Source organism: Brachionichthys hirsutus, unplaced genomic scaffold (assembly GCF_040956055.1).
Source record: "Brachionichthys hirsutus isolate HB-005 unplaced genomic scaffold, CSIRO-AGI_Bhir_v1 contig_225, whole genome shotgun sequence".
NCBI classification, from domain to species: Eukaryota; Metazoa; Chordata; class Actinopteri; order Lophiiformes; family Brachionichthyidae; genus Brachionichthys; species Brachionichthys hirsutus.
In genome coordinates this window covers 1-103,493 of record NW_027180519.1, presented here as the reverse complement: position 1 = coordinate 103,493, position 103,493 = coordinate 1, and the positions used below count along the sequence as shown (strand labels likewise).

The 103,493-nt window shown below is 41.1% G+C and overlaps 5 protein-coding genes across 5 annotated transcripts; 3 read left to right on the top strand and 2 right to left on the bottom strand.

Moving 5' to 3' along the window:
• The first annotated feature begins 8,175 nt into the window (after positions 1 to 8,175).
• On the top strand, positions 8,176 to 12,604 carry LOC137915807 (dual specificity protein phosphatase 5-like). Its single transcript, XM_068758926.1, has 4 exons — positions 8,176 to 8,604; positions 9,408 to 9,547; positions 10,058 to 10,277; positions 11,851 to 12,604. Exons 1-4 carry the CDS (start codon positions 8,241 to 8,243, stop codon positions 12,255 to 12,257), a joined length of 1,131 nt encoding a protein of 376 aa, XP_068615027.1. The 5' UTR covers positions 8,176 to 8,240; the 3' UTR covers positions 12,258 to 12,604.
• A 934-nt stretch (positions 12,605 to 13,538) lies between these two features.
• LOC137915806 (structural maintenance of chromosomes protein 3) lies at positions 13,539 to 30,672 on the top strand. Its single transcript, XM_068758925.1, has 29 exons — positions 13,539 to 13,553; positions 14,116 to 14,191; positions 14,367 to 14,405; positions 14,508 to 14,575; positions 14,892 to 14,963; positions 15,601 to 15,680; positions 15,773 to 15,851; positions 16,030 to 16,147; positions 17,231 to 17,406; positions 17,621 to 17,701; positions 18,177 to 18,341; positions 18,750 to 18,871; positions 19,110 to 19,323; positions 19,928 to 20,031; positions 20,553 to 20,652; positions 22,025 to 22,185; positions 22,559 to 22,700; positions 23,236 to 23,386; positions 23,817 to 23,969; positions 24,151 to 24,302; positions 24,408 to 24,566; positions 26,171 to 26,278; positions 26,598 to 26,706; positions 26,962 to 27,209; positions 27,444 to 27,656; positions 28,115 to 28,306; positions 28,394 to 28,571; positions 28,883 to 28,989; positions 29,787 to 30,672. The coding sequence occupies exons 1-29, from the start codon at positions 13,539 to 13,541 to the stop codon at positions 29,856 to 29,858; spliced, it is 3,654 nt and encodes a 1,217-aa protein (XP_068615026.1). The 3' UTR covers positions 29,859 to 30,672.
• A 6,311-nt stretch (positions 30,673 to 36,983) lies between these two features.
• On the top strand, positions 36,984 to 65,213 carry LOC137915805 (RNA-binding protein 20-like). The gene is made up of 14 exons (XM_068758924.1): positions 36,984 to 37,105; positions 50,885 to 51,905; positions 52,148 to 52,212; positions 52,350 to 52,459; positions 53,418 to 53,518; positions 58,545 to 58,691; positions 59,340 to 59,471; positions 59,559 to 59,638; positions 59,748 to 60,435; positions 60,530 to 60,616; positions 60,694 to 61,261; positions 62,044 to 62,109; positions 63,211 to 63,332; positions 64,548 to 65,213. Exons 1-14 carry the CDS (start codon positions 36,984 to 36,986, stop codon positions 64,614 to 64,616), a joined length of 3,378 nt encoding a protein of 1,125 aa, XP_068615025.1. The 3' UTR covers positions 64,617 to 65,213.
• Positions 65,214 to 68,857: 3,644 nt separating this feature from the next.
• Positions 68,858 to 77,922, bottom strand: LOC137915803 (beta-1,3-N-acetylglucosaminyltransferase manic fringe-like). Its single transcript, XM_068758923.1, has 8 exons — positions 77,599 to 77,922; positions 73,232 to 73,277; positions 72,928 to 73,030; positions 71,979 to 72,132; positions 71,491 to 71,576; positions 70,040 to 70,205; positions 69,865 to 69,950; positions 68,858 to 69,141 (listed from the first exon to the last, which is right to left on the bottom strand). Exons 1-8 carry the CDS (start codon positions 77,920 to 77,922, stop codon positions 69,090 to 69,092), a joined length of 1,017 nt encoding a protein of 338 aa, XP_068615024.1. The 3' UTR covers positions 68,858 to 69,089.
• Positions 77,923 to 80,110: 2,188 nt separating this feature from the next.
• Positions 80,111 to 103,274, bottom strand: LOC137915802 (complement C3-like). Its single transcript, XM_068758922.1, has 41 exons — positions 103,165 to 103,274; positions 102,635 to 102,824; positions 102,079 to 102,244; positions 101,804 to 101,874; positions 101,199 to 101,290; positions 100,957 to 101,039; positions 100,738 to 100,825; positions 99,882 to 99,984; positions 99,024 to 99,138; positions 98,346 to 98,461; positions 98,107 to 98,250; positions 97,556 to 97,771; positions 97,240 to 97,440; positions 96,603 to 96,758; positions 95,887 to 96,016; positions 94,729 to 94,797; positions 93,759 to 94,043; positions 92,901 to 93,144; positions 90,988 to 91,076; positions 90,242 to 90,381; positions 89,160 to 89,369; positions 88,189 to 88,249; positions 87,533 to 87,616; positions 87,246 to 87,449; positions 87,081 to 87,156; positions 86,798 to 86,960; positions 86,582 to 86,689; positions 86,294 to 86,447; positions 85,788 to 85,951; positions 85,225 to 85,380; positions 84,717 to 84,776; positions 84,421 to 84,511; positions 84,208 to 84,259; positions 83,521 to 83,608; positions 82,439 to 82,528; positions 82,026 to 82,131; positions 81,586 to 81,675; positions 81,415 to 81,498; positions 81,138 to 81,218; positions 80,460 to 80,595; positions 80,111 to 80,255 (listed from the first exon to the last, which is right to left on the bottom strand). Exons 1-41 carry the CDS (start codon positions 103,245 to 103,247, stop codon positions 80,111 to 80,113), a joined length of 5,184 nt encoding a protein of 1,727 aa, XP_068615023.1. The 5' UTR covers positions 103,248 to 103,274.
• Positions 103,275 to 103,493: the final 219 nt, after the last annotated feature.

Below are 103,493 nucleotides of genomic sequence, written 5' to 3'. Positions count from 1 at the left end.
AAGGATACCAATATTTCGCTAAGGAGCAAACAAGGGATTCAAATATTTCAATGAAGGCTTTTTCCCACTTAGTTTTTTTTTTAAATCATTTTTCTTCAAGAAACTCTCACCACTTAATTGTTGCCATGGAATTAAATGCCCACACGCATTAAATGACAGATAAACGACATCTCTGCTCACTTCATTATTGAACTGCTACCCAGAATGCACAGTACACACACAAGAGAGAGCGCTGCTGAAGTGGTCGCAACAAGTGGATATTGTTGCTTATAGTATGTACCGGTTTATGTAATATATATATAATTATTATTATTATTAATATTGTCATATCATCATACTGGCGTGAGAGGTTTTGTGTTTTTGTTGACCTTATAAACAAGTCCCCATCTTCTCCGTACTGTTTTGTGGGCTGCGCCTACTCTACAGACAGTCTGTGGTTCGAGCAAACGCAATAAGCAAACCCAGGAGTTTTGTTTTCAATTTATAGAATCACTATATTATTAATTGCACTCGTGTTTTTACTCAAATCATACAATTGCAACACAGCTCAGTATCATCCACTAGGAGGCACAACAGGCCAAGAAAAGAGCCACAGTTCTGTTGACCCGGTTGTTTAGGGATCACTAAGTAATGACTCTCATTTGTGTGCAAACAGCCGTGTTTCTGCCATGTTTTTGTTGTCTTGGATTGAAGTCATTTTCATATCCTTATTGTTTTTCTTTTAGAGAAATGAACCCATGAAACCAATTACTACCAAGATAGTGCAATAGTAGGGTTCCTCAGGGGAATATGAGGAGTTAAAGCAGCTGAGTGTATTGGGAATGGGGGGGTATGCATGAGTCATCCCATCAGAGGGTAGCTGACATCTCAGTGGCCTTATAAGTCGAGAAAGCAATTTCCCACAATTGTCCTTCCCTGCTGATGCATGAGGGAACAGGGGATGAGAATCTCTGAAGTGAGACCAAGCGTGTTGTAAGCGTCGATCGATGCGAGGGACAGGAGTACGTGTAGTTGCAGGGAGGAGAACTGGTTTAAATTCTGGTGAACGTCACTCCCAGACCAGGTTCGAGAGGGCTCAATCACCACTCCCCCCCCCCTCCCCCCCCCTCTTTCCCTCCCTTTTTCTCTGCTGTGCAGTTAGTCACATCGCCCACGTAAGACCCTCCCTGGCCTAATGCAGACGAATCAGTTCTAGTAGGGTGAGAAGGAGGATTGGCGCATGGAGCAAGTCGATGCCACCGCTGTGCTGCATCACTCTTGCTGCCTGTTCTTTCCCTCCTACCGCCACCCCATCATCTACATCAGTGGTCCCCAAACTACGGCCCGCCTCCACGTTTGGCCCGCCCCCCTGAACAATACCAGAGACCCCAAAAAATTAAAATAACACGAGTAGCCGGTGGGGGATCAATAATGGTATGGGGTGCATTTAAGAGGGGTCATTAATTCGATCTTTTGTTTCCTAAACATAATATTGATAGTGAAGAATATATTAATATTCTGAAGAAAAGCATTCTTCCTTTCGTTTGGGACCATTTTAATGATCACATACGACCAGAAAGTTAATGTTCCATGGACCTTTTTTCTGTGATGAACTCGGAAAGGGTTATTTGGTTTTTATTTATTTTATTTATAGTGTTATTATTTATTTCCTGTTTTTTTTTTGTCTGAAGAAAGGGTTAATTGGTTATGTGTGGCTCTCTGGAAAGCAATAAATGTTTCGGCACCCATTTGATCGTCACACTTTTCCTGTACAAACTGACCATCAGAGAAGGGAAAATCTATGTGACCCTCACAGAAAAAATGTTTCGAGACCCCTGATCTACATGGCGGGTAAGAACAGGAAGTCCATGGGAGGGAAGATATTAGAGGTCACACTCCGAGCTCAAACTGTATGCATATATACTGCAGCAGAAAGAAACTTTTTAAAATGCGAGATATCTGACTGGCACGTTATTCCTGTATATCATGGGGATTTGCACTTAATTTCATTTCCAGTTTTGTGGATGCCTGATGAGACGGTTATATCAGTTAGCCTCAGCTTTGACCATTCGGCGGCGGGACCAATGAATGTGTTCATATGTGACCTGTTTCCCTGTCACCGTGAGCTTTACTGTGATTTGTCTTTATAAATATGATTGTTACAAAAAAACGGGAAGTAGCACTTTGCTGATGGAGAGGCAAGTCATTTCCACTTTCATGATAATACACGCACTTCCTCTACATAGATATCAACTGCACACACACACACACAGTCCCATTGCACTGACTTATGAACACTCGGGCTTCCAGTCTGAGTAGTTTTGTGAAGCTGACATTACAAAGATGCAACGTTTGTTGATATATTAGCTCTCCTATTTTCTGTCTGACAGCCACACAGCTCTGATATGAGCGCCCATCGCCCATCTCTCACTCATCCTTTAAGTCTACCTAAAGTGGCCAAAACAAAACAATAACCGAAAGATCGGTGATCGCATGGATTTCATCATATTTTTGATAAACCTGAAGAGTTTTTGTTTTATATATATATCGATTGATTTTGCTTAGTTAATTTGAAATTGAGGGGAGGATTTTTATATAAGCCCTTTCGGCTTCTTTTCCTCTCCTGCACTATTATTTGCCTTTGTAATGTTTTGTTTATGTTTATTGTTGTGCATAGGAATAAAATGAAAATGAAATGAAATGAGTCTCGTGACACAGATAAAACACAGAAAAATCTATTAAAAAAAGGTATGCTGTTGAGTATGTGTGATCTTTTCTTTTAAAAGAAGGGGCATTCGTTTTTCCACTGACAGTCTTTCAAAATGTCATTCATATGACAACAGACAAATAGCATATTAGATGTATTCGTGTGAAATCCCCATCGAGGTTGTTCCCCGTAGGTTGTTGCTGCTCAGCGGAGTTGCACGTCTTATTCTGGATCTATAGTCTTTTTTATTTTTATCAGATATATTTTCATTTGCATATAGAGGACGTGGAGAGCACCTGCTATGGAGCTAAGGTTTCCATTGCCGCTGCCTCCCACAGAGCCTCTCGTGAGGGTGTCTCAGCTCCAACCCTCTCATTAACAGAATATGACGAGTATGATGATGCAAATAATGACTAACGCGCTCTTCTCTTGCACTCTCAAGCCTCTATTATTGGATTGGACATAATACTGGTGTACGAGAATGATGATTGGTACACCAACACCTTTTTTCTTTTTACAGGCAGGGAATAAAACTGTGAATATATTTGTAATGTCATCCCAGAGCTCACAGTATAAAATACACTGTGTTGCAGTATATTTGCACGTGAGTAAGTTCAGTTTGTGTTGAGCTAGATTAGATAGTTATTCACCTTTTAGTTTTTAGTAAACCGCAGAGGACGACTTGTGAGAAAAGCAGCAATCTACAGGGGACAAAAGCAACCTCGAAATGATATCTGTATGTACTTTAGAGCAAATCCAATCCAGAAGCATAATTAAAATGTGAATGTAGCTCATCTAGCTGGACTCGGTCAACAGTTTTGCAGCATCTTTCTGGACCATTTCCACAGATGTAAAAATGCAACATTAGTAAAGCTGCCAGCAGTCCAATTAGACACAAGACTCTAACAGTGTAAGATCTGCTATGCCTCACAGTCAGTGCCATTCACACCTTTCCATTTCACACATAGCCTCCAGCGAGAATCCTGACTCAGTCATGAAGTCACGTTTTCACCCCCACTATCTGCATCTCACCTGCAGCGGTCTGCTCTCTTTCTGATTTGATCCATTGAGGGTGGGCAACAGGAAATGAGAAAGAATGACTCACACTGGGAACACTGCAGTGTCTGGCAGAAACCAGATGAGTTCAGGAACAGATTGGCCAAGAGTACGCACTCTGAGTCTGTTTGTGCAGAATATTCATGCTAAAACAAGGAGGATAAGAGTCAATGGTTTTAGGCCTCAAAGCAGGCCTAGATACTTTGATGGGTTCAATTCGTTTTTAATTATATTGCACCAGATCATAACAGAAAGTTATTTAAAGGCACTTTACAGGTGGAGCAGGGAAAGACAGAACCCAACTTGTCCCACAAGAGCAAGCACTTGACAGAGGCAATGAACAACTTCCCTTCCCAGGCAGAAACCTTGAACAGAACCTAAGACTCATAGTGGACGGCCATTTGTCTTGACCAGTTGGGGGGGGAAAGAGAGAGAGAGAACAGGAGCATCCCTACTATGACACTACTATGAGCCTTAGGTTCTGTCCAAGGTTTCTGCCTGATAAAAGTAAGTTTTTCCTTGCCTCCATCGCCAAAGTGCTTGCGCAGAATTGTGTGCGGAACAATTTTGGGAATTGGTGTCTTCATTGTGGAACATGTTGACACGAAATGATGGCATGGGTTTTAAAAACCGGTAATCAGACATGCTTTTTTTAAGTGTACACATCACAGAACAACAACAAGAGCTATGCAGCATAACTCCCACAGCACTCTTACCTTCGTAGCATAATAGTATATACTACATGTATTAACACTTGAGGCATCAGTTATTTTTACACAAATGAAATTTCACTTAGAAACTGACCTGAAATGTCTTTGGGAAAATATATTTTATTATATATATATCAAATTCACATAAACATATTCTCTCTCTCTTACACACACACACACACACACACACATTATTTGCTCTCTCTCTCTCTCCCTCCCTCCTTGACTATCTTGCATAAGAGGTTGTCTTTCTTGGAAGAGTCGTGACATTGCATTGATCAGTGGGTGGATATGGGGAATATGAGTCAAGCCATGAAGTGTCAGCCTGTGTTTGTGTCGAAGTGTTTGTGTCATGTGTCATCGTGGCCATCACATCATGACTTCAATTCAGGAAAAGCAAACATTCCTGTTTCAGTATGCACCAGTCACCACTTGTTTACTGGCGCATAGGACGGAAAATGATCAGAGTGTTTGAGCGATCATGCACGGCATTGACAGGGACTGACTTGTGGCTCCATGTTATCTGGAATCTCTGAGCAAAGCGTCGTGTTTATTGGCTACATTATTGGTCAACGTGCCATCCTGTTTTAGGGAAATCAAATTTGCATACAGTATTACTAAAAAGTCTCCTAAATATATTTTCGTGACGATGTTTCATTAAGTGACTGAAATATTGACTTTCACTTTCACGAGCATGGTCCAATCTTCTGTCAGAGGTCAGGTTTAGGCCATAAAAGCGCTCAAATGTTATACATCGCTCATTTTATTCCATTTATCATATTGATCTACGCAAAATATCACAATTAATTATGCAGAAAACTACACCTTTAAGTTTCAATGGTTTACCATTCAAGCCAGAAAGTCAATCATTTTTAAGACAGTGATTTATAGCACAGTAAATCTCATCTATAATGGGAGATGCTGGATAACTATTATCTCAAAAGATGACTATTGTAAAATTATGGTTTACTTTTTCATTACCCATACTTGGTTTGGTGTCATGAGGTAGAACTTTGGTTCTGTAAAGCTCTTCCCAGAAATGATGTCTGCTATAAACACCACTCTGGAACTCTGCCTTTAGTCACAATTGGTAGAGAAATTCCAACTTACTGTACTCAGTGTTTAGCTGAGGTAAGATAAATAACGTGGGACCTTATTTGGAAATGACATTATCATCATCATCATCATCATCATCATCTTTGTCCTCTGTCAGCAAACCAGGAAGCACCTGTGCAGCTGAGAGGGGAGTGAGGGTGAACGGGTGCACAGCCCAGCGAAAGCCACGCATTGTGTTTTGGTCCCATGGAAAAAGGGACATTCCGGACAGGAAGTGGTTTGTCTCATTCTCGTGCTATACTAACAGATTCTGACCAGCAGCTATTGTCTGCTGTGTTTATGACAGAGCTCCGACAGTCATCATTGCGTGATGAAGAGCGGCAAGGTCCGAATCTTCCAATCTTTTATCTTTCTTGGCATTTAATATGCTTCATTCAGCACTGGTGGAATTCAAACTGACCTTCTACTTGAGAGTCGGTGACATCACCGCACATGAAACTGTTTGTGAACTATGGCGTTGGAAATAGTCTTTAATTTTTGGCTGGTGCAGCAGATTCCTCTTCGCAGCTAACGGCAGAACTCTGTGCAGCAGGTTGTCGCAGTCTTAAGTCCTGGCTGCCTGCTTCTTTAACATGGCCGCCGTAGAACAGAGCCACTGACATACTGAAGCGATCCTGTTGTGAAAGGAGTTTCTGGGCTGTGTGTGTGCGAGGGAGGGAGGAAGTGGAGGAGAGAGAGAAAGAGACAAAGACAAGCCCACACATGTGTCCATGTGGCCCGTCTGGGTCCTCTGTTGTTATTTACAGCTGACATTAATGAACCCCGTAATGAAATGAAAACTCAGAAATGCACGGTGGGCCTCCTCACTCAGCGATGATGTCACAAACCCATGCAGATTAGATTGGACCATATGGCACAAGGCCTGCTGTTCCTCTAATCCTCAGATGCATTCATCCATCCATCCATCCCACTCCATTTGTAAGACAGTGGCAAACAGGCTCGCCATGTTCTGTCTCGCTGTCTGTCACATTTCTCTTTCTCGCCGAGGAGGTTATGTTTTTTTTGCCAGCGTTAGTCCGTCCGCCTGTTAGCAAGATAACTCAAAACTGTTCTGGACGGATCTTGTTGACATTTTCAGGAAATGTTGGGAATCTTACCAGGAACAGATGATTTCATTTTGGTGATGATCCACAAGAGATCGTAGATTCTGGATCGCTTGGAAATATTCAGTAACATTGCAGTCAATGGAGCTTCACAATGTGTTCCTCAATATCTCAGTTGATTATTGACCAATCTTTATGGAATTTGGCAGTCATGTAGGATGATTTAGTAATTAGAGTAATTAATTTGAGTAATTAGAGTAATTTATTTTTATTTTATTGGTATTGTTAAATGTCGATGATTTATGTACTATTTTATTTTAACATTTAAAACCCCATTTACGGATTCAAAAATGCACTTTTACTTTTCATGGTTGGTGCATAAAGATACCAAGAACCATGTTATAAATGGTTCTTGGTATCTTTACCAAGAACCTTTTGGTGATGATCCAGATCCCCATGTGGGAGGTTTAACAGTATGAGTAAACACAGTGCTCAGCACCGTGCCAGGGCACATCATGTGACTGCAGGCACTGTGACGTTTAAACCTGTTAATTCGTTTGCAGGATTAGGCTTGCACGTTGCAGGTTCAACGGGCTATATATGGGACTAACTGGAAGTCATGCTTTGAAAATAAAGGTGTGCATTTACCTTCTTCATTCATCATGAATATCTTAGGCATTTAAAATTATGCCTATGACGCTTGACAGCAGAACGCACGTCAGGACAGTGGCTATTAATGGTTATTTATAGCTAGAAGCTCTGGGTTTAAATCCACCTCGGCCTTTCTGTATGGAGTTTTGCCTCCTCATGTGTTGACCCTGTGACACCCTATCCAGGATGGGCACCACCTCTTCACCGACATCAGTTGAAACGACCTCCGGTTCCCCAGAACTTTTTAATGGATGGATGTATGCTTCAAAAAAAACTTCGGCATCAGCTGTGGGGCAATGGGCTTTTTTCCCCTGATGAAATCCATTAATCCGGACAGGTCGCTTAAGATTTTATCCTCTTACAAAATGTTTTGGTCTTGTTTGGTGAGGTAACTTCTGTCCAGGCAAAATTGTAGTCATGTCTAGTATTTGAAATGAATTTGTAATTTTATGATCTTCTTTGTTCTTGTTGTTGTCTTGTTTTTTTTCCTTTCTTCCTTTTTTCTCTCTCAGTTTGTTTGTTGTGGGTTTTTTTTATTATTTTTTTTATTCTATTTAGTGAGTTTGTAATAGAGGGAAGGATTTTATAGAAGCCGTTTCGGCTCCTGCACAATTATTTGCCTTTGTATCATGAATATAATTTTTGTTTTAGGTTTATTATCATGCATATGAATAAATAAATAATATATTTTTTTCCTCTTTAAAAAAACAAAAACACGCGCAAGTCACCAAACGAAGAATGGAGAACAGTGAGTAATGAAGGAGTTTGTAACGTAGCAGTCCCGGGGGTGGGGGGCGGAGTCACTGTTCAGTCGTAGACGGGCGGGAGTCCATATATGGTTTGTGACGTAATGCGCCGGACGTGTCATTCACATAAAACTGATTCAGCCGGAATCCCCGAAGAGGAACCAGAAGGCGCGGACGCACGCGCCCGTGTTGTGCTGTTCTTCCGGAAGTAGGAGCAGCGTGTAGGTTCAGGATGAAGGTCTCCAGCATCGACTGCCGCCGCCTGAGGAGAATCATCCGGAAGCAGCGCGGAAGCTGCCTGATTGTGGATTGCCGACCTTTTTTCTCATTCACGAACTCCAACATAAAAGGCTCCGTCAATGTCAACCTGAACTCCGTGGTGGTCCGCCGGTCCCGGGGAGGCCCGGTGCCGCTGCAGTTCGTCATACCGGACGAGAGAGCCCTTCTCCGGCTTCGGGAGGGACGCATCTCCGCTATCGTGGCGCTGGATGAGCGGACGTCCCGCTGGCAAAAGCTGAAAAGCAACAGCGCAGCGCAAATAGTCATCAACAGCCTCTCACATCTGGCGAACGGGGCGAACATCTGTTTCCTGAAAGGTAAGAGGGGGCTGGAAAACAATGCAGATGTTGTCTGAAGTTGTTTTTAAGTTTTTTTTATTTATTTGTATTGTCGGCTAAACTCAAGAACGGCAACAATAGGGGAAAGCGTTAATAGGGTTTTTTTTTTAAAAAAAACAGAAAACAAACAGATGTTTTTGGTATTAAACTTGGTACTTAATCATATCCCACAAACTTCAAAACAAAACTCACGCGTGTATCCTAGTGATACTTGTACTCCTTTTATAAACTGAAGTAAATTAACCCATAAATAATTGTCTCGCTTTGTCGGTAGGTGTAAACTAACACAGATAATACACAGTAGCCTATGAATGCGTCATTATTATTTCACTTGCCCGTATACTCCTATGTAGTTTCGGCCCATTTGCTCTCACTATGATAAATATCCTGCCTGCGTCAGCGGAGGGAGGGAATGAGTCAGTGCGGGAAACGGAGAAACAGAGAAGCTGCGCTGCGATGATCAAAAATAAAAACAAGAAGACATGTTGTTCGAGCCGCGTCTTTCAGCGACGTGAATCTCGTTTGATCGTGGATGTGAAGCGCGCATCCATTTCCGTCTGTCACCTCTGCGTGCTTAGGATGTCGCCCAGAAAGGATTAGCGCGCCTTCAAGTGATTATAATAAGGTTATAACACTGTTAAGACAGTTCAGAAATGCTGCCACTTCTGAAGATGTGTCTAGTGTGTGTGTATAGATAGATGATGGATGATAGATGATAGATAGATATAGATAATTTAATTTGTCAACCCAACTCACAGTGTCTCCCGTCCCTCTTCTCTCAGGAGGATACGAAAACTTCCGCTCTCAATACCCTGAACTTTGCACTGAGGTGAAAACCCTCGACCAAAGTGGAAGTGAAACGGAGAAAAGAGTCCACGGCCACAGCGAGAAGCCGTCTCACCACAAGCCAGATTACGATCAGGTATGGAAAGCACCTTTTGCCACTCCACTTCCCACTTTGCCGCACATTCGTCACATTATTCCTATAAAAACCAATTCTGCTGCTACCAGAGACTTTGTAATCCTAATCGACCAGCTTTTTCAAATGTGCGTGTTGACCTCTGACCTGCGCCACCTTGCATTCTATTTGTGGATGTTCTGCTCCACAGCTTTTTGGGGCTAACAGGTGTGTGGGTGTTTTTCTCATGAGTGGGTTCCAGGTGTTTTAAAGCCAGATTCATCAACATCTGGGTTAAAGTGTTTCGTCTCGTCAGTGGGTCGTGAAATCACATTGTTTTAAAACGATATGACAAGAAAGATTGTTTCTTTGCATTAAGAAAACGCATTGGAAACCCGCATCATGACCGTAACAGTGGAGATCCATAGAAACAGGCATGATAATATGAATGACAATAAGATCGAATGAGAACAAACTGAATATTCATCACAATAAAGATGAATTTAATTTCTCCATCTCTCTCTCTCCATTCAGGGTCAACCTGTAGAGATCCTCCCGTTTCTCTTCCTTGGTAGTGCCTATCATGCCTCCAGAGAGGACTATCTCAGCGGTCTTCACATCACAGCCTTGCTCAACGTATCCCGCAGGGACCTTCGGCCGGCCGACGGCCAGTACGACTACAAATGGATCCCAGTGGAGGACAGCCACATGGCCGACATCAGCTCCCATTTTCAAGAGGCGATCGAGTTCATCGGTGAGTTGGAGTGAATATTTATACGCGCCACGCCTCGGTTCGCTGGTCTCTTATTGACGGCAGGCTTGACTCAAAAGTTCACGTCTATAGAATTGACGAGCAGGCTTTCCAAACGGGTTGTTGGTGCGCGTAAGAGCTTGGGAAGGAAATGGACGTGGATTTCCTTGTTTCCTTGGAAACCTCAGGGTGCAAGATTATCCTAAGGAGTCTTAAAAACAGCCCCAACTGAGTTCAAGCCGCCTCAACGCAGGCGTGTTTATTTTTTGTCTCGACCTCTTTGTCATCACAGAAAGAGGGCTAGAGGAAAACCTGCTGCAACCAAGTTAACATGATCATCATCATCATCATCATCTCCAGCTAGTCATCCTTCATTCAGGATTTACTCACTTATTCCGCCCCCCACCCCTCCTCTGACTTCCCTTTTACTCCTCCCCTCTATGCTGTCATCACCTCCTTGGCTTAATCTACCGGGTGTGGACAGTCAGTGTGACAACCGGATGAGCTGTTTTTCTTTAGTAATGGCGGGTTGGAGGAGGCTTGTGGGCTGGCGGACACACACACACACACACACACACACACTCACACACACACACACACACACACACACACACTCACTCACACACACACACTGAGAAAGCAGCTATTGGTTGATTACAGGTGGGAATTGATGATGGGCCTGAATGCACTGGGTTGGATAATGTGTTGCAGAGGGAGAGAGGATGTGTCTGTGTGGGAGAGTACAGAGGTGCTGGGACACAATGTGCTAGCGGCTATTTATAGCCTGGCATGACCCGAGGACAAAGCTCAGGCGCACACACGAAAACACTTGGCTGACCGGCCGGTATCGGATGGGTCCCGTTATTGATTTTGTCCATTGCTTTGGAATCAGAATCAGAATACTTTAATAATCCCATAGGGAAATTATATCAGCTCCACTCAACAAAGAAACAGAATATAACAGAAAAGTGGTGCGTGCAAGTCTTCAAAGATCTGCTACAGGTCCTCATATAAAATGTGAATCCCGATGGCTTCATTATCAATCATTGTTATTTATCATTATTTATTTTATTTTATTTTCATTTGCTTGAAACAAACAATAAACTAACTAACTAACTCAATTGTCTTTTTTTTTTACATTTCTTTTTGCCTGCAGTGGCTGTTCATATATATATATTTTTAGGATTAGAGAGGTGCATCTGTAGGTGGGATGGGTGTTTTTCAGATAGATCGAGCTTTAAAATATAGTGAAATTAAGTCATGTTAATTGTGGGACTAGTATAAGACGTGTGTACGTTTCTGTCTCGGCGTTTAAGGTGCAACATTGAGGTTGATCGTTTGCCCTGTTTGCCTGATGCTGCTGCGTTTGTGTGAGAACAAGTGTGTTTGGAAGCGTGAATGCTAGCATGGAATGTGCAATGACAAAAAAAAATATATATAATGTTTCACTGTTAAACTCCCTGCCGATTCAAACACTTTAAAGCATAAAAAAAGAACGCTTGACGTTTAAATGCCAGTTTTACCGATAATCATAGAAAGTCAAATAAAAAATCTCCCGCTCTTCATCTCCTTTCAGATGGCGTGAAGCAATCGGGGGGGAAGGTCCTAGTCCACTGCGAGGCAGGGATATCGCGCTCGCCCACCATCTGCATGGCTTACATCATGAGGACGCAGCAGCTGCGGCTGGATGCGGCCTTCGACGTCGTCAAGCGGCGCCGGGAGGTCATCTCGCCCAACTTCAGTTTCATGGGTCAGCTGCTGCAGTTTGAGTCAGAGGTCCTCTCCACGGCCCCAGCTCATGCCGCCACACCCGAACCGACCGCAACCTGCGCCCCAGAGTCGGCCTTCTTTTTTACCAATGACTTCACCTCCGCTTTCGACGCCGAAAACTTCGAGCCGTCTGCGTTCACCCTCCCTGCCTCCTGCCTGCCGTCGCCGACCCACCGCCAGTTCGAATTGAGTCCAATAACTGCGCTGCCTTAAAATGGACTGTGACTGCTCGTAGTCTTACTTGAAAGAAAAGAGGGAAGAAGCTGCCCGTGTGCCTGGTATTGAAACCATAGAGCAGATAAACTTAGCATAAGAAGATTGTTCAGTTCGTGGCCTATAAAATCCTACGCCACTGCTGTTTTCTTGATTTCTGTTGTTAGGAATGAAACAACACAGACCACTATAAACCTGCAATATACATGTCTTAGGCTGATGTTATGATTTGCCTGCTCACAAATACACTCAGGCATTTAAACCTAATTTATTTGAAAATTACAGTCTGTCTTATTTTTGGATGGCTGTTGGATGTTTGTGTTTAATAAATTATTTCTCCACGTGAAGGAAGTTGTTGTCATGGATTCAAAGCATTTGGTGCCAAGTAAAGAAGCAGGTTAAAGTAGTGTTTTTAGTGACGTTTGAAGCGTCTACATCTGAGAGGTTAGTTGGAATTGCAAGTGGAAAAAATGACAATAGACAGGGTCCAGCAACAAAGGACGCCAGTAGATACTGTCTACATGACTGGCTTATTACAAATGGAGAGTCAACAGTGACACCTGACTGACTTATTTTGCCATCGTGCACAGTTGTATTTAATAATATGAGGATTCTTGTTTCAGAATTAGGTGTGAACTCAATTATAACAAATCATTCACGACAGAGATCTGTTGCATTGGGATATTTTGTGAATTTTGGTAAAAAATGTCTTCCAAAATTCCTATTCGAAGCAGAGCAATATTGTGTGTAAGAATATTTAAATAATGGTTATTGATAATAATAGCAGCACACCTCGTCTATTGACAAGGTTGCTGTTTATTTTATCCTGCAAGTTCATTGAACTCGTCCAACTCGGGTCTCTCTGGTCTTTGGCGGTCTTTGGAAGCCAAACCACACCAACTATACTCATAGGAGGATAACTTATTAGCAAACGTATACAACTTCTTACTTATGTAGAAATATACTCTGAATAAATATTAATTCGTTTAGTTATTTTGTAATCTTTGGCTCTGTAATTTTCTACCCCATTTAGTTTATTACTGTACATTATTTATTTTACGTTTATTTTTTTAAACCCTATTTTTAGGTAATGGTTTGGTCCATTCCGGCCGCCCCCGCCGCCATTTTCTATGTTATTCTCCTTTGCCACAATGTTTCACAGATTTTGAATACACATATATTTTAAGTTTTAGGCTATTAGCTTCTCGGCTTCTCTTTTTAGTGGAGGTGGGGACTTTTTCCCTCCAAATTCAGCTAAGGAGACGCCCTACTTAGACAACCATGTACATCAAACAGGTAAGCGAGCCAGCGATGCAGGGTTTGTGTATGTTGCAGACCGTCACTGGCCTAACTTCAAAGAGGGTCCTTAAGCACTATTCGAATGAATGATGGTCAAAAGAGGGCTTTGCGCATAGCCTTCGGTTAATCCTGAACGCAGAACTCCGTGAATTCACTCAAAACAACGACACGTGAAATAGCTAGCTTGTCAATGCTAGCGTGGGCTACCTGTGTTTATCTTGGATTGCCTACTAAGCTAACGCTAGGCGGCTAGCCGCGAGGTAGCGGATGTACAGTATCTGCTTTTGATAACATTACACCGTTAACACGTCGCGTTCGATTTCTTTAAAAGGCATTTGATAGTAGTTTTTAAAATTGTTTTAATTTACGAACAGTTTTGGAAACCTGTTAGCATTCCGAATGAAAGATTTATCCAGAAATCCAAGGCCCCGTGGGAAAATCTTCCATACTATTGATGATGTTATTTATCATATCTCGTCGTGGTATGCTGTTAGTGTCAGAACTGAATTGGCAGGGTGGCCAGTGGCTTGAACACGGTGGCGTCTGGCTTCTTGTGCAGGTCATCATCCAGGGGTTCCGAAGTTACAGGGATCAAACGGTGGTAGACCCGTTTAGTCCGAAACACAATGTCATCGGTGAGTAGCTTCTATTAGTAGTATTGTAGTACATAAATGTAAATGCATGGATTTTGAAAGATTGTACTTATTTCAGCACATAAGTTGCCTGATCAATATTAGTGCGCCAAAGGCTCATTTATGGCTTAGTGTGCGTTCCAGATTGTTCTTTTTATGTGCAATTCTTCTGTTACAGTCGGAAGAAATGGGTCAGGAAAAAGCAACTTTTTCTATGGTACGCGTGCTTTTTATTCACCATATACCTGTAAAACCATTTCTCTTGATTCGAGTTACTATTTATTATGTTTTGCTTTTTTTCTTCAATCTATTTTATTAGCCATCCAGTTCGTGCTCAGTGATGAGTTCAGTCACCTGCGACCCGAACAGCGCCTGGCCCTGCTCCACGTAAATACAGATGAATGTCTTATCCACTAAAGATCCCTGCTGCTCTTTCCAAAGTTAAATTAATATTTGACATAGTTGTGTAGACCTTTTATCGTAGTCCTACTCGTAATGCTAAAACCTGATGTTACTTCCAAATAATTGCTCTATCAGTTTTCTTCTTCCTCTTTCAGCTTGTCCCATCAGGGGGTCGCCACAGCAAAGTTATATATCTGTTAAAACACAATTCTTTTGGGCTATTTAGGAATTCAAAATGCGATGCGAAACATTTAGTGATCATAAACATTGAATTAATACATTTCCTTCTGTTTCCATGTAGGAGGGAACTGGTCCTCGTGTCATTTCAGCTTTTGTGGAGATTATATTTGACAACTCTGACAACAGGCTACCGGTATGTATGGAAAACTCTGCACGTTATTCCTATAGCTGTAATTGTAGACTCACTAACTAATGAATTGTAGAAGTATTAACCATCAGTATAAACCATCAGGTCAGCTGGTATAATGGCTGCTGTTTGTCTATTGTCTGTTTGTGCCTATTGTTGCATGCCAATTGTGTTTCTTTAAAGCTCACCCGATTGCCCTACAACCACGTTAGCTCCACGTTAGCTCCACGTTAGCTTTATGAAACGAGGCCTGCTGTTCCTCTAGTCGTCATGCGTCTTTGAGTGTCCAGAAAAGCCAATGCATTATTATCCATCCATTTTACATCTTTTCTGACAAGGTGAAATGGCATAGGTCAACATTATGGGTGTCATTATAATTTGTCCAGGCGAGTAGTTTGTCTCGTAGCAAACGACATTATTATCAGAATGTAATTTTAAATGACTATATTACCTTTGATTGTAGTCCCACTCCCTCCACTACTCTCATTATACCTATGATTATTTATAAGTGCCATTTTCAGCACCATAAAAATGCAAACGTTGTTTTCTACTAGTGTGAAACTGATCTTGCAGGCGTAACGTGAGGCATAACCAGAAATTCCGATCGATCACTGGCTTCTTCCTGACATTTCTCTCCATCCAGATTGACAAAGAAGAGGTCTCCCTGCGTCGTGTCATTGGTGCGAAGAAGGACCAGTACTTTCTAGACAAGAAGATGGTGACGTAAGTATTGCCTTTGATTGTCTGTCCATAAGATCACAGAAAATAATAACCCTGCAAATCCACGCAGTTACTTCATGGTGTGATTGTTGCAGCAAAAATGATGTCATGAACCTCCTGGAAAGTGCTGGATTCTCACGCAGTAACCCTTACTACATCGTCAAACAGGGGAAGGTAAGGAAAGAGTGGCTTTTAATCTTACACTTCTTTAACACACGGTGCTTATTGTTTTAGTATTGTGTAATACAATACAGTATTTATTTATCTCTGGTCTGAGGGCATGCCAGGCTGAGCTTCTGCCTGTATGAAATGCACTATATAAATAAAATGCCTTGCCTTGCCTTTTGTGCAGATCAACCAAATGGCAACTGCACCCGACTCCCAGCGTCTGAAGCTGCTGAGAGAAGTTGCAGGCACCCGGGTCTACGATGAGCGCAAGGAGGAGAGTATTTCTCTCATGAAGGAGACAGGTAGAATTTTTCTGCATCATAATTTTGCTCTCTTTTATGTTCTAGATGTGCTAGATGTTAACGCCAACACAGTTTTGAAGGTATCCATGCTGTTTCTGAATGTAAATGCAGGTCGCACATGTCATTTCAGAGCAATTTTTCTCGCAGGCAGTGACGTTTCGAAGCCTTAAACTCCGGTTACAGGCGTCCGCACGCAGACGCGTAAACAGTTTTCAAAAATTGTCACTTTGGCTGGAGTTTTAAAAAAAACCCCAAGTAACTGCTTCTGTCCTTCATGTTCATGTTTTTTTTTTCTCCATAAATTCCAAGTTCTTGTCTTTTAATCCAGGGGTCGTGTTCTCTATGTGCCGAAGCAGCTTTGCTAGCATGTCGCCACATATTGTGCAGCGTGCACTTTGTGCAAGAGTCAGCTGTTGATACATCCGTGATTTAAGTCTGACTCCTGGTCTGTCTGTTAGAAGAAGAAGAAGCTTTCTTTTCTTGGATGTCGTCAGCTTCTCTTCTTTCTCTTCAGTTGGCCTTTTCCCCCTTTGCAAAGAAGCTCTCCAAAGACGTTTGCTTTTTGAAACATTTATTTTCGGTGACAATGAAGCATCGCAGGCGATTGCTACATTGGAGAAAATCCGGTCGTTTTTCAGAATAAAACACCTGTCAGACTCGAATAATCAATACAACGGAAATGATATAAATGTATTCTTTCTGTGCGGCCCGGTAAGAAATGTCTCACGCACCGGTACCTGTCGTAAATACGGGCGGTTTTAAGTCACGCAGATCGTAACTCGGGTAGTACCTGTTTGTATGTATATGTGTATATATATATATTATTAGATACAGATGGTTCTCACTTACTGACATACTCATTTAACAAGAAATCGATGTTACGACATGCGGAATGCACTGGCAGCGGAGTTATGAGTTGACGTCTTTATATATATATATATATAGATTTAGATTGTCAGTGTCATTAAATGAGTTAATCTATCATATGTGTTAAAGAATGACTGTCCCTGAAAGTTATGTGTGCTGTTAATTGTGGTTCACATTTAAAAAAAAAAAACCAACAAATTGACATGTCCTTCTCAGAGGGGAAGCGAGAAAAGATCAATGAGCTGTTGAAGTACATTGAAGAGCGTCTGCACACACTCGAGGATGAAAAGGAGGAGCTGGCTCAGTACCAAAAGTGGGACAAGATGAGAAGGGCCCTGGAGTACACCATCTATAACCAGGAGCTGAACGAAACCCGAGCCAAACTGGATGAGGTGAGAAAAACATTCAGGATGCATTCTGTAAATGCAAGCGTGTTGGCCGTTTCATTCTGCATGCGAGGCTAAATATTCAAATACATGTAGTTATAGACCATTTGTTGTGTCATGGACGCCAAGAATTGTATTTTTTTTTTTTTCCTCTGTTGTGTTTATAATATATTTAAATTAAAAACAACGAATAATGTAATTTTCTATTGCTTTTTCGCAGCTGTCCTCAAAGAGAGAGACCTGCGGAGACAAATCAAGACAACTTCGCGATGCGCAGCAAGATGCCCGTGACAAAGTTGAGGTAAACCGTTCAACCTTCAAGAAGCATTAAATGGAATTAAATTAAAGTCAAAATAATTACGACATAATTTCTTCAGACGTATTACAGTATTTAGCAAATTATCTGATATCACATAACAACGTTTCGGCTGGTCACCAAGTCAAATACTAGATATTATATAACTCCACAATTGACAAATGTTTTAAACAAGGTTCTTCTCAATATATTAATAGCTCTTCTCGCAAAATGTGACATTGGTAACAGAGACGGGGATATGAAATGCTCACCATGCCATCACTTAGTTTTTGTCACCAATTACTGTAAGCAAAACTATGTTCTATCTGTTCACATTTAATAAGACATCAAAATATGTTACATTTAAAATGTACATATTTACATCTTGTGACGATTTGTGGCCTTGGTAAATAAGTACAGTGTCCACTCCTTTGAATTGAATCTCACAGCCTGTTCCTTTATTTCGGCTCCCTTTCTCCAGGAGACTGAACGTGTTGTGCGAGAGCAGAAATCAAAGATCTCTGCTATGAGGGAGGAGAAGGAGCAGCTCTCGTCCGAGCGCCAGGAGCAGATTAAGCAGAGGACCAAGCTGGAGTTGAAGGCCAAGGACCTGCAGGACGAGCTGGCAGGCAATAGCGAACAGAGGGTACGGAAGCCTGCAACGTTGCCCTTCTTCCCTTCTGAACCATCAATTTATGTAGAAAACTAGAAAAGCGCTCAGAGACATCCGCCTCCTAATTGTATTTAGACCATGTATAATAAATGTAGCGAGCATTTATTACTGTCGTTACGGTTACATGTTGCACGACTTCACCGAGGAAGACTCCTAGTGTGTGAACCCTCATCGACAACGGCAATAAACGGATTCTGTACACACTACACACGACAGAAGTCATCTGTACACCATCTTCCTCTTACAACAGTTCGGTTTGCCACATTCAACTTTTACTTTCTTCCGCTCCACTCACTCACAAATGATTGTTTTCAGATTTTACTGTCATTTTATAGATTATTTAAAAGAAATATGTATAAATAGCTTTTCTTGCTCTTTCAGAAACGCCTGTTGAAGGAGCGTCAGAAACTGCTGGAGAAAATTGAGGAGAAACAAAAAGAGCTACAGGAGACTGAACCTAAATTCAACATGGTGAAAGAGAAAGAGGAGCGCGGCATATCCAGGTAGAGATGACACTTTCCAGTTATTGTCCCGAAAATTTGTTCGCCTTTCGAGGCAATTTAAATGCAATTTCTTTTGTTCGAATACCGAGTTGTTTGACTTCTGAGCCGTTCGAGAACCCGAGGTTCCGCTGTACATTGATTTGTTGAGGAATACATATGAGCAAGTTGAGTCCCTGATGTTGATTTCTGCGTGAACGTAAACATCTTTGGAGCTCATAATGCTTTCATCTCCTCCCAGACTTGCCCAAGCCACGCAGGAGAGGACGGACCTGTATGCCAAGCAGGGCCGTGGCAGCCAGTTCACCTCCAAGGAGGAGAGGGACAAATGGATTAAGAAGGAGCTGAAGTCTCTGGACCAAGCCATCAATGATAAGAAGAGGCAGATTGCAGCCATCAATAAAGACCTGGAGGACACAGAAACCAACAAGGAGAAGAACTTGGAGCAGTACAGTGTAAGACGACAGAAACATGTAACACTGCTGCTCCATCTCCTCAATTCAGCTTTTCAGTCCCATTTTCAGAATCAGTTAGAGAGTAATAATTTAAGAATTGGAATCTCCACATCTGCCTAGGAGGTTAGGTTTTAACTCTTGTCTATGGGGGGCTGGTTATTCTTTTCATGGGACTGTTAGCCTGTGTCTTCAAAGAATCTGTTATATTTCCAGGTGGATCTGGATGAAGGGGTGAATCAAATAATTCTGCGACTTCAGATTAGCATATAATTGAATCAGTAACACCGTTGGGCTGAGGTTTGTGCTCTGCAGAGTGCTCCTCTAATTTTTCAGGAGTGGAAGAAAGTCACCAACAGCATACTATTATTACTACTGTATTCTAGAAATAGTACTTTTTTGTGTGGTTATCTTCCTTTTGTTTGAAGGTGATTAGAAGATGCTAAAATATTCATGTCTATTTCCATATTACATCAGGTTGCTGTTTTTAACGATACACACATAATGATATGTATGTATCGAGTGTGTTTTCCTGAGAAACATTACTGCATTTTGATTCTAATTTACAGATTAGTGCATCTGACTCGCTGTCATCTTGTCTCTTTAGAAACTCGATCAAGACCTGAACGAGGTCAAGACCCGCGTTGAAGAATTAGACAAGAAGTACTACGAAGTGAAAAACCGGAAAGATGAGCTCCAGAGTGAACGGAAGTAAGAATTATTTGATCTGACGAATGTGTTTATCTTGGATTGAAGCTTTAGACTTGGCGTTTTGTTTGGTTTGGTTTGGTTCATATAGCATTGCTTGATTCTTAAGTGGATCCTGAGACAAGTCGTTTCTGTTTCATGTTTTGAATTGAAAGATCCGTCTTCTCTCGCTGCTGATGCTCCTGTTTTCCGCCCCTTCTTTGTCTTTTTCTCTTCTTCATACTGCGACTCATACTCCAGTGTAAGCGGCTTGTTTTCCTCCGATCGCACCTGCTCCACCATTTCCCAACCTCCTCTCTGCTTCTTCTTCCCTTTACTTTGTAATACATGGCGATCGCCCACCCAAAAACGGCAACGCTACATACAATACAGGATAGGTCTCATTTTCAATGAGGACATGGACAAGACTGTCCCCATGACCCACTTGTTCTCACTTGTTCTCACTTGTTCAGTGAGTTTTATGGCAGCAGCTTGGTTCTCTTCTTCCGTGTGACACACGAGTGACCGTGTGGGTTTGTCTCCAGCTACCTGTGGCGTGAGGAGAACGCAGAGCAACAAGCCCTGGCAGCCAAACGAGAGGACCTGGAGAAGAAACAGCAGCTCCTCAGAGCAGCCACCGGCAAGGTCAGTGTTAGCCACAAGAGACCTGGACAAGGTGTGTGTGTGTGTGTGTGTGAGAGATACACACTGAAATAAAACAAATTATGGCTCAGATAAATGTTAAGTTTGCAGGTCCGCATGCAGGAATTAACCTGGTACAATAAATAAATAAATAAAGTGTTCTTCTGCTCCAAAAGGCAGACCACACTTCTACTAATGCTCTTAATTTCTGAAAGGGAAATTGAAGACAAACCTTAACTTCAAAAGTTCCCCGTCTCTCATGAACCCAACTGAATACCTTGAAGGACTCATCGTTTGATGCAGCCGGTTGTCGGGATGCATCTGTCAAATGGAATCATTCATCTGCCTTTCTTCTGGCACCTTTTCATACATAACTGCATTTATATGACGAGCGGGGCTCTGCAGAAGAACTTGCAAGTGTCCCGTGTCAAATGTCTCTTTTAGGCAAAGACATCTGGACATTCTCATTGTTCTCGTTCTTGTTCTTCTTGCTGCTTGTTCTTGTTCTTGTTCTTGCTGCTTGTCCCATCAGGGGTCACCACAGCAAGTCAACGTTCTCCACTTATTTGGGTCAGATTCTTGAAAAGTGCAGAATACTACTGTACATACACATACTACTACTCCTACTACTACTACTACTGTACTTTCGGCTTGTCCTGTGAGGGATCTATACAGCAAATCAACCTTCTCCACTTCACCCCGTCCTTTGCATCGTCCTCCCCAACACCAGCCACTCTCATGTCCTCCCTCACTACGTCCATGTATCTTCTCCTGGGTCGACCTCTAGCCCTGTTCCCTGGCAGCTCCATCCTCAGCATCCTTCTACCGATATAGTCCCCGTCTCTCCTCTGGACATGTCCAAACCATCAAAGTCATCAAACGCCTAACCTTCACTGCCCCTCTTATTGCCTCTTTTCATTCCCAAGGAGAACCTCAGCATCTTCATCTTCTCCACTTCTAGCTCCGCCTCCTGTCTTTTTCCTCAGAGCCACTGTCTCTAAGCCGTCCATCATGGCTGTCCTCACCACTGTCTTGTAAACCTTCCCCTTCATCCTCGCTGACACTCTCCTATCACAGAGCGCACCTGATACTTTCCTCCACCCGTTCCAGCCGGCCTGCACACGATTCTTCACTTCCTTTCCACATTCTCTCCATCACTCTGCACTGTTGACCCGAGGTACCTCACCTTCTTCACGTCTATTCCTTGTAACCTCGCTGTGGTTACAAGGAACTATGTGTAGCACATAGTATAAGAGTGTTAAGAAATCCTTATGCAGCAATGAGGTACTCTCAAAGAGAAAAACCTTCGTGGTCAGACGCATCACAATAGAGATTCGTTATGCCTCCTACTCATTCTTCTGTTGTGACCCTCCAGGCTATTCTGAATGGAATTGACAGCATCAACAAAGTCCTTGAGCATTTCCGTCGGAAGGGTATCAACCAGCATGTCATCAATGGTTACCATGGCATCGTCATGAATAACTTTGAGTGTGAACCTGCCTTCTACACTTGTGTGGAGGTGACTGCTGGTACTAGGTGAGGGCTACCTTTTTACATTTGAACTGCTTATTATTTTATTTTCAATCAAAATGTCACTAAACTTTTGTGACAATTAATGAAGTTTGCAGCAAAATACAAGAGAGAAAATTTGCTGCAGTTTTGCTAAATTTCTTGGTCCTATTTGTAACTGTGTAACTGATTTAAATTCTAATACCTGGAGATTGTTTGGTATTTATTATGACTGAGGTCACATAATGTTGGTATATTGGATGGTTTTGCAAATTCACAGATTTTTCTTTTTTGTATATAAAAACAAAATTGACAATGTTGCAAACCCACCCACTCGTGCTTTTACATTCATGTCATTCCTAACCGTTACTCTGTATCGACCTGCTCTTATGTATCCCAGACTGTTCTACCACATTGTGGAGACGGACGAAGTCAGCACCAAAATATTGATGGAGTTCAACAAAATGAATCTACCCGGAGAAGTCACATTCCTGCCCTTGACCAAGCTCGACGTCCGGGACACTGCATACCCAGAAACCAACGTAATTAACCACATGCATTCATTAATTCATCCTCCTCACTTATTTGTCTGTTACCGGGTCACGGGTCATGCTGGAGCCGATCCCAGCAGTCACCGGGCGAGATGCGGGGTACACCCTGGACAAAAGAAATCAACGAAATGAAATAAACTTAAACAAACTGCATCTGGTTTATAAGTAGTAAATTTAGACCCCAACAACAAATGAGTCCAAGTCTAGGAACAGAACGTCTGATGTTTCTTGTATCTTAAAGTACTTGATTACTTTCACTGGAAGAAGTGTACTGTAAATATGTTTTAATCATACTTTAGTTGTTTGTTTTGAAGAAGGAAGCACACTCCCTGCAGGTAAGATCTGTATTCTGAACGGCAAGCAGAAATTGAGCCAAAGGATGATTTATGCATAAACATTTACATTTGCATATACAACATCGTTTTTTTTTCCACTCTCATGCATGCAATAGTAAAATATTTTTACTTTATTGTTGATGAGGTATGCAGTGCTGTGTGTTCATACCAATGTGTTCTTGTTCCACCAGGATGCAATCCCTATGATCAGCAAGCTGCGCTACAGCACCACTTTTGACAAGGCCTTCAAGCACGTTTTTGGAAAGACACTCATTTGTCGCAGCATGGAAGTTTCCACCCAGCTGGCCAGAGCTTTCACCATGGACTGCATTACTCTGGAGGGTGAGCTGCCCTGTGATATACAGCACAGTATACTATACAATGTGGGCCTGCAAAAAAAGGAAGTGTAAAGTTAAAACTGGGTCAGGAATCATCTATTAAAATAAGAATATACTGTATCTGAAAATATATCTCTGCCTGGTCAACTTGGCATTTTAACTCGAGGCCCATTTTATATCGACATCAACAACAATATTTTATTCTTAATGAACATTTCCTTGCCAGAAAAGTCCTTAGTAATTATTTTTGCAGTGTTGGATGGACAATTCCATACAGGGCCAAAGTACACATACAGGCTCAGTAACAAGTGGGAGATATATCCACTCTGTTGGAATCTTACTACCAGTTAAACACTGTCCTGTAGTTTAGAAGCCCTTTATCTTTCATATGCAGGACATTTTACTAACCATGTGAATAATGCATTGCCTCTTAGGTGACCAGGTGAGCCACCGAGGGGCTCTGACGGGAGGCTACTACGATACCAGAAAATCCCGTCTGGAGCTGCAGAAAGACATGAGGAAGGCTGAGGAGGAGCTCGGTGAGCTGGAAGCGAAGCTCAATGAGAATTTGCGCAGGAACATTGAACATATCCTTTCTATTTAAACATAAGGTGTTTGTCTGTACGAGATAGTGACGCATCGTTGCTCCCTTTGCTTGTATGGCTAGCTGTGCTGCAGATGCCACTGTGCGAGTCTACATTGTAGATTAGAAATGTCCCTTTAATATTGACACCATATGCAGTGTACTTCCTTAATCCCTGCTCCCACGCATTAACAATGAGATTGACCAACTGATGAACCAGATGCAGCAGATTGAAACACAACAGAGGAAGTTCAAGGCCTCCAGGGACAGCATCCTGTCGGAGATGAAAATGCTGAAAGAGAAGAGGCAGCAGTCGGAGAAGACGTTCATGCCCAAGGTGATGATGCATGCTGGGTCTGAGACTGGACTTCAGGCCGTTATCATCTGCCGGCGCATTCGTGGTGTTCATGGCACACTTTTCTTTTGTTGTCTTTCTTTTCAGCAACGCAGTCTCCAAAGTCTGGAGGCCAGCCTCCACGCCATGGAGTCAACGAGGGAGTCGCTAAAGGCGGAGCTCGGTACGGATCTGCTCTCCCAGCTCAGCCTCGAGGACCAGAGGCGCGTCGATGACCTCAATGATGAGATCCGCCAACTCCAGCAGGTCAGAAGGAAGACTGATAAGAGTTCTATCCATTGTCGATTTTCATTCAAGGGATCTCTGGGACAGTTGAACTTATTTTAAAGTAACTGGAAGGTGTGAGGAATTTCTCAAGTTATATTTAGATGAAGAAGTGATTGGCGAGTTTTGGTATTCAGGACAGGAACGTAGAAGGACAGATGTGGTGGACTTTGTCAGAAGGATGGAAATGGCATTAATGAATGCTTATTTTCATAGGGCTTAGAACATAGGGTGACCTACGAGAGTGGAGGGAGGAGCACACAGGTGGACGACATCTTGTGTAGATGGAGGAGTTTAAAGAAGGTTGGTGACTGTGAGGTCGTGGTGAGAGAGGGCGTAGCCAGCCAACAGGCTGGTGGTGAAGACGAGGAAGAAGGCAACGCAGCCTGATTGGGTATCCACAGTTGAGTCTCTGTATAACAGACGGCTGCTGCGGATTTCTCAGAACATTTTAAAAGGAGAATCTCATCCTCTTCCGGATGAGTTCCCCCTCTTCCTTCAAGTGCAGAGCTGTAGGACAAATCGTTTCAGGAATATCTTTGTCCCCCCCTTCCATCGTGGCTCTAAAATAAACTGCAGCTTTGGGGTTTGTTGTTATTTTAAAGTCTGTGATTCCTGTATTTTTGTTGCAGACTATGGACTGACTATTGTTCTCTGTTTGTTGTTGTATGTGAACGCCAACCTCTGTCTAATGCCGCAAGCCAAATCTAGTCAGAGCCAGACGGAGATGGGAAGGTGTTGACAGAGACCAGTAGGGAGATGGAAGAATCATTTTGAGGAATTCATGAATGAGGATAATGAGAGGGAACTATGGATAGTAGAGGTGCCTGTTGTTCACCAGGAAGTGACACAGATTAGTGAGGGTGAAGTAGAAAGGCAATGAAGAGGATGAAGAATGGGAAGGCAGTTGGACCCGACATCATACCTGTGGAGGTGTGGAAGTGTCTAGGAGAGGTAGCTGTAGAGTTTAATACAATCCTAGAGGGGAAGATGAAAGTGTGCTGGTGCGCATTTTTGAAGACTAGGAGATAAGGTCAGAGAGAGCAGACTTTGGTGGTTTGGACATGTCCAGAGGAGAGACAGGGACGATATCGGTAGAAGGATGCTGAGGATGGAGCTGCCAGGGAACAGGGCTAGAGGTCGACCCGGGAGAAGATACATGGACGTAGTGAGGGAGGACATGAGAGCGGCTGATGTTGGGGAGGACGATGCAAAGGACAGGGTGAAGTGGAGAACGCTGATTTGCTGTATCGACCCCTCACGGGACAAGCAGAAAGTACAGTAGTATGTGTATGTACAGTAGTAGTTGTAGTATGTGTATGTACAGTAGTAGTAGTAGTATGTGTATGTACAGTAGTAGTAGTAGTATGTGTATGTACAGTAGTAGTAGTAGTATGTGTATGTACAGTAGTAGTAGTAGTAGTAGTAGTATGTGTATGTACAGTAGTAGTAGTAGTAGTATGTGTATGTACAGTAGTAGTAGTAGTAGTATGTGTATGTACAGTAGTAGTATTAGTAGTCTGCACTTTTCAAGCATCTGACCCAAATAACTTTCTCCTTCGTGCTGGTCCGTCTCTTCACCACAGGACAACAGACAGTTGCTGAATGAGAGGATCAAGCTGGAAGGCATCATGACTCGAGTGGAAACGTATCTCAATGAGAACTTGCGGAAGCGTCTTGACCAGGTGGAACAGGTACGCTGTCATTTTATGTATCTTAAAAACAATGTCATTATAGAGCAATTTATACTTTTTTTTTTATTTTATTTACGTCTCCCGGCCGTAAAAGTTAACTGTAGTCTGCTTGATTCATTATGTGCGTTTGATTATTTTTTTACAGGGTGTCTTGAGAGCTAAACTCTGATAGTACTATATTTATATTGTTGTTTTATTACTCTTCATGAACTTTACATAATTATTAGAATAATAATTCACTAATGTTTTAATTCCAAGATGTTGTATTCCTCCTCTTTTTTTTAAATTTAATTATGTGGCCTGATTCTCACTGACGCAGGAGCTAAACGAACTTCGAGAGACTGAGGGAGGCACGGTGCTCACTGCCACGACGTCTGAGCTGGACGGAATCAACAAACGAGTGAAAGAAACGTTGTCTCGATCAGAAGGTGTGCCTCCTCAAGACGCTCTAGACCCTTATCGCCAAGGGCAACAGCGTTTACGCTGCTCAAAAGCAACAGAAGAAGAGTCTGACCAACTTGACATGTCAAATGTGTAATATCATTTCAATAGATTGTAAATCAGTAGAAACACGAACTCACTTTTCTTTGGAGAATCCAGCAGGCGACTGTTTTTCAAGGTTTCTACGTGCTCGCATTCATTGTTTCATCCGTTAGTCAAGCGCCTCGTAATGCCTTTCCCAGATCTGGATTTGCTGATTGACAAGACGGAGGGTGAGATCAAAGACTACATAAGGAGCATGGAGCGCTGGAAGAACATTGAGAAGGAACAGAACGACGCCATCAACCATGACACCAAGGAGCTGGAGAAGATGACAAACAGGCAGGGGATGCTGCTCAAGAAGAAAGAGGAATGCATGAAGAAGATCAGAGAGCTGGGCTCACTGCCTCAGGAGGCCTTTGAGAAGTACCAGACCCTCACACTCAAGCAGGTACACATTCTTAGACTACACAATTCTCACAAACCATCATTCCAAACTCAACAAGATACAGATGGCTCTCTATCGAGAGTAAATATTAAAGGGAATAAATTGTGTGCAATTTTAAAGTGCAAACAGTCGAACATAAATGTTCAGTTATCAAGGAAACACTTGATTTAACATTTCAGGCTATTCAAGCTTAGCATACCTAGCGCTCCTGTTTTTACAATCTCTTATTTCTAACAGTTGTTCCGTAAACTGGAGCAGTGCAACACAGAGCTGAAGAAGTACAGTCACGTCAACAAGAAGGCCCTGGACCAGTTCGTCAACTTCTCAGAGCAGAAGGAAAAGCTGATCAAGCGCCAGGATGAGCTGGACCGCGGCCACAAATCCATCATGGAGCTCATGAATGTCCTGGAGCTGCGCAAGTATGAGGCAATCCAGCTGACTTTCAAACAGGTACGGGACAACGCGTCACTTCCTGTTCAACCGAGGATGCGTTCACCTCATTGCCCTGACATGGCAACGTGTTATTTAATGGGTGTGTGATACACAGAGTTAAAGAGACAAAGCAAGCCTGGCTTCGAAGGACCACTAATGTGACTGAGATGGTTGATAACAGTCTGTATTCTGAACATATCCTTGGTTGTAGAGTTAAAATGGTGAGGAATGGAGTATCAAAGAGACTTTTGATGATTCAGTTGTTGCGCACACACAAAGAAATGTCTCTCCAATCTGATTGATAGCAGACATTTTGGAAACATTGAAATGTACACGTTTACTGTCACATTAAAAAAAAAAAGTAGGAAGTTTTTCTCCATGCATCATCAACTTTGCTGAAAGTAAGGAAATCAGCATATTTTCTTATCTGATATATAATATATTGCGTCTGCCTTCTTTATTCCCTGGCCCATCAGGTGTCGAAGAACTTCAGTGAGGTTTTCCAGAAGCTGGTTCCTGGTGGTAAAGCTACATTAGTGATGAAGAAGGGCGATGCCGAAGGCAGCCAATCCCAGGATGAGGGTGAGAGCGGTGCAGACAGCGAGAGAGGTTCTGGTTCGCAGAGCAGCGTTCCTTCAGTGGACCAGTTCACCGGAGTCGGCATCAGGGTGAGCGTCTTTTTCCACGTATTCATTTGACTCCTGCCAAACGCTCCCTCGTGGATCTTAAGATTGGACCTCTCCTGTCCTGCGAAGGTGTCGTTCACAGGAAAGCAAGGGGAGATGAGAGAGATGCAGCAGCTGTCCGGGGGTCAGAAGTCTCTGGTGGCGCTGGCACTGATATTTGCCATCCAAAAGTGCGACCCTGCTCCTTTCTACCTGTTTGATGAGATTGACCAGGCCCTCGATGCCCAGCACAGGAAAGCCGTTTCAGGTAAAGTGTTGATTGTAAATGCAATGTGTGTTGAGAAGCGAATAGGTTTGTCTCGTGTATAAATTATCCATGGATAACAGGAAGCAAAGCAGTTGAATTTATGCCATTTATGTTTTTGATTGTTGTTTCCTGATCAGAGCATGTCAAATCAACGGTGTTTCTATCTTTCTGTTTTATTTGCTTCAGTCCTCCAACGCTTTAATTGTGGTTCTGTAATCTTTTCTTTTACACCCCTTCCAGTCAGCTTTAAAAAATGTAAGAAAGTCCTCATTACCCTTTTTTTTTTTTTTTTTTAAATGTGCCAATTCCAGACATGATTGTGGAGCTGGCAGGCCACGCCCAGTTCATCACCACCACCTTCAGGCCGGAGCTGCTCGAGTCTGCTGACAAGTTCTATGGGGTCAAATTCAGAAACAAGGTGAGAAGCAACTAAATGCTTTAGTTTGACTTCATCTCCCAGCGCATCGTCGTCCCCCCCCCCCCCCCCCCCTGTCTGTGTTGGTTGAAGTCTTGAGAAAAATGTGAAATTTCAATCGCACCAAAGATTTCAGAGTTCTTCAGTCATTAATTTGCCATCGTAGATTAGACGAGCATAATTACAGCGATGTTACTGTTGAAAGTAAATTAACAGCATATTGACAGCCGCAATGTTCCAGGCAGCATTTACATTTTAATGTCTTTGCCAAAGCAGGGGGCCACGACCTTTTTCCTCCCATGGGGCGGCGGTTCAATTAGAAAAAGGCTAATGTAATATAACCACTAAACCTTATATATTATGCACTTGTAATAACTATTAACCGGTTATTACACCAATATCTACTCACCATAACAGGCACATTTGTTGAAGTTGTGTCTTCTGTTCTTCATGTTGGTGCTTTTTCTTTAAATAATTTCCAGGGTTCTTGGTCTCGATGTGCCGAAGCAGGTTTGAGTCTCCACATATTACTCAGAGCGAACCTTTGAAATCTACCCAATTTCAAAAACGCGACTTCTTCGTCTCTATCCCGTTCAAATTGTAACGGCTCCCTGCCACAACCCGCCTCAAACAACGGCCGGTTTCATGTATTGTGTCGCGTACCGGTAGTTTTGTGCGATCGTGCACATTGACAACCTAATTAATGCTGCCGTTTTTGATGGATGAAACGATTACATTCTAGTCAGAGTGACTGAACTAGCGTAGCATGGGTCAGACATTAACCATGTGATTGTGTTCAGGTAAGTCACATCGATGTCATCACAGCGGAGCAGGCCAAAGACTTCGTGGAGGACGATACAACCCACGGATAACAGTCCTCAGCACTTCATCACCTTCGTCGTTGCATCATCAGAGGCTGTTAGCGCGTGTTAAAGATTTTCTGTGTAGAGCACAAATGTTCATGGTTTTCTTTTTACAGAAGTGTAGTTCTATACTGAAATTTAAGATCTCCTTTTTTTTTTCTGAAGAGGTCCTTGAGGGATTTACCCGTGTGTGTATTTTCTGAACGCGCAGTAGTTTTGGTCCGAGCTTTGGTGCCAGAGTTCACAAAGATTCAGGAGCTTTTCAGAAAGCAGTTCATGCTGTGCACTGGGGAGACGGTTTAAAAGATTTAGCTGAAAAATATTTAGCTGAAACTTTAAAGGCCACGAGATGAGCGACTCTTTTCTGATGGATGTTTGGTTTTTAGTGCTGTCTTTGTTCACTGTCCTTTGATGTATCAGGTTTGTACTCATGGAATAATGTTTCCCATAATAAGCTTCATGTTTTTAAATGTTAAGATGTTGTGACTCAATTTAATGGTTTTTACCGTGTTTCACAAGTTCCTGTTTTATAGATTAGTTAAATCCATGACATGCTTAGTTCCAAACAGCACATATTCATTCTGGAGAAAGACATCGTTCTATGAGTTGGATCAGTTTGTATTTCAAAAACAAAACCGACTAGATTCGTGGACAAAGCTCTTATTAAAGACACACAACGTGAGTTGTAAATCAAAAATCGAATTTGTTTTCAACTGGATTTATTGTTTGGAATTACACTCCTCGTATTTTGCTCAGTTGCATTTTTGCTTTTTCAATGTTTTATTTTCTTTTTATGTTATTTGAAACCTCAAAGAATTTGTGATTGGAAAATAAACTTTGACCTTATCCGTGTTTTTTCTTAAAAGGACCACTACGTGGCGCTGTTTCACAGCTCTAAGGACAGCTATGCTCTTAGTTCTACAGACAAGGTATCTGAAATTAGAAATACACCATACAATAAGTTTCTCAGCCTTCAAGCAAAATGACAGTAGTTAAAAAAAAACATAATTCTTATTCTACAAAAATAAATAAATTTTTGTAGAGTAAGGATTATGTTTTTTTTTACTATGTCCATAAATGCCATAGTACAAAAATATATTTATTTCTGCGACATTTATGGACATAGTTCTTGTTATCTTAATTGCTTTAACTTGACTATAAAAACCAAAATGCCCAACATTAAGGATCAACGGCTCTAATTGGGGATATAATCTTGAATCTTGAATAATGTTCAGTTTATGTGGCTGGGGGAGGAAACCACTTTCTAGCTAGTCTCAGGTTCAACACAAGGTCACAGTCTGGTACTTGCTGCACAGCCTTTTTGCTGTTTATCATGTCAATGATCCTTTTTAATTGCAGTGTGTCAGAGGAGATCTCATGTCATGAGCACACATAGCTGTCGTGCCGATGTGACATCACTGTGCTCTGTCTGAAAGGTCGTGTGACCTGCGGTGGATCAGCAGGGCCTTGTAATCATGCAGACCTTCCCAGCATCTGGGTTGATGGATCAACTCGCATTACATCAGGTGTTTGTTTTAAAATGAGAGCCCTAACCTGGATTTTAACTGTATTGTTATTGCCTTGGTGTTCTCCAAAGAGGAAATACATTTTAGAATCGATCTTGGAGGGCGATACTGGCAGTTATCGGCAAGCTATAGCAGAGAAATCAAAGTATTATCTTTATTATTCAGAATCTATTTCTCACAACTATTCTGGCATATGAAGAATCACAACTTTGGCATTTAAAGTTGAATCTGTAGGAGCAAACGTTTCACATTTTATTTCATGGCTATACCCACAGTCGTTCACAGCATTTTTAGTTCACATATAATTCTGAATTCTTTGCTGCGTTCAAGTGTCCCAGTAAACCAACGGCTGGCAACCTTTAGCTTTAGCAGAGGAAGCAAAAGAGTCTCCACCCAAATAGAAGTACAGTTACTATAATAAAACAAATAAAATCACATTTGTTAAGTTAAGGTGTGAAAGTGCTGGCTTTGAAATGTACATAAAGTATAGATAGATAAACTTTAATTGAGCAGCTTAAAAATAGAGACACCATACTATACTATACAGACACTTTCTGCTCAAAGGGGTAGGCAGAAGTTCAAAGAACTTATTTAAATACCCCTCCTTCAAACTGTAGTTTACAAAAGAAAAAATAACTGTTTACATCATTCAAATTCATTTTGCATCTTGACCATACATTTCCCGAATGCATACCGGTATAAAATAAAATAATATATGCATGCATGCATGTATGTATGTGTGTGTGTGTGTGTGTGTGTGTGTGTGTGTGTGTGTATATATATATATATAGTAATACCTGGACATACGAGTTTTCTGAGACGGGAGCAAACCTGGGAGCAAACCTTTGCTTTGAGACACGAGCAACTTCCAGATGTTGCCACTAAATGGCCGAACGCTCCGAGCGCGCTGAACTCGTCCGTACTCGTCTCCTGCACCGCTCCTGTGTTGTGCTTGGATTGGAGTTAACGCTTCACTACTCAGTGTGCTCTGACATATACTGTTTTATTTCTGATTGAATACAAATAAGGGTCATTTAAATTGCTTGTTTTCATAATAGTTAAGTAATCAGAATGATAATGCTTTGCAGCTGTAACCTCGTGTAAAATGTGACGTAAACTACCAATTCAGTTTCAATGATCCGTAATTTCTCTCAAAGACTTGCCAATTAGGTATTGGCTGATTTGTGTTGGGGGGGCTGTTGTTCAAGTCTATAAAATGTGAACGTGTCAACAAAGTCGACCTTGATCTGACCCTGTCAGGTCATGATGCTGCGTCCAATTTGGACCGGATCGGATGCAGATCAGTGCCGTTCAGGTCAATAAAACTTCAACCGCTTGCAAACCGTGTTTAAAATGGACTGTTTTCTGCTCGTCTCCCATAAAGTCAGAGACACGATTGAACAACAGTGAGATGCTCGATGTGGCAGAGTCGTGTCACTGTGTAATTTTAGTTCAGCAATAAAACACATGCAACTGCTGTCATGAACAATGGAATTTACAAACCGTTGTTGTCGGTGATTGCCGGCGCCTCAATCCTTTCTAAGCTTGTTTTATGAGATCATGTGTTCTTTGGATCGTTGGCCAAATGCTGATAGCCGGTCATAACTTCTCTGAAGTCTGGATTGGCCCCAGGAGAACAAATGTCTGCGCATCAAGCAACATTTGGCAACGTATTTTTGACATAAATTAGATTTTAATTTTGAATGCAGGCTTGTGTTTGTATCCTTCCCTATGTGGGTGAATTTGCTTGGGTGGCACAGAATTATAGCTTAATGAGTTGCCTGACTCAGAGAATTGAAGCTGGCGCAGTGGATAGCACCTAACAGCAAAAAGGTCACAGGTACAAATCCGATTTGGGGTGTTTCTGCGAGGAGTTTCTTCCCGTGTCTGCGTGGGTTCTCTCCGGGTTCCTCCCACCATCAAAAACATGCAACTAGAATTGCAACTAGTAGATCCGGCAGATCCTCAAACCCAGATTCCGGATTAAGAGGTTAAAAAAATGAATGAATGAAAGATCCTGGACGTGCGGTGAAAACTGGAAAACCTTTAATGATTCTCTGACACAACAAGTTTTAGTTTTAAATAAGTACATGTTGTACCAAAGGCTTTGCCATCCTGCAAAATATAACATTTTTGGACAAAATTTAAATAAAGAAAATGTTCCTTTCTGTTTAATGTGTGTATATAACCTGTCAATGAATGTTCATGTCTTCATGTCAATAACAGACACACACCCTCAATAAAGAGGCCAGCTGAAATGGATAGCTTTCTTTATGCCACTGCCTTTACCACATTGGACCTTCGATGACTGCGTGTATTTATGCATGTCACATATGTTCATGCATTCATTTTATCGCATACTAGCCTGCTCACTTCCCCACAGAGGTCTCACTCTGAGGCTAAAGGTAAAATATTGTAATAGTCTATTTATCAAACTAAGCTTGTTTAATGGCTTCACACATACCAGCTTAAACTCTCAGCAAAAATAAACACTCAGAAGTGCTGGAAAGTGAGTTACTTCTTGCCTTCACTTTCTAATAACGGATGCATGCATGGCAAAATATCCAGCACTACTCTGAAATTTGAACATACAAATTTGGAGACATAAGCCTAAAAACAGAACGCACACCCACAAAAATATGGCCTCCTGTTGTTTAATTTTGTTTAACTGTAATTTCTTTTTATATTTGTTAAAGATTATAATCTTGAAGATGGTTGCAAGTTGATTGTCCAACATTAGACCAGTGGTGTGGGATTGTATGGAGAGACTCACTTTCGTTTTAAGACTGGAACTGGAGAAATGTTTAATATACATGTATACATATATATATATTATGCATTGCATCCCATTTAGAATTGACTAGATAATGATTTATGCAGAAAAATGTCCTTGTTGTTTTAGATGGACGGACTGTATTTTAACTCTTAGTTGTTGTAGCAAGTATAAATATGCCATAGATTTTAAACAATGAAATAAAATCAATAAATGAATAAAAAGAGAAAATTAGATTGTAATTTTTATAGTAGTTCAGATCAGAATTTAAGCTGATAATACTTTATGCAACAAAAGTAATGCCCTTCATAATAAAAATATTATTGAGTAATTAATATATCCCGCAACCTAGATTTCGGACAAATGAATGAATAATCAATATTGTCCGGTGGTGAATAAAGAGTTAGTAAAGCGGATTATTTTTATTTTTTACTTCAGGTAAATTCCTTTGCTTGCTTGGATGGCAAAACTTGGACTTTTGTCACCAATTCTTTACAAGGATTCCTGCTGAAGAAGGAATGTTCACTTAGGAACTGTTTGTAGAGATAACTATTGAATTGCGTATGAAGAGCACGATGGTTTTCCAAGGTTGCATGAGATTCTCTGGACAAACAGTTTATCTGCAAAACACTTCTGTTCCTGCTCAGCTTCAACCGAGTCATCCAGACACGCACCATTATAGAAAGCACTTCGTGCCACAGGGATATCTGCTGTCCCAGAAATCAGCGGGGGTGTGGTCACCTCTGCCAACAAGAGTTGGAGGAGGTCATGTGATAAAACATTTTATTTGTTTTTCAAATTGAAGAAGCCTTTTTGGATGAGATGTGAAACGTCTTCAACCAAACTTAAACAAGTCCAGTTGATTCTTACTTTTTTGATCTTCTTGATTTGGGGTTGATGTCATTCAATTAATTAAAACTAAAGCTAATGAATACCCATAAGTATTGCCAAGCCATTTGACCCAGGAATAAATGTTTAGTACTATCTCTGACTGAATACAAACCCAGATGTGCACTGATGTTTTCTATCTTTATTTAAACAAGAATCATTGCACACAGGGCTTGGACACAGTCAGTCAGGCGGGTTACAAGTTTCATTAGAGAACGGTTTACTGGAGAACAGCTTCTTCCCCTCTGCTGTGAACATGTGAACACTTAATGATTCTCAATCGGATCAATCTTGGTGCTGCTGTTTTTGTATTCATCAGCTTTTTTTGTTTTTAACGGCGTAACCCTCCAGCATAGCACCGTGGTTTTGCATTTTATTATTTGTCACTATTTTATGTTTCATGTTTGCACGATTGCTCGGAGAAAAATTCCCAGTTTGTGAATCCCTTCAGTGACGATGGCAAATAAATCGATTCTGGTTCTGATTCTGATTCTGGCTCCAGCTGCTTTGCAAGATAAGGACAGTTAGGCAGTTGGATTAATCCTATTACCGGTACCTCTCTACATTAAAGGATAAGAGGAAGTAGCACCTTGAAACCAACAGAACTTCAAGTAATGGTCTTTATATGTTAGACCTGATCACCTGAACATTTTCCATGACATGGGGTTTTTGGACAATTGTGAAAATGATGTAAGTTTCCCTCGACCTACTCTTTAGTAATCCTCCATGATATGTCAAACAGACCAGTGTTCTCCTTCAGTAACTAGATCATTACACTCGGAATAAATCTACACTTTAATATTTCATGCACTTGTCAAGTTGGAGAACTTAGGTCTCTGTGATTTCTCCTTTTTCAGAGCTGAGAAAAGGAAATTTACATATTTATGCACTAAACTGTTCCGTACAAGTAGTGGATGAATTTATCCTCACCCACTAATGTTATACAACTATGATATACTTGAATGCTATTGCGTTGCCCCAAAGCCCTCCAATGAGAATATCCTGTCCAGAAGAATACAAAACGTGACGAAATCGATTAAAAATAAAGCATTTATCCAGACAACAATTAAAGGATTGAGCTGTGGTTTTCAACAATCGCCGATGTGGCCCCTCACTCAGCGTAAGTCATGATTCATTACCAAATGTCCCACCTTTTGGCTGACAGATGTGAAACCTCAGACTGCCAGACCATTGCACAATGTGAACAATCTGGCACTGGCTTGGCCCCCTCCAATGACTCAGCATCTAAATTGGACCCGACACCTACTGACTGACCGATGGCATTCCCAGGGCCTCGCTGCGTTCCTTCACTGGCCGGACCGTGTGAGTGTTTGTGAGCGACTGTAGAGGTGATAATCAGCGGTGGCAGGAGGATTTGCTCGTCCCTGTTGTTGTGCCGTGCGGTGCTGCCCCTTGCTGCCCCAGGCGGGGACACCCAGTTGGTCCCTTTCAACTCCCCCCACCACCCACCACCCACCAATCCCACCCTTCTGCTGTCCCCTGAGCCCACCTCGTCTGTTATTCCCTCTTAAACTTTACTCCGGCAAAGTCCTTTTTCCCTTTGGAGAGGTGCTGCTCTGATGTTGTTGTTTTTTGGACACTGACACAAGCGAGGAAGTGAAGGAATGTCTTGTGAGGGCGTCTGGTGCAGTTTATAGGGACAGAGCACTGGTGAGAAGTGACTTCTTTTATTTCCTTTGTTGCTGTCGGTCAGGAGAATCTGGGTGGAAGAGCCGCTGCTGAAATACTGGACTGCCAGTCTTTCCACACCTGCTGTCTCTCTCGGCGTCTCTCTCATCTGCCCATTCTGTTGGGGAACAGAACAGGCTAGAGAAAGTTGACTCATCTGAATTTGCTGTCTTTTGACTGTGAAAGCTATTTTTGTGGGCGGTGTTTGGGGGTCAGGGGTGTTAAGTCTGCAGGTGGTGCTGGGGAGTTTGTTTCGCCATGCAGCAAGCTTGGGATCGGACAAACTGCACTGGCAGCGACAATAGAGGGCTTGCAAAAATGCCAGGAAAAGGACAAATTGGCCGATACGTCTCTGATACGTCGGGAGAACTCTTACAAAGGTAAGAAAACAAATCTGCTCGCCACTTAATCAGAAGGTAAAGAAATGTTTCTAATGCTCACATTGCTAAAAACAAAAAACCCAATGGTTGCTTCCAAGTTGCAAGTATTCATGATTACAGCAGGATCTCCAAAAGACGTTTATGGGAAGTATTAATGAAAAATGAATTGAGTCTCTACTCTTCCAGGCTGTGCAGTAAAATCTCATTGTGTTTCTCCAAACCATCATATTTAATATTTCATTCTTTAGTGTATAAACACTAAACGACATTCCAAAAGTAAAAATATAGATTTAAATAAGAGTATGAAATGTAAAAAAAATTATATATATAGTAAGAATAATTCACATACTGTATGTATGGTGTTATATTCAGTGGTCTCATCTTTTTGAAGTAATGTTTTATTAAAGAGAAGAACAAAATTACCTCTTCTTTACGGTTGAGACTAAATCAAGGCCGCTCGATTTTATTTTTTGTGTTTTGTGCAAGTAAATATTTAGTTTGCTGTTTTTTTGTGTCTAAAAATGCAACTATCTTGTTGAAATGTTGAAAAGAATTATTTTGTTGACAATTTCTTATTTTAGGACAATTTTAATTTTATTTTAATCTGCCACATGATCTAATCAGCTGTTTATGAAGGCGAAGGTGAAATAAAGTTGAATCTTATGTTACAATTTTAGGAAAAGCTAAATAAAATTTAAAAGTGGTTATTAAAAGCTATAAAAATTAAATGGCTCTATATGGATGGATAAATGTGCATCACTGAATTATTTAGAACAACTTATAAGAGCCTAAACAAGGATTTTTAGTCTGCATCTTATGATAGATGGTCATTGAATATAGGATTTCCTGCTATCCTGCATTCATTCTGAGATTTTGTGTCAGCTGTTAAGAAACGTCTGAGAATATCCCAAACAAGGAAGTGCTTTGCAATAAAGTCAAACACATGGTGCAAAGCAGAAAATGAGATCTATAAATCAGACGTGTTGCATCCTGTTTCATAGAAAGTTGTTTCTACATTCAGTTAAACAACAGATTCTTTAAGTTCATACTTTTTCCCCCTTTTAGTAAAATTTAATACACGTGTTGCAGGTGTAAAAACAAAATCAGTCAAGCAGCGACTGACTAAAAAGGTACGACCTATTTATTGTTATTTCCAATAGAGGGCTGATCTTTGGGCATTGCTTTCACTTTGTCAGTTTATGAACTTGCTAACCCCGTGACTGTTAAGAATATAAACCATTTGAAAGTGAAAGTCAAAAAACAAAACAAACACGTATTTCATCGTAATTCTTATGATACAGCTTCTCACTGTGGCCAAAGACATTAGTTATACGTGCTTCACAGTTTTCACAGTTCATTTTCACACTGCCATTCATCCCCACGTTGATTTATCAATTTCACTTTCCCCGCGTCACCCCTCTTTCACACCTGCTTCCTCTATGTCTCTCTGTCAGCATCTCACAGCAGGACAAATTCTCAAGGCAACATTGTCCTGCCCTTCATTGGTGCACTGGTGCATGACCAAGCCTCAAGTAAAGGAACGTCTCTGAGTTGAGCTAGAGTCAGTTGTTGTCCTTTGTTGTGGGTCAGGTATTGTACAGGCATCACATGTCTGTCTGTCTGTCTGCTCTTTCTCACTCCTCATGTGTCTCATCCCAAATGTTTGTCTGGATGTTCGACGGCTCTGTGACGTCTTCTTGTTGTTGCTTTTGTACTCGTGCTGGACAAAGTCTGTTTCATTTTGGATTTTTGCTTTTTTTACCCCGTGAGTAGACAACATTGTCTGAAAAATTACCAACACAGGTTTGGTTATCATAGCATCCTGAGAAATGTATTTTGAAATGAATTTGCATGAAGTTTGCTGTTGTTTTAACGTCAAATCGTCACCGCCACACAACATGAAACATATATAAAGTACAACACGAGATTTCAGTAGTAATTTTCAAACACAATCTACAACAATCGAAAATAATAAAACATTCATTTTTTCCCCATCTCCAACAGTTTTTGGAGAAAACTTTACATCATCCACACTACACTACAAGAGAATAGATGAATCATCGCTTCAGTAGAAATACTTTTAAGCAGTAATGCATGAAATCATTCTAGTACAGAACTTATTACAAATGTCCACAAAATGTATATCAAATATTTTTTCTTTGCCTTTGCCCACAGTTGTACATTAATTGTATATTTTTTGCCGCCTGACTGATACTCCCCATCAGCTCCTTAACCATGTGTCCTATCGACACGTAGCAGCGACTGCGGCTAATCTTCACAATAACTGGCTGACAGTTGCATGGCGCCAGGCAGAAGCCTCAGAGACCTAAACGTTACTGTTTTCATGATGACAGAATATTACAGAATTTGGCTATACAGTATAACACATTGACTGGAAAATGGTGGAATACGCAACCCATGCTCCTCAAAACTGCACGGATGTTGTAAATGTACAGAAGTGTGTAAAACACTTTGTATTTGGCATCTGGGTTTCATTTTACTTGACACTGTGGTAGTGGAGGGTCATTCACATTCTCATAATTAGATTAGTCAGACATTTTGATGAAGTGCGTTGTCGTGGAAACAGGTTTACATTTTTTGAGTTGGAAGGCATTGTGTGTGTGTGTGTGTAGAAACACTCTCCCCTTGATTGCACCGCACATCCTGCTCTTCCTCTCTCCTGCAGGAGTCGAAGAAGTAGATAAAGTTTATCTTTTGTGGTAATGTTCCGGTGAAAATTGCCAACAACGTTTTTTGTGTGAGTTAACATGGTAGCGTGCTCGCTATGAACGTACTCTTGCTTCCTGGTTTAGAGCGTTTCTGGCAGAGCGGTTTGATACAGAAATGACGGACGCTGTCCTGCAGCATCTGTTTGCTATTTTGACCAAAGACTGTCACAGATATTTCATAGAAGTGTTTGGGAACTGCGTTAACTTGTGGAAAAAAAGGGTATAATATGTCTCCTTTAAAGGAAGCTTCATACAAACCTAACAAAGTGCATGCTCAAAGGCTTGTATTGAAATAATACAAATATTGAAGTGCTGTTTTAATTATTTTATATATTGCCTCCTAATATAAAATAAAGAAAATAGTGTGGGAAGAAGGAGCATGATCTACTGAGGTTTGTGTTCTCTGAGTGCATAGTGTGTGTGTGTGTGGAGTTAAACTGTATGTGTGCATTTTGTGCATATAAGGGACAATTCAATGCATTTCAGACTCACATTTTATTTCATTTGAGTCTGCATAGCATTGACATTGATACTAATAATTTCAATATACATTACAGAAAGTACAACACTGAAATTGTTGAGTGGTAGATTTTTTGGGGGACGAGCAGGGGAGACAACCTCACTACAATCCACCACTTCTAAATTCTCACACACGTTGCTTCGCTGTTATTTGACATCTGTTATTGTTGTAATTTTGTCGGTTTTGGTGGAGAAGTTTAAAAACCGCTGTATTAGATGATCTCTTAATTTATTTCGAGCTTTTGAAGAAATTGTAAAAATGCATTTGTTGGTTTGCTCTGTTCCTTTGGAGTAGTACCATTGCCAGACAGACAGGCACAGAGAGACAGACAGACAGACACAATCCCGTAAATCGCACACTGAAATCCAAACGTTTTGCATGCAGACAATATTGGACTTCAGAAATACTTTATTCCCATATACTGTGAATAGCAGTCAGTATATTTGTAAATGGTCGCCTTCTGTTTTCATTGATGTTTTACTCAGCATCCCACCTTTTTTTGGAATCGGGGGTTCTGCATGAAATCACCTCCTGGTTTAAGTTTGCCGAAGCGACTCAGCTCTGCTCTGTCACGCCGGCACCGACAGCTGAGGCCCGGGGAGATTGCAGCATGTGTTCTCACTCCAAAGGCATTTTGCTTTCATCGCCATGGTGACAGGGCCGCAGTACAGGAAATGCAATTCACTGTACCTCTGCCTCATAGATACACAGCATGGTCACAGAAGGATATAAAAAATAAACAATTGTCCTGCATATGGACAAATTAAAGAAACATGCCTCTGGATTAAGGATTGAAATATTAAAGAATTGTCCACCAAGGAGAAATTTGTTGTCATGCAGTCTGTGTATGAAATTATTTATGGCTTTACAGCTTTGCTCGAGGACAGACCCCCCCCCCACCAATTGTGGCTGTTCTCAAACCCTTTCACACAGGACCAAATTATTTAATTGCGTTTTAGACAAGAGCACTATAATAATATTCTCCTCTTTTTAATGTCGTGTGAATTTCATTGACATTTTTATTTGGGCCGACCCCCCCCATCCTCGGTTGAGCGCCATGTCGCCAGTCGGCTCGTTGCCCTCTTTGGCATCGTAGCGGTGACACCCTGACAGCATCGTAAACTTCACATGAGTCTCGTATCATATTCAGACTTTGAAACCCCTGATTTGAAAACAGCACAGATTTTCAGGGCTTTCGTGTTTAAACAAATATACGACTTATAGCGACTGTTGTTACTGAGCGGCGGTGATCTCTGTTAATACAATCCCTCCTTATCTTTAAAATAGCAGGGCTGACTCAAGAATTTACGACAGATATGGAAGCAGGCTGGCCTAAAAACAGACACAGGCACATGACAGTAGGGCACTGTGGGTTGTAAATTCAGGATGTGCTCTGAGTTTGAGTGCAGAAGTTATATATATATAATATATATATAAGCCTTAAGACAGCTAGTGAGTACATCAAATTACATTTTAAATACACTACTCAAAACAAGTTAGGGATATTCAGGTTTTGGTTGGAATTCCAGGATGAACATAAAATGCATTATAACCAGTGCGGCGTACTGTGGAAATTAATACGGTGAAATATGTAAATACGGGAAAGTTAAAATAAAGCAGGGATTCTGAATATACCGGGGCAAAATGGAATACTATATTGCTCTAACGATTCTAGTTTTTATCAGGGATTCAATAGGTCTCTTGATTTCTTTTACGATTATACAGTTGAATGATTTTCTGTCATTTCAGCATCACCCAACTGACTTGACTGGGTGGGAACGCAGCGTGTTCGGACTTCCAGGTTTCACGTACACGTAGAGCAGCTACATCAGCACTGCACACCCAGTTTTGATCACACGTGGTTTAGGGATGTGTGTTGGTATTAAGATACTGCTGGACATTTAATACAGACTCCAGTCATACCTCCGTTTCACTCGGAGGCGTATTTACCGGGAATACTGAGGTCAGAGTTCAAGTTTAATAGAGGAGTATTCAGCATAGACATTTTAATTGGTCATTTTCACCTAATCTTTTGTATTGTTAATGAATGGACGAGGTAGCTATTGATTGTATGACCGTTTTCTGCCAGAGGAGGACAGAGGTGAAGCGAGGAGTCTCTCAGAGATCATATAGAGTCGCTGACAGGCGAGACAGCCTCGCTGCCTTGTGAAGGCTGCTGATACCGTGTGACATGGTAGATAACTACAAGACGTCCAAAATATCCTTTATGTGAAGTCCAATTAGACATTATCTGAATAGTAGAACGTTTTTTTAATGTCATATAACAGGGAAACTTGGAATTAGAAAGATCGCCGTCTTTCTACAATTTAAACTTGGACGTAAATGAGAATTGATCATTCTGATGTGACACGAACACGGTAGAGGTGAAGCCAGTCAATTTTAATTCCCTTTATAGGCATTAAAAAAGTTCATCTCATCTCATCTCTGAAACAAATCTGTAGCATGACACCGTAGCTGCATGAAGTTGTGCAAAAGCACGGGGTGGTTCCATTCCCCACAGGAGCTTCATGGTGAGTTACGCCCCCCCCACATCAGTTTGTGTGGGGGGGCAATTACTTGCTGCCGTCACTTGACTCAGGTCGATTTCCACAGATGGTTAACTGCTTTAGCTCATGGCTAATGCTTCAGTTTGCTACTGTTATACTCTCGCTCATATCTGAAAGACAGACTCTCCGCATTTGTCAAATAATGTGTCAGTCACACTAAAATGCTAAGTAAATTAAATGAAGGCGCGGAAACGTATGATGGAAGTGATTTGTGGAATGAATTTAGCATGCCATTGAGGATACTTCAAGAAAAAAAAAATGCTGCCATTAAACCCACAATTCTGAGGTGAAATAATTACAAAAACATATTTTAGACTTCTAACTCTGCTAAGATATATAAAAAAGATATACAGTAGTCTGTTTTCAATCAACAAAAGGCTTTTATGTATTATGTTCTTTCATTAGGAAAGTTATGCATTTTTATTTTATTTAGCTTTTTTAACACACAAAATGTGCTTTAACCAAGTAACAAAGAATGTATGTGTGTCCTTTCCAAAAGCTATATAACAAATGGCAAACAAGAAATGAAATGTGTGTGTGAGTGTGTATGATTTTGCAGTATACTTGGATATTCCTCCTTCTTAATTCTGTATTCCCGCATAATTTATCCTCCCTGGATATCTGCTGCTAGCATGTGGAACCATGAGTTTAGTAGTTTATCCAAAATAAAATAAATGTATTTTAGTCTCTCTATAAGTGCTTACCTTAGAGTCTTAGACAAATACATAAAATATATTTAAATGTGTCTGAATCTGCGTTATATCTGTATGTTGGTGACGGTGCCATGCCTTTTCCTTCTCTGTTACCGTACTGTGACCTGATACAGATCGCCCCCTCGTCAAATATATTTTAATCTCTCACATCCAGATCATGATCTGGTTCCAATTACACATAGTGGAGAAATGTCAGGAGTTCTGCAAGACTTTATAATGAAATAATAATATTTTGCCTGAATTATCATTAGCATAATATTTGAAAAGAAAGGTCCCCTTGCATACAAATCAATGGGGAAGGATCCACAATCAAACCCGACTCCATCTCAAAATGGAACAACACAGTTGTTGTTTTTTTTTATCTATGAAAAACTGTTCAAAGCATGTTTCAAACAGAGAAATGTTTGACAAGCAAACAAACATGAGACAAATATGAGTCACATATTTATATTTTATTAATACTCATACATTATTTCAGTTCCTCTTAACTTTGTAAGTGGCTTGAAATGAAATGAATGAAATGAAGAACATTTATTTGGCTGTATTGCTACCTCAGTTGAGGAAATTTTCACCGGTGAATGTTACCAGGAACAGATTATTACATTTTGGTGACAATCCAGAAGAGATCCTGGATTCTGGATCAGTTTGAAATTTTTGTTAACAATGCAGTCAATGGAGCTTCAAAATGTGCTTGCTTGTCAGAGGTCTGCGCTCTCTGAGTGCTTTTCTAGTTGCTATTTTGATTACATTGATTACAGAGTCCGGAGAGACATTCTGGCCAAAACTCTTTGATTTACTTGCTTCTTTTCCTTGTGTGATTGTTCCCATACCATCACTCTCTGCTGCTTTAGCTCTTCCATCCTCCCCGTCAGGTTTCCCTTCTGCACTCCTGGAAATGCCGGTTTTGAGATGCATGTTAGCGGCAGCGAGTGAGTGGACATGAAATAAATGACATTGCATTTGTGTTTTTGTGTTGGTCTACATGCACGAGCTCAGAAGCCGCTGAGATCCTCATTGTGAAATTAGTCAAGCTGTCAAACCGTTCTTCCTTTGCACTGTTCATTTGCCAGTTCTGATTGCAGACATTAAACTGACAATGAAACTTCTCCATTTCAGATGGTCTTATTGAAATAAGTTATATATAATGCCCCCAGAAAACGTTATGGGCGCATAAGTGAGATCCTACCATGTAATTTTTTTTTACCTTTCCCCTGGGATGCTATGTTGAAACATTCTTTCTTTTAGAATGATATTAATAATGAAAGCTGATTGTTGCTGCTGTGCACTTGTATCCATACGAAGGTTAAAGACAAAAGGACGAGCTTCATTTCATTGTGTCTGTTTTACAAGCTCGTACTCGCTTCAGTGACCGGACTCCAAGACGAACCCCTAGATGGTCATTACTCCAGAGCGCAGCCAACCCATTCTGTCCACGGGATTTAGGAGGATTTTTCACTTGCCCTGGGGTTTCTTGTTGCAACGTTTTTTCTTTTTCCACTTGCCCTTTTTGTTTATTTGTAATTTCGAGCAGCTTTTGGAAAACGTTGCCGAGTTCACCCACTTTCAGTGTTTGTGTAACTTGTTCTAATGGCTATTTGAGCAGCGTGTGAGGCCGGCGGCTTCTTTGAACGACGCTTATTGAGCCCTCCCTGCTACTGCCAGACATGCCAGCATGTGCTCCTGCTTGTGTGAATCATCACAATGTACACCAGTATAGCTGGTTTTCCTTACTATATTCCATAGTTATTCCTTAAAAGAACAAATCGATAGCTGTGTGAAAAATGTAATCCTCTGTTTATATTTCTATTTGGAACTACAGTTTTGTATTTAACTAATTAGTTTGGACGTTGACGTGTCATTGGACGGTACAGCAGCTGCTAGTGAGAAATAAATTTACTGCCTACCCTTGAGCAACAACTATAAATAACTATTTTGGAGCCACAATATAAAAAAAAAAAGGCTGGTCAGGCTCAGTTGTCAAAGCCGACATAATCTTGTCCCTCACTTCATATTACTTCACGTCTTGTAACACTTCCTGTATTCTGGCAAATATTTCTATAATCAAACTATATTGACTTTTACACAATATTAAGGATTTATAAAAAATAAAAAGAAGGTTTTTCTGTTGAACACTTGGCTACTTTGGCAAAAGCCATTTTCTGCTGCACGTTCAGATTCATAATATTCACCGGGTGGTCCCCGTCTTTCTTTTTCAATCTTGATGGAATTCTGACGTCGATCTGTCCAAAGTCCAAGGTAGCTGCTTGTAGACTCTCTCTTGGGCTCAATTCTCAGCATCCAGCTGCACACGATGTCAGCAGGTCTCAGGAAGCTGGGGGCGGGGTTTTATTTGTCTTTGATTTATTTAGACTAAAGAATTTTGACAGAAATAATGGGTGAGGGTTGATAGTTTACTTTTGAAAGCTTTACTGCTTTAGAAAGGGTGGCACATCTTTAGTCATGCAAAAAAAACATGCACAATGTGCTTTTTCCTTTCCTTTCCTTTCATTGTTTGATTGATTCTTTTTACTCATTTATTTATTATTATGAAGGTTTCAGAGCTATTTTATTTCCGGCCTGGAGCCCCCAAACGGATCACCCCCTGAAGTCCTCATTTGGGAATAATGTCAGCAGAACTCTAACGACTAATTGCAGTTTTCCTGCTCGGAGAAGGATTTGCTGGAACAGTTGGGAGACAGCTGTCGTGTCCAGAGTTTTCTCTTTGTCCTGAGTCAGTCTGCACTAATGGTTGAAACGTGATCACCTGCAGCTACTATGAGAGAAGTAGAGAAAAATGTTTCTCCAGGCTAAGCCTCTCCAGGTTTGAGTTGCATGTCACTCGGTTAGTGACCTCATGTCAGGCATGTGATCAAATGGGCTTATAGGCCGAGGCCGGGTTGCGATGTCGTTCCAGTTGCCTCACAATTGTTCTAATATCAAGTCATAAAACAAAAGGACTGATCGCTTGCATCAATCGGCCCATTTTTATCCATTTTATTGCATCATCAGAGAAACACGGTATAACTCAAAGCCCCTCTTCACTGTCCTTAATGTGGCGGTGAGAGGGCAGACCTTGCTGCTCCATTGCTGCGATGCCATAAATCATGGAAACACCCCTGTTTGTAACTTTGCCAAATGTGAGACATGCTTCGTCGAACCATGTCTCACGGCATGATGAGACATGGTTTGACAAAGCATGCAACCCACAGACACGTGTCTGATTTGTTGAAAAGTTAAATTAAGGCCCTGGAATGTTAGTAACTGCTTATCCCATATTGGGACGTGTAAAGGTTACCGGGTGTCCTCTTGAATCATGTGTCAGAAGTTGATGGGCCTCGCATGGACACGTTGAAAATAACGGGTGTCTGAGGCGCTCCAGCCGAGGATATTAACAGAGATGTCATTTCATCTGTTCTGAAAGCATTTTTCAAGTGTTCGTGTTCATGATAATCTAATTATACCAACACGAGAACAATTATGGGCCCAAGTTGGAGTTTCATCCGGACATTGTTTCTTGCCCTGGATGGCGTAATAGACAATGCAGGTCAGGCACGGGAGGCAATAGCAATAATCCAGTGACTAGTAATCAGGTGAGCCAAAATTTGAAGCAGTCTGGTGATGGTACATTGGGTCACGGGTGTGTCTGCTCCGTTCAGCCGACCCGCCCTCCGCCGAGAGAGAGAGAGAGAGAGAGAGAGAAAACGAATGCAAGGAAATACCAGGAGCACAACCGATAAAATAATGATCAAAAACCAAACCCTAAAATAATGATCAAAAAGCAAACCCTGACTCTTTGCTTGCTATGTGAGAATCTGCCTGAGAAAAAGCAGTGAAAACACGATTTTGAACATCAACATTTGGACTTCCTCTTTTACGGCTCGTCCCGTGAGGGGTCGCCACAGCAAATCAACCTTCTCCACTTCACCCTGTCCTTTGCATCGTCCTCCCCAACACCAGCCCCTCTCATGTCCTCCCTCATTACGTCCCCCATCCCCCATGTATCGTCTCCTGGGTCGACCTCGAGCCCTGTTCCCTGGCAGTTCCATCCTCAGCATCCTTCTAGAGATGTAGTCACATCAACATTTGGACATTCTCACAATAAACATGATTAATGAATTCTTCAGTATCCTTAACACAATGATCTCACATAGTTGTTGTTAAATGATATAATTAATTGTTATTAACAGCCTGTGGAACTTGTTCTTCCCTAATATATACCTAAGACGCCGTGCGTAGATCATGTGGGAATACGTGACTTTGCTGCCCACGATGACGATGGCTCTATATGGCTCTAATGTTGTTCTTTAGCCGTCTGTGTGCAGAGATTGGTCACGTTATGTTATAAGTCACAGTATATAAATTGCTGGTGTCAAAGGGAAGGCTTATCCTTTTCAAACCCCCTGGGGCCATTATGGAAATATATGGCGCCACCTAGTGGCTTGAGTAAAAGTGCTTTGTAAATTAAAAGGAATATGAGCCTTTTCCGAGTTGCTGCATATTCTGTAGAATTTGAACAAATAATGCAAATAAACACAAAATCAAAACTTTTTTCAATGTAAATATGTTTATTTTAATAGATTAAAATGGGCAAAAAGTTATTTTTTTATTATAGTTTTTATCCAGGGGACCTCTCAGTATGTTAGGTTTCTGGCTGTCTGTTTCCAGCCACTTTGGATCAAAAGATTTTCCCCACATCTATGTGTGATCAGTGCTCCTGTGTTTGGGTAAAGTACTCAATTGAGATGCTGAAATCTGATAATAGAACTATAAAAGATGAATGGTTACAGAAAATGAACAAATGGTCTGATTTATATTTTCAACTTTAATCAAGATTCAAGTGGTGCATAAAATCAGTCATGCAGAAGAGTCATTTGGCTCATTGATTAACCTCACTGTATTATTATATACCTGAGACTAGTGCTTGAAATATCTCTTACTTTTCGGGTCAGCAATCTTTGGGATGGCAGATATTACTCCAAGCCTTCTTCTGTAAATATATCCCTCCTGTTTTGGTCTACTGACACACACACACACACACACACACACACACACACACACACACACACACACAGCTTTCATCAGCGTCCCCTCTGTCTGTCATTAACAGAGGAAAGCGTCCTCTCTCACATACGTTGAAGTTCACTGGCACTATTTTTATGCTCATGCACATGTATGTACTAACATTAGTCATCATGTTGGAGGGCAGAGAGATACATTGGTCTCTGTTTCTGGGTACAAGTCAGCTCAGTGTTGGGGTTTAGAGTCTGATCTGCAACGTGGACCTCAGACTCCATGTCTCGTCAAGGTCGGTGTGTTCCTTGTTACATCCTGTAATAGCGTAATATAGTATAGTATGCATGTAGTAGTGCGTAGGCGTAAGTCATGTCAGCTGTGTTGCTGATTGGATCCACACAGAGGCAGAACTGATGGCCACCTTTGTTGCAGCTGCAGAGTGCTGGTGTCAGTGGAGGGTTATTCTGGAGCTGGACTAGATTTGAATCCTTCCTATAATTTGTTTCTTCCTGTTGATCAGCCTTTGTGGGCTGACCCAGAACATGATGCTTATGACCACAGACCTGTGAGCTTTTGAGTTTTGTATTTTTGTTGTTGTTGTTGTTGTTTACAAGCAATATGACTTACAGTTACACTTACACTTTCCAAATTAATTTGTCTTCCAGATCAGATACAGTTTGCTGGACCTACCATCATATTTTATTGTGTCACTTCATCATGGAAAAACCACGATTAGCCAGAATTAGCTTAGCAAAAGAGGCACATATCTTACGATATGTCATATATCTTAACATAGATTTTGATATTGTACCTTTATTGTACCGACCAGGTGACGTCGTACTGGAGTCATTAAAAAAACAAAACATTTAACGTTTTCCTTATTTGTTTCCTTGCTTTATATTTTCATTAATTGTGAAACATTGGAACAGAAATACAAATAGATATTTACTTGTACAAATTTGATATTTGATGACAACAAAATTGCTATTATAACGCTGCGCTAGTGGCGTCCGCTTTTCCATGCACTGAAAGACTTGTGTTTGTGCTCTATTGTTGTTTGTGGTAAACACAAACACAAGAAAGGATTCATTAATTTATGTATTTTGTAAAAGTGCTGAAATGTAAATATGCAAAGGCTAACCTGTTTCTACCCCGTGGCAGTAGGCTGTGTCCTGTGGGTGTGGCTATGTGGGCTAAACCCACAGTGTTTACGACTTCTTCACAATATCAGTCTCATCCTCATTAATTCCATGCTATGTGTGCTACTTCGCTTCTGCACCTGGTTACAATTAACAGGACGCCTCCCCCCCCCCCCCCCCTCTTCGTCTGGAGTGTCCAGCACACTGTGCTTGTTACCCAGGAGTCCATATTAGTCAAAGGCTGCGTGTGTGATGGCAGAGGGCAACGCTAGTATTTATAGCTTTGAGTCATAAGCTGGAATGATGTAAGTGTATCTCTCCACCAGCATGCTGCTCAATAAAGAGTGAGGCCAATCAGCAGATAAACTGTGCCCAACTGTCAAATTTCAAATTATTATAGCGAGAGATTTAATATTGACAGTTGCACTATAAACTAAATGTTTTGGTCAGTAAAATTTGAAGCAATCAAGTTGAAGGCTTGTGCTGAGTAAAACCTGCAATGATGTTGAACTGAAATATTCTGAAATTCTATAATCCAAACCATTACTTCATGAATGCAATATCTAAACATTTAGAATTTCGTCAGCCATATGCTTTTTCAGTTATCTCGAAAGTGTCATTACTGCCTTGAGGCGTGATTTCAGAGGTGTGATTTCAGGACCACGTGTCTATAGCATGATAATTTATAACTCTCTCAAAGTGTGAGTGATGATTGTGATATGATATGAGTTTACGATGTGGCAATGTAGTTAAAAAAACATTTTACAGCTACTCAGAAAAGGAACCTTAAGGTGATAATCCTCAGCAAGATTCAGTTGCATTCATTTTTATTATGTCTCTTCAAGCCCTTCAGGCGGCTACAGCCCTTTTCTACAGTCTGTCTCTGTATGTGCAATCTAACTTTTTAAAAGGTACCAGCACAGCAATAACATAACGTAAAATATAGGATGCTGAACAAGATACTGAACTATATGCTATACAAAACTATAACTGCTAATTCTACCGATAAGGACATGATGGTCAGAAAAATGCAAATGCACTTCTCCTTTGAGATTTCTGATTGAGTGTGACGTGTGATCTTTTGTTTATCCACAATAGCATCAGTGCAGTTCCTGTGGACAACAATAATAAGGCTGGAATCCAGTTGGGGGCCCCGTTGGCGGGCAGTGTGCAGGCGGGGCTTCAGCAGAACCAGCAGCTCCTCCTGACCCCGGCCAGTTTTCAACTTGCACAGCTCCAGGCTCAGCTTACTCTCCATCGCCTAAAGCTGGCTCAGGGAGGCAATACAGCCACTGCCGCCAATGTTCTCAATCAGGTTCTTTCCAATGTTGCCATGTCCCAGTCATTGTTCAATCAGCCTCGGACTTCCACCATGAATCCTCAGAGCGCCTTCCCCACGGGAGTGCTTGGTTTCCCACCTTCAAATTCAACCTTGGGGCCCTTGGTGGGTGGGGGATTCAACCAAAACCCAGGGAATGTGAGACTGAACCACCCGGGTGGAGAAGGTATACTGGGCCAGCACTCGACAGATTATGGTAAAAGGTCAGGGTCCATTTACGCATCTGACACCGAGAGACATCTTCAGAGCAACTTAGGCGGGGCATCTTCTGGACCGTCAGTCACGACTGCTGATGGTCAATATTCAGTGATGAACTCTCAGGCACAAAACCCAAACAACGTTGGCTTTCAGAGGGACTTCAATGGGCATGATGTGCTGGGGCAACAAACACGGTTCAGTGTCAATGAGAAGAACGTGAATGTTTATAACTCCACAGAGAAAGGCCGCTCTCATTTAAATCATGCCGGAAAGGTGGACATGGCATCTAACACTGCCACTGGGTGGGCAGCAGCTGGGCAGTCAATTCGGACCCAGATGGAACTGTATAATCCTGAGGAACCTACCCCTGATCCCAAATTCAATCCAAGCACTGGGGTTTCCTCTTTTGTTCCAAGTGGCACGCAGGGATTTGGACTCTACCCAACACAGCATGGAAGTGAGGAAACCTCGTCAGGCACCAAGATACTCCAGCCTTACCAAGCCAATGATTACCATGCAGTCACGCCCACTCAACTGCCACACCAATGTAGCATCTGTGACAAGAAGGTCTATAACCTCAAGGTGAAATACAGTGCACGGCAATATTAATGCATGCGTGAAAATAAGCAGAAGGAAGAGCTGCTAGTTTTGTTGCGTACACATAACTAGCTATTGAAACTCTGGAACTAAATAACATGATCTAAATGTCGCAAAGTGGGACTTGAGCTGGATGCAATTCAATCTTGTAATATATATATATACAATGTTTTGTCTATCCAAGTCGTTTGAGTCACTGTTTGGATGGCGTGCGTGTGTGTTTATAGGACTGGGACCAGCATGTGAAGGGAAAACTACACTTGCAGAACCGAATGTTCTACACACAGGAAAGGTGAGTTATCTCTATTTCTAAAAAGAACTGGTAACACAGTTCAGTCTTAGCTTTGTCGATTTTATCCAAGTGTCCCTTTAGCGTTGGGATAATTAGAATTTTATTGTCCTAAAATCAGCGATCTGTGATTGTTGCAGCGCTGCAGCAGTATCAGGCGGAGCTGTTCACTTCACTGTCAGCGGGCCTTCTGATGGAGGTTTAACCACTGCAGGAACCACCTCGATGGTATACTCTGCTGCAAGTCAAGGTACGATAACACACCGGCTGCCTCAAGTTGTTATGAGTGGTGCATTTCTGAAAATTGGAATATATATCATGGAATGATAGTCGAAGGTGAGGGATTATCTATGCCGTTATGGGAGGGTATGAGGGAGTGTGTTTTTAGAGCTTGACAGTTCAATGCATTTATATGTGCTGTTAAAATAAGCGTTTTGAATTCCAAATACAGGAGACAATAGGACGAACACAAATCTTGCTTTGGTGACTACTGCCAGTTAAAAATGTTCAACATGCCTCATTCAATGGCTTTTCTTGATTATTACTTTCCACATTATAGTTACAAAATGAATATATCCGAATTATGAAGCAAGATATATCGATTTTATTAAACACAACATTGTGAAAGAACTCTTAAATGTACATCCTCATTCATGGAGACTAGACGACCTCAATCGTCTTGCCCGCAGCTGCGTTATCCGCCCCGTGGGCCACGGGCTTTGATGACAGCTTTGCAAACCCTTGGCCTCCTCTCAATGAGCTCCATGATGTACTCACTTGAAATGGTTTTCAGGTGTGCCTTGTCAAGGTTCATTTGTGGATTTTCTTTGTGTTGGGACCATCAGTTGTGTTGTGCAGTAGTCAGTCAATATTTATCTACACAAAAAGACAACTGTATTTCTATATCCTTCCCAAGTTTGTAGTTTAAAGTCTTCATCTTGCAAATGTCAACACATTGCTGGAATAAACTCCTGGTTAAAGATTAGAACCTGCGAGAAATTGGATGGATCACAGAATCACCAGAATGAACCGATATCAGGGGCAACACTGAGGCTCGTTTTGTACTGTATTTTTACATTATAGTGCTTTTTTTCAAATGCTTATAATTAATTAATAATTTATCATATATATTTATAAAATTGAGCCATGAAAGTCAGCGAATTTGTCTTTTTCTTATTTCAAATCCAAGTTTCAAACTATTTCCACAGATGTATCCACTGGAGTCAATACCGCCTACTTACCAGCTGCAGCCATGAAGACTTATTCTATGTCAGACACTGGATTTCCCTCAAGCCAGCCAGACCTAAAGGTCAGAATAATGTATGGATTTTATTTTTTATTTTTGCAAGATTAGAATGACTTGCCTTCAGACTGTAAAAATATATATTATGACAGAAAGAATGGTCAAATAACCATTAATGATTTTATCTTTACCACTAAGTTGATATGTCTTTGACACTTAGTAATATTTCCAGACTGATAATTATATTTTATAACATTTTATCAGCTGCAAAACATTAAATTGCATTATTTTGTATACAGTATTTCTGAAACTTAGTGGAGGAAGAAGTGCATAAAAGGCATATTGAAAGGGCCCTGATGCTGTATTGTGTCAGGAATGGACTCGAATCCCCTTGTTGACAGCTGCGAGGGATCAACAGCTTTGTCTGGGCTTGATAAGTCATTTCGACTCAGCTGGATAGCCAGGCAATTACATCACTGGCTCGAAACTTTGTTTTGACAGTTTATATATCCTGCTTGTACAACTTAATGATTGTCAAGCCCCTGGGTACAACAAAACAGATTCTATATTGAAGATGATGTTGGATAGAATGTTTGCAATTATTTATACTTTATGATTATAGTCTGCACCCGTGATAAGCAGAGTGGATAAGTGACTGAAGACGAGTGCGATTGCTTCATCTACAAGTAGATGGATGGATGGATGGCTGGATGGATGTATTGTCGGATCTGTCCATATCTTTCCATGTCTCTCCTCCATATCTAAAGCAGCTATCTACACAAGGCCAAGGTTTACAATACACTGCATGCTCATATTATATTTACACTCAAAGAAATACTTTGTACTTGACTTTCAAATGTAACAAAGACGCGGCGTGGTGGGGCAGTTGGTGTCCGGGTGTTACCTCACAGCAAGAAGGTTCTGGGTTTGATTCCTTTCTGTGTGGGCGTTTGCATGTTCTCTCTCCGGGTTGTCCGGGCATCCTCCCACTTCCAGTTTGTGGACTGAATTCTGGATTATTTTTTTTTGCTTTGCGTCTTAGGTGAATTGGTCACACCAAATTTTCTGTGAGTGTGAGCCTGTCTGTATGACTTCCATAGGCTGGGGTCTTGGCCGGGGTGTATCCCGCCTTTTGTCCCTCCGGAAAGCGGACCCTGCTCCAGCAGACCCTTGACCCTTGACCCTGCTGTCGACAGGACAATCGAGGTTGTCTCTTCTACAAGAAAATGGATGGATTGCTAATATAATCTAATTTTTCAATGTCATATTTGTTTTATTTGTTTGTTTTGTTTTCAGCTCCAATTTGTGAAGACTTGCAGAGCTCATTTCTCTTTTCTTGCTGCCATTTAGTCAGCGTGCCGGCTCAAAAATCATTTGCTATTGCGCAGGGCTGCAAAACTGCAGCTGCTGACAGGCTTCAGTTGTAAAATTAGGTATCTTGAATGGCACGGTGCAGATGGTAGGGGAGGTGAAAACTACCCCCCCCCCCCCCCCCCCCACAAACCCGAAGAAAACTTTAATCTGAGACGACGTGCACAGCTTTCAACAGTCAGTGGGCAAGAACACGTGTGCAGTGCAGAAGCACCTGTCTGTAAACAGATATGCAGCATAATCCTGCAGATTTGTGCACTGTATACATGCGTTTGTGCTGCAGTTCTGATCTCTTGGGGATATATCTTGGCAGCTCTTATCATTTCATTGTGAAATGCATACCCTTAGGATGGCACGGTGGCATAGCGGGTGGCGCAGTCAAGTCACAGCAAGACGGCACCGGGTTTGAGTCCTGTCTGTGCGTATTTGTCTGTCCTGCATGTGGGTTTTTCTGTCTCTGTGGCCCCGGCAATGTGCTGGCGACGTGTCTGAGGTGTTTAGGATCTAAGAATAAAGATTCACATGATTAATTAAGAGCTGTTCCAATCCAACAAATGTCCACAACTCTGTTAGGCGTTTGTTGTTGTTCTTATTGCCAGAGCAACCTTTTAAAGCATTAGTTCCTATAAACAAACGCCTGCATAAGCAGAACAGATTTTATTGGTTCTGAACCCTCGGTTAATAGAGAGCACACACAAACAAACACACAGAGACCGAGACCAATGCTAAATTGTAAGCATGTAATAAGAATCTTACAGATATACAGTAGTTTGTAGGAATCGATTTTTTGAAATCAACCGAAATTAAAAGCGAAAGAGACAAATCCATTGACTTCGTGATCACAATGAAGAAAAAATAATTGTTCACTTCTTTGTTGCATATGTAAAAAATATGCACATAGTTGCTTGCACATACGCATTAGTCCTATTGTTCAGCAGCCCAGCTTGCAGTAACACAGTGGCTTCATGTGATAGCCCAGCTCATATGGAGATAAACACAGGATTACTGCTAACTGCTTTTAGGAGCACGGACCATAAAGGCTTCCAGGTCACACCCCTGGGCACCAAGTGTAAAGTTTCAGATTGGCAAGACACTGGTAACGCTATCTGTGGGATCAACGTGTGAGAGCTCTGCAGTGGAACGTGGGGGAGAAACTGTGAAACCAGACTGATCATCTCCTTGGATCCCCCAACATGGATCCTACTTTGCACAAATAAACAGACAAGTCCTTAGGGGTGATTCCAGCTAATGACGGTCAGCATGCTGTCAGTGAGATATAAAAAAAGCACTGGGTGAAATGGATGTTTATCCTTTACGCTTAGTTCAGTAGGTCATAGTGACGATGAGACTGGGATGTATTTAACAACAGAGGACAACAGAACACATTATGGTAGGTAAATCCCTAACCTCAGGTGACTGCAATCTGGAGTGAAAGGTGCATATTTTCTAAGTAGGCGCTTAGGAAACATAAAGGGAAACATTGCTGAATTTAAGCTTAAATTAGAACTATAAATTATACTATATTCACAAGACTTTTACTCCTTGGTCTGTTTAGAGTACAATATGATTTACATTTTGTTGATACTTAGAGATGATAACAAACATATCATCCTTAAATTTAAAATTATGCTTGCTTACAGTTCAGAAAATATAATTTTTTCTTTGTCACCCTTAATTTATTATATGAACAGAAATGTGGCACTACAGAGTAACAGTAGTATTTCACCCCCTTGCCTGAAGGAGCTGCAATGAACCAAATGTTCCCCAGGAATCAGTAAAGAATTTAAAGTATTTTAATTCTTATTCATCTTCCAAAAGACATTTTAAAGGAAAGTATGAATTCTCCATTTTCACTTCATTTACAATAAAAACAATCAAGGGGTTTTCCTGAACATAGTCCCGGTAAAAACCTGGCTGTTAGTCCGAAGTGGAATTAGGACACCAGACTGTCCCACACATGGAACTGTCTGTCAGGTCTATGAGCCAGAGAAGCAGGAGGAGGAGGGTGGGCACTGGAAAACTGCAGTTGCAGCATAATGGTTGCAGAAATAAGACTCCAGAATACGACAAGCTAAGTTTGATACTACTCTTTATTTTGTGGAACATGAGGTGTCAAATGGTACGTATGCCCATTGGATGGTTTTGATTTTACATTTGAGAATGCAATATGCTTAAATAAGTTGTTTGGGGAGACATTAAGATTTTTTTTTTACTTTACACCTGGTGCACAATTTGCCAAAAATAGAACACATTTGTTTCACTTGTTTTTTCTTAAGAACATACATAGTTGTTTGGAAATGGAACTCATACACACATTCACCATATGTGTGATGTCCTAGCCAGGTCTCGCGTATCAGTTGTACCACAGCGACGGTTGTTTTATATGGTGGAAATGAAAGTTACCTCCTCTGCTGTAGGTGTGGTGGACGTTTTCTTGTAACGGTTGGTTGCTGTTTCTGGCTGGACAAACGCAATATCGTCCTTGTTGGTGTGGATTTTGCGCATCCACAAGCTATTTGTCAGACACTCCGAAGTGTGTTTAAGTCCATTTAAAGTCTCATTAATGAAACTTGATTTTAATTACATTTACTTTTGAGAAAATGTGCTCACATGAGACTTTTGAATGTGGGAAAGCGAACACATCAAGCACAAATGGTGCCAAGTTTTTGCTTCCACAATCACTTGGGCATCGGTGCACTTGGCCTGCTGATACCTGTCAGCTGCCTCAGGAGTCCAATGAGTAAAGACTCGATAAGACTCCTTCTTCAGCACGAAGTTCTCCCGGATGGGAGTTGAAGACCGCACTGACAGATGGCTCTGCTAAATGTTCCCAACAGGCCCTCAAAACACGTTTCGGTCTGCCGAGTCTGTCTGGACGCCAACCCTGCCAGTGGATCCGACTCACCACCAGGCAGTGATCAGTTGACAGTTCTGCCCCTCTCTTCACCCGAGCATCCAAGACACGCAACCAAAGGCCCAATGACAAGACAATAAAGTCGATCCCTTGCGTTTCCTGGTACCATGTGCACTTGTGGACATCCCTGTGCTTGAACAAGGTGTTTGTTGTGGACAAACTGTGATGAGCGCAAGCGCAGAAGTCCAATAAAAGTACACCACTTGTGTTCAAATCGGGGAGGCCGCTCATCCCAATCACCCCCGTCCAGGTCTCACTGTCACTGCCCATGTGAGTGTTGAAATCCCCCCAGAAGAACAATGGATTTCCTAGACGGAATACAATCCGGTTAGGGTTTGTGTCAAATGTGCATCAACTGTGGGGACAATCAGCTAACAAGTCTCTATAGTCAAATGTAAAAATGCTCCTTTCCATTGATGCACTATTGCCAAAAATCTATTAAAATATGCAATGAAATGTGCTCTTTGGCTTTATCAAGGAGGAGACATGACACAATGTCCTGTGTAATATTACATAAATGTTGAAGAAATCGCTTCAGAGCTGATCAAGATCACATGAATGCGTTATGTTGTATGTTTACCTATGTGATTCCTTACCCAAAACAACAGCTGGGTTCAGAAGTCCTGTCAACCCATTACAGAATACATGAATGAATAGAATGAAGTCTGAATGGTTTGGTATTGACTCAAATTTTTATTTGCTGTTTTTAGTTGTTTAAAAGACTTACACCACAGCTATGTACAATATTTAAAACAATAGTCCTGATGGCATACCGATCGTTTTATTTATTATTATTATTATTTGCAGTCATTTCCACCCAGAAAGGCCACAGTAGGCCGCGTCATTCACATCTGCAACCTCCCTGAAGGCAGCTGCACAGAGAATGATGTCATCAACCTGGGACTACCATTTGGCAAGGTCACAAACTACATCCTCATGCGCTCTACCCATCAGGTACAATGAAATCAATGCTCATTATTTGTGACAACATATTATTTTTCTCTGTGATATTTATGGCAAAGTGGTTGAAGAGTGGGGCTATTATGTCAAACCCTTCTATCATTTCATCAGCTATCAAAAGTCAAAATCACTGGAGTGATGAGTCGTGTGTTGACCTGTGTACCAACGCTCCAGAATGCTGTCTTTACATGTCAGTAAAAAAAAAAGAAATCCCAGAATGCCTTTCCTCTGCTGAGAAATGCACAGCAGGAGGAAGTGTGGTATCTTTTTCAGTATCTGGTGGTGGCGAGGTGAAGTCCATAATAAGAAATGAAACTATGGAAAGGCTATCCTGTGCATTTTTACGACGACCAACAGCACAACAATCTTTTTCTTTCATCCATGTTTTTAATTTATTCAATATAATTTATTGAATAAAACCCTAGATGACCATTTAGAATCAACTTAAGTACATTATAGAACCGAAATGCGTGTGAAAAATAAAAAATAATTATTTAGCTTCCAGCTAAATAATTTCTTCCAAGTGGCTTTGCATTATGGTCTGACTAGCTCGTGTATGAATTAATCCTACTCATTGAGTAATAAAAGCAATATAATTATCAAGACAACATTTTTGTAATTGATTTTCTTCCCCCCCATTAGGCCTTTTTGGAGATGGCTTATAATGAAGCAGCTCAGGCCATGGTTCAATATTACCAACTTACTCCTGCTGTTATTAACAATCAAAAACTTCTTATACGGATGTCCAAGAGGTACAAGGAGTTGCAACTTAAGGTAAGAATGGAGAACAAATATTAAAAAAAAGCAAGATGAAAATTGTGCTACGCAATTATGAATCTTCAGATTCCTTTTTGTGTGTAGAAACCAGGTAAAGATGTTCAGTCGATCATCCAGGATATCAGCTCACATCGAGGAAGGGATGACATGCAAGACCTTGAACAGTAAGAGAACTTGTATTTCAATTAAATATAGACTTCACCTGAATGACTGATTAAAAAACACAAAGTAAAGGCTTAGAATCACAGTATGTTACCTCTCATCTGCTTCCAGCTACATCCCAGAGAGACCCCGCTCCCGCAGCCCCATCACTCACGCTCTGAGCTCTCAATCCCACAGCCCCAGCTTTACGTCATGTAGCTCAGCCCCCAGCCCCCAGGGTGCAGCTTGTAGGGGCCCAGAGAGAGGTAGTAACGGCACAGGGCCTCGCCCGGGCCCTTGGGATTGGTCATCAAGAAGAGGCAACGATGAACGGGAAAGAGATGACCGATGGAGGAAAGGGATGGATGACGACTGGCCGAATGGAAGGTCAGCTGAGCGTCAGAAGACTTACCAGAAACCTTTAAATCATGTCAACTCAAGATCTACAGATGAGCGAGGGGGCGGGGGAGGAAGTGATGTGATAAGAGGCAACAGAGACCGGCACCCACAGGGAAGCCCTAAAGGCTTTCTCTCTTACAGAAACACGGAGGAAGACTTCTACATGAAGGAACAGACATTCAAGTCAGAGAAGCTACCCAGACCTCCATACCAAAGGCACGATCCGAAGATCAAGAGGAGGGATAGCAGCGATTACCACAGTAGGCCGAGGCATCCGGAGTTCGGCAGGACGGCGGAGGCACTTCACAGAAGACCAGAGAACAAGAGAACGAGTTCACCAAGCCGGGGCAAGAGCAGGAAGACAAGCAAGAGTCTCACCACAGCAGAAAGACACGAGAAGCAAGATGCTACTGGAAACACCGCAAGTCATTTCCATAAATAGACGCCATCGTTGCATTCCTGCTTTACGGAATTCATCATTTTAAATGCCAAGTCTTTTTTCTTTCTTTCCCCAGGATCACCAGTCAAAAGAAAAGTCTACATCACCCCAATCAAGCCACAAACTAAAAGCGGCAGTAGACTCTAGTAAAGATAGAAACGCCGTAAGCATTCTAGTCTGCATTGCACATTCACACCCTTAGTCAATCCCACTGATCTATTCACTGATCTGTTTTCACAGGTGATCGAATGGGAAAGTGGAGATGACACTGAAGAAGAGTGCTGGTATCCCCAGAACATGGAAGAACTCGTCACCGTTGATGAAGTGGGAGGAGACGACGATTCCATTATCGAGCCTGACCTTCCTGAGCTGGAAAAGTGTGCGCCCTGCCCAGAAGAGTCTGCAGAGGCCAAAGGAACGGAGGAGCATTGTTCACCACCAACGTCGTCCACGGAGATGCAGACACTAAACGAGAAGTCTGACCAGGAAATGTTCCGTGAGGAAGTTAGAGGCCAGACTGTAACCGAGGAGCCAGACAACGTTTCAACCAGCTGTGAAGACTTGAAACTTCAGTGTCAAGCTGCTCCTGAATTACCAGTCGATGCACTTGGTGACTTCCCCAGTGAAGAGTTCAAGGCCAAACTGGAGGAGACATGTTTAGAGAATAAAACCACCAAGAGTGAGCCACCTGGAGAGTTGAATGACAATCACACCTCTGCAGCGGAGGACAGCGAGTCCCCGGAAGCAGGACTGATCACGGAAACAATCAAGACCGGGGCTCCACACAAAAATCACAGTCTTATAAAAGGTGCTTCTCAACAAAGGTGTCTGCAGCATCTCACAGCTATAATAACGTTACGATCCGCAGAGTTTCCCTCTGACTGTTTGCTCAGATAATAGTTATTTCAGCTCACATTAATATTTATAAGTATCCTGCATTTAGCGCTAATATGTGAAGGCATCAGTCCTGCAAAATATGTGCAGACATGCACGTGTTGATTTGTTTCAGTCTTCTGCACCACCAACAGCACAAAAAAACACATATTTGCAAGATAATTTGATCTCATCACAAGCAGATTGTGAACAACTGAAGATCTGCATCGCTGACGTCAGCTCTCCTCTGTGTTTGTGACATTTCCCACACTGTCTGTGCTGCCTGCACCTTTTCAAAAGGGAAAACATTCCCATTCATGTTGCACAACCACAATCAGATATATGACCCGGCTTCAGTACTAAAGTGAGGACACAAATGTAGATACAGGAGAAAAGACACTTGCTTGCAGCTCAGAGATTTAATATTCAAAGTCAGGCTCGGGTCAAATAGAGAAAAGGCAGTTCAAAACAAGCAACAGCTTTCAAAATTTTTATTACAAATTTACCATAGAAATGTTCCAGGAAACCGGGTGAAAAAAACAAAAACAAATGGTAGACAGAGGCGATATCCTGAAACGTTTGTTCTTGATTAATAGGCAGTCGTTTCTACTCTGATATCAAAAGCAAATCAGATCATACATGAATGCATACAGGATGACAGTCATCCTGTATGCATTCATGTATGATCTGTCTAATCGTTGTTTTTGCCTTTTGCAGAACTTGAGACCCCTTTGCCATCTCGTGAGCCAGACAGAGCTGTCAGTGAACACATTATCCCTTTGGGTAAGAATAACGCGCCCATAACTTTATTTAAAAGGCTTTTTGCTTTAGATAAAGCAAGACGGACCTCGTTGAGTTCCTATAAATGTAATCGTGCAACGTAAACGGCTGGATGAATCCGTCTGTGCACGATTGCTGTCGTGGATACAAGTTCGTGGAGTCTTGTGCACGTGATCTAGTCCTAGTTAAAGCTAAGTGCTCTCATTGGGCATCTTAAATGAACGCACTGACAACCCACAGCATTAGCACCCTAATTGAGTGGAATTGCTTGCTGTGAGCTGCTTCTGTGAGCAGATTGTGAAATGCACCCGAGAGGGATGAGTATTTATATTATCATTAGGGCTAGAATGACACGGCGAAGCACATGGCCAGCTGTACGGAGACTCACATAAGCTGAGGGGCAACGTAAAAATGGACCACAATATAGACACTAAACACAAGTGTGTCTGAGACAGTGTGTCCATTCATTGAGTATTATGTTTTAACTGTTCCAATTATCGAGAACAAGAATGCCAGCATCCATTTCGGCACTGTCGGAATGCAACTGCACTAAAATCAAACACATCAGTCAATTCTTGCTGTTAAAGTTAATGTAGTCCAGGATTATTGTCCTAGAATATACTAAACACACATTACTCAGCACAGTAATTATGAAATGGTATTCATCTTTACACCAGACACCATTAAATAATTATAATTAATTCAACATAGTGAAAAGTAACATTCATGCATTTGGGATATTTTTGAAATGCACATTTTCCTTCCAGAAGTTCTTAATTTAATCGTTTTCACCTCTAAAAAAACATGCAGTTTAGGTGAATTCATCGCTCCAAACTGTCCGTAGGTGTGAGTCTGTGTGTGAGTGGTTGTGTGTCTATGTGTGGCCCTGCAATCCGGGGTGCACCCGCCTCTCGCCCGTAGTCAGTTGGGATAGGCTCCAGCAACACCTGTGACCCGCAGGGTGGATTAAGCAGCTGTAGAGGACTGAGACCGTCCTGGATGGACGTTTCATTTCACACAGTGTGAAATCAAAAGTATTGCAGCATTGTCTCAAGTCAAGTGATGATTTCTGTATTTCTAATTGCTGGGATCCCTGTCGAACAGGAGTGGAGTTCGTTGTGCCCCAGACCGGTTTTTACTGTAAACTCTGTGGGCTGTTCTACACCAGTGAGGACGCTGCAAAGACCGCTCATTGCCGCAGCACCGTTCACTACAGGAACCTACAGGTACACACGGCATGGCTACACACCAATATTCAGGTGATGAGAAGGGTTAGAATTTATGCATTTTACCTTTTTCCTCGACTTCTATGAAAATTATATGTGCATAATAATAAAAGATTTTTTTTTACCAGAGAATGTAAGATGATTTTTGTTTTATTATAGCCACGCATGGAACACTGCAGGTGTGGTCTGTTGCTGGATTGATAAATAACCTCTTTATGCCTAAACATTCGGTGCATGCACATAACTTTTTCAAGTTCCTCTAATATTTGTCTTTTTTGGAGATCAATTTGACATCCTTTAAAGAAATTTATGATCATTAGTTATCATGAGGTCATGAATTACTTTATATTTTACTTAGATTTCATGTCTAAACCCTTAATGCAAGATTGCAATTTGACACACACACACACACACCTACACACACACACATACACCCCTCCACACATACGCACACGCTGATCTTTGACTGACAGCACAACTGTTTAAAACAGGTTTTCCCACTTGGAATGTAATCCATCGCTGCTCCTCTGCCTCAGCTGTGCTGCCGGAGACGAAAGTAATGCAAGATGTCTCGGCACCGAATAGCTGATAATTGGAAATGTAATACATTTAGGGTTTCATGCAATCGGTGTGATCGTGCGTGTTTGGTGTGTGTGTGCTGGTGTTTAGCGTTTGCAGATTAGTGTGAATTTCTTTTTTTTTTATTAACGAGAGATTTCATTTTTTTCCCCTCTGGTTCATTTCAGCTTGTTACAGTATGAAATATTTGGACTATGCTTTACTTTACTTTAACTTACTCATCATACTTTAAAATTCAACACTCTACTTTGTAAATAACTGCAAGACACTCTCATTTGAAAAAAATAATCAAATGCCTTTATTTGTTCGTATTAGAATTCAGGATCGTTGACACCTTTCACTTGTGTTTGACTGAAATATGGTCATTTAACATTATGCTGGTTTCTTGTCCTTTTCCCCCCCCCCAAAATAGTCACAATAATCGTTATGGTAAAGGTCTTAATCTTTATATGTCAGAGAAAATGCATGCTGTGTTAGTAGAAAAAAACTGCGAAGTAAAATAATATTTATGACACATTATATTATTATACATAACATCCTCTTACAGCAAGTAAGTTACTTATTGTGATGTCTTGTCCTATTTACTAATATTAGTGATTCATTTTTTCAATTTGCTATTCTTCCTCTCATCCACAGAAATACTTGTCCCAACTGGAAGAGGAGAGTCTGTCAGACACACTTGCTGAACCCTTAGTCTTACAGTGACATCTGATGAGTATGTGGACTGAAATGGCTTTGATATTAGATGTGGTTTATGCAACGGAATCTGAATTTGGATAGTAATTGAACAGTCAGGGCTTCTGCTAGTCTCTATTTGATGAGTATATACTTGTCCAAACAACAAAAATACATAAATAGGTGTAAAATGACTTGAAGTATGTAACAGAATTTTTTTTTTTTACTCAGTTCAATAACTGAGGCAGATTCTCAGGTTTATTGTATTTGTTGAAGAGATTTCAGTGTATATCTCAGTACACAATACTTACATTTTTATTTATATTTGGGGTTTTTATTTGTGCACAGTACATGTCTGCCAGGTAAAATGTACATAATTTTTACTGATAATGTTGCTACATAAAAACAAAACAGATTTTCTTGGAGTTTAATGTTCATATAATTCACAAGAAAATTTCTGCCATCAAAATCCTATTTAATATACATTAATAATTAACAATTTTAAACTGGACCATGTGCTTAATGCATTGGAGTAACATCCAATATTAAATGTTACAGTTTTTTGAGAAGGATTATCATAATGTGTGATAATATGGTAATATCCACTGTGAATAATTATCCTGAGACATCAGCATTTTCTTTCATGAATGTTTGATATGAATTTTGATGGAAAAACTTGAATAAACATTTTAAAGTGGTTTCAACAATTATATTTTGTTTTTAAATGTGTGTCGAGTGTCTTTAATTTTTCTGTATATGCTGTGTGGAATATCGGTAACACAGGCATCAGGACTATCTGAAGACCGTGTCGATTTATATTTCATTTGTTATTTTAATTTTAGAAAATGATATAAAAACAACAACCAAAAGTAAAAAATAGGGCATTTTCATTTTCATAGACAAAAAGTGATCTTGAAAATCAATTTTATTTTATTTTATTAGATAAAATCACTTGAAAAGCGTAAAATGAAAAGCAACTGGGTTTCTTTATCGTTCTCTGAGACCGGATGTGGTCTTCTAGCTACAAAACACGAGTGTCCAATGTGACGTTAAGGTCCCCTGCATGACCTACACCGAGGACACTCATTGTTTTAATTGAATATAAATGTATAATATAATTGATAATGAATACTGAACACTGTATTATATAAATATTGAACATTCTTGTATGTTAATACTGATACATTTAGCATTCTTTGATTTGATTTACTCATTGTTCAGTAAATCACTAACTCACAACAATAACATTTAATACTGAAGACTTCACACAGTATAACATTTATTTCCGTCTTGCAACTGTGCTACATCAAAGCATTTAACTGTCATTTTGTTGTTTGCCTTAATTCCAAATAATAGATCTTATTAGTTAGGAAGAACTTCGTCAGTACATGCAATTCATACTAAAGTTCTGCAATACATTTAGGAATGGAAAGCTTTATTGTCATTGTCAACACAGTACAAGTACAGTGCAACACTGAAACAAGATTCGATGAGTGAGCTTCGGCTGCAGCAAATAAATAAACTCTCCTTCGAGAAGGTGCAGAAAGCATCAGGTACACAGGACAACACACGCAGGAGAAAGGAAGGACACAATGCACTGGTAATGCACAGGAATGCTTTCAATGAAAAGTCGGAACCAGGCAAGTCCGGAGAATTGTCCTTCGGGGAGGAGGGGGGGGGGGTGGAGACATAATAGATCCAATATTCAGCGGAAATGAAAATTTAGCTATTCCTCATTTCGTGTGCCAAGGTGAGACTTCAGTCCCTAAAGTTCTGCAATACATTTTCCCGTAAGCCAGCAGCTATTTCTCCTGCAAATCCGTTAGCAATCTACTGGAGCTGCTGTTTTACTGCCAACTCCTGCTGCTTGACAGCCTTCTGAGCATCCGTCTGCATCTTCTCCAACTTCTCCAGCGTGACGGATTTGAGCGGGAGCAGCTTCGGCTTACACAGAATCATGGTAGGGACATCTTCCATAGCAAGTTGCCCTGTGGAGGAGGACAAAATAAACAATCACTCAACCCGTACGATTGGCAGCATGCGTTGTCCAACCCTTTATGCAGCTATTTCTTCAGCAACAAATGTCGTGTCAAGTTGTGAAAAAGACTGAACGAGGGTGAACGACCACTGACTGGACCATGCAAGCTGCTTGAAAATGACATAACTAATGTGGTACAAACCTTGTTTGGGAAGTACTTCTCTGAATATTGGCTTGACCTCTGGCATGGTGACTTCTGGATGTTTGCTGAAAGGTGAATTAATTAGTTTTAGGTTATTATGGTTAAAGACAAAGATATGGCATGCGAGTAATAGGAATAACAAGTTAGCTGCCGGTGCTATTTCTCTATTGCTGATGAATTCTGGTCTATATTCCGAGACTGAAAGCATCCATTGGTTGGGCTACTGGCTAGGTCTGAATGTCAGCATTCACGTTGTTGGTGTAGATTCAGCAGCACACATAAATATGTCAGAAACTCTAGCATCGGTAATAACAGTAGTTAAACTGATAACACTGAATCACCCGAAAGGAAAATATATATATATTTTTATCAGTACTGTCTCGTCCTGTATCCTTAATTTAAAAATTCGGACTAAATCTTGAACCCTGTATAGTTAATAACTATGCTAAATGTTAAGGCTAACTGTGTTTAGATTCAGCTAACTTGCATGCCTTGCTACAGTAACAAAACTATTTTTATTGGCCAGGTAACTTTACCTGTCAAATAAGTAATTATTGTCGGTGACAAACAAATTCAAAAACATTTCCGTTTCGTGTGGGAATATTAAAAATATCGTGGATAAGCCTACCTTGAACACCAGAAAGAGATTACAGCAGTTGTCAAGACAGCATTTCCGTATTGATCACGTGATCCTCTTCTTCGCTTTACCCCTCAGGCACAGCGCTCTACTGACATCTACAGGCGGTTTTCTGAACTGATGTTTATGGAATTTGACATTTCATAAAATGACTGGGTGACTGTCCTTCTGGGGTGTCTTCTGCTCTTTCTCTTTTGCTCATCTTCATGTTGGATAGGATTAGAGATGAGGCAATAAGAGGGACAATGAAGGTAAGGTCAGAGAGGACAGACTTCAATGGTTTGGACATGTCCAGAGGAGAGACAGGGACTATATCGGTAGAAGGATGCTGAGGATGGAACTGCCAGGAGATGGATACATGGACGTAGTGAGGGAGGACATGAGAGTGGCTGGTGTTGGGAAGGACGATGCAAAGGACAGGGTGAAGTGGAGAACATTGATTTGCTGTGGCAACCCCTCAGGGGACAAGCCCAAAGTACAGTACTGCACAGAAAGATCTGAGACACGAATGTCATTTTCATATTTGGCGACTATTTCTTTCTACAATTCAACAGTGGTTCTCACTACTTTTCATCTTTTCCTTTCCACTATGACTAAGGGCTATCTGTGGGCGGCACAGCTAAAGAGAACAAAGCTCACGGTGCCTATCCCAATTACTCATTTTAAAGAAAACATCTACCGGAAGTCAGTCAGCTGTAGTCACGGTGTCACACTCGCTCACAGTCCCTGCACTGCCTGACAAAGACAACCGATAGACAACAGCAGCTGAGCTCACAGACTTTTAACAGTGTTTTCATACTTCATTCAGTATATTCTGTGAAGACCAGTCTATGAAAATATTCATTTTGCAGTCAAGTTATTTTTTTTGTTACAAAATTAACCTCAATAGAGATGCCAAATTTTCTGCCAAAATTATCAGCACAGTCACGGTCAACAGAACTGATCAAACACAGAGACAGATGGAGGGAAAACAAGGGGAACTAGAAAAGCACTCGGCGAGTCAGACCTTCGCCAAGCAGCTCATTCCCCTCCTAATTGGACTTACACCGTCCACATGGCGATCTGGGTCATCACCAAAAGGTTCTAAATTGTTCTTGGTGTCTTTATACACCAACCATGACAAGTAAAAGTGAATTAAAATTGATCTGTATTGAAATATTATTTACTGATTCCATTCCAGATCAGATCCAGATAAAAGTTGGTGGTAGGATAGAGCCCCCCCCCCCTTACATGACTGTGCCAACACCTTGTAAACAGACAAAATAAAACACAGTGCGGTCGTGAAGTCGAATAGTCGCATAGGTCAACGACTGTCTTACGTTATCGTCAGCATTAAAATGTTACAATACAACATGTAGAATTTCATATTCATTTACAGCAAATGTGACCAGCTGCAGTCCCACAGATAAAATCCTCCAAACAAGCCTTTTTTTAACGATGCATAAAGTCCTCATGTCATCCATGCAGCAGGAATGAACCTTTCACCGTTCAAAGTCAGGACATTAAAGACGTCCAATCTGATCCGTTGTAGCAACGGAGTTCCATTCTGACCTAGGCTTCATTCCTTCTTTCGGATTCGCCACTTCAAAGGGAAACACAAGTTTCCTCTGCACTCAGATATTCCGGGGAACAGCATCTAGTGGGAATACAGTGTCTCTCCCACTAGTGTGCTTTTTAATGAGGAGCTCAAGGACACCAGCTGGTGAGCGGATACAGGATGCAGTGAACAGTCCTAAACCTGCAGAAAACAGACACGATGAATACGGACTCTGAGACGTTTTTAATACAGTAAAGCCTTGTCTGGTCGTGATGTGTAGCATATTGTATTCTTCACACTTCATTCACCATATAAAACAAAGGTATTCGCTTATACCTTCGGACGAAACCTTTCCAGTTTGTAGAGCAGACAATGATGGCGAACTTTACCGGCACGTTTTTTTTTTAACTACAGCAGCAGTGAAAAAAATTAATGGTGATGAACAAACGTTTAGAAAATTGATATTAGGATTGCCTCGATGAAATGCACGAGTGATTTTGCCTCAAGTATTAAAAGATCCTTCGGACTGCGTACGACACAATGAGGCAAAATCAGCAAATCAACCTTCTTAATTTAAGGTAACAACCTTAAATGCGTGTTCAATTTTAGAACCTTATTGTTTTTCAGTTCAGTTAATTTTCATGAGGCATTTTTTGACCAAATAATTATTGGGACTCACTGAAAGAAATTGCCCATTGTGGCGCTTCCATTAGAAATCAATAAAGTACTTTGTCTATTGATTATTGGACCCACAGACTTACAGCATCCAAGACCAAGAGAATAATAAAAATGTTTCTTACAAGTAATTTATCGATGGGTTTTCATTTCCTAAGGTTCCTTTGTGCATTGATTTTTTTTATGGGCTGACAAAAAGATTCATTTCCTAACAGAATAAAAACGTGAGTGGTGATAAAAAGTTCGAACCTAGACGGATCTTCCTCCTGAGAGAAGCTCCCTTTCACCTCTATGCTGTTCATCTTGTTCTCAAACATCCCATAGCTGAGAGTCACCTGCAGAGAGAAAACACACACACACTGCAAGATACAATGCCATACATTTCAGTGTGTGTGTGTGTGTTTGTTCGTGTGTTGGCCGCTACTTGGTGTGGCATGCTTCTCTGGCTGATGAGCAGCAGGTTTTCCAGGTGGGAGTGGAATAAAGGACAGTGGACCATGGAGAGGCCAAGCTTCCTCTCCACAATGAAGCCCACTGTGCAGTCATCGGGGAGGCGGATCCTTGCAGACGTCTGCTCGAACCGAGAGCCACTGAGATTCATACAGGAACCCACGCACATGTTAATGAGATGCAGATTTACTTGCATAAATTACAGGTAACTGAAGACACACTTTATTCTATATTTTGACAGATGGAGTTAAGTTAGCGAACTAAATCGAAAGGCAGACACTTCACCAGTGAGACGTCTATCTACTGACTCCTAACAAAATATGTCCGCACTTGTTTTTGCTATTTTGCTTGTTTATTTTGTCTTCAGAATTCTCATTCTCGTCTCACGCAGTTTAAGTACATATTATATATAACAATGAGGACTTGCTACAAGCTGAACAAAAAAAGTAAAAATCAATAAATCAATAAACTGCACCACCACCCAGTGCTCTTATTGTGATGATTTGAGCCTTTTTAGAATTAATTTGAATTTGAACCAACTTTTATGGAACTGTTTTAGTTCTTGCTGGTTTGTTATGTTCATTCAAAAGAAGTTTCAGAGAGAGAAAGAACCTAGTCCAAAGTGAAAAAAGTATTTTATTTATTGAATGTTCAAGCAACGCCACAGAAGTGCTCTGTCTAAGAGTTAAATGTTGAAATATGATGATAAAATACAAAATAAGGGACATCCTGGATTAGTTTCTTCACTCTTCTTTATTTTTTTAAAAATGTATTATAGAAGTATCAGATCGGGACTCGGTATCGGTTCAAAATCAAATGACTCGGACTCGGGGGGCACAAAAACCTGACGGGAACATCCCTAGTTGAAACAGAGCATATAGGTGGCATAGCGGATAATTCTGTTGCCTCGCAGCAAGAATGTTCCAGGATTGATATCTTTCTGTGTTGAGTTTGCATGTAAAACAGGAAGTGAGTCATCATTTTTTCATCTTATGCTTTGGTTGAAGTTTTGCTGCTGGTTAAGTCAGAAAGAAAAACGACTGCCTTAAGAAATGTTTCAGAAAACTATCATCAGAGTTTTATACAAAGCATCAAACTTGCAAGAGGCGATCAAAATCACAAAATGCATTATGTGACATTTCGGCACACTTAAGTTATTGACAATTTGTTTTGCATTTTGCACTTCAGGATTGATGTTTAATGTCAGAAAGTGATAGTAAATTTGCAGGGACAGCAAGCAAAAATATTCTGCATTTAAAGGTCTAATAGGACAGAATCATGAAAACACTAAATCCTAATTTGAGTGAACATGCGTCTGCAAAAAGATGAAAGCAAAATAAGTCTCTTACTTAGACTGGATCTGAACATTTGGACTCTATAGAGATAAAGTAGTGACGCATCACACGTGCAGCAGTTCATAAATACCTTGCCCAGGGAGCCATCTTTTCTGCCAGCTGTCGACTCAGACAGAATCCTGCTCCTCCTGTAGCAAACCAGAACTGGACTTCCCTCTAAGGCCAAACACAAACACAAGGGAGAGGTCACACATATAATTCATCCAATCAGCATACCTGTCTAGTTGGCTGCATCGCTCTATTGGTATGCTAATGGAGTGCATATCTGCTAGTCCGTGCAGTTATGTGAAGTTTGCAGGCAAAATTAAATAATGTTTAATATTGAATCATATCGCTCTGCTGGATCTTTATTTATTTTTTCCAAAGGAGTGGCTTTGCATGTTGCCGCAGAGAAGGCGGGGCAGTAGTTCACATTTTTCAATGTTTTAAAACCCACATTTCTCTTTCTGCATATTCCAGTGTTGCCGAGCTCATCATTTTTCTGAACTCAGTACTTAGACCCAACCATAAATCTGAGAAGAGAAAGCATGGCATATGAAAAAGAATGTGGCATGATACCGTTGCGTTGCCGTCCAGCAGTTCGTGAGCAGTGATTGGCTTGTCCAGACTCGCTTTGCCCACATAGATGTCACTGGCTTCGGAGAAGGCAGCGAGCAAGAGGAGGAGAGCATCCGGGTTCAAGTAGTTGTCATCGTCCACATGACAAAACCACCTGAGGGCCCGCAGAGAGAAGAACGGAGCACAGATGAAGGCAGATTTGAACACTTCATTCCTTCTTGGCGTCTTTCATGTGCAGAATTACTAATTTGCTCTCAAAGACTAAAAGATTGCCTGGATACCAAGAGCATCAGCATTGACATTTTGTGTTACTAATGTACAAACAGTCTTTGTTGTTGGTGTGTATGAATGTGGTGGGTTTATGCAAGTCTCACAACATCTTATTCACATCCACACTTGCGCTGTCATTTCTCAAAAACGACTGCATTTATGTGGCACCTCTTGTAAATTTTAAACACACTCTAAGGGTCACACTCTTGACCATATTTTGTGGTCACAAAAAAAGACCGTATTCAGACTAAGGATATCTGTGTGTGTAACAAAAAAGGCATTTTAATTTAACTTTATATAAAAAAAAAAAAAAGTATCCACCACTGTGTTTTTAGCTCTTTACATGCTTCCTCTCAGCCAAATCAAATAGCATGATGTTTCATTTTGTTGCTGCTTCGTTGCAGATTTCCCCAGAGGCCATGTGACCAGAGAAGCCTCGATACTGCGATGGATACTTACAGAAAATGAATGAATTGTTATTCATCACAAAAGCTAGTGACGACAATAATCAATGCCGTTCAGGCGGTATTCCTAATCTGAAACTGTGTTTATTTGATGTAATCCTAGAAGATTATTTGCTTTTATTTCGCACCTCATTACCTCCTGCGGTACCCGTCCATCATGCCAGTGGTGATCATTAGAGTTTAAAGTGCGGCGTCGGCACCTTAATCTGTCTTACCTCTTTTCTGAGGCCATGAAGCCGTCGTACTCGGCAGACATCTTGCACGACAACGCCTGCTGGCTGTGATCTGACTGGCAGCTTGTTACCACCACGTTATGGCCTGGGCAGAGCGAGAGGGTATGTTTGAGTCATACAGCTGCATTTCCCCGTTTTTCAGTATCCATGTTTTTATAAGTATTCATTATTATGTGGCTGATTTTGTTCATCAATTTTCCGGCTAAATAACCAAAAACATGTTATGATTAGATTGTGTGTGTTTTACAATGACTGTACTTCAAAGTTACTCACGGTTGCTGCTTACCTTCTGAACGTAACTCCACATCCTCCACATCCGTGAAAATGAATGTCTGTAAAATAAAATAATAGACAATTAAAGGGATTAAACAAATGATCTTAAACACTGCAAGACAAACACACAGGATCAGTTTTGTTGAAATGAAATTGTTTGATTAGAATTTTGAATGAGAAAAAAAAAAGATTCTCATTAATTTTCTGTATTTAAATACAAAATTACTGTATATACAAAACATTTTTTTTTTATCATTGCACACAGATGAAGGGGAGAGCATGTGTGTGTGTGTGTGTTTGTGCATGATCAATCCCTTAGCTATAGGGTGATTTTACGGGAGCGAGCTTGACAAAGTGTGATTTCATATGCTGCTTTAAAGTAAAATGAATGCAATGATTGAGCTTAAGTCCATCCTTTTCCAGTAAACTCATAATGGCTCTTGCTCGTTTGTTGAAATGTCCATTTCCATCTCGTCTGTCACATTCCATATTCTGATTACACCCACTTACACTTACACTAAAGCATCAAAAGCACCACTACTGTTGGTGCTTTTGATGGCTTTTGATCAGCTTCATACCACACTGCCTGCCTGTGTCATTTATTTGCCCCTTGTCTGCAACAATCAGCCTGCCTGCTTGTTGTTGACCCCTCCCAGAAGAAGAGACCTTCAACTGCACACTATTTCACCTTATTCTATAAAATCCTGTTGAGCCCCCTTCCTTTGGTTCTGTCTTTTATTTCTGTAATTTGGGTCCAGACATTGATAAATTTAACAAAGGGAATGACTTTACAGTCAAACACAAAAGATGGAATTAAAAGCTGAAGGAAATAAAATATTTCAGTCTGGAGAAATAGGAAGAAAAGAAAATTCAATATAATAGTCATCAAGATATGCACAGGAATTAAGGTAATGATGGTCAAGACAAAACACATTTTAGCTAGGTGGAACAAGACTGGCCTCTGGCGGTGAACAGTGGTAAAGCAGTTTATATGCATTAAATGTATTTGTTTCAAATGATTTAATTTCAGATATATATGCTACAAATCAATTCGGAAAATATTATGAAAATGTAGCCTTTTCCTTTATTCGTCCTTTTTTCACTTGATATGCATACACACACACAAAGGGCCTGTAAACATGCAATCAGGGCAGAGAAAGGGCAAGACATACAGCAGCACCCAGGAAGCAACTTATCGGGTTTGATTCCTTGCTTAAGGGCACCTCGGCAGTGCTCAGTAAGTGAACTGTCACCTCAATTTCAAACAAACAATTTCACGCCACAAAAGACATACAAACATACATTTTTACGTCTATTCCTTGTAACCTCACTGTTCCCCCTGGGATCTTCTCATTTTCACACATAAACTCTGTTTTACTCCTGCTTACCTTCATTCCTCTGTTTTCTAGAGCAGACCTCCACTTCTCTAGATTCTCCTCTACCTGCTCCCTGCTCTCACTGCAGATCACAATGTCATCTGCAACCATCACATTCCAAGGAGCTTCCTGTCTCACCTCATCTGTTAGTCTATCCATCACCATGGCAAACAAAAAGGGGCTCAGAGCTGATCCTTGGTGTGCACCTCTGTTACTCCTACTGCATACTTCACTGCTGTCGTACAAATGTCATACATCGCCTGCACTGCCACCCATTTTTCTCCTGTTCTTCAACCAGCAGCATCACCTACGTTGCACGTATTAATTGCTTTAGTAATTTATTGTAATTTATGTAAGTTATTTATTGTCATTTTGCATCAGTGGTGTAATTTATTTTAGATTAATTGTTAGTTTGCACTGGCGGTGTAAAATCATTTTATTTTTGTTTTTCTAATGTTACGTTGCATCAATTGTGTAATTTAATATTGGTTTTATTTTTATTTGTATTGTTAATTGTGGATGATTTATGTACGAAGGACTTTCAACGGAAACAAGCCCGCAAGGGCTTTTTTGAAATGCTCCTCTTAGACAGGATGTTTGACGTTATTTGTACTGTAATACATGCTACTGTGTGACTGTACTTGTACTCTAACATTCTATCTAATAAATATATTCATCATCATCATCATCCTCTGGGTTATCAGCGCTGCTGGCGGTCGTTGTTAACCCGGCCCTCGACTGGTTCGGTATGACTTTCTCATTTACATTGATTTGCATGTGTAATTTGGGAGCGGCTGTGGCTCAGTTGACAGAGTGGGTCAAATCCCAGCTCCGACTGTCCGCATGTTGAAGTGTCCTTGGGCAAGACACTGAACCCCAAATTGCACCCACTGGAGTGTGAATGTGTGTGTGAATGGGTGAATTCACCCATTCGCACCGCAAGGATGGAAAAAGCACTATATAAGTGCAGTCCATTCATTTGGCAAATATTTACACCAGATACCATTCCCATGGTATGATGCATTATTGGGCTTGTGACCGGTACAAGGTAGAAACTGACAATGCTACGTTAGCTCCTCCTTACCACACTACCCGTGCTACCCATAAGGCTGCATTTCATGTGTAAAACAAGGCATACGGCATTCCCTGATATGCTGGGGACGTCCCTGCTACGGGGCTGAGCCTACGACCAGGGGAATAGTGGCGCCCCTCTTTGTCATAGCCCAACGAAAATACAATTAAATGTCCCATGCTCAATCAACTTCAAACTTCAGACAAGTTGCTGTTGGCGGTGATCCTGCTTGAAATGAATTCTCAAGCTCAAAATAAATACAGTTCTGTGATGTGTGTGAGTGTTTTAGGGTGTATGTGTGTGTGTGTGCATGTATAGGCGGAAGTAACATGACGTTCATTCTGTTCTGCAGGCCGCCTTTCTGCTTCCTGTTTTAGAACCAGCTTCTTTTTTTAGTATTGTTAACAGAGTCATTTCACAGTGGCTGCTTCCCCTCAACCTAGACAACCTGCCTACACAGCTTCCTGTGTGTGTGTGTGTGTGTGTGTGTGTGTCCCTAAGTCTGAGTCTTTCTCAACTGTGAGACTGAAAATGAGAAACTCCTCAACATCATTGCTCGTCTGTTTCACTTCTTTAAAAGAGAAGTTACATCTGCATAATCCACAAGAGTCCTTAGAAAAAAGGCTTACCAAATAGAAAAAGTCATCATTCAGATAATTGTGAACGTTTCCACTGATCCTCGCTGAATGAGCTGCCAAATCTCTACATGTAGTCTGCTTCTGAAGATCAACTTTGCCATCCCAGTTGAGCAAACCAAGCCTGCACACATTTGAGAAGTGAAACGCAAAGAGGGTTGTGTGTTTCGACAAATGACTTTAATCTGGAGCCGCCAAATCCTCACGGAGACGACAAAAAGAAATGGTAGCTGGTCGTGTGTGTGTTTGTCTTCGCATGGGAGAGAGAGAAAGAGAGAGACAGAGACAGAGAGAGCACCTGTCAGACAGCAAAATGTTACTTAAACCAGATACCCAAATGGCCGGAAGTGACTGGTACCGCCTCATATCAGCGGTCCAAACACGAAACCTTTTTACACGGGAATCTGGAATCAGCAGATCAAATGCCTTAAGCCATTACTTGTTATTAATTATTTAACTAAACTAATCAACAAGAAAACCATTGTCACAAAAACGTGTGTGTGTGTGTGTGTGTGTGTGTGTTCGGGGTTGCCATAGCAGAGCTCCAGCCTCCTCATCACCTGCATGCCCTCCCTCTGCATCCATAAACCTCCCCACCGGTCTTTCCTTTTCTCCTCTTGACAGGCAGATCCCTTCTCAGCATCCTTTCCCATTCGTGGCTGTTGTCTCTCCATCATCCCTCTCACTTTCCCACCTGTTGCAGCTTTACCTAAAGCCAGGCTAAACCCTTCAAGGGTGAAGACTTTTAAAGACTGAAACAGGATTTAAATTCCTTCTCCTTCACGGCCAGGCGCCAACATACAGTATTTTATGGAGTTCTTCCGAATTAAGAAGCAAATCAGACAAAGTTGTGCTTTTATGAGTCCAAAATTAAATAAGGCTCCAAAAAGCAATTGCCGTCCGTTTGCGATGTTTCTCTGAGAATGTTGGAACTCAAACCGCTTCCATCTGTATGTTTTTAAACGACATCGGCTGAAAATCGCACGGAAACTTAACTTTAATGTGCCAAATCAATCGCCCACCTCAAAACAGGAAGTGACTGCTCAATCACAACTGGTCTTCTCCCATGTCTGCTTTTTGATGAAATAAATAAGTGACACAAATGACTGTAAAACGACCTCAAGGGTTGTGTGTTTGAGACGGCGTGGCAGACGCCATAATCGGTGTATTTTAAATACTGCATAACTGAAGTAATAAATTCCCTCTACATCTTCTACATCTCGAGCTGTACCCTGTTTTAAATGACAGTATAATGGTTATTTTGGGTTGGGGAGGGGGGAGTGGCCAAAAGACTCACGTGCGCCTTGGTTCTGGAGATCCACGTGTCCAAAAGGAGCTGAAGTCGCGTCCCGTGGAACCTGCCGGTGGTCTTTACCGCTATGAAGATGTCTTCCAGCGCCAGTTTGGCCTGGGTGCCCTGCGCACCTTCAGAGGTCGGGCGGACCTTGGCGGGGCTCGGTGCGCCTCTGGACTTGGACAGAAACAGCTGGATCTGTGACGGACGGTGCGTAATGCTGCGTTTGCGGAGCCTCCCGGCGCGCAGTTGGAAGTCCACGTAGAGAACGATGAAGAAGGTGAAAAGCAACACAGGCAACCTCCGGAATATGAATGTCTTATACATGGTAGCAGAAGTGGCCCCGTGTTCCATCACACACTAACGCATTGGTCCCATCACACCAAAGACGCGCGTTAACGTGTTCTCTTGTCCATCCATCGTCGCTGGGACTTCCTTCTGTCTCACGTTCCTTGATTTTCAACTCGTAATTTCAATAATAACTTGCTTTTCATCTAAATAATGTAATAATCCCAGAATAATCCCGGTCGCGTTTTATAGTTACACCTGTTTTCTCCATTTGGCAATATGACAAAAAAATAAATAAATACAAATAATCGTTTCCAAGTAAAAGTTTCCGTCACTCGGTTTAATTGTCGTCCAGCGTCAGGCTACACGGAATCACACGAACTTCCTTCCTTACCTTTCAGAATAAATCACAGTCGTGACATTTTCTTTTTAAATATTTGGCACTACTGTACTGTTGGAGTATATGATTTACTTTTTGCTTCTTAGACTGCTTGTTTCTGTAGCAGGGAATTCTTTATTTTTTGACAGGTTTATGAATGAACACATATTAATGTTTCTTAATTCCTAAAGCGACCTGCTTCTATTACCATATTGGTATATGAGACATTTGGACACATCTGTTGGTATTGCTTAGGCAGGAAGCCCAATCTGACCAGGCAGGAGTCACAGTAGTGCAAACAACAAAAACAAACAAACAATATAAATCAATACTTGATGTTTTTGTAAATCTACAACAATTGTGTCCATGTTGTCTTGCTCCAAAATATGAATCAATCATATTTGCATCATCTGTAATTGAACTGTTTGACTCTGTCTATGCTGGAGACTAGACGTCACTCAATAGGTTGGCTTAGTAACGTTTCTACCTCAGACCCTTTCATCTCCCGATGCTCGGTTCCTCCCACTATGAACATCTGTGGTGAAGAACCTTGAGTTTTAGCCTGAACCACTGCTGTATACTGGTGGCTCAATTCAATTCAACTCATTTTTATTTCTATAGTGCCAGATCATATAGTTGCCAGTTCTCTTTGAGACAGAAAAGAGGGACGCTGTCCTGCATCATCCTTTTACTGTTTTGACCAAACACTGTCACAGATAAGTGTCTGGGAACTGCATGAACTTGTGTAAAAAAGAGGTCAATATGGGACCTTTAAATACGCTTCTGAATTGTTGCAGAAATGGAATCCCAACAGAAGACAACACACAAAACGGTGAGAGGATTTGTGACAGATTTGCGATGAAATGATAGAAGGAAACGGCTACAAATGGTAACACAAGATGTTTTTTTTGTTTTTGTTTTTCCTAACACCACCTCTGCCCTCCACTGAGAACTCGTTCATTCATTTTCTTGAAGACGAGCTGTTGTTGTTTACGCCACATTTCTATCACCATGACAAATGAGAAACAAATTGCACTCAAACTATCAAAATAGTCAGCAGAGGGCGCTACAGGCTCTCGTTCTCAACAGTGTATTCTGTTCCAAAATCATACATCTAATTCTTTTTTGATTTCTTTATTCTTCTAGAAACAGAACTGCTTCATTAACTGACATACGTATTGAACTGATGCTGCAGAACAGTCTCAAGAACTTCGCCATTTTTTTTCCACCTAAAGATTTTTATATTGGTTTATATATTTGAGCAGGTTTTATCATGATATTCAACAAATTAGGTTATGGTCACACTTGACTCATCATTTGGCGACATAGTATGAGGTCAGTGAAATCAGTAAATCACATTCACACACATTCAGAAGCAAAATAAATGTTCATTCCACTGTTTGAAAATACACTAACATTTAGAGTTAGTGGTCCAAGATGATGTCTTTGACAACAACTTTGAAGATGTCTTGTGTTACGAATATTTATTGAAATATATGAGATATTTGTTTTAAATATTGAACAAGTTTAATTGATAAAGAAATAATAGAGACAGTTTCCTTCCTGTATTTTTCCAGAACGTTTTGCTGCTTGCATTTCTAACATGAAATGTCCCTTTGGGATTAATAAAGTATTCTGAATCTAAGTATTCTGAATGAGGGCAGTGGAACCACCACAGATGCACCACTTTGGTTTCAATTCATCTTTCAAGAGCCAAAAATAAATTATATATACATATATATTTGTTTTCAGCTTTATTGCACAGGCTGATTAAAAGGAATAATCCATTGTTTGCCATCTTTACAACAGAATGACAACGGGGAATGACGTGCAATAAGTTCAACACCTCTATAACCCACAGCCATCGACAGACAGTTCGTGTGCAGCACCAGTAAGGCTTTTGCATTTTGCTTGAAGGGTTGGATTGCTGGAGCACTCGTCAGCGGAAGGCCAGCGTTCCACCCAGGTGTCTTTCCCCAACATGTAGATGAATCTGGCGGAAGGAGCAAAAAAAGGGAGAGACGACGTTTTTCTTTAAACGCATCAAATGTTGCGCAGTTTGCTTTTAAATGCTGATGAATGATCCGATTCTGGTGTGCAGCAGCAAGAAAAAAGAATGTGAACCTTTAAAAGAATTTTTTTTAACAACATCGCAGGAATCTCTGGGTTTTTTCCTTCTTTTTTTTGCCATCCTTACTTGTTGGTGTTCCACAGGTCTTCTTTGGGGCCAATGATGAGATACTGGGAACCCTGCTTTAGTTTGAGCCCATCTCTGCAGCCTCCGTGAGACATGAAAAGCCTCGACTGGCCCACTCCCACTCCATCCTCCACACCTGGATGGCACGGGGTATGCAATACAGTAATGCATATAGCTGCACTGGATACCAGAAGAACCAGAATAGCATCCCGCTGCTAGCCATGTTTGTAGTTTTCTGGCAACACAGTGGCATGTTTAACAAACCAAAATTCAATTCTAATAAAACTCAAATAAGAAGAAGGTGAACCAGGTTAAAAACTATAATAGCTACAGCTGCAAACTATCGACGTAACGGAACCCTGGCATGCCAACCAAAATCTAAATGTTAAAACATGAATGATTTATGCCATTTGTTGATTTGCCAGTTCGGCAGTGCTTTCATACAGTTTGATCTCACACTCGATTCAGGTGTACAGGACGTTACCATGACAACGTACCCCAGTAGAAGCTAAGCACAAGTCTGGCTTCAGTGTACAAGTAGCAGATGCAGATGTTTCTAAACAGCTAATTTGGCGCTGTGGGAAACAGTCTTCTCAATGACTGATGAAAACTTGTAGTAACAGGATTAAAATGAGAGCAGAACACGTCGGACCACACGCTCCCACCGCACCGCCTTACCCAGCTTGACGACTCGCGTGATTTCCATCTCGTATTTGTCGTAGTAACTCTGGCTCACGCCCAGCACCTTCACCTGGAACACTTGAAACACGAAGAAAAAAAAAAATTGGATCCACTTTTGCCATGTTTGCGTTCATGTGGTGAAGATAACGTGACCGTTTAACCATGATCACATGTATGAAAGAAATACTGCAAACAAATCATTGCTTATTTGCCTGTTCCCCTTGTCCGAGTCATGGAGAAATCAACCAAACAAAATGGCAGCTTGGGCTCATACCATGGTGTAAACTCTTGCAGGCAAACGTCTCCCTTTCTTTGTTTGGGAAGACTTCACTGTCACTTCTGCTTTCGCAGCAGTCACCTGGGGGTTATGAGCAAATCCTAAATATCTGGCACCATCATCCGACCCCCCCCCCACGAGTTGAGTTGCTGCACATGAACACTTTACCTTGTGCACAGCGGCAGACGTTGTCTCTGCAGATCTGTGTGAGCTCCTCTCTGTCCTCTTTGGGCGTGTAGGTACGACTGCAGCGGTGATCTGACACAGAGTGGCACCATTATGTTTTGAGAGTGATACTAATTTTCAGGATCACAATCTATTAAAAATAATTACATAAAAAAAAAAACACTGGAAAAGCACTGAGAGTGCAGAGACCTCCGCCGAGCAGCTCATTCCTCTCATAATTAGATTTACACCGTCCACATGGTGATCTGGATCATCAGAAGAAGAATTGTTCCCATGAAAAGTAAAAGTGAATCAGAGTTGATGTGTATTTTTAACAGATTGTTGAATCTGTAAATGGGGGGGGGGGCAGGTTCAATGTTAAAATGTAATAATTTTTCCTGAGCTCTGATGTGAAGCAGAACATTCAGGACGTGTTCTCCTACCTGGATTGTAATATTCATAGACCGTCACTGAGGACGGCTGGAAGAGGCCGACTTTAAATGTTTGCTGAAGCCTGAAGATCAGGATCTCTGGCTCTTTGTGGGACACCTGAGAAGAATGCGTGAATCACGAAGTGTTCAAAAAATGCAAAAATAGCAGGCTCCTTGAGCATGGCGTTCTGCTCCAAGAAGCTGGAAACTACGACTATTTTGAAGTATTTATGTCACGCTCAACTTCTATTTTTTGTATTGTATGTGAGGACGCAGAACCTGCGTAGGATTATTTATATTTCCAAATGTGAAACTGAACAGTAATCGTCAGGGTACGGCGTCTGGTGCATGAGAAACACCCCCTCTCATCTTTTAGCCAATGAAACTGCTGTTGCTAAGAGCACGCTGCGGCCTGTCATGTCTACCTTGAAGAGGTGGAGGATCAGAGAACCCCGGTCACTCAGGTTGTCCACAATCTGGAAGTTATTGATGTAACGGTCCACCGAGTTGGTTAACTGGACAAACACACAGAATCACATCATGCATTGCTTTTCAGAAGCGTCTGTCTGAGTGGCTTCATTTGGAATTTCCGTAACGAGGCGGGAATTTCAAGCAATCGCATTCAAAGGTCGCCTCTAAGTTGGTCTGAAAAACAGAAAAATCCCTTCACTGAAAAAAAAGTGCTCCATGTTCTGAAGTAATAAAAGATACGCTTTCGTAATAACGGACCAAATTCACAAACCCAGAGGGGGGCTGGTTTTAGGACCGCAGGATTTTGTGGGCGATGTTGTCCTGTTGGCTTCTTTCAGCCTGAATATTCAGGGTTTCTTGGGGCGGTTTGCAGCCGAGTGGGAAGCGATTGGGGATGAGGATGAGGACCTCCAAATCCGAGGCCATGGTTCTTGGATGGGAAAAGTAGTTTCCTCCGCAGGGTGGCTGGGTGCTCCCTTAGAGAAAGGGTGAGGAGCTCAGTCACCAGGAAGGAGCTCGGAGTAGAGCCGCTGCTCCTCCACATCGCGAGGAGTCAGCTGAGGTGGCTGGGACACCTATCTATGGCACAGGACACCTCCCTGGGAAGGTGTTCCGGGCATGTCCCACCGGGAACAGGCCTCATGCAGGGATGACCTAGGACAGGCTGGAGAGACTATGCCGCTCGACTGTCCTGGGAACGCCTTGGGATCCCCCCCGGAAGAGCTGGAGGGGGTGTCTGGGGTGAGGGAAGTCTATCCCTGCTCAGACTGTTGCCTCTGCAACCCAGCACCGGCTAATACGGATGGATGGATGATGATGATGATGATTATTATTATTGCATCTCGTGTGTTTAGTCTTGTGTCAGTTGTATAACTTCAGGTTTTTAAATTAGAATGAATACATTTTCAGCAAAAATAAAACCCTCACACATTCTAATAATGCTTTCTATCTTTGAAATAAATCCATATGCATAACACAAGAAAGCTACATTTTATAGTAAACAATGTGATCAGCACAAGTTGCGGAGGCTGATTACCATCTCCAAGTCGGAGTTTTCAGGGGTGAAGCCTGTGGGGAGACTTATATCCAGAACCACCATCCGGACATCGCTGGGTCCTAGTGCCCTGTGAGATTAAAGGATGAGACAATGTCTTATTGCATTCATAACATTTTGAGCAAATGTGTTGAAGATAAAATACTGTAATTCGAAACCAAAATTTAACCTGAAATTAAAGAAGCAATATTATTCCAAAGAATATTTCCCCTACGTTGAAATTAATTACAAAATTCAAATCATTTGAATTTACATGGTGCTGAGGAACAGGTTGACATTACAATGTTTTATTTTATTGATTCATTCCTTTTTATTGATACATTCCTTTTCCTGAACAATTCATAACACTCACACTCACATCGACAGTCAATTTAGCGTGTCCAATTCACCTAAGATGCATGTTTTTGGAGGTGGGAGAACCCGGAAAGAACCTACGCAGACACGCGGAGAACATACAAACTCGGCAAAGAAAGGCCCCAAGTTGGATTTGAATCTGTGAACTCGCTGTGAGGCAACAGCGCAACCCACTGCGCCACCGTACTTGCACATGGCTTTCTTTTTTGCAATGTGAAAAATATGGGAATATTCACCATGTGATGTTGATCCTGAAGGGATTGATTGTTTGGTTTTTGTTCAAACAGTACTCGATGACAATAATATATAACTCACCTCACTTTAATTGTGATCTGGAAGGACTTTTCTACATCTGCCGGCGGCTTTTCTGTTATGTCACAAAATAAAGTTTTAGACTTTTCCAACTTCAATAATACAATACTGAGAATTATAAGTTTATTGAATTTAATAAAAGTGATTTTATTTGACAAACAGAGGACAGAAAAACAATATTTAGTACATATGAGGAAGTGTGAGAAACTGATTTACCACTGGAGTCTTCTATTGTGACGTTGAGCTCAAAATCGTTGCAGGGAATTTTCTCATCAAATTCATGCAGCTGGTTATAATAGGTCACAACCTTCAGTCAGGGTTGAAGTAAAAAGAAGCACCCCACATGTAAAACAAAGATACAGAGGGGGGGGGGGTCAAATAATATGTTAAAAAAACATAGAAAACATAAACCATCTAGATCCTGCTGTATTCTTGTGTGTTGTTCAGTTTTGGCGTGTACAAGTATACAATATACATGATGAAAAGTAGAAAAGCTTCAAATGTAATCAAACCTCTAATATCCCTTCTCCAGTCCCTCGAGCCACCACTTCAAAGTTAAGATTAGTAGGCAACTATGGAGAAAAAGCAGCAGAGGACATTTTTGGTAAAACGCAACTAAGACTAGCAAACACAAAAAACTAAGATGTATTCATCAAAGATGCATCAGCAATATCAAAACTCCGCTGATCTTGATACCATTGTGGATTACTGTGGAATATTATGAGCTACCTATTATTTCCTAAATGTATGCCACAATGTTAATACAAGTGAAAAGCTGATCCAGAACCCGTGTCTGTACCTGTAACCATAGTTAACTGTGAAAACTGAACTACCATTCTCTCCTCTTCTCTGATGTTGAATTGATACATGTTTGGAGAAAACAGATTAGTTTTAGAACCCAGATGTGAACATTATAGAATGCAGCTATGAAATCCCAGCCGCATGCCATGCAGTTGAATTCATGAGCTGTTATCTCTGTGTAAACCATCCCGGAGTTCACATTCCGTTCTTGCAGCTTACCCTTGAAGAACGAGCAAGATAGGCAGTCTTCGGGTCGAAATTGTAACGGATTTCCCTGCGTCCTGATATTTGGAGGTCCACATCCAGATTAAAGTCACCAGGAGGAGTATTTTTAATCATGTACTCTGACAGGGCCTGGAGGACCACCATGGTGGACTGGAGGAAGACAAGCAAGCAAGATGTGGAGATGGCTCATAATTGATTTAACAAGAGTCATCTACCACTAGTTAGTCATTTGTAATAGTTACTCTGCTGTATAAGAACAACCTCGATGTATTTCCATGCACTTAATAGCATGCCTGGAATAACTTGCTTGGTAGTGTCGGAGTATGCATAAAGTATAAAGTAGATTCGGCAAACATATCTCCATAAAAAAATGGGTATGGTCTCATTTTTAATTGATTTCTTTTTTGGTTCGAGTTAAATAGCCGAAATCTCTGCTGATCAATGATACTGCAGGAAGCCGGCAGTAAATGAATGAACGGGTCTGAAAACACAACTAGGAGTTTGTCGGAGTTGCTAATTGGAGCTGATCTACCAGAGCTGCTCTGCTGTTGCAGTACCTGAGTGGAGCCGAAGGCCCCTCCTATCCGCCGGTGGTTGTTCAGCCAGTTAAAGGGCGCCACTGCTTCCTTCATGCGTCCCAGTTTGACCAGAGCCAGCAGGGCATAGCCAGTCGCCTCCAGTGTGAATAAAGTGTTGTGCAAGTCAGGCCAGTGGCTTTGATCTGAAAGACAGACAAGATGGGGGGGGGGGGAGCTATCCCAACAGAAACTTTGCCAAGAGATGTTTTTTGGAACCTTTGAAGAAATTAATTTCCTTTACTTTATTTTACTCACCAAACAGCATGGTGGGGTAAGTACTTTTAAAAGTACCAGAATGTTGATTGTGGGTGTTTCAACCCTGAACTAATGATCAAGCTCTCTGCATTTTATCTGCATCAGCATTGAAGAGTAGGAAAGACCTTACTTTGATGCAATAGTCTAGCAATTTGGAATGTGCGTATTAAGGTGTTCTATTTGTATTTAGGATTCTTTGACGTGTACCCAGTAAATAATAAGCAGGATACCTGGAGCTGCAGCTCTGAGTAACTGTACTGCCGGATTATATCTTGGGTTTCCCATCAGAGCCAGAGCGTACGCAGCGATGGCCACAGTGTACGGTCTCCTGTTAGGCTTCAACACAGCTGCCTTCAGATACTCAGCTGTCCTTGTGATAGATATCTAAAACACAGACATTTGGTCCATAAAAGAGCGATAATACCAGTACTAATAACACCACCGATCAAAACAGTGAGGTCAAGGAAAGAAGGAAGGAAGGAAGGTAGGAAGGAAGGAAGGTAGGAAGGTACCTCTACATTCACTTTTGGATCACTGCAACTGAACCCTGCCTGCTTGGCCTCAAGGAGAGCAACGAGGACAAACGCTGTGAGAGTTATCTGGGTGTCGTCGCCACGGATACCACCCTGAAGAATCACATAAAGAAAAAGAAGATTGTATTTAAATGTTTAAACCGAGTATATATTAAATATAGTGTGTAGATATGTACATTTGTGTGTGTGTGTGTGTCTCACAATCATCGTGGTGCTGTAAACTGGGTTGTCCTCTACATAAAATCCCGGAGAAAGCCGGTGTTTGTTCTTTATCAGGTAGAGCAGAGGCTCACACACTTGCTGCTTGTTGACGCCGATGATGGAGTGAGCCATGGAGAAAACTTTCACCACATACGCCGTGATCCTAATTCAAAGAGGACTGTGATTCGTTTTCAACGCACACAGTCCAAATGACAGAATCCGTTCACAGAATTACAGAATATCATCCATACCACTTAATATAAAATGTTAAATTGGACAGTACCAGGTACTCGTACCCTCCCTCCTGTAAGGGGGGTAAGATCCATCACTCTTTCTGTAAACCAGCTGGTTCTCATATCCTGTATTCAAGGTGAGAGAATTTATACATGATGGGTCCATCCACCTATTAAAATAATAAAATGACAATCAGTCGCCCGTTTACTCTCACCTCTCCTGATGTATCGAAGCGCCTCCTCCTTGCGCTGCACCCCCACGCTCTCCCAGTTGTCAGTCCTCTCCAAGTAGAGGGTGGCGATAAGGGGGAACGTGATGGTGGCCAAGTTCTGCTCCACACAACCCCCAGGCATTCGGATGAGAGCCCCCAGAGAGTCCCCACTGATGGAGTTATCAATACTGTCTGCCAATATATTGCCTGGAAGGAGGGGAGGGGGGATCAATCCGTTCTCCTTGGCTCACGATTAATCCTTGCCGTTGCTCTTTGGGTGACTGACCTACCTCGGATATTGATGAACGTCTCTGGCAGAGAGTTTGGCACGACTGACTTTAGTTCAACCTTGCCCATACGAATCCGTTGCTCTCCTGATGAACAGAAACGCAGCCATTAATTTCTATCATGGGGGAGGCTGTTCGAGAGAAGAGGAAGTGAGCTAGAGAGGATCTGTTGAAAGATCAGCCCAGTATTTGACTAAATAAAGCAATCCATGAGAGCCTTTGGACAGTGTTCTGTCCAAAGAGCTTTTTTTAGGGTTCTTGCAACGTTAAGCAAAGTGAAAATAATTGTTTACTGTTTTCAAAGACGGTACAAAGCAACTCTTGTTATATGGAAGATATGGAAAGACTGGAAGGACAGAGCTTCCTCTTTATCAGGTTACTTAACAATTGAATCAGCTGAGCCTCATCTGAGTGAAATTTATTGATGATGCTTTGTGTAATTTCCAGAAATCTACTTTTGCACGCAGTTCGTACTTTAGGGTTGATTAAAGCACAAAACAGTCCAATACGTGTAAAATAATAATGCAAATACACAACAAATATAACATATTTATTGCTCTATTTCCAAACCTTTGATCGCAAACAGGCGATCAGAAAATGTGGTCAGCAAAGTGAGCAAAGAGGAACATGCGGTTGAGATAATATGAACTCTTTCTCACCTCCCTCAGCGGACGGGTTCAGAACAGCACTCTGAACTGCAGTCTTCTGCACTCCATCCAGCTGTTCCAGTAAAGAGAAGAGTCACTATGTCAGCAGGTCTTTAGTCAGGTAAGTCTACGTTGTTAACTTTTGCTACATTTTCTTTTTCATACTGTCTATAAAGGAAACAATAGTGCACAAAGAGCACTTTTGGCATTTCCACCAAGGGGCCCCTTCTCACCTTCCTCTTCATATTCCACACCTATATTCAGAATGTTTCACCATGAAAACATACAACTAGCAGATCAATGCATTCATAAATGGACACTAGTTCATTAAGACCCTGGACTCAAACTCAGCTGTTAGTTAACCTCTAAGCCAGCCCACAATCAGCTGATAGATCAGCTGATAGATCAGCTGATTCCCTTTCAATAAGCTACAGCATGTAACACACCTCCTGTCTTTGTGGCCCTGACTGAACATCATCTATATCTCTGGGTGGATGCGTCCAGGAATGGAATCACCTTTTCCCCCTCACAGATATCTATCTCTGTTTAAAGTTCAATGGAAATCTGCACTTAAATTTCTGGATTAAATTGATACACACATGCAGGGTTCGGCCCGCACTGAACAAAGTGAAAAATAAAATGCATGTAGTTAAATCATCAATCGTTTCTTGTACTGCCTGTACTTCCAAATGTCAATTTCACAGTAACCCATCAAACTGGAGAAATGGTTATAAATAATATTTAAATATATTTAATATTTATAATAGTTAAATAGTGACAAAAACTCCAGAATCAGCCCCAAACAAGCCAAAGAAATTCCTTAAACTCTATGATTGACATAATAATTGTGACATCAATTTTCAGTAGCTTACTTGTAGGCAAACAAGAAAACCTCGTGATGCAGGACACGATGGGTTGGGGTTAGGCATCGTTCCTTCATCACATCTCCATGACAACTCGACAATGACAAAGCCATCACTCACCACCACTCGCAGAAATTTCTGGATACGGTCTCCTCCCATCATGTCTCTGGCGACCACCACCACCTCCAGTGGAAGCTTCCCCACCACAAGCGGTACGATGGTGTAAGGCACCGCGATAGAGGAGCCGACAGGCAGCGTCACTTCCTGTGTGTGTCTGTCTTTATAGGCCACGCTGCACATGTCTTTTGTCTTCATCAGCACCACCCTCACCTGAATAAAGAGAGATGATGACAGCTTGAGATCTCTTTGATCCAGTTTATTGTACTAAATTATTTTTGAGTGGAAAAAGGCTTTTAATGGCAATTGTGTTCACTGCTAATTCGCCAAAGTAGGTTGACGATCAACACATTTGATGTCATATATGAATATCGCTACAGAACCAAACTGTTTAATCTCTGGAATAAACTGGATTATCTGCATTTAAAGTAAATATTTTCTATCTTGTGCAATCTGATTTGAGGATCTATATATCAGTAGCTTCTCCTATGTGATGAAAAGCATTTTTCCATTGTGGAAAAGTACATTTTGGGAAGTGGCTGGAAGAGACCCCTTGGTCTCAATCTATATTCTCAGCCAATCTGTTTCGGCAAAACTTTGATTCTCTGTATTCTGAATTTTTGCCCTCATTTTAGCTTTAAGATTATATTCCTGCTCTGATTATATATTTTGATTTACTTATTTTAGATTACATTATTGCACTCCTGTTCTAAAATGTCTCTCGCTTTTTTAAATATTATTTTCATTGAATTTTAGTCTTATCTATCGCTCTTCTATGTGAACCAGGGGGGTGCAAGCAATGTTTTATCATAAACCCTGTACTCTACAAATAAATTGTGAAATAGCATCATGTTAAAATCCTTAATATTTACATGTTACCATGACAACATCAGCATTGATCTTAAAGAATAAGTAAGTCAAGGTGAAGTGTCACAGCGGCTGGGATTTCTGAAAAATCATTGTCTTTTTTTCTTTTGATTTTATCCATTGAGATGTTATTAACCGTAAAATATAATTTTTCCTGTTTACTAATCTGAATACAAAGGAAGTGACCGAGCTGCGTAGGTTGAAGAGGACTTTCTTACATGCAGCTCCTCGAAGCCGTAGTTATGGATCACAGCTTTAATCTCCACTTGTTCATTCCTCGCCACCGAATACGGGAGCCTCAGGTCTACAAAGAAATGCTTCCATGCTCTGACATTGTACGGCTCAGCGACACAAAAACCTGCAAACATTCAAAGGCATGTTATTCACTGGTCGTTTGCACATGGGTAAATGAGTTCATGCTGTAAATCTATAGTGTTTGGTTTTATTTATTATTTGTTGTTACTTTACGTTGCATGTTGCACGATTGCACCAAGAAAGATCCCTATTTTGTGAATCTGTTCACTGACAATGGCAAATAAATCAAATCTGATGCTGATTTTAACCTGCAGATTTTTTTATGTAATTTGGTCAGCTGATTCATTTTCAGCAGATTTTGTACTTTACTAATCAAAATTACCAGATTTTCACAAAAGTATATATAAGCGGGGATTAGTGCATGAATGCTACATGTGAACACTGTGACATCTTTAATTTATTCTAGATTTATTCCATATGTTTTGGTATCAAACTTTTTTCCCTGGAAACACTTGACTACTCCAGTAAATAGGACAAATCCTAGAGGGGGAAATGTGGTGCTTGATTAAAGTTGCTATTGAGGTTGGATGTGACCATAGGAGCAATTTTCTAGATCTGAGTCCAGACCACTACGGGCCCACAAAATCTGGCACCTACTATGTCACTGGATACCTCAGCAACCGACTTGCCGTCCTCCTCCTCCTCCTACCTGTATCAGGTGATGCACTGATGGCCAGAATTCCCCACTCTGTGATGCTGTCAGGTAAGACAGCATTGTCCACATTCTTAGAAGCCAACCTGCAAATCAGATTTGTGTCTGTTATCACCAGCAAAGAGATCAAATGCCTGTCTAGTTGGTGTGTGTCTAATAGCAAGATAACCCAAGACATTCTGGACAAATCCTGATGACATTTCCAGGGAATGTTGGGAATCCTACCAGGAACAGTTGATTAGATTTTGGTGATGATCCACAATAGATCCTGGATCAGTCTGAAATTTTCTGTATCATTGCAGTCAATGGAGCTTCAAGATTTGTTCCTCAATATCTCGGTTGATTATTGACCAAAGCTTATGATCCAGAAGAATCCACCATTTCTGAAAGTGTGCTTTTTATGAATAACCTTTAAACTAATAATGACATCAATGTGAATCCAGTAAAGGTAGTTTATAGTATAAAAACAGGGTAGAATGTTTATTTAATAGTAATTCACTCTATAAATGAACAGAGAAAATAAAACTTCTTCATGTCTGCATTATCCTGATTTCACCGGCTAACTTGTAAAACATTAACCTGGCGATAAACAGAAATGGTAATTTGGCAATTGGGGTTTTTCCAATGCCTTTCACAGTACAAACAAGGAAATGACCAAACATGTCATCTTATATCTGTACGGGACAGAGAGCACCGGTGTGTTCATGTAATATGAAGAAACGCAGACAGAATTGTTGATTCTGAGTTATTTGTTCAGTTGAACAAACAAGACATGATGCAACCTAATGTTTCATGTTTTCTGTCCCATGGTGAAACAGAACAGTCCTTGCCTGTCAATTCCACATATTATTGCTGTTAGATTACACAAGAATAAGGCATTCATTCCTACTAAGAAGTCAATTTCTCAACTGGCCCAATAATTGAAAGAAAAATTACGCTCGACACAGCTGACGAGACGAGAAATGGCTTCACTCCTGCCATCTCTGAGACATTGGAATAATGTTGAATAAAGATTTTGATTTTGAGCGTCACATTACTGATATGCCCAGAACAAAATGAATGCAATTTTTAAAATAATACTCCACTTTAATGCTATTCTGGAAGAATGATCTAAAATGATCAATAGGATGGCTCCAGCTTGCTTGTATGGCCGAGTGTTTTGTGTTGCTAATGCTTCTTATTTATGTTGCTTATGATGTGTCTCCATTTCTATTTCTTATTTATATGTGCGTACGCAAGAAAAAAAAATCACAGCTTTTACTTGTAATAAAATGTGGTATATTAATAAAATTGTCGTTACTGCATAGCAGAGACTTCAAAATCGCAAAAATGTCTTCCGGTTTAATAGTTAGTTCCTTCCTTCCTTCCTTCTTTCCTTCCTGATGATGATGATGAATATATTTATTAGATAGAATGTAAGCGCAGTACAAGTACAGTCAAACAATAGTATGTATTACAGTACAAATACAGTCAAACACCCTGTCTAAGAGGAGCATTTCAAAAAAGCCCTTGCGGTCTTGTTTCCGTTGAAAGTCCTTAGTACATAAATCATCGACATTTAACAATACCAATAAAAAATTAAAATAAATTACTCAATTGATAAATAAAAAGACACATATTATGTGGGGGAATAATATATGCCTTCCTTCCATCCATCCACTTTCTTCTAAATGAGATGACCTGAATCTCATCTACAGCCGCTTTATCCGCATTGCGGCTCGCGTGTTGCTGGAGCCTATCCCAGCGGACTACGGGCGCGACGCGAGGCAAACCCTGGATGTGTCGTCATCACATCATGGGGTAGTTATATACATATTATGTTTTTATTGCTAAATCTCTGAGTCATATTTACAGGACGTTCCCTTCGAGATGAATCATGGATATCCAATATTTATTAAAGTCTCACTCACCCGTCTCCGTCTGCCTGAGTGGGAAGATCAATGTCTGTCCACAGCCAAGACTCGAAGAACTTTTTTCGCAGATATATTTGATTCTCATCCTGGTACTCCCACTCTTCTTCCTCTTCCTCCTCTTCCTCCACTTCATTGTTTGCAGCTACTGCAAGTATTTGACTAGTCTCTTCCCGTGGTTCTACTCTCACAACCTTTGCGATGCTCTGCAGTTTAGGTATAATTTGTCCATATGCACGTACCCCTGTGTGAAAACATTATAGATAGAACATGTAAAAATGTTAATGGTGTAAATGAAGCTCATTGCTCTGCCTGTGAGATGCAGCTAATGTATTAGCAGGACCGAATCAACATCTGTTTTAATGCGCGAGTTGGAAAGGAGGTTTGATTCATCCATGTCCTTCTTCTGAATGGAGTCCCTTTGTTTTTCATCAAAGATTATCCACACAACAGATGATCTATTATAACATGCTCCAATGAGATAATTCTGTGCACGAGCACGACGTGACTCCTGCCCATCCCCACGTTTGCATTTCTAGGACACAAGTGAGGGCTAGTGTTTGTCCATGCCAAAACAACACAACACTAGATACAGGAAAGAATTTGTGATTAACTTTGCTCCTCGTTTTTTTTTTCTTGTTCTAGATCTCCAGAATGTGTTACTGAGGTAGAAATGTGCCTCAAATTACATTTTCTTCTGACTTGTTACAGTGGAAAATATAGATCCCTGCAGGAAAAGGCTCTCCGGTGTGCTCTCTTCCTTCCGTTCTTTGTGTTTAATGCTAAAACACCAAAACCTCACAAAACCTCGGACAACAGCTTCAGAATGCTGGCATCTAAAAACAAACATATTATTACCGAATGTCCGTGCAGACACATCCATGTGTCGAATAGGTTGGATTGGAAACGAGGGCCTGGGTCGGGCGGTGGTGGTTGGGGTTGTTGTTGTGGGTGGCAGGGTGGTGGGTATCTCAGTGTCAAACTCTTGGTCCCTGTAGGAGGAGCAGCAATGCCGGAAGGCCCGGATGCACTCCCAGCCCTCTGTGATGTAGAACGAGCGCCTCGTACAGGAGTACGGCATTGGGATGTCTCTGAGGCCATCCTTACAGCAGCGATGCTGGAGCTTCTCCTTATAATAACTCTCTTTAGGAGTAGGAGGAAAGACAGGGAACCAGTGGAACGAGCTGATATAATATCAATAATCATCAATACCGGACAAATCGAGCGAATCGAGTGTGCGGCAGTTTCTGCCGTTTCACCCACGATGTCTACCGAGCGGAAGTTGACTCATGACAAACCCGACAAAACCCTCTGAAACAATTGCTGTCGTAAGTCAACGACCCGACCCCCCCCCCCCCCCCCACCCACCCCGTAATGGATAAAGTCAACCTGCAGCCTGACTGATAATGGCTCACTTTTTGCAAACAATGTGGTGCAGATAAGCGCTCATGAGGGGTTGGGACAGCGTGCATACGATCCATAAACCATGTATTCATATGCCTTTTTTAAAAAATATATATTTCTTAATATTATAGTTTACCATTTCTATTAATGCACTATGTGCATACTGTAAATTTCATATTGCTGTGTCTTGCTGAGTGGATCAAACAGCTCTCTCCTCTCCTCTTTCCCCAGATCTGCTTCACATTGCTGCATGTCTAACTCAGATTGTGTAACTTCTTCTGAAACAAGCAGGAGAACTTCACTTAGTAGCTCGACAATTCAAGTGAAAAATAAAGAACTGGGAGAACAAATAGTGAAAGACGAGCACAAGAAGGATATCAAATGTGCATGCTCTCCAGCCTCATGTTCCTGTCACAGCACTCACCCAGCCGGGTTCGACGCTGCAGCCGTTCGGCAGAGCGCTTCTTTCTGGCGCTGCTTGGACACTGCAGGTCTGAGGAGAGGAGCGAATGAAAGCACCGCTAACAATTTACAACCACAAAAAAAACACATTGAGCTTTAGTGCATGTAAAGTCTGGCACGAACTTTGGCCAGGTTTTGTTTGGCATTATATTTGATAATTATCTAAAGGAGGACCAGGTGCATGTTTGTTTCTGACAACCAAATGCAGCTCACACTAATGTGGTAACGGACTGTTAATGTCTTTTAGCGGCATAAAGTACTCTTTGCTGTGTGACAGTACGGATACTTACAACAACATTTTAAATACTACATGGAGATGTTTTGGTATTTTTTGTGTCATTCACAAAACCAGTAAGAAAATAAGTCTGGGAGGTTTTTCTTTGGACTCAAGTCTATCGTGCTATTTTTCAATACCCACCCACTTTTATTTTCTCTGCCAATGAGGTTACTGCATCGGTTCGGTTTGTGGATTGAATGGAAAAGACTTCGATATTGTCAGAACATTTCATTGAAAGGATGAGATAGGTGGAAGGAAAGAAAGTTTTGGAAGTGGATTTGGAAAATAAGTAATATTTTCCACTTTATCACACGTGAATTTTGCTCACATTTGTTTTACTTCATTGTTCATCTTTAACTACAAGAACCATGACTGTCAGTGAGAGGCACTGAGAGAGGAAACCATCCAGCAGAACAAGTTGTCAGTCTATATGCTCTCATGGCTAAATAATATAAATAATATAACAATATGTAATTTTTGAGTAGAAGGGAAAAATAGAATGTGTGTGTGTGTGGGGGGGGGGGGGGGGGGCTGTGGCAATCTCTAAATGCACTTGCTAAAAGAAGGAAGATGATAAATAACAGTTTGCAATTACAGCAATCATTTGACCAACTCCTAAATCACCAACACCTCCAGACAGACTTTGCATTTCTTTATCCATTAATACAGAACCATTTCCCCCCATTTTAATAAATCAACCAACGTATCACAGGAAGGAATAATGAAGCCAACATCCATAGCACAGGAAGTAATCTTGTAGATGGAGTAATTCCATTCAAAGGACTACAATACTGCTTGATTTTACGATACTCGAGCAATATCACCAATGATGCTCATAGCTACCATTTCTGGTGCTGGAAGTCATCCCACCACTGGAAGTGTAGAGCAATCCTGCGTCTGTGAGCACTGATAAAGCGTCTTTGCCTCCACCTCGAGTGCAACCGAGGTCGCCGTGCTCCACCACATCCCAAATCTGAGGAGAAACATCCCAGTGAGGATAAGGTTCACATTACAAACTAGAAATGCACTCGGAGAGCGCAGACCTCCGCCAAGCACCTCAGCCCCCCTATAATAATAGGGGAAATAATGGCCCTACATTTATTACCTCCGCCAAGGAGGTTTATTTGTCTGTTTGCCTCTGTTAGCAACATAACTCAGGAAATTTACAGACGAATCTTGAGGACATTTTCAGGAAATGTTGTGAATGTTACCAGGAACAGATGATTGAATTCAGTGGTATGGTTGAGGTCCCCACCCTACATGACCGGGTCAAATTCCATAAATATTGGTCAATAATCAACCGAGGTATTGAGGAAGACATTTTGAAGCTCCATTGACTGTAATGTTAACAAAAATTCAAAGTGATCCAGAATCCAGGATCTCTTCTGGATCATCACCAAAATGTAATCATCTGTTCCTGGTAACATTCCCAACATTTCTTGAATATTGAATTTGAATTTGATCTTGAATTGAACTGGAAAAAAACAATTACTTCTGGACAGCAATTAACAAGATGTTTTAACATTCCCAACATTCCCAACACTCCCAGAAACACCCACCTTCCCCTGGGTAAGCCTGTCCTTCTTGAGTAAATACACAGCGTTGTCCACCGCCACCAGGCTGACCTTTGCTCCTGGATCACCTCTGACCTGAAACAAAATGCTCTTCCCTGGTGTAAAGTCTCGATATCTGCCGTCCACTGGTCCCACAGTGAGCTGTAAGAAAGAATGAGGAAAAGCTCATCGCGACAACAACAATCAAGCCACCATATTTATCCACATTCAAAATGAAGAGGCAAACCTCAATGATTGCCATCTGGGATCAAGTGGGAATGGCATACAAGTCTTACAAAGCCAAATCTCTTCCAGTATTTTCTAACTTCCAATTACAGACAATATCTCCGTCACTCAGGCAAAAATCTTTGGTCATTTGTGAAAACATTAGCCTTTAACATTGTTTCCGATGGAAATCATCTTCCTTTAATTGGATTCGTACTAAAAACATTGTGCCATGACATTGTTTTTGACTCAAAACATGAATTTGTAGAAGAGGTCACAGTCATAATCTGCAGCAGTCGTCAAAAGGCTACAGAGCAGCTGTAATTTCTAGTGAATGTTACTCAAACAATACAAGTATCGTATTTGTTGGGGAGTATTTTCAGATATGGGTTAATGCATCTTTGATGTTCCAGCTCACCTGTCCAGGACAGGAATCTACTACATCCACCCAGATGGCGTCGGACACTAGCTCATCACCTCTTTGCCAGGGAATAGCGTAGAAGGCCACAAAGCGGAAAGATGGCAACATCTCCGGGGTGACCGTCAGTCCGATACTGGTGAGTACCTGATTTGTCACATCCACACGATGAGCTTTGATGATTCTACCTTTGCTAAGTACCTGAAACAGTGTTGCGGGAGAAATTCCTGGTCAGTACAGCCCTTTTGCAATTTGATGATGAGCTGCTTGCTGTTTATTCTACTTTGAGTATTGGAAATGCATGTACATATCTTACCAGGTACGTGATATGTTTGATTAGTACTCTGTGTGACTGTTCAGTAGTACTTATGGTCAACTTCAGGGATAGTGTGTCCCCTACAGACACTCTGTTGGTCCCTGTAGAGATGTAGAGGTAGTTCCGGCGCAGGTTGCTGTAGGGGCGATGCATCTGAACAATGATTTGGTGTTTGGCTTGCTGCTCTGGCCTCAAACCAGCCTGTACAGTCTCAGCCTGGAAATCAGACAAGTTGTCAGTTAGGTGTCAAATTTATCTTCACAAGTTACTGATTTAGATGAATGAATGAATGCATTTTATTTCGGTTCACTTTCAATGAGACAATTTACAATGTTTCAAAGTCTTTGTAACCCTGATGAACAGAAAGGGGGTAGATTGAAGCACATGCTTATTTGGAACCTACCATTTTTCTTACAATAACATCCAAAAAAACATTTTATTTTTTTTCCCTTTTCCTCCTCAATAGATTGTCAATAGACAATCAATTTTTATAGCAATCTAATTCTTGAGGAGATTACTGTATATATATAGCTTTTAGCAGTGATACTAACTGTGATGATTTGTGTGCCTCGATTAGGCGGCATGTTGACGCTGACTCGGCTGGTGCCTGAGAGGACGATCAGGGGTGCTTCCAGGAGATTCACCTTCACCTGGACGTTACGGGCTGGGGAGCCGTCATGGTGGGTCACATGGATCTGGACGGATTGGGTAAAAAGACTTTACTCTCTAAACAAAGGAAATAAAAAATATATATTGCATATCGATCATAGCCACAAAGGATGATATTTACTGTGAAATCAAAGGGCAGGTTTGGCTTAAAATATTTCGATATGTCTTTGAAGGATATTTCATATGGAGACAAGACAATTGTAATGCCACTCTTCTCTGCTTCAACCAAGTCACTGCCTGCATATGAGAGAAACAGATCATGAGAAGAATGTTCATGATCAAAGAAATTCTTTTTGAAACCACACATGAAACAAAAAATATTTTATGAGTTATTGAGTGAAAAATGCACTTTTTCCAATTACAAAACATCCGTGTTGGCCTTTCAAACTCAGTAAATTTGAACTGGTGTAACGTCAACTAAAGCCACATTACCCACTTGATTTGATAAATAACAACAGTATTCAGACAGTCACACAAATAAAAATGGTATTAAGAGTGTCCGCAAACGTTTGGTTCTGCTATGTTGGGAATATTCAGTTAATATTCCAGTAAAGATGCTTGAACTTTTTAATTCTTGCCTCCGTCTCTGCATTCTGGGGTCCACCAGCTCCATTATTTCAGCCCGTAATGCAAACGGCAACAGAAACTGAGCCTTAGCAGGTACAATTGCATTACGCAATATGTTACACAACCCTCATCACGTGTAAATGCTTCCAACATCGTCTGGGCACAAGACAGGCACCAATGTTTGATGGATTATTATTGTTTTTTCATGTACTCACTGGCGTGATGTTCTTACCCGACTTGGTCAGAACAGAAGCCTTGACATACAGAGAGTTGCCAACCAAAGACCTGATATTAGGGTAAGCGCTCTTTAGTTCCTCCATACTCAGCCTGGCAACTCCTCCATCCAGCTGGAAGAGAGCGATAGCAGACGGAGTGATTCTAAAAGCAAATGACACTGACTAAAAATTATTTTGTAATCTACTTTGTCACAGTTGCAACTTCTTTAGAAAAGTAGGCCGAGCATGCATCATTCTGTTTAATTCTTAGTTCAAAGTCCGCCAACAAGCTTTCAGGCTGGTATTGATCAGCAGGGTTTACTCAGTGGACAAACTGATATTGACACACTGAAATAAAAGCCAGATGTAATTCCTGAAAAAGTCTGGGAGAAGAGGTTAGATGCTCTAGAAATTCGGAGCAGGTGATTACAAAACTACTCAAACTATGCAGGATTCACATGATGGTTTATTTTGCTGTTTTGGGGTTGATAAGGACCCAAAATCACCAAAATAGTGTAGAAACATGGGAAAAGTGAGTTTTTCATAATATGTCTCCTTTAAGAATGATACATTTATTTTTGATTGTTTCCCCCTACCAAAATTAATAAACATTTAATTTCAGTTTTCAACATTGACTCCAGCAAATATAAACCCAAAGATTCTCATTTAGAATCTAATTAGCATTGCCCACACTGGCATTGCTGAAAGATAAACTAAGGTCCATGGAATAACATTTTGCTGTAAAAAAAAAAAAAAAAAAAACTCTGTAAAGACAACAAAATAGTGTGATGTTGTTTACAAATGGTGGCATGAAACTTTGATGACATAAATCAGAGAAAACAGCCAGTGAATTTTGGGATAGAGCAGCAACTCACGTCTGACACCTGCTTCACTAACGGCAACCTGATCATCTCTTGGTTTATCTTCACACCGAACACCACATAGGCTGTGCCCTGGACTGGCTCACCATACAGGTACCTGAACACAAATGCAACACGCTATTAGACATCCTTATAAACATGTTGTTCATGTGCATGTCTATGTTGTTCGAGTATAATCAAATGCCCGGATGTGGCCAACGTGTGTTTGTTCTACCTCTCCATGTGCATGTGTTAAAATGGAAACCACAAAAACATATTATGAAAAACTCACTTTTCCCACTTTTGTTTCGACACTACTAATTTGGTGGGTTTAGGTCATTATCAACCCAAAAAACAGCAAAATAAACCATCCAGTCAATCCTGCGTAGTTTGTGTAGTTCTGTAATCAAGACTTACTGTGACGTCACAGTACGAAAACGTGCACAAGATGTGTGTGCACATGCATGCACATTCATCGCATGCATGCCATGAACTTAGTTTCGTTTTCGTTTTCAGAGATTTTTCTGACAGAGCTATTTGAGACAGAAAAGAGGGACGCTGTCCTGCAGCATCTGTTTGCTATTTTGACCAAAGACTGTCACAGATATTTCATACAAGTATCTGGGAACTGAGTAAACTTGTGGGAAAAAAAGGGTATAATATGGGACGTACACATATTCTCATTTCATCATGGGGAAATGTACTTCACTTTTCTAGTCTGACTGAATACTCATGCTGCTACACTATAGCTGCATTCACCCTTTCACACAAACATCCAGGGCTGGGGATTGAACTACCAAACATCAGAGCACAGCAGCCCTAAACCATAACACACACCCTGCACGAGTGTGTGCGACTGTGTTTGACAAACCTCGCTGAGATGTCCACCAGCAATTCGGCATCATCCAAGTCGAGAAAGGGCTTCTTGGGTGTCAAGGTGACATTGAAGGCAGGAAGCACTGAAAGTTAACACATCATTAAATGGACGTACATTTATATTCAACCGTTGGAGAGACTTCAAACTGCAACAGAGTAGAAAGGAATGCGATGCCAAAAGCAAGAACATGCCCTTACCGAACCTACCACCTACCATATTTCTTCACCTCAAACTTAGAGGTGAACTTATTCTGCTGCCAGTGATCAAACTTTGCAATCACTGTCCACGGTCCTTCACTAGCACAGACACACATCACAGACAGTGCTTTAACAGAGCAATGTTGGGATTCAGGGGTTTTCGTTTTGGAAAATCCAAACTTTTCCTATTTATTGCATATTTCAATGAGTCGTCATTAGTTAATTTAGCTCCTTGGAAAGATGAGTCAAACGTCTTACTTGACAATTTCAGAGAGAGGAAAAATGCCTGCAAGGATGCCGTTAACAGCTCTGGTGATGGGAATCTGTTTGACCACGACGTTATCTGGATTCTAAAGCACACACAAGAGCGTTCAAGAAAATAGGACCCATGATTTAATAGAATAAAAGAGAAATATTAGCAAAGTTATTCTGATGAAAACAATTGTCAGTTTTGTTTTCGGACTGTGATCGCTCATTTTGTGCTCCTGGTGGTTTACATCTAAACATTTAACTCTTTGAGTGCCATTCACTTCTAAAGACGTTTTTTTCTAACCCAAACATTGACTGCCAACTCTAACATTGAAATCTGCCTGTTTTCAATGGCCAATAACTCTGGAACACACTTTTCTTTTCCCTGATGAAAGAAGAGATTTTACTCTTTCATTTGGTAGCTTCGGTGTTTGCAGAGTCATAGTAAAGAATATTCTGTGGTGCTTGGAACATCGGGGGAAATGCATACAGCTGAGCTGAAAATGGGTGGGTGGCACTCAATGAGGTAAATTTAGTCCTGACATAAATTATTAGTTTATTACCAGTAATATCTGTAATGGAATAAAACGTGAAAAGATCATTAATTTGTTTACCTTAATATCTATTGTGATGGAGCTGTCAAACGCCTTGAAGGATGGCGAGGAGACGAATGCTCTGAACCTAACTGAAGGCAAACAGAAGAAAGCCTCAGAAAAGGTTTTCCTGATAGCTGTAACAACTACAACAACAACAACAATCTTATTACATTTACATTTAATGCTTCTATATTTTGAATGGTCAATCCTAAAGGAAACTTCACAATCATGCTGAATCAGCGTTTTAGCTCTAATTCTTTTCCTTATTGGCTTCTTGTGTTTGTGTCTCTCACCAGTGTCTCCGGGGTTGTAGATGGGCTTATCTGTCTGGATGAAGATGTATCCAGATTGAAAGGACACCATGACAACTCTCTCCTCAGTGTACAAGTTCTCGAAATTCACCCTCAGATGCACAAACTTATTCTTCTTCTCGTCGCGATTCAAGCGCTCTGAAGGAAGCTAGGATCAAACGAGATTCGGATATAAGACGGCGTTTAGATGCCCCCAGTGCATAAAGCAACTATGTCCATGAAGACATAGGTTGGTGAGGAAGAACTTGACTGGCTTGCAAACTAGAAGGGGCACCTGATTAAATGTTTACTTACTTATATATATGCTACCCTGTCATGTTCTCAATAACCTGTGGCAGATGCCAAGTTGCTTTTTTCACCCCCACATACCGCCGGCTCATATTTTAAGAAACTGGTTGCCAGCATCAAATTTGTTAACAAAAATCTATTAAGTCCATGAGCTGAAACATTACATTGTCTTTGACAAAATAGTTTGCCAAAAAGAACTGCACATTCTAACTTGTTTTTGGAGCCTATTGTGCATCTCAAGTCAAATCACCTGTATAGTCTTCATGGTCTGGAATCCATTGGCAGGGCTGAGTGTGACAGAGTCTTGAAGGAGTACGGTGGGCGCCCGGAAGTCCTGGATGGAGATGGAGACCGTGATCGGCCTGGACAGTCCTTCCGCTTGCAGGTAGATGTTTTCCTGGCTGTCTGTCCTCAGCAGGTCGGGAGCCAGCATGACGAACCTGCAGCAAAGGCACAAGAATGCTAACTCCATTAGAGCAATATACCTACTACTGCTACTAGTACTGCAACAGTCAGCATAATAATACAGTATCTTTAATTTTGAGTGAACACTTAATGCTAAAACTGTAATGATATGCAGGCGATCGTCAATTTGGAAATCAATTCATTTTCATTTATTAAATACGTGTGAGTTTATTAGTCAGACCAAATCATATTTGATGGTTTTAATGTATCTCTGTGTGTCCGATTACGTCCACATTACTAGCGTCAATACTTAAGGACAATAACAAACATCCTGAATAGTGTTATTACTGGGAAAAAGAGAGAACAAACAAATACCTGCTCTTGGAGCTAATAGGAAACTGTCCATTGGCATAGTAGAGAAGCACGAGGGATAAAATGTGAAGCGTCCACTGACCCATGCTGACTGAATGGAAGCCTCGGACTGTGACCACTGGAGATTAGGACTCTACATCATCCCCCCCCCCCTTTATTGCATCACACAGGAAGAGTAGTGATGGTCTCTGATCAATAACTATGACAGAACTAAATAAAAATAAGATAAAGCACAAAAACAGAAATAAGAGGAACGCACACTCACATACTGTATCTCACGCATGTACAATATACAGTAATACCTTGACAGACGAGTATAACTTGTTCCAGCA

Excerpts from the sequence above, each read along its gene's own strand:
- LOC137915805 (XM_068758924.1), top strand. The coding sequence starts at position 36,984 with ATGCAGCAAGCTTGGGATCGGACAAACTGCACTGGCAGCGACAATAGA. Across the intron at positions 37,106-50,884 it reads TCGGGAGAACTCTTACAAAG|CATCAGTGCAGTTCCTGTGG; the intron begins GTAAGAAAACAA and ends TATCCACAATAG. Across the intron at positions 59,639-59,747 it reads GACATGCAAGACCTTGAACA|CTACATCCCAGAGAGACCCC; the intron begins GTAAGAGAACTT and ends ATCTGCTTCCAG.
- LOC137915807 (XM_068758926.1), top strand. The coding sequence starts at position 8,241 with ATGAAGGTCTCCAGCATCGACTGCCGCCGCCTGAGGAGAATCATCCGG. Across the intron at positions 8,605-9,407 it reads GAACATCTGTTTCCTGAAAG|GAGGATACGAAAACTTCCGC; the intron begins GTAAGAGGGGGC and ends CTCTTCTCTCAG. Across the intron at positions 9,548-10,057 it reads ACAAGCCAGATTACGATCAG|GGTCAACCTGTAGAGATCCT; the intron begins GTATGGAAAGCA and ends CTCTCCATTCAG.
- LOC137915802 (XM_068758922.1), bottom strand. The coding sequence starts at position 103,247 with ATGGGTCAGTGGACGCTTCACATTTTATCCCTCGTGCTTCTCTACTAT. Across the intron at positions 88,250-89,159 it reads AGAAATTTCTGCGAGTGGTG|CTGGATGGAGTGCAGAAGAC; the intron begins GTGAGTGATGGC and ends TTACTGGAACAG. Across the intron at positions 87,157-87,245 it reads GCTTCGATACATCAGGAGAG|GATATGAGAACCAGCTGGTT; the intron begins GTGAGAGTAAAC and ends CCTTGAATACAG.
- LOC137915806 (XM_068758925.1), top strand. Across the intron at positions 15,852-16,029 it reads ACATCGTCAAACAGGGGAAG|ATCAACCAAATGGCAACTGC; the intron begins GTAAGGAAAGAG and ends CCTTTTGTGCAG. Across the intron at positions 22,701-23,235 it reads CTGCATACCCAGAAACCAAC|GATGCAATCCCTATGATCAG; the intron begins GTAATTAACCAC and ends TTGTTCCACCAG.
- LOC137915803 (XM_068758923.1), bottom strand. The coding sequence starts at position 77,922 with ATGTATAAGACATTCATATTCCGGAGGTTGCCTGTGTTGCTTTTCACC. Across the intron at positions 70,206-71,490 it reads AAGATGGCTCCCTGGGCAAG|TGGCTCTCGGTTCGAGCAGA; the intron begins GTATTTATGAAC and ends TATGAATCTCAG. Across the intron at positions 69,142-69,864 it reads CAGGAGGAAGATCCGTCTAG|GTTTAGGACTGTTCACTGCA; the intron begins GTTCGAACTTTT and ends TGTTTTCTGCAG.